The following is a 144,179-nucleotide window of genomic DNA, read 5'->3' as shown; positions in this document are numbered from 1 at the left end:
GAGGCATTCCCTATGAAAGGAGATAAGGAGTCGTTCACATCTGGCTGTGTCTACACATGCCCCCTCCTTTCAGAGGGGGCATGCTAATGAGGCCATTCAGAATATGCTAATGAGGCACTGAAATGTATATGCAGTGCCTCATTAGCATAAAGACAGCCCCATGCAATTTGAAAATGCTGCTTTCAGAACACATGCCACCTGTGTAAATAGGGGCCTTTGGAAATAACCCCCTGACTTCGAAAGCCCCTTCTTCCTATTTGTATTAGCATCTTTCAAACAGCGTCATTAACATGCCCCCTCTGAAAGGGAAGGTGGTGTGGCCACAGCCCAAGGGTGTGTCATTCAAGTACATTCAAAAGAGCGGTCAAAAGACGGCCTTCTTTCTAAATAACCCGCGGAGCATCTACACACACTCTGCGATCTTCCAAAATTAACTTCGAAAGAGCGAGGCCGTTCCATGGAAGTTGATCCTCCATTCCCACGGTTGGAAGAGCGCCCCCTTTCGAAAGAGAGCATGTGTGGACACTCCGCAGATGGCTGTTTCGAAAGAGAGAGTCCTCTATGGCAGCGATCGGCTGGCAGGTGGTGGTGCCGCTCCCAGCACAAGCTGAGCTCTATGGCTTCAGTATCCAGCCATATTTAAGGAAGCAGGCACCCACAAACCCCCAGGCAGGAAGCTGAGAGTGTGCAAGCAGCAGGGAGCCCGCATTACTACACAGCCCACTCCCAGCTGCAAAGCCCAAGCCAGCCCACTTTGCTCCCCAGCACCATGGCCAGCACCCCAGACCCTCACCCAGGCCCCAAAGAGCCAGGCCCTCTCATGGACGGAGGCTGAGCTGCAGGACCTTTTCGCACTCTGGGAAAATGATGAGGTCCTGCACCAGACGGGGGTCTGGCGCCGCAACGCCGCGGCGTTCGAGCACCTGTCCAAGGGCCTCACCAACCAGGGTCACCCCACCTGCACCCCAGACCAGGTGAGGTCCAAGGTGAAGGAGCTCCAGCAGCGCTATTGCAGGGCCCAGGACGCATCTCGGTGGTTGGGGGCAGCGTCCACCAGCTGCCCCTACTTTAAAGAACTGGACCATCTCCTTAGGCCCACGGAGGTGGGACCCCCAGCCATGGTCCTTGACACCATGGACCCCGACTCAGAGCTGGAGCCTGAGATGGGGATGAAGGGAGAGGACTGCCTGGGAATAGCAGCCAGCACCAGGCACCTGTGGGGGCCCTCGTCATTGATGTCCTGTCTGGCCCGTCCAGACGGGTCCCCTCTGACCATGCCTCACCTGAGTTTCTGGAGGGACCCTGTGTGTGTGATGGTGGGGATTTAGCTTTCAAATCAGCACTCCCTGCGCCTGGTGGCTTTGTGAAGGACAGGTGTCCATGCTGCCTCTCAAGAAGAGCCTAAGCAGCTGGGAGTTGCCTCTTGATGGTGCCTAGATCCCATTGTAGTTGAGCTGACTGGCCTTGGGGCAGCAGTTCTCAACCTACTTACCATGGTGGGCTGCCTATGCAGTTCTGCATGTGTTATGTGGGCTTCATCCACACAATATACCCATCGCTCGTACAGCTACATGTACCAGTGAGGTTTCCTATGTACGATACGCAAAATGGAAAGTGACTGTCTAGGCAGGAGTGCTGCAGAAAGGGACCTCAGGGTCATAGTGGACCACAAGCTAAATATGAGACAAAGCACAAAGAGCAAACATGGTTCTGGGATGCATTAACAGGAGTATTGTGAGCAAGACATGCGAAGCCATTCTTCGTCTCTGTGCTGCACTCATTAGGCCTCAGTTGGAGTACTGTGTCCAGTTCTGGGCATCAAATTTCAAGAAAAATGTGGAGAAATTGAAAAGGGTCCGGAGAAGATCAATCAAAATTAAAAAAAATATTAGAAAACATGAGCTGTGAGGGAAGACCGAACACATTGAGTTTGTTTAGTTTGGAAAGAGATGAATGAGAGGGGACATGAGAGCAGTTCTCCAGTACCTAAAAGAGTGTCAAAAGGAGGAGGGAGAAAACTCTTTCTCCTTGGCCTCTGAGGATAGGACAAGGAGTAACGGCCTTAAACTGCAGCAAGGGAGGTTTAGGTTGGACGTTAGGAAAAAGTTCCTGGCTGCCAGGATGGTTAAACATTGGAATAAATTGCCTAAGGAGGCTGTGGGATTTCCATCACTGGAGATATTTAAGAACAGGTTAAATAGACATCTATCAGAGATAGTCTAGATGGTGCTTTGTCCTGCTGCGAGTGCAGGGGACTGGACTGGATGACTTCTCAAGGTCCCTTCCAGTTCTATGATTTTATGGTCATCAAAATAGACAGGATAAAAGGTGCGAGGGGAAACACAGGTATTACAGGTCAGTGACAGAGCCAGCTCTGCCTCCTGCCTGTTGTCCTTTTCGTTGGCCCATGCTGCTGCATGTAAGAAATGACCACATGGGTGTCCCAGGCAGAAGTTATCCCCAAATCCAATGGGGTTTGGATTAGGGGTGCATGGTTTGGACCCATCTCTAATTCTCACCTCTTGATGAAAAGTCCAATTTCCCTGTGTGTGCTGGTACATTTACTGTACCTACATAGCTGGAGTTAATTTTCTGTGATTACCCTCACAGGAGTAATAAATATTTTGTTGTATGGCTCTGAATGCAAGCAGCTGAATTCATCCCTGGTGCGGCTCCATGGATCAGCTATAGAACAGTTTCCCTCTCAGCAGAATTGGCATTTGAACACTGCAGTGCATTAAAACAAATTGGGACTTAACTATTATTTCCCTCAGAATTCAGTCTGAGCAGGTTCTAACGGCAGAAGCCAGGGAAGATGCCAGATTCCTAAGAGAGCTCCAACACAGAAGACAAAACACTGCTACCTTGCAAGGAAAGCCCAGGGGAAATTAGCCCACAAGACAGAACATGGGTCTGGTAGCTAATGTGTTATGTAAGTAGTTTACAAAGCAGAGAGAAATGTTCAACACAGTCAAGTAGGCAGAATTTTTGCACAAATAAGCAGAACATCCGTCTGGACAGCTTGCAGCTCTGTGGCTTGTCATTTGCATTTCTCTTGTGGTCGGCTTGAGCCAAGCAATGCTTCTGCGAAGGTGGTTCTTTCCTCTGTGGTCTCACTGATTGGTCTCAGGCTGGTGCCTGGCGTCCTGAACAAGAGATTGTTAAGCAATACCCCATCCCATAATAAGATAGTCCCTGCCTCAATGAGTCAATGATCTAAATTGACCCAATAGGCAGTACGGGGAAAATGGTAGCACAGGGAAGTGACACGCTCAGGGTCAAAAAGTAAGTCAGTGACAGAACCAGGACTAGCAATCAGACGTAGCCACTGTCAAGCTGCCGCTACTGTGTATGTATCACTCTCAGAGGGTATATGTCACAGACTTAAATTAGCATCCAGCTGCAATTTAAACATCCTCCATAATACTCTCCTCCATCCACCCTGCCTGCTGATGCCTGCTGTCCTCTTCAAAAAGTGTTTGCAATATTTGACTGGATAAATAGTTCTAATGGACGGTTTGAACAGGAGAGGCAGAGCCCACAGAGAATGGGTAGATGATATAATAGGTTGATGCGGAGCTATTATATAGAAACTAAGCCACTCCACACTGGGCAGGGAAAGATGGAAGGAAATAGTGAGGGAGGCGTCAGACACTAACAGGCGCTGAGCCCGTGGTTGTTGTTGGTGATGATGATGATAATAAGTAATTCCACACAGAAAACAAACAACCCAGCTGAACCCCGGGGACTAGCTCCTCAGATGGTGTGAATGGGCTGTTTGCTTCCATGAGAATAAGCCCTTTAACACCAGCTGATAACCTGGGCCATCATTTTCAGTCTATGCTTCAAACAAAGGAGCCCCACAAATGATACAACTTTGCCAGTACATATTGTAGCTAGAAAAAAAAAGGCATTGGGGACTGGCTCTATACTTATTCAGAGTCAGTGTCACAAAGGAGGCAGTAGTCAGTCTACATTTAAATAGGGTATACATTCTTCCTGTGCATATTTAGTATGTTTTGCCTGGCCTTAACAGGGCCATTATTTGTGTTATTCACACAAAATTGCAGGTGAAACAGTGTAATTTTGGACAATGCATTAGGCCAGTTGGGGTTCTAAGACCATGACTGTACCCACAATACATTGCATCCAGAAAATCACGTTGGAAATTTGAAGTTGCCGAGCAAAACATATTTCAGACATGAACTGGTTGAAATTCACAATGTACATTCCACAGGAAATTCCAGCATTACAAAGTTTCTTTTAATTCCCATTCAGAACAAAAATTAATATTGCTAAGGGCGTGTCGACACAGCAAAGTTACTTTGCAATAATGGCAGCTATTCCAAAATAACTTTGCAAGCATCTACACAATGCAACTACTACTTCAAAATAGTGGATGACTTATTTTGAATTCTCTAAACCTCATTCTAAGAGGGAATAGTGACTATTCTGAAATAGATATCTTGGAACAAGGGCTGTATAGACAATCTGAAATAAGTTCTATTGTGTGTGGACGCTATATTTTGAAATAGCTGAGCGCTATTTGGGCACACATTTTTTTGTGTGTAGACCCACTATTTCAAAACAAGCCGTTCTGGAAAATCTCTTCTGGAATAGTTTATTATGCTAGGCCGTTTCTACACAGGCCACTTTCTTCGAAAGCGGCATGGTAATACACAGCCCGAAATATGCTAATGAGGCGTGGATGCAAATTCCCCGCACCTCGTTAGCAGACAGTCACGTGATTTGGAGTCCGGAAGACTGTTCTTCCATACTCCAAAACGCTGTGTAGAAGTGCGGCCCGGGGGAGCTTCTGGAAGGAAGGCCTTCTTCCAGAGCCCCCTTCTTCCCAAAAATTCTTCCTTCCAGAAGACCCCCCCAGGGCCACGCTTCTACACGGCGTTTTGGAGTACGGAAGAATGGTCTTCCGGTCTCCAAATCACGTGACCGTATGCTAATGAGGCACAGGGAATTTGCATCTATGCCTCATTAGCATATTTCGGGCCATGTATTACCATGCCACTTTCGAAGAAAGTGGCTTGTGTAGAAACGGTCCTACTGTGTAGACATAGCCTAAATATCCTGCCACGTGCATATTCTCTTTTGATGAAAATGAACTCTTCATATTTCAAAAGAGCTAATGAAAACACTTTTTCAGAAAAGGTACTTATGTCTGTCAACATGCTCCTGTGCCCGGTTCAGATGTTCATGAAATGGCATTTGCTGAGAGGAAGAATAAATCCATGGGACATTGTTTGACCTTTTCCTCCCACAATTTAACTGCTTCCCATTGTGCTTATGCAGTAAAATAAGTATCTTGGTGCCTGAATTCCTGTTTTCCTATTACCAGTTTCTCCAAGATAGTTTCTCAAACTCCAAAGTGAGCAGAGGAACCGCCTCCTAAATTAGTGCATCTGTTAGGCCATGTTCTGAGCTCAACTTAATCTGGCATAAGTGAGGTTTGTCTGCAACCACTTATGTTGCTGAGGCCTATGGTCCTGAGAGCAGGGAAGAACTCAGGAATACCAGCAAATTTCTTCATATATCCTGTCTGTGAAGCCTCCTTCATGGCTCAGTGGAAGAAGTGAGGCTGGAACCCATCTTGCCATAAGATGAGTCACCTCATTCCCTCCATTCTCACTTCTCCAGGCTACAGCAGGCATTGTCTTTTCAGAAAGGTAGATCCCTTGGCTTAGGGCTGCATGGGAATCCCTGAATGCAGACTTTGGCTCTTGACCTTACTTGACCCATGGACTTCTGTAACTGGGCATGACTCACCATCACAGCACCTCCTGCTGGTCCAGCCTCTGGAGTGTCATCTTCTGGACAGTGTCTCACCTGTAGCATCTCACCTGCAGTTACCTACTATCCATTCTCCATCACCATTTACCAGGACCCACATCCCTTCCTGTTCACTTTACTCTTCCCTCAAGGTACTGCCCTATGGCAGTGCCCCACACTCTGGGGTCCTCCCCTCCTAGGGAACCCCAAATCTCTATACCTACTGTGCCTCAGTGACCCACTGTCAACCATCATCTAGCCCCTGTTTCAGAGGCAAACTGCCATCTGAACTGGCCACTCCTCATTGGGAAGGGTTTGTGGACCTGCAGCCTTCTCCTGGCCTGGCTGTCTCCATACAGCCCTAGTACCCTCGGGCTTTGTCTCAGGCCCTGCATCCTGGAAGTAGGATCGGGACAGAACCGCCCCTCCTCCCCGCCCCCAGCTCTCCCTGTCTTTCCCCAGCACTACTCTGACTCAGGAAGCCTCTGTAGCTTCCCTTGTGGCTGGGTCCCTCCACCAATGGAGCAAGAGTCTTCTCTTCTCCTCTCTTGGTGCCCCTATTTATACAGCGCCCACTGGGCCATACTTGGCAGTTAACTCAGCTGCTGGCTCCACAGTCCCAGACCTCTCTCAAGGCTGGTTTTAGCCCTTTATCCTCCTGGAGTGGGGTGACCATCCTGCTACTATTTCCAAATCCAATGGCAGCAATATTTCACTGGGAGGGTGGTGGAGCACTGGAATGGGTTGCCCAGGGAAGAGGTGTGCAAAGTGGGGGGCTCGCCCCCTTGGGGGGGCATGAAATTTTGTAAAGAGGGTGCAGCATGATCAGCCCCCCCATGGCTTCCTCTGCCTCCCACGTGGCCTACACTGGCTCCCCCAGCCTCCCTCCCACAGCCTTCACTGCCACTATTGCTGAGCAAGCAGGGTGACCAATAGGAACGGCGCTCCACCCACCACAGCACCCTCTGGGCCAATCAGAATGTTTGGAGGTGTTTCCAGGAGGCCCAGTGTCCAGCAATGGGAGTAATTAGCGAGCTCCTGGCTCAGTAAGGTGGCCAGTCTGGTCCCCACAGCCCTCTGGCACCCCCACACCTCTGGTGTGGGGCGAGTGCTGCTGCACAGGGGCGGGGATGGGGATCAAGCCCGCACACGGCACAGCCTGGGATCACGACCTCCCTGCTGTACAGCGGCACCAAGTTCTGCAGACCGTCGGGCAGCAAGAGAAACACGGTGTGGAGGTGGTGATGCAGATGAGCCCCCAGGGTCCCCCTGCCTGCCCTCTGAGCACCCCTCCCTCTTTCAAGTTACCCCGCCCATGTGCCTCTCCCCTTTTGGGGCACCCCGTGAGTCCCCTGCCTGCCCTTCTGGGGTCCTCTGCCTGAGCATCTCTCCCGCTTTTGGGCACCCCTGGAGCCCCCCTGAACTCAGCTTCTGAGTGCCCCCCGTGTCCCATCCTGTTGTCCTCCCTTGGGTTGCGAGGGTTGCTAATTGCAGGGATAAAAAGTGGGGCCCGACATAAGAAGTATGATCACCCCTGGCCAGCAAGTGGTGGAATCTTCATCCCTGGAGCTGTTTAAGTCCCAGCTTGACAAAGCCCTGGCTGGGATGATTTAGTTGAGATTGGTCCTGCTTTCAACAGGGGCTTGTACTTCATGACCTCCTGAGGTCTCTTCCAAGCCTATGGGCTTGTCTACACTAGCTCCCTACTTCGAAGGGAGCATGGTAAGTAGGGTGTTGGGAGTTTATTAATGCAGTGCTGCAGTTCATATGCAGCACTTCATTATTAAGCAAATTCCCCCCCCGTGGCAACTTTGAAATGCCAGCTCACGTGTAGCCACAGCTCACCCACCAGTACTTTGAAGTCCCTTTACTGCTCAAAATTTTGGAGGTGGTGATGCAGGTGAGCCTCTGGAGACTCCTTTTTGAGGAGTAAAGGGCCTTCGAAGTACCCCGGGCACTTCGAAGCACCAGAGACGCAAGCCGGCACTTCGAAGTTTAACACTTCAGAGTTGCCGTGGGGTTGTGGCGGGGGGAGAATTTGCTTAATGAAGTGCTGCATATGCACCACAGCACTTCATTAATAAACTCCCAACACTCTACTTACCATGCTTCCTTCGAAGTAGGGAGCTAGTGTAGGCAAGCCCTATGATTCTATGACTCTAACAGACAGCTAAAATGCCCAGCATCTCAATGCACGACATACCAATGGCAGCATCACTCCGTACTATTCGCCTGGACAAATTCCTCCGTGCGTTGAAATCTGCTTTTCTTTCCTAAGCTTTGTTTCTGATGATTGACAGGCCAGACTGCCAATCTGAGCTTGATTAATGCACATGCTTGCTATCGTTAGCAATGGCCCAGCTCCTGGAGTCACGTAAGTGCCTGACACTCCGCTTTCATTCTTTAGCAAAGTTTCTAGTGCTTGCTGATGCAGTGAGAAGTTTGTAAATGTTGACTCCCTAAAGCTGAATGACCAGAAGGCAAATGAAAAGTACCTTGGTGGTATTATTTTAAAACTGTGATTTTAAATGAAAAATTGGGGCTGATTCCTGATTTTTGAACAATTGTTTTGGCAATTTTTCCTGCTGGGTACAACTCTTTCCCACACATTGAAGTCTAGGAAGAGAAGTCAAGAATTTGCTCCATTCTTCTGCCTGCTCATTAAAACCCGGGCAGTACAAACTCCTCAAAGTTGAATCAACCCCTTGCCAGGGAAGAGGGGGGTTCATGAGTCAAAACAGCAAGTTCGTCTCTCTCTAATTCATGGGATAAAGTTATTTACTCATTTATTTACCAATTACCATAGTGTAGTGGTGCTAATATTTACAGATGCTAAAGTTCCCATGAAATTTAGCATCTGTGATTTATACCCCCACAATATAATTTCTTATTTAGTAACCTCCTAGTAGAAATGATTAGTCTGCTAACCAAGGGGCAAAAACAAGGACATATTACTTCAATGGCCAACCACAAATCAGGACTAATTCAATTAATTAATTTAGACAACTCATAGCCTGACAAATATTCCTCAGAACCCTCTTTGTATTGCGGTAGATTTGAGAGGGTGCAATCCAGGATCATGATCCCACTACAGTAGGCACTATACGTATATTTAATGAAAAGATGGCCCTGCCCCAAGAACTTACAACTAAATTGTACTCTGGTTACCTTCCACAGACTTTTTTGATGCTTAAAAGCTTGTGCCTTCTTCCACCAGAAGTTGGGTCAATAAGATGTATTACCTCATGTCCTGCTACGTAAGGTGAAAAGATGGATTCAATAAACAAATAATGGGAGCACAAGGAAAAAATCCATTAGTAGAAATTAGCACCAACACATAAGTAAAGGTTGAACCTTTCTAATCCTGCGCTCTCTGGCAACATCTGTGTTCTGGCATAATTTTAGTTAGCCTGATGACCACTTGTCATGCATGTGGCCAAGTTTTCCATGGGCCCATAAAGTTTGTTTACAGCCTCTCAGCGTCTTGTGCTGTTATTTAGCTGTAATTTACCCCTTAATGTCTTCTAAGAGACCAGTCAGCTGTGGAAGTGTTGGTAATTCTGCTAGACAGCATTGACCTCAAGTGGTTCAGCAAATTCTCTGGTTCAGCACTGGTCAGGTCCCGAGAGTGCCAGACTCGAAAGGTTCATTCTGTATTCAGTAACTAAAACCAAAAGCGAAATACATAACAAATATTCAACACAAACCCTTCCACCAAGCATGTGAGAAGCCAATATATTGATTATCTGCAATTTTGTACTTGGACAGAAGGGGGCAGCAAAAATCAATCCAATTCTTGCAGCTTATCTCTCTCCAACCTCTGCCATAAATAGATCCTGTTTGGATAACATAAATTGCCAATCATCTCATGTGGACATCTTTCAAGTAGCCAAATAAAAATAACTATAATTAGATGGAGTGTGTAATTTCAACAATAATGACGAAGATTGACTGAGATTTATGCTCAGGTGCTTTCAACATCAGGGAAAAGTCTTCCTTCCCACCTCACGATGTCTCTGGATAGTGCATTGTTAGATCAGCTTTTACAGGGCATTTGTGCAAGTTCTTGTAGCATTTCTAGTCTCAAGGGAAATTACACTTTTATGCCTCTCATCAAGGCGCTGATGCAGTGTTCTCAAACATCTCTTCTCCCTTATTTCTGTGCAAGCAGGCGCACATTACATCTGTGTGCCTAGCCATTATTTTCTCTAATTTCCTCCTGAGCCAGTTTTCAGTGAATACAGAAATCCTGATTCAGGGCTTTTTAACTAAAGAGATGGGAGTTAGAGACCTGAAGTGGCAGGTAAGGGGATAATGAAAAAAAATCTTTAGCCACAATCTCCTGTTCCTCTTCCCTCCTAATAATAATAATAGTAGTAGTAGTAATAATAATAATAAAACAAATCTGGAATATTTTCCAGCAGTAAGTGCAACCTATTTTGTACATCTGTTTCTATATATTGGTAGACAGCAGCCTCTTTACAACCATGGAACTTATTCCCATAACATCAGCTTTATCATTTATGTAACTTTGACTTTCTTTTTATACTAGCGATCAGAATCAGCTCCTGGATGAGGAAGATTTGCAGGATCGGGCCCGAAAGAACTAATTTTAAGTTACATAAATCATAAGTTTGCAGAAGAGGGCTCTAAAAGATTCCACGGGTTTCACACTGTTCTTTGTTCAGCTAGGGTGCATAAAAGTGAAATAATTGCAGCATATTTGGTTAAATGGAAGCATTTCCTCTTTGTCCTTAAATTCTACCAAGATGCAAAGTATCATAAAGTGGGGGCAGAAGGGGAGAGAAGAAGATTCCATAGGCTACCACAGGCAATGATAGTTAGATAGGACATTTAGACTACAAAGTTCATCTTACTGTATGTACAGGAATCCCTGATTCTACAGGTTGAATTTCTCTAATTTGGAAATCTGTCAGCTGGCAAACTACATAATCTGGCATGATTTTAGTTAGCTAGACGACCACTTATCATGGGTGTGATCATGTTTCCCATGGTTCCATAAAATTTATTTCCAGCGACCAGTCCTGGCTGTCAGTGTTCTGTGCTGTTATTTAGCTGTAATTTACCCCTAAGAGCCCAATAAGCACTGGAAGCGTTGGTAGTTCTGCTAGACAATATTGACCTCCTGTGGTCTGGCAAATTCTGTGCTTCAGCACCAGCCAGGTTCCAAAGGTGCTGGACAAGAGAAGGTCAACCTGTACTGAAAATGACTACTATTAAACATGCTGTCTTGTATGATACAATCTTTAAAACTTGTGCTTTGCAGAAGCAAATGGGAAGAGATAATATGTGGCTAGGTTATCACAGAATTCTGAGAAGTATCACAACAAAAGTCTGAACAAGCAGACCCAGATTTTGTCTCGCTGTTTATTTTATGGCAATGGACGCACTGTGAATTTTGTTTATCTGCTTGGCGTAATACAGGACTTCTCTTTGGCCCTAGTACAATGGTCCCAGTCTTGCATTTCTAAAGACAGAGAACTCAGACTGGAATAGATGAGAGCTTGGGGTGTGCATGGAATCAGAAGCAACAGGATAAAATCAAATTTAAGGTATTGTTTTATTGAATCAGTTGAGTATTTAATATTAAATTGAAATTAATGGACTCATGTTAGGGACTGTGCAACTGTTACAGAAAGAGACAGCTATTGGCTCTGATATTCCTTCTCACATTAAATGGTATCTGATTTCCTCCAGTAGTAGAGTCAATCGGATTACTCATGGATTGAGATACTAACCAACAGGAGTAAGGGCATAAGAACTCTTTACCCTTAGGGTACATCTTTGCTACAAGGAAAATCGACTCTGCTGTGCTCAATCTGGAATTCAATTTTGTGCACCTGGTAGGGAAACACTAGATCAAATGTATAGGGTGCCTGCGTCAGCCCTGGTATCCTGCCCCTCATTAGGAGTAAGGGAAATTGATGGGACTCTTCATTCCCATCGACTTCCTGGAGGGGAGAAGGCATAGAAGCCGTCTAAACTAATGTAACTTAACATAGCTGGAATTGCATACTTTAATTCGACAACCTGCCCTTAGTGAGGTGACCAGCATTTGGGACCAACATACAAACTGCTTAATTACAATCACTCCCCTCCTATTTTAGACCTAGTCACCTTTTACTGCTCCGTATGCCCATGGCACATGGCAACAGTCACACCAAGAGAAATCAACCTCCAATGTAACGATTTTAAAGTTGCTGCCGTTGCTCAAGGTATTTGGAATCATAAAACCCTAAGGCTGGAAGAGACCTCAGGAACTCATTGAGTCCAGCCCTCTGCCCAAAGCAGGATCATCCCCAACTAAATCATCCCAGCCAGGACTTTGTCAAACCCAGACTTAAAAACCTCCAGGCATGGCAATTCCACCACCTCCCTAGGAAACTCCTTCCAATGCTTCACCTCACTTCTAGTGAAATAGTTAGATTTATCTAACCTATTCTTTCCCCCTGATGTTTTCAGAGACTGGGTCTCATTTGGAATGCACCAGATTTACCCCAGTACCAACTCTGCTGATCTCTGAAAGTATTTCAGGCCAACGCAGCCCTTTCTTGGGAATGGAGATAATGCTTTCCTGGCCAGTTGAGGGACCGCTGTGCGTTTCATCTCATCTGTGCTTATTTCCCATGTTTTCTGTATTGGGATCCAGTTAAGCACATGCTTAACGCTTCCTGGAATCTGGAGACTGCATCCTCGGTGTTACACATCTCAGCTCAAATGGCCACAGTGACAATCATCGTCAGGGGACAGGGCGTGTATTGTATCAGTAGTGAGGAGAAGGAAGAGAAACTTGCAGCTATGAGATGAAAAGATCTTCGTATTTCCTGGTATTCCTCCCATTGTTCACCCTCATAAAACAATGACTAGTCCCTCCTTCAGCTTTCAAGCTTCCACATTGCTCACAAAATTGAAACGTAAAAGATTTTTAAAACTGTACTATGTTTTCATGGTGTCAATGTCATGTTAGGCTAAAAGGAAGCTTGTTGACATACAGGTGGTGGTGTGAGTCCAAATAAAGATGTTTCACATAAATTCTTAACCAGACTATCATTTGCTGATCTCTTTGGTAGCATACTGATTACTTGTTTGTCTATTCGTTCAGATAGCAAAAAAACAATGAGTTGTTTTGAACCTGATTTTGAACTATTAGGGATTTTCTCTCACCTTTTGTTCCTACAGAGTAATTGAGGGTTCATTCTTTCAAGATAGTCAGTGAGACTCATCCCAAATGCATAGTAACACTCATATTTAACAGCTGGATTAGAAGGGTGATCAGATGAGGTTCAGACCCTATGATGACTGTTCACAGAATCATAGAATCCTAGGGCTGGAAGAGACCTCAGGAGGTCATCAAGTCCCCGCCCAATGCAAGATCAACCCTAAGTGAACCATTCCAGCCAGGACTTTGTCAAGCTGGACTTAAAAACCTACCTGTTCTACCTTGTAAAATAAAACTTTTTTTTTTTGGAAAAGAGTAATATTAAAAATAAAGACCTCGTGTTTCGCTCCGACCAATGACAACAGTGTCCTTCAACTCTGGACCATTTCAGCTGTGGGTTTTCAACTTTGACTTTGTACTCAGAAGAGATTGTAAGCCCTGCTCTTGTCTTTTTTGACTGCTAATAATTAAATTCCATTGTTTCATTCAAACACACTATGATTGTCACGATTTGTAACCGGCTAGCACTATAGCTGCAAAGAGCAGAGTTGGCTAACCGGCTAGCACTATAGCTGCAAAGAGCAGAGTTGGCTAAACATGCCCTTCAAAGTTCAAAAGAGGCAGATGTTTGTCTATGAAAGAAAAAAAAAAAGCATATCTAAGCAGCTGCTGCTTCTCAGCCACTATTGTATGCTTAGACCTGAAACTGTATGAATTGGTTTGCTTTCATTTTTCAGGAGCACTGTTATTCACTGGAAAAGCCAACACACTCTGGTGTTTGTAGAGGGGTTGAGGGGAAAAAAAAAATAAAAACCCTCACAACTAATTAAAGGTTGAAAGGATTTAAGAGAGCGTCTGTGTGATCAGCACATCCTGTGACATCTACGACTCAGTTAAAGCAGAAAATACAACACACGAGAGAAGGGGGAGGGCAGGAACCTCACACAGAGCTGGCTTTGTATCTGCACTGTTTACTTTCCCCCTGCGACATGAAAGAACATGGTCTCCACTCAGGCAAGCAGTCAATTGCCAGCCATTGCTGTGTCTGCACAAGAGAAGATCAGAGTTGATAAGAGAAGCTGCCATGCGAACTAGGACAGCCCAGCTCAGCACCTAGCAATGGTGCACAGCCTCAGTGAAGTACAGCTTTGAGATGTTTTGCTGATCTGCAGAGTGGCTGGCCTTGGACAGAAATCCTCAGTATACTCAGGGCCCTAATCTGTATGGAAGAGTTTGCACCGATGTCTGTAATTGGCGTGACACAAACACCTAAAAGGTAACCTTTGCTATGATGCAGAAAAGCATTCCTGTTCGAGACCACACTTAATTATGTTCTTAAGTGTCAGTGAGAGTCAAGCATGTTCTTAAAGTTAACCATTTGCTTAACTCTTTGTCTTACCTGGCCTCTTGCACTGATGGCCTCTCCAACTTATTAAGTGTATGCGTCTCACCACCTTCTATATGCTGTTGCTCACAGTAACCTCTCCAGTTACCCAGCTAAAGGGGAGCAGAGCTTTCCGCATCCTGGCTCCTCCCTTTCCTCTCTCTCGCATTCCTACACACCCCGTTCTTCACTCTACCAGATGCCTTATGTATGTCCTCCGCTCCGGGGCTCACAGCTGCCAGACACAAGGCCTGGGTTTGCTCAGCCAGCTCCTATTACCTTCTTAGGGTAAGGCTCTCTGGCCAGTAGTCTGCTACAGAAGTCAGCAATGCCAGTTTTTCTTTCCAATCGTTTCCTTTAATGAGGAGAAAGAATTGGAGGTGTATGCTGCATGCCTTTGCTACTAGATGGTCATTGGCCTCTCACTAAATAAAGCAGATGAAATGTAGGTACAGTAAACCCCCCAAATACATGCAACTGAGAAACTGAGAGTCAGGCTGTCACCCCTGACAGGAGCAGGGAACCTACTACCGCCACCCCTCACAGGAGCAGTTTCCTGGTCTCCGATGGTAGCAGGGAGCTGGGAACCAGATGGCAGCCTGGCTCTTGGCTCCCCGCCACTAGCAGGACCCGAGAAACTGACCAGCACATCACTGGTCAGTTTCCCAGGTCCTGCCAACAGAGGGGAGCTGGGAGCCAGTCTGCCACCTGGTTCCCAGCTCCCTGCCGTGCAAGAGTAACTCCCCAAGTAACCCAAAAACTCATCTTATGTGGGGTTGCCAAGAACACAACCTTTGCATAAGTTGGGGGTCTACTGTACAGTCTCTGGCAGCAAGACTGATAAATGGAAAGGCAATGGAGGAAGTGAAATGTGTATTTGCTGCCAAGAGTCTTCCTGGACTTTCACAGCTTCTTAGTACGTCATCCAGTCTGCTGATGTCTCCATCTCTTTTTCCAAAGCTTATTCTAAAAGCATTTCTTTGCCCCTTCACCCAGGCACTGTAATTTTCTTCCTATTGCACTTATGACACCACCATTTAATGGAATTGACATATAATGTCTTTGCCCTGCATTTTTATGTAACGTGCCATAAAGTGTCTTGTAGCGCTGCATGGGGCAGAGAAAGAGAAGTGCTGTAGCTGCTAAGTAAGGAAAGGAAAGGTGGTCCTGGGTGAAGACAATGGCCTGGGAATCAGAGCAAATGGGTTCAGATTTCAGTTCCTCCACAGGCCCAAGATGGGAGGTTCTACAGAGTGAACAAAAAGATACTTGTGGCAGCGCATTTCAGAACTTGGTCAACGGAGTGTGGAGGAGGGCAGTGTGCAGGCCTGTGGGGGGCAGGGAGAGGAAGACCAGGTCACGTGTATTGAGCACGCTCACATGGACAGAGCATGCTCAGTAACACAGTGGAAATCGTCTGCCCTGACTCTGCCCCTCCCACATTATTGGCAGGCTCGGGTCATCTCAGGTCAGGTCTACCCCAGACCTTAAAGTCGATTGTAGATATGCAATTCCAGCTCTGGCAATTGCATAACTGGAATCAACTTATCTGCAACAGACTCTCTTACTCCTTGTGAGATTCAGGACTACAGGGGTCATCTATCCACCCCAGAGAGTTCAGTTTCACACGTTCCCATTAGATGCGTGAAATCGAATCCCTGAAGATCGTCCCTGACCATCACACTGAGAACATACCCTCAGGAGGGACTGTCCCTCCCTCGCAGGGTTTCAGAGCCCCAGATCCTGTCTCAATGGGAACCTCGACACTACAATGTCTAAGTTTATCACAGAAGCTCAAAGAGCCTGCTGGCCTGGGCTCAGGGAATCCCAGCTGTGGTTTTAGTGTTTTGTTAGCTGTGTAGAGATACCCTGTGGGACCGTGGGCAAGTCATTTTAATCTCTGCATGCTTAAAACCCCCTCTGTAAAAGGGGGATAATGAGTCTTCCTTTTTTGTCTATACTTGGAGGCTGATCCCACAAACACACATGCTGAATGTAGTGCATTGCATAGTCCGAGTGAGTTTAATATGATCGCTCAGCATGTCAAATAAAGCATGCATATAAATGTTTACAGGATGACAGCTTAGACTCTAAACTCTGTGGGCTGGGGACCCATGTTGGGTGTTCGTATAGCACCTGGGCAATGGGGGCCCACTCTCAGCTGGGGCTTCAAACCATAACACTCATAATTAAATTCTGCTCTCAGTGAAACTCATCAAATTTTTATAAATTATTATTTTTAACATAAAATCCTAATATTGTGTCTCAGCTAAACTGACATCACTTCATTGGGTGTCTTAAAGTGCATCTGCCTAGAAAGTTTTCACTGGGGAAAAGCTTTGTTAAATCCCTTGCACTTCTTGTACTTTTTGTTCCAAATTATGTCACTCCCTTTTTCATTTCCTCCTCAAACTTGCTGCTTGCTACAATTAATTTGGCTGTCCTTGACGGGACAACCATAAATACACTTTCCCAGTAGTACTTTGTAAGCTGAATTAGTCAGGTGATCTTGACTATAACATTCAAGAAAACAGAGTCGACAAGATTAAAGGTCGAGAGAACTTTATGGATAGAGCTATGGCTTTAAAATCAGCCATAAAGGTGCACAAGTTAAAAAGTGCTGATTAGGCTGAGACATTTCATGGTTGCTAAATCTGTGACCTTACATATTATATTAGAAGAAATAATTGTTCGCTTGTTTCCTCTCCCCCGCTGCATCACATTAAAGAAAAACATTCTGCTCAGAATTCCTGAACAAAAGGCCTTCCATGTGAAGCCAGATTAAAAACAAGGAAATAAAACTTGACCTTTGAGTGGAAAGGCATAGCCTGCAAAGCGTAGCCCGGTCTGAGGATATGTCTACCCTACCGGGAAGATCAATCCAGTCAGGCTCAATCTTCCGGAGTTTGATTTCGGATGCCTAGTAGAGATGTGCGAAGTCAAACTATGTGTCATCAGCAATCGACCCCTGTACTCATTATCACGAGGAGTAAGGGAGGTCGATGGGAGAAACTTTCCCATAGACCTCCCTCTGTGTGGAAGGCCAAGTAAGTCAATTGCAGATAAGTCAATTCTAGCTATGCCATTGCCATAGCTAGAATTGCATATCTGCAATTGACTTAACTCCCTAGTGTAGAACAAGCTGCATGATACTGTAAAACACAAGACAAGCTCCCCACTTGTGATCAATGGCACAGAGATGATCCACAATGTAAGGAGGCCATTCTCATAACCACAAACACCAACTTTCATTTTTCGAGGTGAGTGCTCCACCCTACACTCCACCCCAGAGCCCTGCTTCTGCTCTGTCTTTCCCCCAATGCCTCACCCTCTCTCTACCTCTTCCTGCTTCTGGCTTGCCCCCTCCTCTGAGCATGCCCTGCCCTCACTCTTCCTCTTTGTGCCCCTGTTCCACTTCTTCTCCTGTAACAGGCTGGCCTCCTAAGAAGAATGACTAATTTGCAGGGTGCACTGTTGCCATGTGGAAGCAAAGTTGCAACATGGTCCACTGTCGTCTGCTGACCTGTGCCTAGAAACCAATAATTGATTTAAGCAATAGGAGGCCCCCATCTATGCCTGAAATTTCTGTAGTCATCACATATGAGGGCAGTTGGGACTCGAATGGGGTGCTTTGTCTTTAATGCCATGGTGTCCACCATGCTAGCCACTAGTCATATGTGGCTATTTGTCCTGCTGACTGTGGCTAGTTGGCTTGAACAATAAATATATTTTCAAAATAATGTGGCAAGTTCTCTATAGCAGTGGCCACTGTAGGGGCTACTGCTTCAGGACTGGTAGAATACCACAGCTCTAAAGGCTACCAGGTGAACTGAAAAGGTGAATTTTTTCAATCCAAGTGAGTAGGAGCATAAGGAGTCATTGGAGACCCTTATATGAGGGTCATCTATTACATTCTTTATTAAAGCTATAAGACTTTCCCGTAGGGTCACCCTGACTGAAGGGTGGTGCCTTCACCACATTGGGAGGGGGAAGGGTTTTTGATTTACACCTCAGCCTCCAATTAGAATGATTAAACTGTGATGACTTTGTTCACCTTTACTGTGTGATGAACTCTGCCCGTGAGCTGACACAGAAGTGGTTTTGTTCTTGATGATGCAGCCCATTACACACTGTGATCCCTTGTGAAGACTTTACTTTTGTCTTTCCTTAGTTTCTTAAAAGTCTAAAATAAGTCAGCGATCCTGAAAGGAGATACATTTTCCCTCCCTAAATGAGAAACTAACAATTAGAAAAGGTTTTACTTGCCCTCAGGGGCTACGTCTATTCTAGAGGCATCTGTCATTAGAAGTTATTATTGGACAAGACCTTCCAACAAAACATCTGTTGACAGAAGACACCCACACACAAAAGTGGATCGCTCTGTCAATCCACTCTGTTGGCAGAGAGCAGCCAGACTGACTGGCTGTTCTCTCAACAGAACGGCCATGTGAAAGCAAAGCAGACAGGGCTGCCTGGGGACCTGGTAGCCCTGTCTGTCAACAGAGGGTCTCCCAGAGCATCTACATGGCTCTTTTGTCTACAAAAACTGTCCACAAAACATTATTCGTCATTGTGGAGAGGCAGAATGCTGTCGTCGGAAGTGCCGAGTTTTGTAGAAGGACTGTCGACGAAATATATTTTGTGTGTAGATGCTCTGTGTGGGTTTTGTCAACAAAATGCTAGTAGCCTGGGGAAGAACTTGAGTTGAATCTATTAGTTTCTTCTTCAAATAGAGATTGCCAGCAGGCAGAAATTTTAAACCTGGCTCTGGACTTTGAAGTTAACTGTTCAGAACTGCGTATCTGGTTCTCTTAGCAAACAGCGGAGATTGTAACAACCATAAATTAAAACACCACTGACAGGAGAAACAGTTTGGTGTCTGAAAGTCTACAATGGAACTCAAGAGAGCTGAGTTCAATTCCTACTAGTTGTGTAATGTCAGCTAAGAAATTTAATCTCTGTGCGTCAGCTCTTTTTCTGTAAAACGGGAATAATTATACTATGGTTATCCATTTAAATAGAGATACTCTGTGTATGTACAGAGCAGTGGGTTGGGAATGGTTTATCAATGATTTCTTAATGGAAAGTATTATATTTTGTATTATCATAGCACATAGGCACTCCAGTCATAAAACTCCCCACCTACTGTCCAATGACATCCAGTATTTGACAGTGTAATTGCTCTCAGGTAGGCTTGAACCTAGGACCTCTGGAACTTAGTGCCGGTGGGTCTAGTTTCTTCAAAATCTTTTTCTTTTCCAAGAAAAATTTCAATGTATAATTTCTGATTTTCTATTGCAAAAATTTAAATGAAATTGCTCATTTTGGGTATGTTTGATCCAAATCAAAGCATTTTTGGTTTGTTTAACAGACTCTAAACTTGGTTTTAAGTCAGTCGATCTAATACTTTAAGCAGCTGCAGTTTAATGTTAAACTCAGTGACCATTTCTACACAGGCCACATTCCTTTGGAAGTGGCATGCTAATACAGGGAGCAAAAGATGCTAATGAAGCACAGATGGAAATTCCCCATGCCTCATTAGCATAACATCACGTGATTTGGAGTCCGGAAGACTGTTCTTCCAGACTCCAAAACGCCGTGCAGAAGCGCAGCCACCGGGGGGAGCTTCTGGAAGGAAGTCCTCCTTCCAGAGGCTCCTTCTTCCCAAAAATTTTCAGGACGAAGGGGCCTCTGGAAGAAGGACTTCCTTCCAGAAGCTCCCTCAGGGCCGCGCTTCTACACGGTGGTTTGGAGTCCGGAAGAACGTCTTCCGGACTCCAAATCACGTGATGTTATGCTAATGAGGCACAGGGAATTTGCATCTGTGCCTCATTAGCATCTTTTGCTCACTGTATTAGCATGCCACTTCCAAAGGAAGTGGCCTGTGTAGAAACGGCCAGTAAGTTCAACATTAAGCTACATCTGCTTAAGGAATTTCAGAGTCTTATAGGTGGTGTAGTTAAGGTACTTTTTGACCACATTCTTCCAATTCTTAGGTCAGTTTGCATCTTCCATCATACAATGTGGACACCATCTGACTGAGCCACCTGATGCATCATGGGAGTTGATTGATTGCAATCCATCATGGAAAATGTAGTATGTCCAGGGAACCTCATATATAGGGAAAAATATGGACATAAGGCACCCTAACTACATCTCCCATGAAACACTGTAGCAAAGTAAGCACATGCAGTCTAATGCTGAACTAACTTAACATGAAAAGCTTTGCCACTTCCAATTGAAAATGTTTGCACTTTTCATTCTGGAAAAAAATGGATACAGCTTGAACCTCTCTTATCCAGAATTCTTTCATTCAGCAAGCTCCGTAATCCAGCATGATTTTAGTTGGCTGGACGATCACTTATGTATATGGCCAAGTTTCCCATGGTCTCATAAAGTTTGTTTACAGCCACCAGTCCTGGCTTTCATTGTCCTTAGCTGTTACTTAGTAGTAATTTACCCCTCCATGTCTTCTAAAAGCCCAGTAAGCAGTGGAAGTGTTGATAATGTGCTAGAAAATATTGACCTCCCATCATCCAGCAAATTCTGTCATCCCGCATCAGTCAGGTCCTGAGGGTGCTGGACGAGACAGATTCAACCTGTACTTTGATATTTTGCCCTAATGCATGATAAAGCATGTGTCAAAACCCTAGCCCGGGGTTCCTAAACTTTTCAGCATCACGGCCTCCTTTTGATTTTTGAGAAACCCTCACCACCCACCTCTTCTTTACCATCATCCAGCCCCCACTTCTAACAAAAAATTCAATTTGTAATTTAAAATAAACCCAAAAACTCGATCTAAAATGTTATTTAAAATTAAAAATAAGCACAAATAGTTTTTTCTTGGCCCTTTGTGGGTGCCTGGTGCAGGCCCAGCTGACCAGCTGTCTGAGCTGTCCACGCCAGCCACCCGCCCACCCGAGCCCTGCAGTACCAGAGCCACCCATCTGAGCTGACCAAGTCCTGCACTGCTGAAGCCATCGGCCTGCCTGCCCACCTGCCAGCCACCAGGGCTGGCTGCCAACCAGCTGCCCAAGCCACACTGCTGTAGCCAGCTGTCTGCCCACCTGCCAGCCACCCCAGCTGTCTGCCCAAGCTTCAGGCCAGCTGCCCGAGCTGCCTCCCCAAGTCGCATGCCACAGCCAACTGCCCGCCCACCCGCCCGAGCAGGGCCAGCCATCTGAGCCCTGCGCTGCTGGGGTCAGCCGCCCGACCCCCGTGAGCCACCCGCCCAAGCCCCATAAGCTGTGAGCTGCCCATCCAAGCCCCTCCCCTCCCCCAAAGCCAGGCATCACCAGCCCCCTTCTCTTACCCGATCCCCCTCCTCCAAGCTAGGCACCTGAAGTCCTCCATCTAACCTCATCCTCCTTCTCCCTCTCTGCCCCCAACCCACACTCATCCGCTTTTGCAGCAGGCAGCTAGATCCATGTGGAACTTCTTCATCTGCCTGTATTTTATAGCGGCTGCTCCAGGTCACCCATGTAAAGTGGCAGGGGCTGAGAGCTGGAAGCAATGGCTGGCTCTTTCTTGGGGTGGGGGGAATGATGGGGGTGGCTGGGTAGTCTTGTGCCCCCCCCCAGGAATTTCTTCATACTCACCCCTCAGTTTAGGAAACGATGCACTAGACTTTTGTTTGGTTCTTATGTATAGGACCTAATACAAAGGAACACTGATCTTGTTAAGTACATTTATTTTGCTATAGCTCTGGAAAATTCCACAATGAAGGCATACAGACGATATGAGACATTTCAAGCGTGTGCTGTAATTCTGCTTTCCCCACAGTGCATTACATTGTCCATGGTTTGAATAAATGGCATCTGTTGCTTATTTTGTAACATACCATTTAACTTGCTTTTTGGCTGTTTTCCTATAAGATCCTTGCTTCACAGATCGTACCAAGTCAGCTTTTCTATGTCAGGTTGTCACAGACTTTTTTTCTCTTCGTTTTGAGGCCAGCTGTGAAGAGGTTGTAACAAAGATGTAACTTGTGCCTTTCTCTTCTTTCCAGTCCACCTGAGATAAACCCATGCTTTAGTCCTTTATTATTCTTCTTTTGCATTTTTTTTTCTCCTTGGGAATCAGACTATTTTATTCAGGTCGTTTCCTCAATTTCATGATAACCCATTAAAACTTCAAATAATTTATTGTGTGTTCACCAAAGTCTCCCATTCTTTCCCCTGAAAAGAATGATCGTTTCTGTACACTCTCAATTCTCTTGTTCATTTTAAAGCTCGCTCTCTCTCTCTCTCTTAGTGGGAATCCTCACGTTTTTAATACATTTCACAGCGAAACAGTTGCCCTGGAAACAAAGGATCAGATCCAGCCAAGGTACTTTGCTGCTCAGTGCCCATTAGCTTTCCTAGTGGGTAAAGTCATTCAGTACTTTTTCAAGGGATGCTCAGCACCTTGAAGGATGTCAATAAATATTGCTGAACACTAATCCTAAGATAACAGGAAATGTATAAATATGTATTATTTAAATATAAATATAAGTGTATGTATTATAATGTTGTATAAGCCATCCCACTGCATAACAAGGGATATGAAGAAGTTATAACAGCTCAATATGCTTTTCTGGCATCTGTGATCTTGTTTGTACGCTTTGAGCACTGGAAAATATTAATGCACATCAACGCTTAATTAAAGACTCTGGGAAAGACTGTAAGTGGGAGTAGATAACTTTCCATGGTTTTCAGAATAAGCCAAATGATATGTTACTGAAATATCCTGGCTAATGGAAGATTAGGTTCTAGTGAGAAATGTCAGCTTGGGGGAGAAAAAAGCAGGATATTCATTAAGAAAAGTGCAAAATTTATTTCCATACTCCTTACTGCTAATTATTACTTGAACCCCAAACATATTTTCACTGAAAATTCACAAAGCAGATAGTTTGGGGCAATAATTAGCAGCAAGGTGATCTTCTGTAGCTAGAGAAAGGGAGTGGATTTGTGATTAAGGTCTTAGCCTAAAATGAAAGACAGCTGAGTTGGAGTCCGAACACTGCTAGATAACTTCTGTGTGCTGCTAAGCAAATAAACAATAATGTTAGCATTCCAAATTAAGGTATGAAATCATCGGTCCTGAGATCACTCCAAAAGGCTACAGCCCTTCTGCCTAACAACAGAGGCTACTATAAGTCCATCAAACTTCTCTTCTGCTCTTTAAACTAGCAAGTTCAAAGTCTTGGTCCTTATTTTTAAGGCTCTGAATGGTCTGAGCTCAGCAAATCATCTAAAAGGCTGATTAATAATGTGGGATGAAGACCCTGGTTGACAAATTTACTCCTCTGGCACAGAGGAATTCCATGACGTAAGGGTATAGCTCATCTGTGCAGGAGATGGAGTTTTATTGGGCAGGAGAAGGGTTGGTTTTATACTGGTAAGTGAATGCCTCAAGAAGCTAATAACCATCCCCAAATACATTTCTTTGACTTGCCTTTTCTGATGTAAACAAAGACTGGGATGTACATATCAACAAACCAAAAGTCCCTACTCTAGCAAAAAACCCACGAAACACAGAATCTCCTCGTCGGGAAAAAGCACTCCAGTAGCACTTTAACAAAATAATAAATTATTTCCATTATTTCCATTTCCATTTAATAAATTATTTTGTTAGTCTTTAAAATGTTACTGGACTGCTGTTTTGTTTTGATAGTATATAGCCTAACATGGCTATCTCTCTGTTACTTCCTGGGAGGAAAAAAAAACATGCAACAGCTGGGGAGTCCTGTTGCTTCACATGCTGCTGGAAATTTCTCCAATACTGTGTAAGACAGGGCCTGATTTTTAATAAAGCTGTGCATACTGGAGGCCCTTAGCTAAGAGGAAAGAGCATCAAGAACTCAGTATACTGGTGCACACTCAGTACTAAGCATTGGTGAAAATCCTGCCATTATTTTTCAGCCAATGGAACATGCTGGGTGGTAAGAACAGAAAGGTTGGCCTCACTTACTTAAACTCAAACCTGGCTTAGGTCTCTAAATAGAAGTGGGGCTTTCTGAAAATCTAATACAGTGCTTTTCAAAAATTATGATTATTTTTTTAAGCACAAATTCATCATATTGTCTTCCTCAATGCTACATGGTTAGTTCTCTTTGTTTCCTTGGCTGCTGATTGAAAAGAAAGAAAAGCCAGTTCCTGAACATTTGTATATAACCAAAATAATAAACAACTGAGTAACATGAAGAAGCCTTGTGGCACCTTATAGACTAACAGATATTTTGAAGCATAAGGTTTCGTGGGCAAAGACCTGCTTCATCAGATGCATGAGTGGGGGGATGGTTTCAGAGGGGTATTTAAAGAGTGGGGTCCCAGTAAGAGGGAGGGCCAGAGCTGACAAGGTCTGTTCAGCAAGGTGGAAATGGCCCAGTATCAACAGTACTTATCAAAAGAGGGAAGAACAAGGCAGATCAGACGGGGGGGGGGGGGGGGGATGTGAGACTTTGTCAGCTTCTAATGAGGAGCTATCAACACCCAAAGCAGAGAAACTGTCTTTGTAAGAGCAACGAAGGGTCCTGTAGCACCTTATAGACTAACAGAAAAGTTTTGAGCATGAGCTTTCGTGAGCACAGACTCACTTCATCAGATGCTGGTCTTGGAAATCTGCAGGGCCAGGTATACCAGACCCTTGGTATTTCCAAGACCAGCATCTGCTGAAGTGAGTCTGTGCTCACGAAAGCTCATGCTCAAAACTTTTCTGTTAGTCTATAAGGTGCTACAGGACCCTTCGTTGCTGTTACAGATCCAGACTAACACGGCTACCCCTCCGATACTTGTCTTTGTAAGCTGCGAGTAGAGTGGCTCACAGCTTACAAAGACAGTCTCTCTGCTCTGAGTGCTAATAGCTCCCCATTAGACTCTGACAAAGGCTCACATCCCCCTGTCTGGTCTGACTTGTTTTTTCCTCTTTTGAGAAGTACTGTTGATACTGGGCCATTTCCACCTTGCTGAATAGACCTTGTCAGTTCTGGCCCTCCCTCTTACTGGGACCCCACTCTTTAAATACCCCTCTGAAACCACCCCCCCACTCATGCATCTGATGAAGCGGATCTTTGCCCATGAAAGCTTATGCTCCAAAATATCTGTTAGTCTATAAGATGCCACAAGAGTTCTTGTTGTTCTCGAAGCTACAGACTAACACGGCTACCTCTCTGATAATTGAGTAGCATGTTTGCCAGGATAGATATGTCACACTGAGGCTATGTCTACACTAGCCCCAAACTTCGAAATGGCCATGCAAATGGCCATTTCAAAGTTTACTAATGAAGTGCTGAAATACATATTCAGCACCTCATTAGCACGCGGTTGGCCGCGGCACTTCGAAATTGACACAGCTCGCAGCCGCGTGGCTCATCCCGACGGGGCTCCTTTTCGAAAGGACCCTGGCTACTTCGAAGTCCCCTTATTCCCATCTGCTCACGGGAATAAGGGGACTTCAAAGTAGGCGGGGTCCTTTCAAAAAGGAGCCCCGTCTGGACGAGCCGCACGGCGGTGAGCCGCGTCAATTTTGAAGTGCCGCAGCCGTCTGCATGCTAATGAGGCGCTGAATATGTATTTCAGCGCTTCATTAGTAAACTTCGAAATGGACATTTGCATGGCCATTTCAAAGTTTGGGGCTAGTGTAGACATAGCCTCAGTGTGGCATAGATGCTGTACATATTATACAGAGGGATCATTTTTATTTAAAGTTAAACATATGCAAGTTCAGTTCAAAAAAGTTTCTTTGAATGACTGTAATGCAATCTGGAGTGAATGGGAAAGAGAAATAACATACAATACAAAAGCTTCCGGCGCTCAGTCCAAAATTTTCCCTGTAATGCCAAACACCACAAGATACAGACTATACTAATGTTTACGCATTTCAAATAAACATGTATTACATTAGGATTTGTGCACACGTGGGTGTTTTTAAACTCATCAAGAGTTTACTATTATACAGATGGCAAAGCTGAAGCTGATCAATCCCCTTCTGTTCCTCAGTTAGAGATCTGGGTAGTTATGCCTCACTGCAGCACTCTCTCTTACGGAGAGCTGGAAACAGATCCAATTTTAGTCCAGTTCTGAGAACAGATACTGTGGTGAGGGTCCAATAAGCCACATTAGGTTAAGGTATTGGATTAGGGCTTAAGAAACTTGAGTTGAATTTCTGGCTCTCCAGACTCACTGTGTCTCAGCTCCCATCTGTAAAATGGGGTTAACCCTGCCTTTGTCGGTTTCAGTTGCAAACTTTTTTTGGACCACTCTGGCTATGTCTACACTTGCATTCCTCTTTTGAGGAATGAGGGAAATCAGGGAAATGAGGGAAATCAAAAATTCAGATGAGGCACTGGTTTACATATCTTGTGCTTCATTTGTATAATGTCTTTTCAGAAGAGATTATTTCAACAAAAAAAAAGCAATATAGATGGAGCTTTTTTGAAAATAAACCCTGTTTTCAAAAGAACCCTTCTTCCTGTAATAAAACTGCTATTTTTCTTTTGAAAGAATCTCTTCTGAAAAGAGATCATGCAAATGAAGCACAAAATATGTAAATCAGTGCCTCATTTGCATTTTTGATTTTTCTCATTTGCATTCCTCTTTTGAAAGAGGAACGCAGGTGTAGACACAGCTCCAATGTGCCAGGAATAACCAACCAGAGACGAAGAGCCAAAATAGCAGTGGATAGAGTGCAAAGAGCCACATATCATATATTTATTTATATTTATATTTTTTATATCTCTATATGGATATATAAAATAAATACCAATAAATATATAATACATGGCCTCCCCCTCCACCCAGTGCCAGGCACTCCCAGCCTTCCTGCTCTAATAGGGTCAGGTGGCTCTCCCAGCGTGCAGCTCTGAGGAGGAGCCACATTTAAAGGCTCAAAGGGCCACATGTGGCTTGAGAGGTGCGGGTTGGCCAGCCCTGCTCTATGCATTGCCCTCACTTGCTGAGCTCTGATCTCAACTGACAAATCTAGAGGCTACTATTTAGAGAGCCCTGTGTGGATACGAAATTTGTATTGGCGTCCTCACTGGTATCTGCAAAAATGAGCTGTGGATTATCAGCATCTATATCTGCAGATGTGGATGCCTGTAAATATAAAGCCAACTTCTGCAGATTTGCAGGGTTCTAGATACAAAATTCATATGTGCTTCTGCATCCGTATCTGCAAAACTGATCCATGGATATTTGCATCCACATCTGCAGATGCAGAGATCCGCAGCTATAAAGTGAGTAGCCGTGGATTTGCAGGGCTCTAACTGTATAATACTGTATAATACAAGGAACATACTGCTGCTTGGAGGTGTTATTAATTTGATCACACACCACACAGGAAGAAGGGGGACATCTGTTCACATGAACTTATAAAAATAAAGGTTGAACCTGGATGCAGAACCCTCCCCTTCTCTGTTTAACAATGACATTGGTTCAAGATAGTCTCTATCAGCAGTTATGTCAGGGGGCAAATGTTTTTCAACAGGAGCACATATTCTGTGGAGGACTCTGTAAGTATTAGATCTAATTTTTCCTGGCAAAGTATCCATCATGTTTATGAACTTTTTGAAGAACACAATCATGCCTTCCCTCCTGTGATGTCAAGGCTGTGGGTACAAGAAGATTGGGCATCCATACAAATTCAGGCAGGTCCACAAATACCTGCTTATGCCTCAGTTTTGTGAAACGGATGACCACTGAATCTGTGATGTACTGTAGAAAGCAACTTCTGCATATCTTCCTAGGTACTTAGTTCTTTTTTTTTTTTCCTGAGCAGCAGGGTGCTTCTCAAGCTTCAATGGAGCTTTTTCCCTCACCACACATCTGTGACAGGAAGGGGACTGTCCTTATTTTCCAGATGGGGATCACAGGCACAGAATACGCTAAGGGGTACAACCACATTGGAAAAATGGCGGTGCGCGTATGTGGCTAAACATAGCAATATAAATGAGCCCTCACAGGTTGGAGTCCAGGCTTTGAGATCCAGCCCACTTGCTGGTTTCCATCCCAAGCAAACACATCTATGCTGCTATTTTTTAATTCAACATTGTGTGCCCCATGAGTCCAAATCAGTTGACCCAGGCTCTGAGACTCACTACTGTGGGATTTTTTTGATTGGCTTTGTTCTGCAGTGTAGACGTGCCTTAAGTTTGTTGCCCCAAGTCACACAGGAAATTTTTGGTGGAGCTAAGAATTGCTTCCCAAGTTTCATCATTATACGGTTGCCCACAGAGCCCCTAGACACTCCAGTGCCTGCTGTTACGAAGGCTTTTGAGATAGTTATTTCCCCATAGCTTGAGTTCAGAAAGGTGAAGGGTGTGACACTGTAATACTCCATTTCTATGAATGTGTGGGGGAACAGCTACCATCTTGGTGGACACACTGGGGACTGATGCTGAACATCTAGTGCCAAACATGAGTTGCTACAGCCTGAGCTAAAAATCATTTCTCTTGCCATATGACCTTCTGCTGAACTCACCCATATCATGTATGGGTGAGATAAAGAAAGGCCTTTGTAACGCACCGACCCAATGGCTTATATCTAGAAATAAGGGCCTCTAGTATAGTCAATATACCTTTGGATTCAGAATAAATCTGCATGCATGCTGTTCAATTGGGCTTGTCCATCTCTGAGAAGCATAGTCTATGGCGTAGTGACTCTAAGCGGGGAAAAATCCATGCAATTGGCCAGCACAAAGAATAGGCACTATATTACTCCTCAAAACAGGCTTTACGTAGGACATAGGTTCTGTGCTGGATCTCTGTACAGGGGTGAATATTTCATTTGCAGAGAGAATAGGCATGTTAAATCTTTGCATTGTGTTTTGTCAGGCCCTTATGCTCCTTTAAGGGCAGGCTACCGTAAGAACATAACATAAGAACAGTTGTACTGAGTCAGACCAAAAACCCATCTAGTGCAGTATCCTGACATCAGACAGTGGCCAATGCCAGGTGTCCCTGAAGGAATAAACAGAACAGGGACTCATCAAGTGATCCCTCCTCTGTCACCCTTTTCCCATCTTCTGACAGTCAGAGGCAAGGGACACCATTTCAACCAGCCCTGCCTAATAACCATGGTTGGACCTATCCTCCATTAATTTATCTAGCTCTCTTCTGAACCCAGTTAAAACCCTAGTCTTCACAACATCCTTTGGCAAGGAGTTCCATAGGTTCCACTGTGCTCTGTGGGAAGGAACACTTCCTTTGGTTTGTTGGAAACCTGCTACCTATTAATTTTATTTGGTGTCCTTAGTTCTTATGTTACCATATGAGCACAGACAGAGTTAATCCTGGACTAACATGAAAAGGATATAGACTCAGGGTCTGTCTTCACTATGCAGAAGATCGATCCGGTCAGGGTTGATCTTCTGGACTTTAATTTTGCACGTGTAGTAGGGACACATGAAATTAAACTATCTGGGGTTTGCATTGACCCCTCTATTCCTCAGTAGTAAGGAGTAAGGGAGGTCGATGGGAGAAACTCCCCCATCAACCTCCCTGTTTGAAGACAGCCAGGTAAGTCAATTGCAGGTAAGTCAATTCTAGCTGTGCAATTGTTGCAGCTAGAATTGCATAACTATACTCCACCTTAATGTCTAGCAGAGATCTGGCCTCAGAGGAGTAGCTGTATGTTCAACTTGCAACACCTCCAAGCACCACTGGGTGGTCCTCTCTCACTCATTCCAGAGGCCAAGCCTGAGCCAAAGCCCACAGAATGGAAACCCTCTCCCGGGCTGCAGATAGATGAGCCAGCTGCACCCAGGCAGCCGTTATTTCTCCTTGCAAATCTGAAAGCAGTTCCTGTTCTTGAAACACAGCTGTGCTGCCTGAGCTTGTGTCAGCTGCTTGGCCCATAGCATGGGGCTCCCCATTCGCTGCGAGCTACACATTGGTTTTACCGGGAACAAGAGAGGAAGCCTGAGTAACCACAGTTCTAAAGTGATAAAAATAATCTCACAGATCACGTAAGCAAAACTGCAGCCAGCAGCTCAAGGTGACACTGCTGACCTAGTGTTCAAAGGAGACAGAATATGGGGTTTAAAGACCTAGCTTCTGCTCTGGCACAATGGCTGTGGAACAGGGTTGGATGAATACGGTGATATGAGAGCTGTGAATGAGAGTAGGGCAAAGGGAAGGGAATTAACCCTCTTGACACCTTGGAGGTAGTCCAGCTGAGGGTAACAAAAATGATTATGGGGCTGGAGCACATGATTTATGAGAAGAGGCTGAGGGATTTAGGCTTATTTAGTCTATGGAAGAGAGAGTGAGGAGGGATTTGATAACAGCCTTCAACTATCTGAAGGGGGATTACAAAGAAGGTATTTTCAGGGATGACATGACAGAGTGAGGAGCAATGGTCTCAAGTTGCAGTGGAAGAGGTTTAGGTTGGATGTCAGGAAAATCTATTTCACTGGCTGGGTGGTGAAGCTCTAGAATGGGTTTCTTACAGGGAGGTGCTGGAATCTCCATCACTAGAGGTTTTTAAGAACTGGCTTGACAAAGCCTCAGCTGGGATGATTTAGTTGGGATTCATCCTGCTTTGCACAAGGGATTGGAATTGGAATTGATGATCTCCTGAAGGTCTCTTTCAACCCTAATCTTCTATGAACCAACCCACATCAGATCCAGTTCTCTCCTGCTCTAACTCCGTTGGTCTCCACGGCTGGGCACTGTTTACATGGTATGATCTGCTGTGGGGCATGAGAGAACAGACACAGCGGGGTCGTCTACACTACAGATGGGAGGTACAATTCAAGTGCTGGCAGATGCTTGCCCAGCTGCAGCTAGCAGGCTTGCAATAGCAGCAGAGACCTTGTGACATGAGCAGTGCCTCAAGCGCTCAACCCACATTTAAACCTGGGACAGGGCAGGATTAAACTTGGACAGCTAGCCCAAGCCACAACACCCACACTGCTTATTTTAGCTAGTGCAAATCTGTCTGTATGAGCTGGGAATCGTGTCTCCCAACCCAGCATAAACACACCCTGGGGGCTTCAGCAGAGGCCTGTGATGCTGACCTAGCTGGAGTTAGGACCAATAACAACAGTGCCAGGGCAGGAAATATTTCTTCCAGTAGTAGTACCCAGAGGCACTGACACCGCATCTGGGGTGAGTGAAGTCTCTGCTCTACAGCCTCAGCTGAGCGCCTGCTGGCCTTTAGCTCATGTGGTAGAGTGCAGGACTTCAGACCCTATGCTTGCAGGCTTTATCCCTGGAGCCAACAACCCAGGTCTGTTGGCATTACAACTGGTGCATTGGCTGGGAAGAACTGCTGGAAGGTCTCAGAAGCTTGGGACATATTTCCTCAGCCCAGGGAAGCATGTAATACCCAGAGGCACCGAGACCTCATCTGGGGTGAGTGAAGTCTCTGCTCTACAGCATTGGACAAGCCAAGGCTGTAGAGCAGAGACTTCACTCACCCCAGATGAGGTCTCGGTACCTCTGGGTACTACACATTGATCAGCCGTATCTGCTCCAGCAAACAGAAGATTCCTTCTTGGAGCATAGAGGACAAGGAGTTCCAGAAATGTAAATGCTCTTTTGGAGAGGCCTAAGTGTCTCTGAGATAGAGCAGGGGTGAGGGGAGGCCAAAGGCAAGCCTGCACTCCAGCTCAGCCATACACTGGAGGTTAGACTACAGACTTCACCTATGGAAAAAGATGGTACCAGGACAAGAGGGCAAGGGTGGTGGAGATGCGTGGTGTGGGGAATTCCCAGACTTCTGCTCTGGCATCTCTTGGTGGTCACTCGATAATGAGTAGGACGCCTTTGAGTCTCTCTCCATCTTGCACCGAGTTCTTCTTCAGGCCTACGAAGGTACTCGGAGTATCAACACTAAACTCAAGACATTTTAGCAAATACTGTTCACACACCTGTCACCCACAGCTCACAGCTAACCCTATGGCATTAGAAAAGGTTCAGAAAAGAGCGACTAAGATGATTAGGGGCTTGGAACGGGTCCCATATGGGGAGAGGCTAGAGAGACTGGGACTTTTCAGTTTGGAAAAGAGGCGATTGAGGGGCGATATGATAGAGGTCTATAAAATCATGAATGGTGTGGAGAAAGTGAATATAGAAAAATTATTTACCTTTTCCCATAATACAAGAACTAGGGGACACCAAATGAAATTGATGGGTAGTAGGTTCAAAACTAATAAAAGGAAATTTTTCTTCACACAGCGCACAGTCAACCTGTGGAACTCCTTGCCCGAGGAGGCTGTGAAGGCCAGGACTCTATTAGGGTTTAAAAAAGAGCTTGATAAATTTTTGCAGGTTAGGTCCATAAATGGCTATTAGCCAGGGATAAAGTATGGTGCCCTAGCCTTCAGAACAAGGGCAGGAGATGGATGGCAGGAGATAAATCACTTGATCATTGTCTTCTGTTCTCCTTCTCTGGAGCACCTGGCATTGGCCACCGTCGGCAGATGGGATGCTGGGCTGGATGGACCTTTGGTCTGACCCAGTATGGCCATTCTTATGTTCTTATGTTCTTATGAAGGAGGAGGGGGAAGATAAACAGCCAGGTTACCAGTCTCCCACTCAGGTCTTACACACAGCCCTGATCCTTCGCTTGCAGATCGTTCTACCCCACAAGGTAACCGGCTTCCTTCCAGCAGACAGCCTGCAAGATGGGAGGGGGGACCAACTCCAGGCCCCAGAAGGGGTGGGGACAAGAGTGGAAGGGGTGGAGCCCCTTCACTTACGGCTATTGAAGATACAGTAAACTCTTGTTTAACCAGCATTTGATTAACTGTCACACTTGAATAACCGGCACATCTCACAGCCGGGCAGATCTGGCCAGCGGACACCGGGTAGGAGTGCAGAGAAGCAGCTTCAGGGCTGGGATTTGTACACAAAAAGGGAGAGCAGCTCTACGCCCCCGGGGGAAGGGACCAGCCATCTCAGAGGCCCTGCATCCTTCCATGCTGCTCCGAGTGCAGCCAGCAGGATCTTCTGCTCTCCCACCCAGCGTGAGTACTTTCTGTTATCCAGAATACTTGATTATCCGGCAACCTCCTGGTCCCATGGGTGCCGGATATCAGAGTTTACTGTAGCTCAGAGCACTGGTGGGCAGCTATTCTTCCAGGGACCAAGAGCACAGGGCTCTGTCTGTGACAACTGGCATTCATATCTGGGGACTCAGTCTTCCCCTGGGTTGGGACAGCAGCCAAACCTGCAGATAAAAGGGAGCCTGCTCTAGGGATTCAGAGGGTCAGACTGTCACCCTCTTTGGGTCTGACTGCACTACTGTCCCTACAGGGACATACCCAACCTAACTTTTAATCTACATAGGTTGGGTACTGCAGCCCTGAAACCTCAGCAGTGTGGGCTGTCCCAGCCTGCCCAGAACCCCGAGCAGTTACACAAACAGCCCAGGCTGGGCGTGTGAAGTTGACCTGCAGTCACACACTGTACTTGCAGTGCAGACCAGGCGCAGTGATGGCAGGTGGGGGCGGGGGGTTAGCAAAAGGGACAGTTGCCCCCAGGCCTTTCAAAGGGGCCTGGGGCTCCGACTGCTGCTACTTTGGCAGCTGCAGCGGCATGAGCTGCGGGCACTTTTGAAGAGCTGAGGCAGCACAGCTCTGTCACTGCACGTGGCTCTGAGGAATGGAGGGCAGCCCTGAATTCTGGGAGAGGCTGAGGGCTGAATGCCCTAGACCGCCCCAGTTTCACCCTTGCCCCACCCCTTCCACCCTTGGCCCCACCCCTTCTCAGGCACAGAGCTGGGCCTCCCTCCCACCTTGCCTCAAGGCTTGCAAGTGGCTTACAGCCCCGCTGGTGCAGACACAATCATGTTTGCATTGGTGAGCAGTTACACCCATAGTCAGGGGAGCTGCTGAACTGTTCAGCAACATGAGCAAGGGAGTCAGTCTGGCCCAAATGCCACTTTCTTTTCCCTTTGCCATTTCCCACCTGCCCCACAAATCGCCATGATTCTGCTGTGATTTTTCTGGCTGTGCTGCCTTGTATTAACTTGTGTAGCATGTGTTCCAGATAAAACTGTGGGGGATCACAATGGAATTTATCCACATTTGCTGCCTTTTGATTTTTCTTTAATTCCATGGGTGATCAAAATTAAATTTCATCCAGAAAAGGGGTCGAGATTTCTTGCAGAAATTTGCATGAATAATATATCTTATTTTTCAGCCTGTCTGTGGGGCTGCTTTAGGGTTTCAATTCTAGCCTTAAAAAAAAAGGTGATGAATTTTTCATTAAAAAATTCTGATTTTTGTGGTTTGGCCATCTCTCTGAAGTGTGTAATCTTGTGGCCATGTTATAAATGGGGACATTAAGACTCAGAGGATAAATTGACTTGCCTATAGTCACATGTTGCTTGGTCCCAAGCTAATTTGAAATCAGTGAGAGTCTATCCATTAACTTCAATGAGTCTTGAATCAGGCCAAAAATAAGTCAGTGGTGTAGCAGCAAGTAGAACCTCAGGTCTCTGACTGCAGGTATTTTTTTACCGTCTGTAGTTAACCTTGTTTCTATTGCTCTGCTAAAGGCATGAGCTGATGTTTTTCTCCTGGTAGCAAGAACTTCCTTTAAAAAAGAGAAAATCCTAGAGTCACATTGATTGTCCCTGTGAGCGCAGCTGGGCTTTGTAACTTTGCATTGTCACATGTAAAATTCATGTGGCTTTATCCATTTGCCAGGAGATTATGCCCAGTATGTGCAGACTTGCACAACACAATCTTCTGAAAGGCCAGCGCCTTTTCCTTCATTATTAGCAAAGGTCTCCTTCATTCTGCCATTGAGTAGGTAGAACAAAATCCCTAGGCCCAAAAATTCACGTCAAAATGAAGATATTTGCTCCTCAAAGCCAAGGAATTCTGAGTTCCTTTACCTTTCACTCTGCTAGTTTCCATGGAAACCATAACGTTAAGCTATGCAGTTACTTACCGCAACATTACATAATCCACCCAATGCTCAGTTACTCCTGAACAAACGTGTCTGCTCTGTCGCTTTCTGTCAATGTAATCAGCCAGATCTGTCTTGATTTGATTAAACAAGGAGCAGCAGTGTAAAATTGGTAATGAAAATGTGACTTCTGTCAGCTCCCTCTTGAGGATATACATAGAGAGAGAGACAGACACACCCCTATAGCATAGAACTGGAAGGGAGATTCAGAGGTCATTGAATTCATTTTTCTGCCCTCACAGCAGGACCTATCACCATGCCCAATGGCTTCCTCCAGACCTGCCTATTTACCCTGTAAATTATACCATATTTATCATTTATCCCTAAGTGACCCCTTTAGGGATTGGGCTCACAACCCCAGGCTTAGGAGGGCCATGATCAAACCACTGAACTACCCCTCCTGCTTAACTGATGTGCATAGGAAAGATGCAATGGGGAAATTGCTGCAGGCGTGGCACCTTGGCATTGGGATGACAGCGGTAATAGCTCTAAGGTTACCCCGTGCACCACAAAACCACTCTTAAACTCAAAGGTCTGAACCTGCTTCTTACACCAGTGGAAGTGCATGGGAAATGATTCGCCAGTGCCTTGTGTTGTCATTGACCCCCCTATAAACAGGAATGCACCAGTCTTTTACACATTTTTACACCCTCTTTGCAATGTGATAAACATTTGCACAAGGGGCAAGGCAGGGAAGGATGACCCTTTAATTTCAGCTGAGTTACTCCTGATTTAGGCTGGTGAAAAGGAGCTCAGCAACAGCCCTTTAACTTTTGGACCAATACTGCCACTAATATTTGTATTATGAAAAAATAAGACAATCCAGAGAACGCTTCCTGGGTGATGCTAAGAACCCTCAACTCTCTGTCTTTTCCATGCGCTTGCCATTGCTACTGTAAGACAGATGCCTTGTGGGTGTCTTTCACTGTCCTATGTAGTGACATTTAAATCACGTACAGAGAGAACAAACGAGTCTCCTCGACAGCCTTAGCTCAGTGCCAGGTTGTCTCTAGCTCAGGCAGTAGCTGCTCAACCACTTAGCGCCAGAGATCCCATGTTTGGTTCTGCCTGTTGGTGGTATGCTGCCATCCACGGCACTAAACCAGCAGCAGGGGAAGGGCTGGTGTAAACACAGCCTTTCACTTATGGGGTTAGTCCTATTGCCTGAAATGGGGATTCTCGCATGAATTGCTAGATTAAAGCCCTAATGATAGTGAAATTATTTTTCTGTTTTTGTGCTCCAAGGCTAATCTACTTAAGTTAATGACAAGTTCTACTGACGTTAATGGGAAGATTAGCATCTATGTCTGCATAGAGTAAAAGTGATTTCTTTTGGACCTGGGGCTTACAGTGCATTTGTTGGTTTGCCACCACAGTACTTCATAGAAAAGAGTGAAAAGGGCTGCAAACAAATGCTCCCATCCCAATCACCCGAATCCCTTTTAAAGTGGACTCACCCGAATAAAGCCAGCATGATCTAGTCCCAAATGCACACCAGGAATGAAAGTTTGCACGGACACAGTAGAGTCTAAAGAAGCATTTTCAGCATATCAGTTCTTCTCTTTCACTGTGTTGCAGTCATGGAGCTACAGCAAAAATGATGTATTTCGTAAGCACCGCTGTGCGTTTTGCTTAGCACCGTTTCTTTCCAATGCTTCTTCTACTTAAGGGATTGTTCAAGGATGCCGAAGTAAAAGTGGCTTTGATTCTACTGATTGCAGTGATTTCAGCTATTCTCAGATAACGGGACAAGCTGCCATTTGCTGCCTTGAAAAAGCCATTCCTTCCAACACCAATCTCAGTGCACTTTGGTCATTTACGCCTCACCTGGAGTTTAATTTGGAATGAAAAGGGTGCCAGGTATCAGCAAATGTTTGCATTCAGAAATGTTACATCAAACCCAGAATGTGCCTGGGCAATGAACTGCCGATCCTAGAGGTGCCAGGGCTCAGCCACAGCGAACTCAAGCACAAAGTAAGCACAGGCCTTAGTGTAACTTTACAATACACCACTGAGCTGATAATTTGATATGGTTGCTGATGCTGTAATATAGGTTTGAGGCAAGGAGGGAAAAAGCTACGGCAGCTGCTGGTTGATCATCGAAAACAGCATTTGAATTAAGTATTTAAGTGCTATTTCAAAATGCATTTTTGTGTGTGGCAAGATTATTTCAAAATAAGATATTTCTGAACAGCTCATCTGAAACAGCTTATTTCAGAATAAGGCTGCTGTGTAGAAATACTCTTATTTTCCCCATATGCTCCGTGGCTACAATACCTCTCTGTTTGGAAGGGGCATGTAAATTATGGCTGTTTGAAAATGCAAATGAGGCACTGATATGAACATTCAGCACTTTGTTATCAGGGATGGTCTAGACACTACTTGGTCCTGCCATGAGGGCAGGGGGCTGGACCCGATGACCTGTCAAGGTCCCTTCCAGTCCTAGGATTCTATGATTCTGTAATGGCGGCCACCCGGCCCATTGAAAGTGCTGATGTTGAACTAAAAATAGCCTCGTAGCTGGGATTACTTTGAAAGGGTGCCCGGATTTCTAAAGCACATGCTATTCTGCAACTGAGGCACTGAATATTCATATCAGTGCCTCATTTGCATTTTCAAACAGTCGTAATTTACATGCTCCATCCTAAAGGGAGGGGTAATGTAGCCACAGCCATAGATAAGCTCTCAGGCTAGAACTACATTGTAGACATACCTTGAAATAGCTTACACAATTTGTGTTGTGCAACTGGCGTAATTTATTTAGAAATCAGGGGCTATTTCAAAGTTTATGCTACCCCTCATATGAAAAGGGGCACTGGAACCAGAATACTGTGCTCAAAATACATGCTGAAGCTCCCATGGAAAAAACAGTGGTGTTCACTATGCTCCAGAATCCTGCAGATCAGATCTTCCCCTTCCCCCCACAGTCAGCCTGCTCAGTGATCAGCTCCTCCCGCTCCTTCCCAGTACTTCTCACCCACTGCGATCAGCTGTTCAAGGGCATACAAGAGGTGCTGGGGTGGTGGAGGAGCAGAGACAGGAAGAGGTGTGGGATGGGTGGTACAGGAGGTGCTGGGGTGGCTGAAGAGGAGGAGCAGGGACAGGAAGAGGTGGAGGATGGGTTGGTATGGAGGTGCTCAGGTGGCAGAGGAGGAGGAAGAGGTGAGGGAGGGAAGAGGCATGAGAGAAGGGGGACCTGGTCTCAGCTTGGAAGGGGCAGGAGGCAAGCATCCCTTGGCAGCTGTGGAGGGACCACTGCCAGGAACCAAGGGCCATCACAAATCGTGCCACTTTGTATAAGAATATATAAAGGTACACCTCTCCTAGAGCTGGAAGGGAACTCAAGAAGTCATCAAGTCCAGTCCCCTGCCCTCCAAGCACCATCCCTTTTTTAGTTTATGTGCCCCAGAAGCTCTAAATGGCCCCCTCAAGGACTGAGCTCACAACCCTGGGTTTAGCAAGCTAATTCTCAAACCACTGAGTTATCCCTCCCCCCACACAGAATACTCCAGCTGAGCTACCTTCTCTGCTATAGATACAGAGCAACTGGTCCATTTGCCAAACTAAAAACAAGAGCCATCTAAGCAAGAAAACCTAGACCAAAACAAGAGCCTCCACTCCGCACGTCTCCATTTCGGGGAGAGGAGGAAGAACAGACGTGACCAATGTGTGGCCATGTTGCTTAATGCACTTATGGAAGGTCCTCTGTTGCTATAGTGATAAGCATGGTATAAAGAGCTATATAGAACAGAATGGCAAGTTAGCAAGTCATGGCCATCACAACCATATGGAAAACAGAGGACCTGGGAGGCAGAATAATATAAAGGCATATCTAATGGCCACTGAAGTCAAGAGAAGTCTTTGAAGAGCATGGGATCAGTTCCTGCCAGGAATCACATGTGGTGCTGAAAAGTCGCAGAAGGATGTTAGCAAACATTGCTTGGACTCTGTTTGAACCTGGCTCTTGGAAGATTCGTTTCTAGTTTATGCTAATTAATACAGGAAAAAGTGTGCTCTTCGGTGGACAAAAACCACTAATGAGATGCACACCGTGCCTGAGCAGAGCAGATTCTGCCACTTCACAGAACAGAAGTAACAGATGGATTTTACTACAGAAACAAATGTGTGGTTGCCTCAGGCCCTAAATTCCAAAGCCAGAGGACAGCCCCAAATAATTCCATTAGCAGATCTGTTATAAAAACCAGCCAGTCTTGTCTTAAAAATTGTTAGTGGTGGAGAATCCGCTACAACCCGTGGTTAATTTTTCCCACCATTAATTGCCTTCCTGGTTAGGAGGCCCTCCAAGGGCAACGTGGCGTCTACTTCTTAATTAGAGGAGGGGCTGTGTGCCATCATGCTGCTAGCTGCTACCTTGACATAGTAGTCAACAGGAGGGCAACAGCTTAGTGGTTAGGCTGTTAGCCTTGTAGACCTCTGTTTGCAAGTTCAATTGTGATGGTGGTGGGGCTTTCAAGGGCCTGGGGCAGGTTAGGCTTTGGGTTTTTTAATTTATTTATTATAAAAAAAAGTCTGCCAGAGTCAGTGATATGTCCTGCTGTGAGTTCAGGGAACTCTATGACCTCTCAAGGTCCTCTCCAGGTCTATGTGATTGCTGTAGTGCAAACAAGGCAAAAAGTGCTTGCCATATGTACAAAGCCTATAAAAGTGTCAGCGAGTCATACCCAGACTCTGGGGATTAAACGTTATGCACTGTTTTCTGAATCCATATCAGGATTATTTCCAGCAAATACCTTGAGCAGCAGGAGAACAAAGGAACGACCTTTTGGGTGCAGACACCAAAGCCTAACACATGATAGAAAAGCAGGCGGTGGTGTAATTCTGCGCTATTTCCACGAGTTTGCCCAGGTTGTTGTGATAAAGGTTTCTATGCTTTAAAGAAACTTCCCATGCACAGAGAAACCCCAGTGGTCTAGTACAGGTTGAACTTCTCTTGTCTGGCACCTTTGGGATGCAACCAGTGCCAAATGAGAGCATTTGCTGGACCATCAGACATCAATATTGTCTAGTACTTTAACAACACTTTCACTGCTTACTGGGCTCTTAGAAGGCATTTAGTGGTAAATTACAGATAAGTAAAAGCACAGAACATTCAGATCTAGGACTGGTGGCTATAAACAAGCTTTATGGGATGACGGGAAATTTGGCCACAGCCATAAGTGGTCATCCGGCTAACTAAAATTATGAGTAATTATGGATGTTACTTAGCAAGAGAGTTTTGGATTAGAGTAGTTCACCCTGTACCATCTCTGCCACTCTTTTAATTTCTAGGTGGCTCTTTCATTCAGCTTTACCCTCAGCTCATAGTCATGCCTGAATGGTGGTCACCAGGTCACCAGTGATTATTTAGCACTAGAACCCAAGTTTTTTATCAAGCAATTGTCTATGACAATTTTTGGTTTGGTTAAAACTGTTGATTTTTGATGAAAGATTCTGAAAATAAAAAGGATTTGGGTGAGTGGAGGGCACTTGTCATTCTCTCATTTTTTTTACCTTTTTCTGCAAGGAGAAAATGCAGAGTGAGAGGGGAGAAGTTAATAACAAGACAGACAAATTAGAAGAGAAAACACTTTCACGTACACATACCAAAAAGTGATGTGTTGGGTTTTTCCTTCCAAAACAAAGAATATTTAAAAAATTAGAAAATCAAAATAACCATAAGAATGTAAGTACATAAGAATGGCCATACTGGGTCAGATCAAAGGTCCATCTAGCCCAGTATCCTGTCTTTTGACAGACCAATGCCAGAGGCACTACAAGGAGTGAACAGAACAGATAATCTTCAAGTGATCCCTCCTTTGTCATCCATTTCCAGCCTCTGACAAACAGAGTCTAGGGACACTATTCCTGCCCATCTTGGCTACCAGCCATTGATGGACCTAATCTCCATGAATTTATCTAGTTCTTTTTTGAAACTTGTTGAAGTCCTGGTCTTCACAAGATCCTCTGACAAGGAGTTATACGCACTTATCATGTGCTGTGTGAATAAAAACTTCCTTTTGTTAGTTTAAAACCTGCTACCCATTAATTTGATGTAATGACCCCTAGTTCTTATTCTATGGCCATGTCTACAGTAGCCAAAAAAAAGTTTACTAATGAAGTGCTGAAATACATATTCAGCGCTTTATTAGCATGCGGGCAGCCGCGGCACTTCGAAATTGATGCGGCTCACCGCCGCACGGCTCATCCAGACGGGGCTCCTTTTCGAAAGGACCTCGCCTACTTCAAAGTTCCCTTATTCCCATCCACTCATAGGAATAAGGGGACTTCGAAGTAGGCGGGGTCCTTTCGAAAAGGAGCCCCGTCTGGACGAGCCGCGCGGCGGTGAGCCGCGTCAATTTCAAAGTGCCGCGGCTGCCCGCATGCTAATGAAGCACCGACTATGTATTTCAGCGCTTCATTAGTAAACTTCGAAATGCCCATTTGCATGCCCATTTCGAAGTTTTTGGCTAGTGTAGACGTAGCCCATGTGAACAAATAAATAGCTTGTCCTTTTTCACTTTTTCCAGACCTGTTGTTATTTTATAGACCTCTATCATATCTCCCCTTAGTCTCCTCTTTTCTAAGTTGAAAAGTTCCAGTCTTTGTAATCTTTCTTCATAAGTTGCCCATTCCAAACCCCTAATTATTTTTGTTGCCCTTTTCTAAATCTTTTCCAATGCCAATATACCTTTTTTTGAGGTGAGGCAACCATATCTCATGCATTATTCAAGCTGTAGGCATACCATGGAGTTATATAGCAGAAATAAGATAAGCCCTCTAAATATGTCAATTTTTTTGAACAAAATGAATTTTGTTTCAACTTTTTTTTCACAAAACATGCTTATCATTTTTGACCAGTTCTGCTTGGCACTTATACTAAAGGTAAGCAAAGGATCCGAGATTTACAAAGTAGCTTAAGTTATCATCATTCTGCATTATAAATGGAGGCACAGTGAGATTAAATGGTTTGCCTACAGTTGTTTTCCACTGACCTGGTGTCAGAGCCAAAAAGGGAAAAGAAGTCTTCAGACGATTTGCCTTTTGGCCCAGTGAGAGATTGTATGATGTGCTGGGTAACCTCAAGTGATTATTGGCACTGGTATGATTTATTTGCACGTGAAGGTATTAAAAAAGATGAGCTTCCAGCAGTTACGTCAAAGCACATTCACATGGGACGATCGTCCACCAGTTAGTGCATTGTCAGAATTCCAAGGGCCTTGGAGATAACTAGAGAATACTTTCTTGGGCTTAGCCTGCACTACAATAGAAACTTACAGTTACAAACACCAAACTGACTGCATACCTCATTTGGAATGAGATATCCACAATCAGGCAGCAGGGGAGGAAAAAAAAGAGCCAGTACAGTACTCCATTGTGTCAATTACGAGGTCGCGAGAGAGGGAAGCAAAGCAGCTCATTTCTTCTGTCTAGTAAATTTCCAACCCTGCATGAAGCTGATGTTCAGTTGTAAACTTTTGAAAGAGCAATCATGGTGTTTTGTTCTGAATGACGAATGTTTTAGGTTTACGAACACCCTCCCTTCCTGAGCGTTTGTTATCTGAGATTCTGCTGTACATCTTTCCTTTGGCATCACTCCTTCGCTCAGGGATGCTGATTTTCCACACGTGAGTGACTTAGGTGTGTAAACTTTGAGTTCCCCCCTCATCTAGACAGTGCTATGTTGGCAGGAGAACTCCCTTTGACAGAGCTTCTGCCTGTCACAGAGGTGGAGTTAAAAGTTGGCAAGAAAGCTCTCTGCCATTGGCGCAGAGTGTCTACACTGGGTGCATTATAGAGGCACAGCTGCACTGGTGCTATTGTAAATTTGTAGCGTAGACTCGCACTTGCCGTTATTCTATGTAAGATAAGCTTATTAAAGGGAATTTCTCTTGATTATCATTTCCATGTCAGATAGACCAGTCTGTCTCCCAGTGATGGTGCTATTTAGATGCTGGCTTTTAATCATGATAGATATAAATGTTGAACTAATTGTTTAAATATTTCACTCCCCAGACCATTAATGAATGGGAAAAAATTAAGAATGTTAATTGAGTTTCTAACTGTGCTAACTCAGAGCTAAAGGCCCAATCCAATGCCCAGTGATAGCAACAGAATTCTTTCCATTGTTTTCAATGCTCCGTGGATCTGGATCCAATTCCTGAGAGTTGCTGGGGGAGTTAACAGGAGCGTAAGTGCTCGGCGTTGTTCTGGATCTGACCCTTAATACGTTGGCCACCGTGCACACATGGTCCCATTCTCCCATCCTTTTTACTCATGTAAATAAGGAGCAGTTGCAAGATGGCCCATGGAGGGGAGCAGAGGGGAGGGCGGCCGTCTGGTTGCTACATGATAAATAAGGTGTGCTAAATCCCAGGTCAGTCTGTACAAATAAATGATTTCATTACTGTGGCTGTGTGTGTATTTCTTTTTTTAATTAAGGGTACAGAAACCTTTCACCATTGATTTCTGTTGAACTAACAGGGTTTGCGATTGGGTGCATTTATCTCAGCAGGTTTCTGTGACACTGATGAAAGTCTTCCATGCATGACTGGTTCACCCCCTGCTACAGTATACAATAACTCAGGGTTAGTTCTGACCAGCAACATCTCCTACATGACAGGGAGTCCTTCTGCTTAAGTACTGCTGCAACATGGCTCCTCTGACCATTCAAGTGGAAAATGATAGCTCCATGCTAGGAATCGACATCTGGTAGAATATATTTGAGCCCGCAATAAATGGGAAAAACATGTTATTTCAGAATACAGGATTAGAAAAATCGATCAAACCATGGGACCATTGAGTTTGCTCTGCTACCTGTGATTGTGCCAATTCTTCATGGCCATGTCTACACTAAAAAGCCACTGGAAGATTTTGTGTGTAGTTGCTCTATGCCAACAGGAGAGAGCTCTTCTGTTGACGTTGTTAAACTACTTCCAACAGACGATGGGAGCTGTGTCCATGGGAGAACGTCTTCTACCAACACAGCGCTGTTCACACTGGTGTGTCAAATGGTGTAATTTATGTCGCACGGGGGAGGGGGTGCTTTTTCAGACCCCTGAGGGATATAAGTGCTAGTGTAGACATAGCCTATGTTAGGTCAGATCCTACAATGTGCTGAGCCTCTCTAAGGCAACGTCTACATTACCCAGTAGATCGACCCATTCAGGGTCGATCATCCAGGGTTCAGTGTCACACGTGTGGTGGAGACACTCAAAATCAACCTCTTGGGGTCGGCAGTCAGTCCCTGTACGCTATCATGAGGAGTAAGGGAGGTTGATGGGAGAAACTTTCCCATTAATCTTCCTTAGTGAGGATGGACTGGTAAGTCAATTGCAGATAAGTCAGTTCTAGGTACACAATTGCCATAGAATTGAGTATCTGCAATTGACTTAACTGCCTAGTGTAGACCAACACTAAGTCTCCCACTGACTTCAACTCTGGCCTTACTGACCATAGGAGACTCCAGCCTTTTGTTAAGACTCAGCCAAAGCTCGTGCTAGATTTAATGGGAGCTTTGCCTGAGTCAGGACATCAAGACTTTATTATTGCTCTGCTTTTGGGTGGGTAATTGTAATATGGAATCTCGTATATTCTGCACAGCCAATCCTTAGTGTCAAAGAGCAGATTGAGCAGGAAGAGATCTGGACACATGTTCATCACTCTGGCTCACCTGACGGGTGGTGGGGCCAAGGAGGCAGCTGTCCTGGGGCCTGGGAATGAAGAAGGGCCAGGGCTCTCAGGTGCCAATGCTGCAATAGCAGAATCAGAGCCCCAGGCCCTTTAAATGACTGCTGGAGCCCCATGCTGCTCACTCTAGGCAGTGCTGGGGGGTGGGAGGGCCATAGTAGGATCCGACATAACATAGGCTATGTCTACACTAGCACTTTGGTCAATATGGCTACGTCTACACTAGCCCAAAACTTCGAAATGGCCATGCAAATGGCCATTTTGAAGTTTACTAATGAAGCACTTATTCCATAGGAATAAGGGGATTTCGAAGTTGCCGAGGTCCTTTCGAAAAGGAGCCCCATGTGGACGAGCTGCGCGGCGGTGAGCCGTGTCAATTTTGAAGTGCTGCGGCTGCCGGCATTCTAATGAGGCGCTGAATATATACTTCAGAGCTTCATTAGTAAACTTCAAAATGGCCATTTGCATGGCCATTTCGAAGTTTTGGGCTAGTGTAGACACAGCCTATGTCTTATATCCCACAGGGGTCTGGAAAAAATGCCCTCTCCCCTGAGTGATACAAATTAAAACATCTTTCCTTGGTATAATGCCTTCACTCAGGGGTGCTGATTTTTCACACTTGAGCAACTTAGGCTGTGTCTACCCTACAAAAATAACTTCGAAGTTGCTTACTTCGAAGTACAGCTTCGAAGTAAGCAACGTCAAAGCTGAGTGTCTACACACACCCTACTTTGAAGTTAAACTTTGAAGTAGTGCACTACTCCATTCCTGGGAATGGAGTAAGGACTTCAAAGTTGGGCTCCCTATTTCAAAGATAACGTCAAAGAAAGGGAAAAATGCGTATAGACTCTCTGCTGGCTACTTTGATGTAGTGCCTAACTTCTAAGTTAACTTTGAAGTTATTTCCTAGTGTAGACATACCCTGTAAGGTCTGTAAACCTTGACTCCCTCCTCATCTAGATAGTGCTATGTTGGCAGGAGAACTTGTACAAATAATAACAACAATTCAACTGCTCTCGGTCTTGTTATTTTTATTAAATACTCACGTATGTAAAAACAAGCCTCAAGTAACAGGCTGGGGGCTAGATCCTTAGTTGACGTTTACTAGCACAGCTCCTTTGGCTTCAAAGGAGCAATGCCAATTTACACAAGCTGAGGAACTGACCCAGAGTGTTTGCAACAGACAGAATCAAATATGCACTTGAGGGAGATGTTTTCAGAGAGTCCCAGCGAGCGAGTGGAAAACCAGCAAGGCTACATCGACACTAAAGCAATCTGTCGACAGACGTCACTGTTGGAAGAGATCTTCCAACAAAACTTCTGTTGACAGATCGCAGGCAGACTGCCAAGCAGATTAAAAAAAGTGATATGCTTTGTCGACAGAGAGCAGCCGGACTGCCTGGCTGCTCTCTTAACATAATGGCCAACTGGAAGCACAGCAGACAGGGCTGCTCGGTGCCCAGGAAGCCTTGTCTGTCAACAGAGGGCCCCCTGGAACATCCAGAGTGGCATTCTGTTGACAGAATCTGTCAACAAAGGCTTTCTGCCTCATAGGGTAGCAGCAGAACTGTGTGGATGGAAGTGCTGCATTCTGTTGCTTTACTGTTGACTGAACACCTTGCGAATCTGGATGCTCCCTCGGTTTTGTCAACAAAGGACGAGTTTTGTTGACAAACCCTCTAATGTTGACGTAGCCAACATGTTTCCAGTTTTCCTGGCAATTAGAAATTCCATTAAATGTGGGTCTAGAAAGGGATGAAGTGAATCATCATTTTTATGCTGGTTGGATCAAATGTAAGTTGCTCTCAAAAATAAAATCCACACGGTCCTATAATCAAATGGAAATAAATGCTTCATTAGCAATAAAAGCTCCAGGTTAAGCCCCTCTCTAACCTCTTGTTCAAACCCAATGTTTGGTATTTGCATAAGCACTCAGATGACTCTATCTCAGAGCAATTAAAATGCAGTGACTCACCAGTCTAGAGAGCTCTCATAAACAGTAGCTTCGTCCCCCAATTTGTTTTCACAGAAACACAGCTGTGCACTGGGGACAAAAGTCGAAGTGAGCACAAAAATCATGGCATGCCTTGGCTTAGTTTTTAGCTCAAAACCTAGCTGCATCTCAGAGGCATGGATCCATTTTATGTTATATAGTGTGTGAGGCCATGTTATCTAAGAGTTAGCATACTAGATTCTTGGAGTATGTCTACACTGCAGCTGGGAACACACTTCCCAGCCAAGCAGACAGAGTCATGCTAGGTGGTGTGGATCACGGTCACCAGGTTATATTGTAAGTCAGGGTGAGCAAACATTTTATGTTGGGCTCCACTTTTCACCCCTGCAATTAGCAGAGCTCCCACAATCTACCTATTTTAATCCAAACCAATGGAAATTCTGGTGATGTTCATATGAAGAAAAACACCCTTTCGTCATTTTTAAGAAAATGCGTGCGCAAATGTCAATACTTTATTAATCGGTATATAAATGTGAATACATAGACATAAAAACAGTAACATATTTCAACACTTTTAATGAGATGCATTAACCTGAGACCCAGCAGTGGATCGTGCTGTACAGCACTTTGAGAAAGTTCATGGACCCCACTTTGCATAACACTTTTTTAAGTGCTTGGCTAGAGAAAGCCAACTCCAGGCTGGCATGTATCTTTAGCAATAACTCATTTTTCTTTTATCAAGAGATGTGTCCAGGTTGTTCTGTGCATTTCCAGAGTGCTCTGTGCCAGCCTGAAGTCCTTCACGAAAGACGATCTGCTGCTGGTAAGACTGAAACTCCAGTCATAGCTGGCCTTGTTGCAGTGTGAGCTGTAGAATTTCATTTGAAAGTCTCATTCTACCTTCTGCCCCAGGAGGGATACCAAAGAATCAAGCGTTTGTGATCCAGCAGCCCATCAGAGAACTCAGGGTTAGAAGCAGAAATGCCCTTTTCGTGACCACTTAAAAGGCCGTAAATAAACAAGCAAACAAACAAATAAACAAACTGGAGGGCAGAGGTGGGAAGAAACTAAACAAAAAGTCAAGTCTGGGAGATCACAGAATCTGAGGATGAGAAGAGACCTCAGGAGGTCATCAAGTCCAGCCCCCTGCCCAAAGCAGGACCAACCCTAAGGCTATGTCTACACTTGAAGGTTTTGTTGGCAAAATTTCCATTTTGCCAACAAAACCCATGGAGGGCCCAGATTTCCAAGATGTTTTGTGAACTGTAAGTCCACAGACCACAGCACTTTTGCCAACAGTTGTACCTTGTTCCCCAAGAGGAATAACACATCTGCTGACAGAGATCTGTAGACAGAAAGCTGGTCTGGACTTCCTGGGGGACCCTCTGTTGACAGACGGTGCTGCTGGGACACCGGGCAGCCCTGGCTGCTCTGCTTCTGGTTGGCCATTTTGCCAATAGAGCAGCCAGGCAGTATGGCTGCTTTCTGCCAACAGAGTGGATCATTCTTGTGATAGAAGTTTTGTTGACGGAAGTTTTGTTGGAAGATATCGTTCGAGAAGAACTTCTGCGACAAATCCCTGCAATCTCCACATAGCCTGACTAAATCATCCCAGCCAGGACTTTGATAAGCCAATACTTCAAAACCTCTAGGGATGGAGGTTGCACCACCTCTCTAGGTAACTCATTGCAGGGCTTCACTATCCTCCTAGTGAAATAGCTTATCCTAATAGCCAACCTAGACCTCCTGTAAACCGTAACTTGAGACCATTACTCCTTGTTCTGCTGTGCCTTGTTCAGCCACTCCAGCTTCCTGCAAATGACATTCCAAGCATGCGTTTGCAGACCAAAGACCAGGCTTTTTACTGTCCTGGATACAGGGTCATTAATTACACCATGTCAGTTTCTTTACTATTCAGCTTCTGAGCTTGATCTTTTCTTTCCTTTTCCTTACAACAGCCAATGCACCAAAACAAGAATAAGTCAATTTTAAGCATACTCACCAGGACCCTTAATCTCCCATACACTGCTCATCACCCTTAAATAAAGAGGTATCCTAATACAGTTGTCACCAATGTGGTCTCGAATCTTTTCCAGCCACATGCAGATTTTTTCCATCCATGTGCAGAATATTTTTCCATGCACCAAGGCATGTGCAAATGTGCACCACCAGGAGAAACACAAAGCCTAACCGTGGGTGCGCTGCTAACCTAGCAATACTGGGGGGCATTTAAATCGCTCCTAAGCAGCTGCACCAGCCCACTGCTTGCAGGCAACACTGGTGGTCATCCTTAAAAACTTTGCTTGCCAGTGTTCTTTGTAAGCCGGGGTGGGAATTGATTTTTGATGTGGGGAGCACTCTGAGAATTTGGTAAGTGGCCTGAACACAAGACCTATCAGGAGAGGCTTGAAGGATTTGGGCTTATTTAGTTTGTGGAAGAGAAGACTGAGGGGTGATTTAATATCAGCCTTCAACTTCCTGAAGGAGAACTCTGAAGAGGATGGAGAGAAACTGTTCACAGTGGTGACAGATGGCAGAACAAGGGGTAAGGGGCTGGACCACAAGACCTACGAGGAGAGGCTTGAAGGATTTGGGCTTATTTAGTTTGTAGAAGAGAAGACTGAGGGCTGCACTTTTCTGTGATGTTGGTGGAAGCGGTGTGGGTTCTGGGATGGAGTTTGTGTACAGGCGGGAGCTCTGGGTAGGGACTGGGGTACAGGATGGGGTGTGGGTTCTGGAAGGGGGCTTGAATGGAGAAGGAGGACGTGCCCTGAGGCAGGGGTGCAGAGGATTTGGGGCTGTGACGAGGTGTGTGTGTGAGGAGGTGTCAGTTGCAGGTTTTGCCAGGGAGATGCATACCCCTACGGATGGCCTAGTGGGAACCTGAGGCAGGTTTCCTGGCTGCTGTGCCCCCCACCTCCTGCCATGTTGCTCAAAGCATCCGTCTGCTGGGGCCACCATGTACATCTCTGCACAGTGCACGCCTGGAGTGTGGTGGACAGTGGGTCTCTGCATGCTGCCAGCACCTGCAAGCTCTGCCCTTTGCAGCTGCCATTGGCTGGTTTCCAGCCAACCAGAGGCTGTGAAGATGTTGCTAGGGGTGAGGGCAAGCACAGAGACATGCCCAAGGGCACACTGCACTGAGGCACATGTGCTGGCCCCAGCAAACGGCTGCTTTGTGTGGGGCTGCATCAGCCAGGGAGCCCGCCTGAGGGTCCCACTGGGCCATGGCTGGCCGGATCCAAAAATGTATGGCAGGTTGTATTCTGCCCACCCTTGATGTAAGCTGAGTGCTTGGGCAGCCGTCCAGGAGAGATTCAACTGCTGCCCAGCTGATTAGTAGAGTGTTCACATCCAGCAGCACATTCTTCTACTGGTGGTGCAGATCTGCATATAACATCCCTAGCCCTGCACATAACAAAATGTATTTCACCCGCGTCTGGACAAAATTAGAGGGCACGTTGATGCCTGCATAAATCATAGAATCATAGGGCTGGAAGGGACCTCAGGAGGTCATTGAGTCAAGCCCTTGCTTCAAGCAGGATCAATCTCATCTAAGTTATCCCAGCTAGAACTTTATCAAGCTGGGACTTGAAAACCTCTATGGATGGAGTTTCCACTACCTCTCTAGGTAATGCATTCCAATGCTTCACCCACCTCCTGGTGAATTAGTTTTTCCTGATATCCAACCTACACCTCCCACTCCGTAACTTCAGACCATTGCTCCTTGTTCTGCCATCTGTCACCACTGTGAACAGTTTCTCTCCATCCTCTCCAGAGCTCCCCTTCAGGAAGTTGAAGGCTGATATTAAATCACCCCTCAGTCTTCTCTTCTACAAACTAAATAAGCCCAAATCCTTCATGCCTCTCCTCATAGGCCTTGTGCTCCAGCCCCTTCATCATTTTCATTGCCCCGCCACTGAGCCAGCTCGAGCACATCTACATCCTTCCTATACTGGGGGCCCCAACGCTGGACACAATACTCCCAATGTGGCCTCACCAGTGCTGAATAGAGGGGAACAGCCACTTCTCTAGATCTGCTTGTAATGCTCCTCCTAATGCACCCCAATATGCATTAGCCTTTCTGGCTACATGGACACACTGTTTACTCATATCCAGCCTTTCATCCACCATAACGCCTAGGTCCCTTTCCACAGTACGGGTCCCCAGCCTATAACAATGCTTGGGATTCTTCCATCCCAAGTACAGTACTCTACACTTCACCTTGTTGAACTGCATCAGATTTCTTTTGGCCCAATCCTCCAATTTATCTAGGTCACTCTGGATCCCATCTCTACCCTCCAATGTATCCCCCTCTCCTGCTAGCTTAGTCTCATCCGCAGACTTGCTGAGGGTGCAATCCAGTCCCTCATCCCGGTCATTAATAAAGATGTCAAACAACATCATCCCCAGAACCAAGCCTGAAGGCACTCCAGTTGAAACTGACTGCCGTCCAGACCCCAAGCCACTGACCACTACCCGTTGGGCCCGACCATCAAGCCAGCTTTCTAGCCATCTGTCCTTGTCCGTGAAGCCTGAGGCAAGAAAAGCATTGAGAACTTCAGCTTTCCTTACATCATCTGTCACTAGGTTACCTCTCTCTTCCAGTGATGGCCCCACACCTTCCCTGATAACCCTCTTATTGTTAACATGCCTGTGGAAACCCTTCTTGTTACCCTTCACATCCCTAGCCAGCTGCAGTTCCAATTGTGTTTTTGCTTTCCTCATTACAGCCTGGCATTCATCAGCCATATATTTGTACTCCTCCTTAGTCATCTCTCCATGTTTCCACTTCTTATACACAACCTTTTTGAGTTTAAGCTGACCAAGGATTTCCTTCTTAAGCCAAGCTGGTTGCCTACCATATTTGCATTTCCTACTGTGCAGCGGGATGGCTGGTTCCTGTGCCTTCAGTAAGGCTTCTTTAAAATACTACCAATTTTCCTGAGCTCTTTAACTCTTCATCTTTATTTCCCAAGGGATCCTGCCCATCAGTTCTCTCAGGGAATCGAAGTCTGCCACTTTGAAATCCAGGGTCTATATTTTACTGCTCACCTTTCTTCCTTTTGTCAGGATCCTGAAATCTAACATCTCCTGGTCACTGCAGCCCAGGTTGCTACCCACTTCTATTTCTCCTACTCATTCTTCCCTGTTTGTGAGCAGCAGGTCACTTAAATACTTAAACAACACCTGCTCAATGCTCCAAGCGCTTTCTGGGATGTAGTACAGGGAATGCTACACTTACTGATTTAGCTTTGGTTATTCACACCACAGCTGGAAAGGTTTATAGGTGACCATTGTACAAATATATGAAAAAAACTTTTTGATTCCTGATTGTGACTGTTTGTGAAGGGGGTTACAGAGTAAGACATTAGCAGCATTCCCTCGGAAGAGATTCAGATGCCTCCCAGGCGATTAGCAGAGCAGCTAAGGTTTGTTTGGACTGATGATGCACTTTCACACACACCTTGGTGCACATACGATTTATGCCACACACAGAATACATAATTTCTCGCGAGTTCGGATATAAGCTATATAAGATATATAACATTGGATATAAGCTCTATTCAGTTTGCAATATTATAGGCCAAATCCTCAGCTGGTGCAAATTGACACAGTTCAGTTGATTTCAATGGCACGTGCTGATTTGTACCAGCTGAGGATCTGGCCAATATATTAACACTTAGGGCCCTGTCCTGCAATGAGCCTTGCTTGAGCATACCCTAGATATGGATGGAGATGGGAGGCAAAGACATGGCAAGATCAGGGCTCAAGTTTGTAGGGTCTCTTGTTAGGTCCACATAAGCTTTTCCACTGGGCGTATGTGTCGGTACTGCACCTTGCCCCAAGGGACCTTACCTTGGCTGGGGCCTGTAGGTGTTACCTTACTGTCAATATTAAGTAACAATTATCTTTACAAAGGATGTGGATGTATGTTTTACTACTGCCCGTTACCAGGCATTTCACTAAATTAATTAAAAGAAAAATGGTAGAAGAGTCATCTTAACATTCTGCCATGTCGGGCGTCTTTAGCACTTCCACTTCAGAGGTCAGTAACATTCCAGCATTCATCTCGGGAAGGGTGGACATTTTAGACTAAAGATCCCTTGGTGTCATGCTAAAATAATGAATTCCATCAAAAGTAACTCCTAATGCAGCTGCTTCCACACCTGGAGGCAGAAATGTGGAGACATTACGGTGCACATTCTGTGCCAAGCTACACGGGCGTCTCTCTGCTGCTGGGTGAATGTGGGTGGGTCTCTGGAGATCTTGTGCCTCAGTTTCCCCATTTGTAAAATGATTCTTTCTCCTTTTGTAAAACACTGGGAGATGAAAGTGCAGTGCGAGATCCTTGTGTTATTAACTGGTAGCATGTCAGGTTAAGTAAAAATCAGAGTCAAATAAATTTGCCCCCCATTTACATTTCTGATGTTACAATCTGTGTGGCTGAGAGGTGTTCATTCCACTAGGGGGCATCAGAGTGTAGGCCTTCATTGGCAATGGAGGATGAAAGATGGGGAAGCTTTACCTTTGCTCTTCTGCAATAGGAGCAGTGCAGCTACATGGCTGGTTGTCATTGCAGCAAATCTCCAGGGTAAGCAATTGCTCAGAATTCCTTTCAAAAGGCTTGGGTCTCTCTCCCTTTGGCTCTGGCAGAGGATCAGGCCCTAATGAGCATATCTGAAAGTAAGTACAGTGCCCCTCTGAAAAAAAAATAATCTAAAGCACTTAAGTGGGGTAGCAAAGCAAACTCTTGTGAAATTACAGTCCCACCTTTATTCTTCAATGCAAAGCCATCAGTTTTTCAAAATAACTTTGCACAGAGCTCAGATTTGCAAACATAAGCCAGGATTTGGGTTGCAACAAAGCATGAAACCAGAGGAGTTTAATATTTGTGAGACTCCTCTAAGACACATAAAAAAGACAATTCTAAGTACCAAACAACCTCTATGAACTTAATCCCACCTTCACATAGCCTTTTGTATCCAGTACAGACATGTTTAATTGCAGTACATTATTCCATCACTAGCCATCCCTAGTGCTGTTTAGATGTCCAGACAAGGTATGTTCCTTGGTATACAAGGGAGACAAAGCTGGAACTCACGCTGTGAGGACTTCTTAGTTCATCATTCCTTTTTTAAAATATATAGCTCCTGTTTAAGAGTGGTAGATCCATATCTTTTAATAATGTCCTGTTTCATTACATGATTAAATCCCATGCAGTAGGGACAAATTTGTACCAACCTCTTTGCACGGTGAATCTGACTTCTAGGACTGTTACACCCAGCCAGAGAGGTGCACATACACAAGCAGTTTTTCTTTAGAGAGTGGAAAGCAAATAGAGATCAGACCAATATCCCCCCTTTTCTTCTTCAATTGGATATTCAGTTTAACATTAAGAAAGAAACCAGCTTTAATATTCAGCAAATCCTCTCTTTTTTAAATTGGTATGAGGATTCTCTCCTGGAGCATAAGGAAGCATCAAATATAACAGAAATAGGATTGTAGGAGATGATGTAGGAAAGAGCTATATTAAAAAAATACCCGAGAAGGAGAAACATTTGGGGAATGAAAAGTAGGGCAGATTTGGAAATATTCTCAAAACTGTCTATGACCATCTGTCAGGGGTCTGTGCTGCTAGGGATTTATCATCTCCGATCTGTAAAATCCTCTGGCTAGTGAAGAGAAATTTGGGGAAAGAAGATTAGACTGCTTTCCCCGCCCCCACCCTCACCTTAACGAAAAAAGGAATTAGTCTGGGATGGCGTTAATCTATGAAGTGTCCAGGGAATCAAATCAAAGTCTGTAATATCTTCCCATGCACTTTAACATGCCAAAAAGTAGCTTTATTTTGTCCACGTTTATATAAACAAGCCACAAGACATGATCACAGTCTTAACCTGAGGATCTGTGCAGATTATGTTGCCATTAAGAAATTAGATTAATATAGAAGCTATGTCTACATTATCCCCCTGCTTTCGAAAGGGGGATGCTAATGAGACACTTGGGGATATGCTAATGAGGCACTGCAATGAATATTTGGTTATAGGAATAAGGGGATTTTGAAGTGTGTTGGGTCCTTTCAAAAAGGATTATGCGTAGATGAGCTGCACGCAATCGAAAGTGGCACTTTCGAAGTGCCATGGTCGCCATTATGCTAATGAGGCACTGCATATTCATTGCAGCACCTCATTAGCATATCCCGAAGTGTCTCATGAGCATCCCCCTTTCGAAAGTGGGGGTATAAGGTTGACTTAGCCACAGTGGGGAAAAATAGTACAGGTTGAACCTTTCTCATCCAGAACCCTTGGGATCTGACCAGTGCCAGACGAGAGAATTTGCTGGACAATGGACGGTCAATTTTGTCCAGCACATTACCAACACTTCCACTGCTTACTGGATGCACCATGAGAGATGCAGTCCAGGGGAGCCCAGCCCATAGATGAGAACACAAATATGAGGTAACCAAACTCCAGCTCTCATGGGACTATGTGGCAACATATCCAAATCAAGTTTTTTAGGTTTGGGGCATTTGGTTTTTAAATGACAAATTGAAGCTTTCTTCAGGAAAGTTGTGACAAAAAATTTTAAAAAATCGTTTTTAAAAGCTAATTTCTGGCCAAAATCAGTTTTGATGGTTATTTTTTAACCAGCATTACTATTGACCATTGATTAACCATTTGTTAGAGCATCATTTAACCGTTTATTAACCCTTTCTAAACTGTTTGTAAATATACCCTTAATGTGAGGCATCTTTCTATCTTTGGTCCTCTCTGAAACCAAAACATGACACTGATTCCTCAGCGTAAGTAAGGTGGTTTGAGTATGAGGTGTTAAGATAATGGTCTGTTTATTCATGTAATTAAAATTAAATTTTGAACTGATAATAAGCTCGATAATGACAACAGAAAGTAGTATCGCGTCAAACTCTGCTGGCATAAATTATATTCCTGGTGTGTAAGTCACTGATTCTCAGATGGTGTGAACTGATGTAACTCAAAGGTTTCAAAAAACGCAACAAAAATTATTAGTGGTTTGGAAAGCCATACTTGGGCAGACCAAATGGTATGAAGAGAAATTAAAAAGACATTGCCTATTCAGCTCAGAGAAGAGAAGGAGGGTGGAGAGATCTCTAAAACCATGACAGGTATGGAGAAAGAAACTATGGAAAAGTTATTTATTTGTCCCCATACATAAGAACTAGGTGTCACTAAATGAAATGAATAGGTAGCGGGTTTAAAACTAACAGTAGGAAGTTTTTCTTCACGCAGCTCACAGTCAACCTGTGGAACTCCTTGCCAGAGGATGTTGTGAAGGCCAGGATTCTTAACAGGTTCAAAAAAGAACTAGAGAAATTCCTGGAGGTTGGGTCCATCAATACTGATTAGCCAGGATGGGTAGTGATGATGTCCTTAGCCTCTGTCAGAGGCTGGAAATGGGTGATGGGAGGGATCTCTTAATGATCACCTGTTCTGTTCACACCCTGTGGGGCATCTGGCACTGGCCATTGTCAGAAGACAAGATACTGGGCTAGATGAACCTTCAGTCTGATTCTGTATGGCTGTTCTTATATTCTATCGAGTCAGTGGAGCAATAGTAACTTATATTGGCTGAGGAGCTGCCCCCTTGGGTGAAGTGACATCAGAACCCAAACTCTTGGCGCCCAGATCAATAGTCTTTTACACAAGTGAGTTTGGCAACATGCCCTGAACTGAAACATCCTATGAAGGACACAGTGCAGAAGTAATTTCCTAAGTCAGAAGTTCCCTGTGGGGAAACTCTGCCTAGTTCTTTCTTACCAATCAAGTGGGAGGAGAGTCCAGCTTGGGGGATTGCAACCCAGGCAGAACAATGACTTCTTGGAGGGAGATCCTAAACCATGTACAAAATAGGTCAAAGCCAACACCTTCAACACACCACCTGGTGATTGAAAAGTAATAGTACAAGTTGAATTCACCTTTGCATAAGAAGATAAGAACATAAGAACGGCCATATTGGGTCAGACCATAGGTTCATCAAGCCCAGTATCCTGTCTGCCAACAGTGGCCAATGCCAGGTGCCCCAGAGGGAATGAACAGAACAGGTAATCATTGAGTGATCAATTCCCTATTGCCCATTTCCAGCCTCTTGCAAACAGAGGCCAGGGTTGGGGAGCAGCTGTATAAATCAATGGAAGTTAGGTTTACGAGCAGCTCTCCTTGTAAACTAAGCACCTGGGCAGCCACCCAGTAGAGATTCACATACTGCCCAACTGAGTAGCAGAGCGCCCACAACCACACAGAGCTCACAGCTTGTTTCTATTGGTGGTGCACATCGGCACATGCCTTGGTGCACAAGACAAAATGTAATCTGCACATGGATGGAAAAAATACGGGGAACCCTATTCATGAGCCTGAGAATTCTGCAGCCTTCAATGAACACATTTTTCATTGGGCTCATGGATCCTTGAATGTCGATGTTGTCATCTAGAAAGGGAAACTAACCAGTCAAGTAGAGGTTCAAAGGAGGAAGTACACAGCATCAAGGGGAAAAGTTAGACTTCAGGACCATGGGTTCCTCTGGGCCTTCTCCCCACCGGGGGTTCTGCTGGGTCTGGAGCTACCCACCAGCTCCAAGTGGTAGGAGCAACTGGTCATGGGGGAGGGGGACGACGACCGGTGGCTCTGGAATTTCCAGATATGGCAGCAGAACTTCCTGGAGCTCTGCCAGTGGTTGTCCCTGGCCCTGAGATACCAGGACACCCGGATGCAGCGTGCCCTCCCTGTGGAGAAGAGTGTCATGATAGCTGTCTGGAAGCTGGCCACTCCAGACAGCTACTGTTCCATGGGATGCAAATTTGGTGTGGGCAAGGCCACAGTTGGGGCTGTTGTGATGGAGGTAAGGCGGCCCAGGCATGCACTCACTGGGGCCCATGGTGGGGCTCCAGGGACACCAGGGCGGGGCAGGGCTGGGCACACCCCGCACCTCCTTACGGGTACCTATGTCTCCCCCCCACTGCAGGTGGTACACACCCTCAATGCTGTGCTCCTCCAGAGGGTCATTTGCATCGGGGACCTGAACGTGGCCATCAAGGGCTTTGCTGTGCTGGAGTTCCCGAATTGCTTCAGGGCCCACAGCGGGACCCACATATCCATCTGCACCCAAAGCACAGCAGAGGACAGTTCATAAACAGAAAGGGTTACCATTCGGTGGTCCTGCAGGCCATGGTGGACAGCTGAGGCTGATTCCAGGATGTGTACGTGGGCTGGCCCAGCTGCACCCATGACTCACGGGTGTTCTGGAACTTGGGCCTGGGCTGCTGGCTGGAGGCAGGGACCTACATGCCACAGAGGGAGATCCCACTGGGGGACACCTCCGTGCCCCTCTGTCTGGTGGTCGATGTGGCATACCCGCTCCAGCCCTGGCTCATACGATCCTATACGGGACACTCCACCCCCAGCCAGGACTGCGTCAATGGCCAGCTCAACCATGCTTGCCAGGGAGTTGAGAGCACCTTCAGCCACTTGACGGGGTGGTGGCATTGCCTCCTGGCCCACCTGGAGGTGGGCATCCTGAACTTTCCGCAGGTGGTGGGTGCCTGCTGCATACTCCACATTGTGGAGCATAAGGGGGAGGCCTTCATGCAGGGGTGGGAGCCTGAGGCTGGCACAGGCTATCCCCAGCCAGCCACCATCCCTAGCCACCAGGCCCACCAGGACGGGGTCTGCATCTGGGAGGCCCAGCGCTGGTACTTTGAGCAGGGGCCCCAGTGAGCACCGCCTCAGACACCCCGGCAGGCATCCCGCACAGTCCCCCTGCACCCTGCACCCCCCGCACACTGCCCCCCCACCCCCCACACACCGCCCCCCCCCAGTGAGCATACAGCATGCATGGGTTTTGGAAAAATAAGTAGGTATATTGTGAACTACAAAAAAACATGTCGATAATACTGTGTGGTAAGCATAACAGAACGTCCAACTATTTACGAGGGTGGGGGGCGGTAACTATACAGGAGGAGGTGGGGTGAAATATTTATAGGAGGAGGGGGCCTAGGTGGCCAGCCTGGTGGGCCATTACTCTGGGACAGGGGTGGAGGGGAGCAACCCAGGCCAGTCTCATGTCCCATGCCCCCCCATCTGGGGTCCCTGGTGGGGCTGGGAGGGGGCGGACAATACAGGGAGGTAGGGCCAGGGATCATCAGGGTTGGTGGGCGGGGCCACTGTGGGAGGGGGCAGCAGGAGGGCAGCAGGAGGTGGCAGCTTCAAAATTTGCACAAATGCCATCATGCTAATGAGACACTGCATATGCATGACAGTGCCTCATCTGCATTTACAAATGGCCATAATTTACATGCCCCTTCCGAAAGGGAGGGGTAACATGGCCACAGCCATAGGGCCTATTTTGAAATAGTGCCCTGGGACGCTTATTTCAAAATAGTGTTATACTGTGTCTTAACAGCCCCTATTTTAAAATAGGTACAAGCTATTTCGAAATAGGCATTATTCCTTCTGCACTGGGTTTACTAAATTCAAAATAATGTACCTCCTAGTAGTAGGCATCCTTCAGTCTGCATAGATGATGGATCGCGCCCTTTCTAGTTTCAATTGAGGACTTCATTTACAGCGTCTATTGTGACTATGAAGACCCACACGAGAGTGACAGTCCTTGCTGCATCTCTTGCAGGTGTGGTGGGTGTCTGGCAAGTCCTTATTGTGCTTTCTGTGCACTTGCTTCTCTGCTAGCTGTCTGATCTTCAACTCGCCCTTCTGAAGGCCCTTGTGTAACCCCTGCCTCCATCTCCTGCGGTTGTCTGCTAGTTCTTCCCAACTGTCCAGCTCGATGTCTGCCTCTCTGAGGTCTCTCTTGCAGACATCTTTGTAACGCAGCTGGGGGCGTCCGGGAGGTCTTTTGCCAGAGGCTAGCTCACCATACAGGATGTCTTTTGGAATCCTTCCATCATTCATCCTGTGGACGTGGCCAAGCCAGCGGAGTCGACGCTGCCTGAGGAGGGTGTGCATGGTTGGGATTCCAGCTTGCTTGAGGGAGGCGGTGTTGGTCACTCTGTCCTTCCATGATATTCCAAGGATGCGCCTGAGGCAGCGCAAGTGGAAGACGTTCAGCCTCTTTTCCTGGCGGGCATACAGGGTCCAAGTCTCGCTGCCATAAAGGAGGGTGCTGAGGATGCAGGCTCTGTAGACTTGCATTTTGGTGTGAGTGTACAGCTTGTTGTTATTCCACACTCTCTCGCTGAGTCTAGACAGAGTTGCGGCCGCTTTTCCTATCCTCCTATTTAGCTCAGTGTCCAACGACAGGATATCAGTGATGGTGGACCCGAGGTAAACGAACTCGTGGACAACCTCTAACGTATAGTTGTCAATGCTGATTGATGGGGATTCAGCAACAGCCTGACCGAGTACATTTGTCTTCTTTAGGCTGATGGTAAGCCCAAAGTCCTTGCACACTTTGGAGAACTGATCCAGCAGTTTTTGAAGCTGGTCTTCTGTGTGAGACACTACAGCAGCATCGTCTGCGAACAGCATGTCTTTGATGAGGACCTCTCGCACCTTAGACTTAGCTTTCAGACTTGCAAGGTTAAACACTTTCCCATCAGATCTTGTGAGCAGCAAGATGCCCTCTGTTGAAGATCCAAAGGCATGCTTCAGGAGGAGTGTGAAGAAGATCCCGAACAATGTTGGAGCAAGCACGCATCCTTGTTTGACGTCACTCCTGATTCTGAAAGCATCCGATAATGCGCCGTCATATTGGATGGTTCCTCTCATGTCTTCGTGGAACGACTGGATCATCTTGAGTAACCATGGAGGACAGCCTATCTTGTGGAGCAGTTTGAACAGACCATCCCTGCTGACCAAGTCAAAAGCCTTGGTCAAGTCGATGAAGGCTATGTAGAGTGGCTTTCTCGGCTCCCTGCGCTTCTCCTGCAGCTGCCTTAGAGAGAAGACCATGTCAACGGTAGACCTCTCTGCGCGGAATCCGCACTGTGATTTGGGGTACACCCTCTCAGCAATCTTCTGGAGTCTGCCAAGGATGACGCGAGTGAACAGTTTACCAGTGACGCTTAGGAGGGAGATTCCATGGTAGTTGTTGCAGTCGCTTCTGTCTCCTTTGTTCTTATACAACGTTACAATGTTAGCGTCGCGCATATCCTGTGGAACCTCACCCTCTTTCCAGCACAGGCACAGTAGCTCATGTAGGGGTTCCAGGAGTGTGTCCGCGGCACATTTGATTATCTCTGGTGGTATACCATCCTGACCAGGGGCCTTTCCTGCTGCAATGCTGTCGATGGCTCTCTTCAGTTCATCCACAGTCGGTTCTTGATCCAGTTCGTCCATTACTGTTAGGAGCTCGACGGCATCGAGGGCTGCGTCAACCACAACGTTCTCGCGTGAGTACAGCTCGGAGTAGTGCTCAACCCAGCACTCTATCTGTTTGGCTTTGTCAGCAATGACTTCACTAGATTTGGATTTCAGAGGTGCCATCTTGTTCTGGGTGGGTCCAAATGCCTTCCTCATACCCTTGTACATTCCTCTGAGATTACCAAAGTCGGCACAGGTCTGGATGCTGCTGCATAGCTGGAGCCAGTGGTTGTTGGCACAGCGCCTGGCTGTCTGCTGTACTGTTCTTCTGGCCTCTCTAAGCGCTTGCTGGGTACTCTGGCTCGGTGAGCGTTTGTACTCCAGGAGTGCAGCGCGCTTCTTTTCAATGACTGGAATCATCTCATCAGAGTTAGCTTCGAACCAGTCATTCGCGTTTCTAGTTCTTCTTCCAAACACCGACAAGGCCGTGTTGTAAACTGTATCCCTCAGATGTTGCCATTTGGATGTCACATCGGTGCCCCCAGGGCAGCTGTGCAGATTTTCCTGGAGGGTCTCTCTGAACTTTTCAGCTTTCTCCGAGTTTGCCGTCTTTCTGGCGTCAATGCGGGGCCTTCCAGCAGGTTTAGAGCGGTACAGCTTCTTGGGTCTCAGCTTGAGCTTGGAGCACACTAGCGAGAGATCTGTATCACAGTCAGCACTATGATAGCTGCGTGTCAGAAGGACATTTCTGAGGTTATTACGCCTAGTGATGACCACGTATAGTTGATGCCAGTGCTTCGAGCGTGGGTGTCTCCACGACACTCTGTGCTGTGGCTTCGTTTGGAAGAATGTGTTTGTGATGCACAGATTGTGGTACGTGCACAGTACAAGGAGATGCTGTCCATTGTCATTCATTTTTCCCACACTGAAGTGTCCTAAGCAGGAAGACCATGAGGCCCAATAAGCTCCAACTCTTGCATTGAAGTCACCCAAGATGTACAGTTGTTCACGAGCAAGTATTTGCGCTACAGCAGCACTAAGCACGTCGTAGAACTTGTCTTTTACTTCTGGTGTGGCGTACAGGGTTGGAGCATAAGCGCTGATTAGGTGGACGGGACCGGCACAAGTTTGAAGCGTGATCTGAAAAAGGTCTTTCTGATCCGCCCATGACTAAATCCATCATTTGCAGAAGTGCACCTCCTATTTATTTTGAAATAGCATATGCATACAGTAGATGCTCACAAAGTTATTCTGAAATAACAGTTGTTATTCTGAAATAAATTTGCTATGTAGACATGCCTTAGTGACTACTTCCACTCTTCCCAGATATCCTACCTCACCACTTCTGCATTCATGTGGCTTGGAAAATGCAGATTTCTCTCAGCTGCTACGCTGCCGCATATTGTAACGCCATCATGAGAAAACACCAACCCACGTGTAGGTGAAGCACCAGTTGGCTGCCTTCTGATCTGCTTTAGCCAATTGTTTTTTCGTGGCAGTTTTATGTTTGTCTTCACGGTGGACTTTAAAGAACAAATGGGAAGCATCTGAATGAACAAAAAAGGGCCAAGATCTTTAAAAGCGCTGTGGATTCAGGCATAAATGGTCCAGGTGTCTGGTTGTACAAGCCAAGTTTTATCCACTGCAACACAACACCAGGAGGATCCTAGAACTTTGAAATAAAGTCAAATGTCAGATGTTTATTGTTACACCTTCTGTGCTCGCGCACATCAACACGTGTTCCAGCAAGACATGAAATCTTACCCCTGTGGAACTCTGCCATTTGGAATATGGAAGTGCCCCTATTGTATCAACTGAGGTATCCTTTAGACACTGATCCAAAGAAGGCTGTGCCAGGCACGTCAGCTTCCAAAAAGCCATACATCTTGAAAGCTCCTCTTCATGATAGGAAAATGAATGGGTAATGACCAGGCCTGCTGTCTGTCGCATCAGTGCAGAAGAAAACAGTTTGGTCTCAGTTCCTAAACAGATACACAAACATGACAATGTGTCTGGCTGCATAATGGGGTTTACTCTCCCTGCATGACTGCCCCCTTCTTCCAGGGTGTGTGCTTGCATTCCCTCTCTCGCAGTTCTTCTTCCTCCAGAGTTGAGCAGTGTCCTGGGGCTCCCTCTCTGGAGACATCCTTGGGGCTTCCTGGGCCACTATGCTTCAGTCTGCCTTCTGAGGTGCCCCAAGGTCCAGACCACTTCCCCGCCCATGGTTAATAGGGGTGAGGAGGGATGCAGGCCTTCCCACTACTCTGTGTCCTGGGCCAGAGATCCTGCAGATAGCAGCTATCTGCTGGTGCTGTAATTCCCTGGGCCACTTCCCTACAGACCTGCACCGTCTTCACTCTCACTTCAGGACTTTGTCCAGATAGAGTCCCAGCAGCCAGCTGCAGGCTCCTTCTCAATCTCCTCAGCTTCTGGCAATTTCATCCTGTCCGGAGCGGTGCAGGTGCAGGTGCAGGTGCAGGTGCAGGTGCAGGTGCAGGTGCAGGTGCAGGTGCAGGTGCAGCTCCACCTCCACCTCCACCTCCACCTCCACCTCCACCTCCACCAGCCCCAGCCCCAGCCCCAGCCCCAGCCCCAGCCCCAGCCCCACCACCAGGTCTAGCAAGGAACTGCCTTTGGTCTGGCCCAGCAGCTCTCCTTATACTAGGTTGCTGGGCCCTGATTGGTTACTTCTCACACAGCTTTTCCAGGAAGCTTGGAGGACTTCTCTACTGCTCTTTTCTGGGGTCCAGTGTGCCAGGGTCACAAAGTCTCCAGCAGGGCCCTGCAGGGCCCAGACTACCCCCTACAGGCCATTTATGTTGTTCCAAGTATGATTGATTCAGAAAGAAAAGGGCTCAGGCACAAGCATTAAGTGCCCACAGAGCACACGTGACCACGAAATATGGATGTGAAAAACCATCATTGTCTTGACAAAGGGGGCAGTTGTCACCAGACCGTTTTGAAACACTGCAGTGTGTGACTATCAGGGAGTGCGGAAGGGGGGCGCAGTACTGCATTCTGGGCTACGCCGAGGGCTGGCTGCCCTTGGCCCCGCCCCTTCCATTCTTGGCCCCCTCTTCTGCTCTTGGCCCCTCCCCTTTGAGGGGCGGGGGCAGAGCCAGGCCCTTCTCCCACCTTGTCCCAGGGCCCATGGCAACTCTCAGTGCTGCTGAGTCCACAGAAGGAGAAATCAGATGCATCCAGACCACATGCAGTGACAGGCTCGATCCAAAGCCTAGTGAAGTTAGTGGAAGCCTTGCCACTGATTTCAGTAAGCTTTAGGCCCTGGTTCTTTATTTGTAATCTCATGGCAGCAGCGGTAGCCAAATGTTATACAGCATATCCAGGAATCAGAGGCAATGTGAGGGACCGGATGTGTGCATTTGGGATTTACCTCTGTCCAGCCAGTGGACTTCTGTTCCATTACAAAATGCACCACCTGTTTCTGTGGACGTTCACTCGAGTGACTCTTTGATTGTGGAGACCTTGGTTTTCCCAAAGTGTATGCACAGCCAGTGCTCCCTGTCATCTATGCACTTGAGTGGCCCCTCAACAGAAATTCAAATGCTGCCCAGATAATGAGCAGAGCGCCTACAGCGACTTTGGCTGTTTCTGCTGGTGGTGCACATTTGCACATGGCTTGGTGCACCTAAAAATTTATTCTGCACATGTATGGAAAAAATCTGCCCAGGAACGGAAAAGATTAGAGGGGACATTGCACACAGCCACTCTGAAACTTGCCTGAGAGCCTTCTTTCTGGCTATAAAGCTTTAAGGCAATCAGGAGGAGGAACTGGACTGTGACTCATGAGACCTGCACTTTGATCCCACCGCTGCCGCTAACCTGAGCAGTGACCTTCATCAGGCCATGTCACCACTCCGTGCCTGTTTCCACAACTGAAAACTGAGATAATGTGCCTTTCCTCCTTTGTAAGGCACTGTAGTGAGTTGGTATGGCCCTCTGCCAACTCAGAGGCCGAGGAGGACGTGCAGAGGCCCTGGTGGGCGGGTCCGGAGCCAGAAGGCCAGAGCCCCGCCCCTCAGAGGGCGGAGCCCAGGGCTAGAAGAGCCCAGGGCAGGACTCAGGGCTCATTAAAGGCTGGGCCTCCGGGCAGGGAGGATGCGCCTGCCCGAGCTCCCTGGCGCCCAGGGCAGAGGGCCTGTCGCTGCCCAGCCAGGCCAGAGGAGCAAGCCCCCAGCGGCTCCCAACAACCCCAAATCCAGATGCCCAAGGGGGACTACCCGGACTTCCCAGACCTGCCAGGGCCCTCACGCCAGCGGAGACCCCCGCCTGGGAAGAAGCCCCAGCGGACCGCTGCAGCCCTCAGGCCCAGGATCGCCGCGGGTCCCCCGTGCTACCACCACCCGACTACCTCAATGACATTGAGATGGACGACTGGCCGGAGCCCCCGAAGGTGGATGACCTGGAGGGACCCCCTGACCAGATGGACTGGGACCTTCCACCAGCAGAGGTAGAGGCAGGAAGTGGCCCGGGGAATGACGCTCCCGAACCCATGGCAGTGTGTTGCGGCCTGGATCCCCACTGCCGTGGTCGTGTGTGAGCGACCCCCAGGGCCCCGGGCTGGGTCGCAGTGGAGTGGGAGGGCCTGCGACCCCCTACCCCTCCTTGACAGGGCCAGCCCGTGCTGGGCCTGTGCTTAAACCCTTGTGCTGGTGCCCCGCCCCAGACTGAGGGCTGAGCTTGTACTGCTACATTGAACTGCTGCCCCGCCCTGGACTGAGGGCTGGGCTAAGCTTGTATTGCCATTGTGAACTGCTGCCCCGCCCTGGACTGAGGGGCTGGGGCCTGTATTGTATTGCACTGGGAACTGCTGACCGCCCCAACTGAGTGCGGGCCGGTGTTGCAACCCCTCTTTGGTTGCCGACCGCCCTAGGCCAAGGGCCGGGTGGTCTAGGACTTCCTACAGGCACTCTGAGATCACTAAAGAGGCACCCATTGTAAGAACTAGATACAGTAAAACCCTGATTATCAGATCAGGTTATCCAACATTCCGTTTCATACCACATGCCCTGGGGTTGATGGAGATTCCATTTTATCTCTTGAAAGGTTAAGATCAAAGCTGGCTTCCCACCCAGCCCCTGCCTCCCTGGGATTTCCATGGCTGCGACTGTCAGCAGAGCTCCACATCCCAGCCAGCGCCCCACCATGGAGATGCCGGGGACCACTGCCACTTGGACGGGGATCTTACAGCTGGGGCTGCCGAGGTGCTGGTACTCAGTACCAACAAGTACCAGCACGAAAAAAGCACTGGTTAAGATGACCCGTGTTCTAATACACAAGCACTGGGTGCATGACCCTGCAGGCAAACAGTCTCTACCCTTGCCCCTCATTCAAGATTACTTTTGCAACTGTGCAGTACAGTAATACAAATTGAACCTCTCTAATCCAGAACTTTCTCATCTGGCAACATCCAGGGTCCAGTATGATTTTAGTTAGCCGGATGATCACTTATCACAGCTGTGGCCAAGTTTCCTGTGGCCCCATAAAGTTTATTTACAGCCACCAGTCCTGGCTCACAGTGTTCCGTGCTGTTATTTAGTTGTAATTTACCCCTGAATGTCTTCTAAGAGCCCAGTAAGCAGTGGAAGTGTTAGTAATGTGCTAGACAACATTGACCTCCTGTGGTCCAGCAAATTTTCTCATTTGGCACTGGTCAGGTCCCAAGGGTGCTGGATGAGAGAGAGTCAACCTGTAGAATAAAGTGAGTGGATGTAAAATGCTTTCAAAACAGTGCAAAGGAATATACAGTCCCTTGGCACAGGTATAAAGGAGGATATAAGGGGCATGACAGTAGATTACCAGCTGCAGTTCAGTTCCCAGTTAAATCAGCATTCCATATGGAATGCTATCCCTTCATTTATGCTCTGAGTTACTGTACCACAGCTTCTAGGTGTAATGTTCTCCAGGGGAAGGCCCACTTTCATTAAATCTGCCCAGCACTAGCGAAAGCAATTTATTGATCATGTCAGTTGGGGAACAGTTATCAAGTTTCACTGCATGTGATACACCTCGGACAAGCAAGAAGCCGCAAATGGTAAAAGAGAAATCATAGCCCGCAGCCTTTGGATTTTCATAAAGTCTTAGGACAGAATAATGTAATATTCTGCTACTAAAGTAAGGGCCGGAGGTGCCGTGTGATGGACTTCGCCATTTCAGTGGGATACAGTCAACAGAAGAAAGAGACACAATCTCAGAGTAAACTGTCGGAGGTTGTTATATTTGAACCTGGTTAATGCTACAGAGAGCAGGGGAAAATGTGCCCCCCTCCTTGGTCAAAATATTGGCTGTTTAGCTCCACTTTCTAGACAGGCTGAACTTCTCACATCCAGCATCCTTGGGACCTGACCAGCACCAGACAAGAGAATTTGCCAAATGATGGGAGGTCAATATTTCCTAGCACATGACTAATACTTCCACTGCTTACTGGGTTCTTACCAAAATATAAAAACAAAAACAAAACAAAACAAAAAAAAAAAACAGAAGAAATGTAGCACTGTAAAGACGAACAAAATAATTTATATGGTGATGAGCTTTGGTCTGTCCCACAAAAGCTCATCACCTAATAAATCATTTTGCTCGTCTCTGCAGTGTTACATTTCTGCTGTTTTCTTTTGTTGGAGTACAACTAACTCGCCTACCTCTCTGTTACTATTGGGATCTTAGAAGACATTTAGGGGTAAATTACAGCTAAATAGCAGCAAAGGCCACTGAGATCCAGGACTGGTGGCTGGGAACAAACTTTTTGGGACCAGAGGAAGCTTGGCCACACCCATAATAAGTGATCACCTGGCAAACTGAAACCATGCCAAATTTCAGATGTTGCCAAAGGAGAGAGGTCCGGATTAGAGAGGTTCAAGCTGTACAGCTCAGGGAAGAAGCTGGCTAACTAAAATCAGCCCAGAGAACATATGTTGCTGGATGAGAGAGTTTAACTAGAGAGGTTTAACAGGTACTAGGCTTTTCTAAAAGTATTTTACACAGCCACCTCTGACCATGGGATCACAGCCATCATCATCATCATCATCATCAATAACTGTGGGCTCAGCACCCGTTGGGGTCTGATGCCTCCCTCACTATTCCTTTCCATCGTTCCCTGTCCAGTGTGGAGTGCCTTAGTTTCTGTAGACTAGCTCTGCGCGAATCTACTATGTCATGTACCCATTCTCTGTGGGGTCTGCCTCTCCTATTCGAACCGTCCATTATGCCGAATACCAGGATCTTGATTTTCTGTTTGTTGTTCATTCTGTGACATTTCACAGGATCCCAGCATGCTCCTTGAGCTCTAGATGTAGAACGCCACCGCTTGAAATGCAGGCACCGCTTGCTGGAAAGCAGCAACCAACCCCTACAGCCACAAAAAGAGTGGTGGGCGAAGGATGCTGGAACAACACACACAAAGGCATACCTGTCGTATTCCCAGCACTATAGCCTAGGGCAACTTTCATGTTTGTGAGGCCAACACAGACCATTGTTTGCTGAGTCCCTTTCAGATATCAATGAAAGGCTACGTCCACATGTGAACGCTACATCGAAATAGCCTATCTCGATGAATAACGTCCACACGTCCTCCAGGGCTGGCAACATCGATGTTCAACATCGACGTTGGGCAGCACCACATCGAAATAGGTGCTGCGAGGGAACGTCTACACGCCAAAGTAGCACACATCGAAATAAGGGTGCCAGGAACAGCTGCAGACAGGGTCACAGGGTGGACTAGCGCTTCCGGGGCAACAGCTAGCCGCTCCCTTAAAGGGCCCCTCCCAGACACACGCAGCCTGCACAACACGCGGTTTGCAGAGCCATAGGCATGCACATCTCGAGCGACACAGTCACGGACACCCAGCAGCAGCAGCAGCAGCAGCAGCAGCAGCAGCCAGAGGTCCACACAGCCGCCCCTGTAGGAGCAGTGCTCACCCTGCTCGATGCCATGCAGGAGGCAGCTGAGCACCTCCTTGCCACAGAGGAGGAGCTGCCCGCAGGGGAGAAGGACGCAACCCCCAACCATGCAGCACCCCGCCCCGCCCCCCGCCGCACACGCCACCGGCTGTGGAGCTACCCCACGAGCACCGACTGGTGGGAGCGGCTGGTGCTTGGGGAGTGGGACGACGACCGCTGGCTCCAGAACTTTCGCATGAGCCGGCAGACATTTCTGGAGCTATGCCAGTGGCTCACCCCCGCACTGAGGCACCAGGACACCGCCATGCGGCGTGCCCTCAGCGTGGAGAAATGGGTCGGCATCGCTGTCTGGAAGCTGGCCACTCCAGACAGCTACCGATCCGTGGGCCAGCAGTTTGGCGTCGGCAAGGCCACGGTCGGGGCTGTCCTCATGGAGGTAAGAGGACCTACAGGGGGAGGGGGAGGCAGCCCTGGCAGGGGAGGGGAGGGGGGCCCTGGCAGGGGAGGGCCACACATACCCTGCACACCCCTCATTGGTGCTCTCCCATGTGCTTCCCCTGCAGGTTGTCCGTGCCATCAACGCCATGCTCCTCCACAGGCTCGTGAGGCTTGGGGACCCAGATGCCGCCATCGTGGGCTTTGCCACCCTGGGCTTCCCCAATTGCTTCGGGGCTCTGGATGAGACCCACATCCCCATCCGCGCCCCGGAACACAGTGGAGGATGTTACCTAAACAGGAAGGGCTACCACTCAGTGGTCCTCCAGGCCTTGGTGGACAGCCGGGGCCGTTTCCTGGACGTTTATGTGGGCTGGCCTGGCAGCACCCATGACGCCTGGGTATTCCGGAACTCGGGCCTGTGCCGCCAGCTGGAGGCGGGGACCTACATCCCCCAGCGGGAGATCCCTGTGGGGGACACCACCATGCCCCTCTGCGTCATCGCAGATGCAGCATACCCCCTCCGGCCCTGGCTCATGCACCTTTACACGGGCCATCTGTCTGCCAGCCAGGAACGCTTCAACCAGTGCCTGAACCACGCGCGCCGGGTGGTGGAGTGCACATTTGGGTGCCTCAAAGGGTGCTGGAGGTGTCTTCTCACCCGCCTTGATGCGGGCCCCAACAACATCCCCCAAATTGTGGGTGCATGCAGCGCCCTCCACAACCTGGTGGAGAGCAAGGGGGAGGCCTTCTTTCAGGGCTGGGCTGTGGAGGCCGGCAGGGCCGATGTGCAGCCACCCGCTGCACCCAGTCGCCAGGTGGACCCCGAAGGGACCCGGGTCCGGGAAGCCCTGCGGGCCCAGTTCGATGAGGCCGCGGGGTGAACGCTGGCAGGACCCCCACTGCCCCCCCCATCCTCCACAACACTCCCTGCCCCTACGCCCACACCACAGAGCACCCAAGAGCACCCCCCGCCCACTTTTCTTGCAAATAAAAGCAGACATTTGTTCGTCAAATCAAATATCTGTAGAACTCTTATTATTATTATCAACAAGACTAACTATGTACAGGCAAAATCTAACTTATATATATATATATATATATATATATATTATAAATAGGGATAAGATGATGGGGAAGACAAGGAAGGGGAGAACTATGTACATGGGGGGGGGCAAGGATCAGCATAGTAACAGGGGTCAAATATACAAACTATTTATAAAATAACATTAAACTGGGGGGAATATATACAAAGGGGGAAGCGGGGGCTACGTCCTGGGCCCCACACCCCCTAATGTCCAGCGCTGGGGGTGGGCGGCCGGGATCCCCACCTCGGCCTCAGCCCTGGCCAGGGCTGGCTGGGGGCCAGGTGGACCGGGAGATATGGCTGGCGGGTGTCAGCTGGCCCCAGGTCCCCCTCGGCGGAAGGGCCCTCGGTGGCAGGTGGGGGTGCGACGGCGGACGGCGCAGCAGCTGGAGCAGGGGGTGGAGCAGCGGGTGGAGCAGCAGGTGGAGCAGGCAGGGCAGGTGCAGCGGCGGCCGGTGCGGCATGGGGGACCAGGTAGTTGGCGATATGGTTGAAGGTCCACATGAAGGCCCCCCATGCCTCCTGGCACCAGGCCAGCGCTCGCTCCTGCAGCTGGAGGGAGCACTCCTCCACCCGCAGCCGCTGCTCGGTGACCTCCAGCTGCCGACGGTGGAGGCCCAGCAGCTGGGGGTCCGTCACCGTCGGCTGGTGGTGCTGGGTCCACTGTCTTCCCCGCCGTGGGGCTGGTCGGTCCTCTGCAAAGGGGCTGGCCTGGAGTGATGTCTCCGGGGGGCTGTCCGGGACCACTGATGCCTCGCCGGTGCTCTCCGGTCCTTCCGATGGTGCAGCTTCAGAACAAAGAAGGGGGGGAAGAAGAGTGGAGACAGCCATTAGTGTGGGCCCCGAGCCGTGGCCCTTGTCCCCCCACCCCTCTGCTGCAGGTTCCCCATCCCCGTCCCCGGGAGATGCTGCAGTGATGGGGTTCAGGGGTCCCCCTGCACTGCACCCTGTCCACTGGCAGGAGTGACTCTCACTCAGCAGGTACAACAGGAGGTTTATTAGGCAACAGATGCCCAGTTTCTCCCAGAAGCGACAGTACAGCAGTCAGAGACAGTCCTTCCAACCCATCCTGGGGAGAAGACCCCGAGGGGTGCCCCTCTGGGGTGTAGCTTTCCCCCTCCTCAGGCTGGCTGCCTTCTAGCTCTCCCTTCCCCTAGCCTCTAACTGCCGCCCCCGATTCAAACCCAGCTCGGCTCCTCCCTCCTCTTTGTTCAGGGCAGAGGTATAACCTGCCAGTTGTAGCCCCAGGATCATCCTTAGCCACTGGGAGCTTTTCTTGTTTCTCATATGTAGCCTGAGGCTCGCATTTGGACTCCCCCCACTCCATCACATGCTACTGCTGCTGCTGGGTGTCCCACCCCCTCCCCCCGGGGGACCCTAGAGGTTCCACTCCCCCCATCCCCGGGGATGGGACATGGCACTGTCGTGCTGGCGGGGGCAGGGGCTGATGCACTCTTCTGAGGGACATGCCACTGCTGTCCTTGGGGCCATGGTCATCTGGGCATGTGGAGGGCCCTGATCATATCTATTACCCCCGCCCCTTAACCCCGGGGGTGTGCACCGGAGGGTACATACCTGACGGTCCACTCCCACGGTCGGGGGACACCCAGGGGGCGGACGCCCGGCTGGAGCTCCTGGATGGCAGGACGATCTGGAGGCCGTTGTCGCTGGAGGAGGACTCCCCCTCCTCCTCCTCCACCTCCGGTGCCCCGGGGGTGGGCTCCTGGGGGGACCCCGGGGTGCGGGGCTTGCCTCCGGGGCGGACTCCACCTCCGGGGCCTGCTGGGGCTCGTCGGCCGAGGTATCAAGCGTGGCTGGAGGGGAGGAGGTGTGCCGGGGGCCCAGGATGGCCCTGAGCTCCCTGTAAAAGGGGCAAGTGATGGGGGCGGCCCCAGATCAGCCGGCCGCATCCCGGGCCCAGGCGTAACCCTGCCGCAGCTCCTTCACTTTACTCCAGACATGATCCAGAGTGCGGGCAGGGTGACCCCGGGCGGCCAGGCCCTCGGCCAGCCGAGTGAACGCATCCGCATTCCGCCTCTTGCTCCCCATTACCTGGAGCACCTCCTCCTCGCTCCAGAGCTCCAGCAGGTCCCGAAGCTCGGCCTCCGTCCAGGAGGGGCCCCGCTGCCACTTCCCCGCCTGGCTGCTGGGCTGGGAGCCCTGGATTCCCTTGGGGGGGTCCCCTGGGGGCGCTTGGGGGGCTGGCGGGCGGCCATTGCAGTGGTGGGGTGTGTGTGGGGCTGCTGAGGGACGTGCAGGCTGGCCGCGTGTCTGGGCTGCCACCTGCACGTTCTCTCAGCTTCCTGCACAGGAAGGCAGGGGGCGGGGCGCTTTAAGGGGCCGCTCCACGCGGCCACCATCGAGCTCAGGGGCTGGAGAGAGCGTCTCTCAACACCTCAGCTGATGGCCACCATGAAGGACCCCGCTATTTCGATGTTGTGGGACGCACAACGACTACACGTTCCCTACTTCGACATTGGACGTCGAAGTAGGGCGCTATTCCCATCCCCTCATGGGGTTAGTGACTTCGACATCTCGCCGCCTAACGTCGATGTTAACTTCGAAATAGCACCCGACACGTGTAGCCGTGACGGGCGCTATTTCGAAGTTGGCGCCGCTACTTCGAAGTAGGCGGCACGTGTAGATGCGGCCAAAGAGATTTAATTCATAGTGACTTAGAGAGCTTAGAAACAGGATCAGACACTAACAAAAGAGATGACACTTTGGAAAATGCTGCTATGGGCGTGGGAGGGACGTAATCCACACACACGTTCAACAGGAAGAAAAATTCTAGGAGATACAAACCAGTAAACTAGTGTAACACAGGCCTGGACAAAGACTCCCACTGAAGCCAAAGCAAGATTCCCACTGACTTCAACGGGTTTTGGATCAGGCTCTGATACAAATAGCACCCAGCTATTTTGTAATAGCATTTTCAGACACTACAGTACAGCCCTGAGGTATGTGAACTTGAGCTGCACATGTCTTGAGTTAAGGCAACTCTGAGGAGTGGGGAAACTGACCAGCACTGAGAGCCTGACTCTCAGCTGCCGCCACTGATGGGAGCCGGGAAACTGGCCTTTGTGTTTGGTATGATTCCAAGTGTGATGTTAGCACTTCAAAAATTAACAGTGATAGGTGGCAGGCCTAATGTCCTCTGTGATACTCTGCTACATAAAAACAATCAGTCTTCATAGGAAAACACAGCTGTTCATGTCTGATCCAGCTTCTATTAACATCACTGGGAGTCTTTCCATTGCCCTCTGTGGCAGATAGACTGGGCTCTTAGAGAGGAAATCTAAAGCCACATGCTGCCGGAAACTTAGAACCATAGATCACAGGGTTGGAAGAGACCATAAGATTTCATCAAGTCCAGCACCCTGCTCAAAGCCAGACAAACCCCTACTAAATCACCTCAATCAGGGCTTTGCCAAGTTGGGTCTTAAAAACCTCTAGGGATGGAGATTCTACCACCTTTCTAGGTAACGCATTCCTATGCTTCACCTCCCTCCTGGAAAAACAGTTTTTCCTAATATCCAACCTATACCCCTCCCACTGCAATATGAGACCATTGCTCCTCTTTCTGACATCTGTCACCATGGAAAACAGCCTCTCCCCCTCCTCTTTGTAATCCCTCTTCAGGGGGTTTTATTTATATGTATATATATAGAGAGAGAGAGAGAGAGACACACACACATCTTGTAGGGCCAGGAGGGACCTCTGGAGGTCATCTAGTCCAGTCCCCTGCCCTCTTGGCAGGACCAAGCACCATCCCTGACATCTAATTGCCCCCATCCTAAAATAGCCTCCTCAAGAATTGAACTCACAACCTTGGGTTTAGCAGGTCAAGGCTCAAACCACTGAAGACTGCTATCAAATCCCCCCACCCACTCTTCTTTTCCATAGAAAAAACTTCCCACATAAACAGCAATCTCAAGACAGGAGTGTGCACCCCAAATGCATTGGGAACAAAACTATTAAGCAAACAAAAACCAACCCTCGGTCGCCAAAGAAAATGACATTTTAATACATAAACAGCATGGACAATGAGTGAAGCTGCTGCTTGAGGATGCAAGCTCCGCAGCCTGTGGCCCCACCCATATTCCACCATGTCTGCCCAGACCCCACCCCCTCCACTGTATCTCCACCCATTTCCCATTGTCTCCCTCTTCTTGCTCACCCATTCTAGGTAACTCCCTGGACTCAAATGCAGCAAATGACTTTTGGAAAAAAATCACATTCTTCTAGAATTTCTTTCTAAAGAAAATGGAGCCTGTCTTCCACTGCATGCCAGACTGTGAAGACTGCACATGCAGAAGGTACTTAATTAAAAGCATTAAATTTGGGAATAAAAGAATGTCAGTCACAGGTTTTTTTTTAATATACACTGATATTTGTCAGAGATTTGTTTGAAAAACCTTTGTAATGAGGGCCTGTCCATTGTCCTGCTGAACATAATATTACGGAATAAATGATGCAGTCTTTCTTTGTATTACATTTTCTGCAGTATTTTTAAGCTGAATTTTATAGTTTAAATATACTATTAAGCCTTCATAAAGTAATCCTTCCAGATTGCTACAGATTTAAACTCAGTGAAACAAAGTCATTATTTTAAATTAATCAGTCAGAGCTATTTAGTATGTTCATAAAGGTTCATTGCTTTTAGAAAAAGGGAAAACTAATTTATTTTGTGTGATTCTCATAACAAGGCATGTTTATGAGATTTCACTGTGTGTTTACGTTATGTTTCCCAAAATTGTAGGCTTATCGTAGGTACTGATTTTTATGGAGGGTTCTCTTAAAACTAATTCATCAAATAATTGACAGTAAAAGGGAAAGAACAGGAAGACTTTGGAAGCAAGTTTTTGTACTACAATAATTAAAATTAAAATGTGCACTTTAGATAAGGGTGGTCTTTTGAAAAAGACTGAACTTTATTAAAAAAAACTATATCTGAAGATCCAAGCATTTAAGTCTACCACTGTCTACTCAGACTGTACATCTAAACAGCTAGGCAAGGATTTTTCAGTGATATGATTTTATAAGTTTCAGCCTATGGCTACATCCACACTACGAGATAAATTCGAATTTAAGGCAGTTAGCTGGATTGTACCAAGCGACTGTCTTCACTGTAAATACCTTTAGCTCAATTTAGGGAGCACTAATATTGATATCATAATATCATCAGAACCAGGTGGGCCCAGCTTCAAGTTCAAATTTAACAGTTCGAATGAAGGCTAGTGTTGAAGTGCCTTGTCTTTGAATCAAATTCATTAGCCTCCAGAAGCTGACTGGTGCTGGTGCACCTGGCTCCCTGCCACTCACAGGAGCCAGGACACTGACCTGTGCATCGGCCCTGGTCAGTTTCCCAGCTCCTGCAAGAGGTGGGGAGCTCAGAAACTCAGTGCTGCTGCACCTGGCAGCAGCAGGCTTCCTGCAGGCTTCCTGCAAATCTCGAGAGCCAGGAAACTCACCAGTGCAGCACCTGGCTCCCTATTGTACCTGGCTCCTGGCTGTTTGCCACACATGGGAGCTGAGAAACTGACCATCACAGGAGACCTGATCACTTTCCCAGCTCCCACAAGTGGCGGCGAGCTGAGAAACTGACGGTGCTGCTTCACCTGGATCCCAGCTTGCAACCACTCATGGGAGACGGGAAACTGACCAGCACAGCACCTAGCTCCCTGCTACACCTGGCTCATAGGAGTGCAGCAGCACTGGTCAGTTTCCCGGCTCCCCCAAGCTGCAGGGACCCAGGAACCAGGCAGCAGGTGAACTCTGCCATCGGTGGGGGTGCAGCAGGGCCTGGGTGAAGGCTGCAGAATGCGGGGCCAAGGGAGAGGCTCCCACAATGCACTGCTGCTACAGGCAATGTTTGGCCACTCTAGTGTGGCAGCCCTAACTTCACTTTGAGTGGACTTTGTGGGAAGTGAGGCTACTCAAAACTGAATTTATAAAACTCAGCCTCATAAAATTGAATTTAATAAAATCAAATTTATCTGGTAGTGTAGACTTAGCCACAAACTCATGAAATATTTAAAGCATAGGTAAACTAAGGTCCTATAGACATAGCAATGCACAACTGTTTTTTGTCTGTAAATGCTGAGTTGGCACATGCCTATTAAATGGTTAATTATCACTTAGTGGCTCTTTCAGAAGTTCAATATTAAGCTAATAGGTCTGGCAAGTTGGAAGGCTTTTCACTTCTAAATTAATGGATCCGCTTCAAGGGAATATTCGCCTATCTACAAGCTGCAACAGCCTGCTGAGAGAGCCTGCGGGAAACAGTCAGAATAGGGATAGGAAAAGGGGAAGGGTTGGGTGCTAAGACCTAGGGGAGGCATTGCCTCTCTTTGTTTCTCACACCCACTATCCATGACAATGAGTGAATCAGTCCGGCCCAAAACTTCATGTCAGAGCCACCTCAAATGAGGAGGGGAGTACAAAGTCCAGATGTAGATCATAATTTCACTACTGGCCTATGTTTCTAATGGAGCATGCCCCCTGTAAATATCTCAAATGTTGGGACCTATGTGGAGCTGGTCAAAATAATGGATTTTTGGTTCTCTAGGAATTCTGAAAAATAAAAATAAAATTATATCATTTCAGGTAAAGCCAAACACATTTTATTTTAAAAACTGAAAAGTTTAAAAGCAACCATTGTGAGTCGAATTAAACATTTCATTTGATTCAGTTTGCAGCCTCTCATTTTCATGTTTTATCATTTAATTTTTAAAAACACAACATCATTGGGAATCAAAATCTCCAAACTCCATTGAAAGGAGATGTTTCACCTTTTTGGGGCATTTTTTGCATCCCCCCCCACCCCGCCCGCAACTAACAATTTGGCCAAAGCGACATAAATTCATGAAATATTTCAGTGTCACAAAATTCACATTATTCACTGAAAAAAAATATGTTTCAAAAATATCACCAACCTCTAGAAATATATTTTGCAGTGTAGAGAACCAAAACCAATAATGAGCCAAGCCATTCAGCTGGCTCAAAGTCTAGGTAGCTCCAAGCAAGCATACATGAGTCACCCCATTTTATGGCTAGCAAACATAGATTTTGCCACCCACATACAAACCATTGAAAAAATATTTCCATCAATACTCTGAATTTATTGACAGGCAAAGTAAGAAAAGTTCTGCTTGAGAAATTATTAGTGTTTGGTTTAAGGCGATTACTTTGAATATTTTGACTAGCTGACAATTGGTTTGAATGATTATAAAGCTTTCACATTTCGAATCTCAGGGTGCGTCTTCACTAGCCGGCTACTTTGAAGTAGCTGGCACAACGTCGACATGAGCCGTGCACTATTTCCGCATTGAAATCAACGTTAGGTGGCAAGACGTTGAAATCGCTATTCCTATCCGAAGATGGGAATAGCGCCCTACGTCGATGTTGAACGTTGAAGTAGGGTGTGTGTAGATGATCCACGTCCCACTATTTCAAAATAGCGGGGTCCTCCATGGCGGCAATCAGCCGAGGGGTTGAGACGCTCTGTCCAGCCCCTGCGGGGCTCTATGATCACTGCACACAGCAGCCCTTAAAGCACCAAGGACCCAGATTTCCTGTTGCAGGAAGCTGAGAGCGTGCAGGCAACAGCATATGCACGTACTAGCCCTGCACACCCTCTACGGACCCCGACCCATCAACCCACCACTCTGGCATCAAGCCAGCCACCCGAGCGCCTCCAGGGTTCCCCCCCACCAAGGGGACCCAGGGCCCCCCAGCAGCCAAGCAGGGGGCCAGAAAGAGGCGGGGCCCCTCCTGATCTGAGGCCGAGCTCCGAGACCTGCTGGGGCTCTGGGGTGAAGAGGAGGTGCTCCACGTGATGGGGAGCAAGCGGCGGAATGCCGAAGTGTTTGCCCGACTGGCCGAGGGCCTGGCTGCCCAGGGTCACCCTGCCCACACTCCGGATCACGTCTGCAGCAAGGTGAAAGTGTTATGGCAGGGTTACGCCTGGGCCCAGGACTCAGCCAGCCAGTCTGGGGCAGCCCCTGCCACTTGCCCCTGTTACAGGGAGCTCAGGGCCATCCTGGGCCCCTAGGACACCTCCTCCCCACATGCCACCTGGACACCACAGCTGAGGAGTCCCAGGAGGCCTCAGAGCTGGAGTCCAGCCCTGAACCCCAAGGAGCCACACCTCTGGATGGCAGAGGAGGGGTCCAGCAGCAAGGACGGGAGGCTCCTCATAGACCTCCCCTCCCGGAGCACCAGCTGGTGTCAACCCACCGGGGTTTCCCCGACTGTGGCAGTGGATGGTCAGGTATGTACCTCACAGGACACACACCCCCGGGCCATGGGGCAGGGGCACCAGACACAACTGGGGGCCCCACATACCCCCAGCGGACCCCTACCCGCAACTGCCCAGCCGCAGCATGGTCCCAGGTTGGTGGCACAGCCATCAGTACCCATCAGCACCCACACCCATGGACAGCACTGTGCCCTAACCCTGGGGGTGGGGGAACTATGCAATGGGGATGCCCAACAGGGACTCCACACACATCAACGGGGGACTTAGACCGAGCACCCAAGGGGATTTGGGGGAATGGGCTACAGGCCAGGGCACAGTGCTAACAGCCTTCCCCTTCCTCTGTCCCTCTCCACAGCTGCACCATCTCAGGCCCCAGGCAGCCAGGCACCCTCTGTGGTCCCCAAGAGCCCACTGGAGGTCAGGCACCACCAGCGCCCAGGGACATCACTGTGGCCAGCACTAGAGGCACACCATCACCGGACCCAGGGGATGGTGTCTGTGGACCCCCAGCTCCTGGCGGCTCTCTGGTGGCAGATGGAGGCGGCTGAGGGTGGCTCTGCTTCTACAGGGAGGAGTCCACCTGGCACCGGGCGGTGTGGCAGGAATTCATGGGCGTGTTCCAGGACATAGCTGGGTCACTTTGGGAGGCTGTCACCCAGCTCCCACCCCCTGCTGCCTCCCCTACAGCCCTCCCCGCCACTCCACCCGATGTCCCCCCTGCTGCCCCACCTGCCTCACCTGCTGCCCTTGCCTACCTCCCCACCTGCCAGCCCCCCAGGACTGGAGCCCACTGGGGCTGAAGACCAGCCAGTGGAGGAATCCCAGCCATACCTGCCAGTCCTCCCAGCCTCCAGCCAGCCGCGCTGGGGACCGCGGACAAGGTGGGGGTGCGATCCATACCTGCTGGGGGGTCACACCCCTCTACCCCCACCCCAGATTGATGGGCTGACGGCCGAGCTACCTGCTGGCTCCCCATTTATATAGAGTTGTCCCCCTTTGTATGTTGGTTCCAGTTTTTGTTGTGTACATAAGACAGTTTTACCAGCATTCGATAATCCAGTTTTATTTTCCAAAGAATCTGAGACCTGTGCTTGTTGGGGGGATGGTGTGCAGATGGTGGGGGCAGTGTGCAGGTGGGGGGCGGTGTGCAGGAGGCCCTCCAGGGAAGGCCAAGGAGGGGATCAGGGCTCCCCCTGATCAAAATGGGCCTGCAGGACCTTGCAGACCCGTACCCCCTAGCGGTGGGCCTGGCGACTGGGTGCGGTGGCTGGCTGGGGGAAGCCTGTGCCGGTGTCAACTGCCCACCCCTGGACAAAGGCCTCCCCCTTGCTCTCGACAATGTTGTGGAGTGTGCAGCACGTGCCCACAACCTGGGGGATGTTGTGGAAGCCAATGTCCAGGCGGGCAAGGAGGCACTGCCACCGGACTTTCAGGCGGCCGAAGGTCCTCTTCACCACCTGGCGGGCGTGGTTCAGTTGGGCGTTGTAGCGCTCCTAGCTGGTGTTGAGGTGGCTGATGTACGGGCGCATGAGCCACGGATGGAGGGGGCAGGCCGCGTTCGCCACAAGACAGAGGGGCATGGTGGCGTCCCCCAGAGGGATCTCCTTCTGGGGGATGTAGGTCCCTGCCTCTGTCTGGTGGCACAGGCCTGAGTTCTGGAAGACACGAGCATCGTGTGTACAGCTGGGCCAGCCCTCATAGACGTCCTGGAAGCAGCCCTGGCAGTCCACCATGGCCTGAAGGACCACAGAGTGGTAGCCCCTCTGGTTGATGTATCTTCCCCCCGCTGTGGCCCGGAGCGTGAATGGGGATCTGGGTCCTGTCTAGGACCTGAAGCAGTTTGGGAACTCCGTGGCGGCAAATCCGGTGATGGCTGCATCCAGGTCCCCAAGTCGGACAACCCTCTGGAGCAGCATGGCATTGAGTGCACGGACCACCTGTGGGGAGGGGACACAAGTGCCATGAGGGTGTGCAGGGTGCCCCAGGCCCCTCCTCCTAGGCCCCCCTCCTGGGCACCTCTGCAGGCACCCCTCTGCCCACCCCCTCCCTCCCAGGACACCCTTCCGTCCCCAGCCCCCCACCCAGTCCCCCCTCCATGGCCACCCCCAGTGGGTGCGTGCCCAGGCCTCCTTACCTTCATGACAATGGCCCTGACCGTGGCCTTTCCCACTCTGAACTGGTGTCCCATGCAGCGGTAGCTGTCTGGAGTGGCCAGCTTCCAAATGGCTATCGCGACCCTCCTCTCGACGGGGAGGGTGCACCGCATCCGGGTGTCCTGGTGCCTCAGGGAGGGGGTGAGCCACTGGCAGAGCTCCTGGAAGGTCTGCCGGCGCATGCAAATGGCCATTTTGAAGATTACTAACGAGGCACTGAAATACATATTCAGCACCTCATTTGCATGCCGCAGGGTGCGGCTCTCTGAAATAGCCGCTTTTCACTGTCATGCAGCTCGTCCAGACGGGGGTCCTTTTCGAAAGGACCCTGGGAACTTCGAAATCAGCAGATAAGAATAAGGGGATTTCGAAGGTAGAAGTGAAAAGCTTTCCAACTTGCCAGACCTATTAGCATAACATTGAACTTCCGAAAGAGCCACCAAGTGATAAGTAACCATTTAACAGGCATGTGCCAACTCACCATTTACTGACAAAAACAGTTATGCATTGCTATGCCTATAGAACCTTAGTTTACCTATGCTTTAAATATTTCATGAGTTTGTGGCTAAGTCTACACTACCAGATGAATTTGAGTTTATTAAATTCAATTTTAAGAGGCTGAGTTTTATAAATTGAGTTTTGAGTAGCCTCACTTCTCACAAAGTCCACACAAAGTCAAGTTAGGGCTGCCACGCTAGAGTAGCCAAACATTGCCTGTAGCAGCAGTGCATTGCGGGATCTGGGCTAGCGTGGACACGGCCACTATGTTGTAGGCCTCACACATATTTGTGTTTATAGGCTGCATCTACTCTAGCAAGTTCTTTCGAAAGATTTTTTGGAAAAGGGAGCTCTTTCGAAAGATCCCACGGAGCACCTACACACAAAAAGTGTTCCTTTTGCAGCGCTCCTTTTGGAATCGCTCTTCCTTTCCTGTTTCAGGAAGAGAGCCCACTTTTGAAAACTTCTGTCAAAAGAAACCTTGTGTAGACGTGCTGCAGGCCCTTTTTTTGAAAGAGCAGTCCTCCTGGGGCTTGATTTTTTGATTCCTGGCCTGTTCTTTCTAAAGAGCGGAGGCTGTGTGGAGGGTGTCTTTCGAAACATCAGATCGCTCTTTTGATCTGCTTTTTGTGTGTGGACACACTCTTTTGAAAGAAGTTCTTTCTGATGAGATCTTCTGGAAGGGCTTCTTTCTAAAGATCTCTGCAATATAGACGTATCCGCATAGGCTTTATTTTACAGGGGGTTATGTAGTTATATAGATTTTATTCCATAAGCTTTGTTCTATAGCAGCTGCTAGACGTTAAAATATACTTTGAATTGAGTACTATACCACAGTAAGAAGTTGCTTATAGAATAAATTGTTTTTCTTTTAACATGGTAAGTCTGCATGAAATCCTGCCTGTTCCTTTGCAAAAAAAAAAAAATTGCTTTTTCTGAAATGAACTGTCCATTGGGTAAGTGTGGAATGTGTGAATGTGTTTAGACAAGTGACAGAAGACACCAGTACCAGATGGTCAGGATGGTTAAAAAGGAGGTGTGAACTCAGGCATCCATCGAATTCGGGATAGTGGAAGAGGCTCTGAAGCAAGGCATACACCTGTGAACGAGATCTATGAACAAGATAAACCAGCTGCAGTCACTCCCAGGATAGCGTTGAAGTTAGGGCTACAGATAAATGGAGGGGCATGAGGAAACAGTGAGACAATATTGATACTTTGGACACAGCTCTGAGACTTGGAAATCTATGTATAGCTTTTCAGTACACTTTAGTGTTAGGAAGTACCATTGCTGTTATTTCAATGGTTGACAAGGTAGAGCCTTAAAATCCTACTTGAATGGGGGATTTCCTGCACAGCATGGTGAATTCAATCAAAGAATTTCCAGTTTAAGCACATCTCTGTTTTCCTGGATGTGGAATGTTTAGGCTTCAGGGTCAGGGAATTAACAGAATTCTGAATTCCCAGCTCCCAGCCCTGCGCACAGGTCACTGGACTGGTTCACCTTTCTCAAGAAGTGCATCATCTGTCTCTGAGACACACACTTGTAAGTGAAAAAAAATCTGAACTCCTGTAAAATTTAAACACTGGGGATTCAGAAAGCAGGCAAAACACAGAGGTGTGACCAGATGATCGCACAGGGCTCTTCTGGCCTCAGCATCTGTAAAAGACAGCAGCAGAAGCTGAAGGAATTGCCCCTCAACATCTTCTCCCAGCTCTAGTTATTATTGCAATTTATTTAAGCAGAGTTGGAGGGATCCAGGAATTTGAATCCACCCGTACTGTGCCTTCTGCTTCATTTTTCAATATTGCTATATCCCTTTGGATGGTTGGAATAGAAGTTCAGGACAGGCCTGAAATTTGCAACCAAAGCTTAGAAGGAACCGAAGGTGAGGGGGTGGTGGGTTGTTAACTATGGCAGACTGGCTCAGCATTGTGCACACAGCTCATCAAGTCAATGTTCTATTTCTTCTGTGCCCAAGTCATCTTTGCTACCTCATCACTCTTTTGTCTCAGCCACCTGTTCGATTTTGGGCTATAAACTCTTTGGGTCTCAGTCTCAGATGGGTAGCCATGTTAGTCTGTAGCTTCACAAATAACAACCCATCCTGCAGCAACTTAACATCTGTTAAGACCATGTGGGTCTTACCTCTGGAAACTCATGACCTCATCAATTTCTTAGTCTCTAACATGCTACTGGACAGCTTGTTCTTTGGGTTGTGATTCTTGTTGCCAGGGGAAAGGATAGGTAAGTGGTTTGAGCATTGGCCTGCTAAACTCAGGCTTGGAAATTTAATCCTTGAGGAGGCCATTTAGGGATTTAGGGCAAATGGGTTAAAAAAAAAAAGGGTTTGTGTTTGGTCCTGCCAAGAGGGCAGGGGACTGGACGTAATGATCTCTCAGGGTCCCTTCCCGTTCTGTGGGATGTTTATCTCCATATATTCATAACTGTCAGCAGCCAGCACGACACCAAGACCTGGTAGATGTCCTTCGGGACTATAAGAGGTGAGAAGCTGGTGATGGTGTCCAGGCTGCAAAGTTCAGGTGCTGACCTAAAATATCTTGGGGATGTCCCATATTGTCTCTGAGAAATGACAAGCTGCTCTGAAAGGCAAAGCAGTTGTTGTGCCAAATGCATAACATTAAGGTCTTATCTCCCATTACAAGAAGACTCAACCTAGAGTGAATTAAAACAAAAAAGCAGTCAAGTAGTACTTTAAAGACTAACAAAATAATTTATTAGGTGATGAAAGCTCATCACCTAAGTTATTTTGTTAGTCTTTAAAGTGCTCCTGGACTGTTTTTTTGTCTTCGTAGTATACAGACTAGCACGGCTATCTCTCTGTTACTGTCCAACTCATAAAGTGCCTGTGACCATGATGACATACACCTTAGAAATGCCACACAGATTTTCTTCAAGTAATTTCTCTGTCACTCTATCTGAGGATATAGGTGGGAGATGGATGTCCTGGGGACATGGTAAATTAGACTTTCTGTTGCTCTAAAGACAACTTATGCCATGTCTTTGTCCTCCTCAAATTTCTCCCACTATCTCTCCTTCTACCAAGTTAAATTGCTGTGTGATAACAGACAGCCAGGTGGCCAGTGGAGATGGAGGCTATAAATACATTTTTCTTGCTTTATTCCACATGCTAATTGTGACCATGTCTTCCTATCACTCACGCTCTCTCCCCCAGTCCATCTGTCCGTCTGTTAAACTTGCTTTTGGTGTCTTTAATTAGAATGGACACACTTTGTATCATGATGCGTAAGAGGGCAGAAACAAGGTTGCATGGATATCGTAATTCTGGAATTCTAATATTTCGTGTTGACTTTGATGCTGTAACGATGCTCTTTTAATATATTTTTTCATACAGAGTTTTCTAGTTTGTTTTTTAGAAAAAGCACAAAGAAACAAAGAAATTCTGTTATCTGCAACTATAACAGCAGCCCACATGAGTCAAGTGTTTGAATTTAACACATTCTGATCCATACCACATACCTTATGTAGGCTCTTATGTAAATTAAGTTGTCATGGAATAAGAGGGAAGGTCCTTTCATGGATTGAGAACTGGTTAAAAGACAGGAAATAGAGGGTAAGCATAAATGGTAAATTTTCCAAATGGAGAGTGGTAACTAGTGGTGTCCCCCAAGGCTCAGTCCTAGGCCCAATCCTGTTCAATTTATTCATAAATCATCTGGAGAAGGGGGTGAGCAGTGAGGTGGCAACGTTTGCAGATGACACTAAACTGTTCGAGATAGTCAAGACAAAGGTAGACTGTGAAGAACTTGAAAAAGATCTCATCAAACTGAGCGATTGGGCAACAAAATGGCAAATGAAATTTAATGTGGATAAGTGTAAGGTAATGCACATTGGAAAAAATAACCCCAGCTATACTTACAATATGTTGGGGGCTAATTTAGCTATAACTAATGAGGAAAAAGATCGTGGAGTTATCGTTCTTTGAAAACATCCATGCAGGGTGCAGAGGCAGTCAAAAAGGCAAATAGGATGTTAGGTATTATTTAAAAGGGGTTAGAAAATAAGACAAGGAGTACCTTACTGCCCCTATATAAATCTATGTATGCCCACATCTTGAATACTGTGTACAGATGTGGTCTCCTCACCTAAAAAAAGATATCCTGGCACTAGAAAAGGTTCAGAAAAGGGCAACTAAAATGATTAGGGGCTTGGAACTGGTCTTGTATGAGGACAGGCTAACAAGATTGGGACTTTTCAGTTTAGAAAAGAGGAGACTGAAGGGGGGACATGACAGAGGTATATAAAATTATAACAGGCGTGGAGAGGATGAATAAGGAGAAGTTATTTTCTTGTGCCCACAATACAAGCACTAGAGGACACCAAATGAAATTAATGGGTAGCAGGTTTAAAACTAAAGAAAGAAAGTTCTTCTTCACTCCACGCACAGTTAACCTGTGGAACTCCTTGCCAGAGAAGACTGTGAAGGCTAGGACTGTAACAGAATTTAAGAAAAAGCTAAATAAATTCATGGAGGTTAGGTCCATAAACAGCTATTAGCCAAGGGTAGGAATGGTGTCCCTGGCCTCTGATTGTCAGAGGCTGGAGATGGATGGCAGGAGACAAATCGCTCGATCATTGTCTTCGGTTCACCCCCTCTGGGGCACCTGGCAGTGGCCACTGTCAGCAAACAGGCTATTGGGCTGGATGGACCTTTGGTCTGACCCAGTATGGCCGTTCTTATGCTCCTATTCCTTCTATTTTTTTCCATCCACGGGTTGAATAGATATGTTATGTGCGCCAAGGCCTACGGGGATGTGCACCACCAAAAGAAACACAGGCTGCCAGCTGCAGATGCTGTGGGCTTCCTGCCAAATAACTGATCTCTGAATCCCTCCTGGGGGGGCCACCCAAGCACCCAGCTTGCAGGGAACACTGACCTCAGACACTTGAGCTAAAAGAGCAGATCCGTTAGGTGGCACTAGTAGCAGAATCATTCACAATGCACACACCTCACCCATGGGGATGTGATATATATTTTACTAGCTAGCTATTTGCTAGGCATTCCTAGAAGCTGGAAATCAGAAATCCTAGGCTCTCTTTTTGACTTTGGAAGGGGAGTTTTCTCTATTGGTTAAGGTAGAGGAACGACTGGATCATCTTGAGTAACCGTGGAGGACAGCCTATCTTGTGGAGCAGTTTGAACAGACCATCCCTGCTGACCAAGTCAAAGGCCTTGGTCAGGTCAATGAAGGCTATGTAGAGTGGCTTCCTCTGCTCCCTGCACTTCTCCTGCAGCTGCCTTAGAGAGAAGACCATGTCAACGGTAGACCTCTCTGCGCGGAATCCGCACTGCGATTAGGGGTACACCCTCTCAGCAGTCTTCTGGAGTCTGCCAAGGATGACGCGAGCGAACAGTTTACCAGTGACGCTTAGGAGGGAGATTCCATGGTAGTTGTTGCAGTTGCTTCTGTCTCCTTGGTTCTTATACAACGTTACAGTGTTAGCGTCGCGCATATCCTGTGGAACCTCACCCTCTTTCCAGCACAGGCACAGTAGCTCATGTAGGGGTTCCAGCAGTGTGTCCGCGGCACATTTGATTACCTCTGGTGGTATACCATCCTGACCAGGGGCCTTTACTGCTGCAATGCTGTCGATGGCTCTCTTCAGTTCATCCACAGTCGGTTCTTGATCCAGTTCGTCCATTACTGGTAGGAGATCGATGGCATCGAGGGCTGTGTCAACCACAACGTTCTCGCGTGAGTACAGCTCAGAGTAGTGCTCGACCCAGCGCTCCACCTGTTTGGCTTTGTCAGCTATGACTTCACCAGATTTGGATTTCAGAGGTGCCATCTTGTTCTGGGTGGGTCCTAATGCCTTCCTCATACCCTTGTACATTCCTCTGAGATTACCAAAGTCGGCACAGGTCTAGATGCTGCTGCATAGCTGGAGCCAGTGATTGTTGGCGCAGTGCCTGGCTGTCTGCCGTACTGTTCTTCTGGCTGTTCTAAGTGCTTGCTGGGTACTCTGGCTCGGTGAGCGTTTGTACTCCAGGAGTGCAGCGCGCTTCTTTTCAATGACTGGAATCATCTCATTGGAGTTAGCTTCAAACCAGTCGTTCGTGTTTCTAGCTCTTCTTCCAAACACCGACAAGGCCGTGTTGTAAACTGTATCCCTCAGATGTTGCCATTTGGATGTTTTAAAGGGCGCGATCCATAGTCTATGCAGACTGAAGGATGCCTACTACTACTAAGGTAGAGGACTACAGTAGAACTCTTGAGTGCTATTTACTTGTCTTTGCATTTTCATTGTGCTCTATTCATAGGTAGGTCCTAAAAAGGTGTAGCCCCATTTTGACAGACATCATAGCTAAGCAACTTGGTTTGACACATTGATTCTGAAAGGCAGTGCAACTAGGGGTATGTCTACCTTACACAGAAGATCAACCCGGTCAGGGTCAATCTTCCTGCATTCAATTTCATGGGCTTGGCAGTGTTACCTGAGAACAGCATGCAGAAAAGGTTTCTGCTTTTACAGGCCCGGACCCCCTAATGTTTCTATCACTGTGTACATTGAACACCTCTTAAAGAAAAGGTAAACAGTGACGATTTATTTAATGGACAAGCATTAACTAAATGAAATTTCCTGTTGTCAGAACCATTGACAAGAGAACGGAATTTCTCCTCGAGCTCCCCGTTCCCAAAGTCATTCCTACCGCAGTCCAAGTTATGTGTGGATGTCAGGTAAGTTAAACTGTTCTCATAGACAGGAGAAAGGCTGCGGATTCTGCTTCCTAGATGCTCTCTTCCAGGCACACGAACAGATGGAATTCTTCTCTCCTATCTTCTGCCTTCTGCTCTTGACTCATGGTCCTGCGTGTAGCAATGCCTAGGAGAAATGATGGTATGCGAGTGAGTCAGACACTACGCTCCCTTGTCTTAGTTCTTAAACTTAAAACTCCCTATTCCACAGTAGGAGTATTTCACCCTGGCCACCAGGGGGGTCTCCTCTTCCTCCAGTGCTTCAGCTCAAAGCTGGGGAGGCAGCAGAGGGAGAGAGAGAGAGAGAGCCCAGAGAAGGCTGGGTCATCTCCTCTTATAGCTTCTTGTCTCCAGGCAGATTTGTACCACGTGACGCCCTTTTTTCCTGCCTTTAGTTTGCGCCCTTTTCTGAGGGGGATGATGACTCAGTGATTTTTCCATACTCCATTTTAAAGATGGATCCCAACAGGGACTCCATATTGAATAATAACTTTTAGTGAAACACCCTTAACAGCAGGGACACACAAAATTGAACTATCTGAGGTTGGCAATCTACCCCGTATTCTTCGGTATTGCAAGGAGTAAAGGAGGGTCAATGGGAGAGTTCATCCTGTCAACCTCCCTCTGTGAGGAGGTCCAGGTAAGTTGTTTATAGATAAGTGAATTCTAGCTATACAACTTCCATAGCTAGAATTGAATATCTATAAGCAACTTTAAATGCCTGTGTAGCTCCAGCCTTGGAGGATGAAATTTAAGTCTGCTTCCTTCTGAGTTTGAGGGATAGATTAGTGGTTAGCACATTGGCCTCATGAACCCAGGGTTATGCTCTCAGGCCTTGAGACGCCCTTCTGAGGGCCTGTTAGATTTAAAAAAAGGTCAGGTAGGGTGATAGGCTTTGCTGTGAATGTAGCAGACTAGACTCAACCTCTAAGGTCCCTTCCAATTCTACGGAATGTGTGTGTTTAGCTTTTCCTCAAGATTCTTGCAGGAATGGCCATGTAAGGTATTTCAGATCTTCAGCTACTTTGTGTGTCATGAAGGAAGAGCACAACTACAAGCTCTTGGTCAACAATAAGAATTGGGAAGTGCACAGAATTATTAATCCTCGCAAGTGGGAAGAGTGTCGCTAGCATGCATGGTCTTCCAGCTTTTTGTACCTGGCCAAAGGGTGTCCTGACAGAAGTTCAGTGTCCAGCCTGGAGTTCTGGCTCCGTGTATTTTGCATGTACACCCTTGAGAAGATGCAATGAGGTTCATTAGCATTCTCAGTGTAGTTGGAATGTCAAAAAAAAAAAACAGGGACAAGGGTAGAACAAATTCTAGCAACATATGTCAGTGGTGATGTTAAGCAGTTTTTAACTTACCAAATCTGGATGGCTTTTCATGGGAACAGTGAAAAGGCAACTCTCTGACCCCAGAACTCTCCCTCTGCCAAATTTTAGGTTCCCTAAGGCAATAGAATGGTTCCAACCTGTCTGGAAAAGTATTGAAGAATTTTATCAATCTGTTTTTCATTTTCTTAAAAAAGATAAACACATTTTGTCCAAACTTTTTTAAAAAGCAAATAGGAAGTTGAGACCAAGCATGCAAAATTTCTGCTCAAGTGGCTAATGTCTGTCAAAATTATAAGCAACTGAAATCAGGCAGCTATAATGGAACACTTTAGGCGTGCATAACTTTTTGCTGCTGCTGTTTGGTGTGCATAGTATTTTTTAGAAACAAAGGAACTGACATAACTGTGCAGATAAGTAACAGAAAGGGGCGAGGCTCCAATTTCAGAGTTTGGGTTGGATGCTCATGTAACCCAGAAGCATTGAGCAGGATGAGAAGCATGAATGTATTTTACAGCCTTAGCTAGGAGGTGGTGGGCTTTTAGCTCATGTGAAGGTATATTGCATAAGCACCTAAGGTAACAGGTTCAATCCCACTTGCCGACAGCCAGTGTCCCTTGGCTATATGAGTGGGAGTTCACAAAAGCCCAGGAGAGGCTTTCTCAGCTGAGGGAAGTAGGTAACCCAGCAGCACTAACCCCCGCCCCCCAACCCCAGATAAGGGCCAGTGACATCTACCCTACAGCATTTGGCCTCTGACGTTATAGGTTCAATCCCACCTGTTGACAACTTGGGTCCCTTGGCTTTACACTTATTTAAACTGTCTGAACTCCTGATTCTGTAGAGCTGAGCTGGTTATTCCAGGAGATGTGGCCTGCTTTTATGATTGAAAGTTTTGCCTGCATTCAGACTGGCTCATAAAAGGAGACTCTTTTAGTTCTAGATTCAGAGGCTACAGAAATGAAAGCATGGTTCTTTTTCAAGCTACTAAGGACAGGCTTGAGTTTGAAATGAAGATTTAGAGGGTTTGTGTTTTATCCCGACTCTCACAGAATTAAAAACACAGAGCTATTACAAAGGACTCTGACATACTGGGTCCAAAGCACAGTCTGCAGTTATTGCATGGCAATTAGAAGCTCTAATTTGGAAGAGTGATTCCTCCGTTGTCAGATGGCTCTACTAATGAACCAAAACAGAAATATGCTGACCTGATTAGAGCAAACACTCTGGCATTTGCAAAGACAGAGGAGATTTGATGAGCTGCTGTTCCCTCCTCAAATCTTTGATAGTCTTTATGCTTCCCCACTTTGTAGTTTCCTATTCCTCAGCTACAAACAATAAGTTCTCAACTTTTCAGGCACTGTCCTTCTCTCCTAACAGGCTCTGTAATGGGGCCTGTTACGGAGGCAAAATCTTTTTCATTACAACAGTCACAGAGTGCTTGCTCTTACGACAATGCATAAGATGGGGATAGACAGGCAGATGATGATGAGTATAGAAAATGTTGCTCCTTTCCGTGGAAGGACAAATTGTTGTGATCTACATAAAAATGCAGTTGCCTGACTGAAGAAGTGATACGGCTAATGGAAACCTTCGCTACATGATTCATGTTTGAGGCTGATAGAATAAACTTCATGAAAAGAAAAGAGAATGGGCAGTCAAGTGAGAACGGGACAGGGAATAGTTCATTGTCATTAAGCATAGTATGCAGGGGAAAAACTACAAAGACGAAGGCACAAAATGAGTTCAAACTAGCTAGAGGTATCAAAAGTAATAGGAAACATCCTATAAATATATTAAAAACAAGAGAAAAACCGAGGACAGGGTAGAACCATTACTCAATGAAGAGGAAAGAATAATAATAGAATATGTGGAAATGGCAGAGGTGCTTAATGTGTGTCAGTTTTCACCAAGATGGTTGCTCGTGATTGGATGCCTGCCATAGTGAATGCTGGTGAGAAGGAGGTAGATTCAGAAGTTAAAACAGAAAAAGAACAACATAATAATTACTTAGAAAAGTTAGATGTCTCCAAGTCACCAGGGCCCAGTGAAATACATCCTTAGCATACCCAAGGAGCTGATTGAGGTGGTATATGAGTCATTAGCAATCATCTTTGAAAAGTCCTGAAAGAGAGGAGATATTCCAGAAGACTGGAAAAGGGTAAATATAGTGCCTAGCTACAAAAAGGGAAATAAGGACAACCCAGGAAACTATGGATTAGTCCATTTAACTTTGGTGCCAGATAAATTCATGGAGGTTAGGTCTATTAATGGCTATTCCCCAGAACAGGTAAGGAGTGGTGTCCCTGGCCTCTGTTTGCCAGAAGCTGGAGATGGATGGCAGGAGAGAGATTGTTACCTGTTCGGTTCACTCCTTCTAGGTCACCTGGTATTGGCTGCCGTCGGCAGACAGGTCACTGGGCTAGATGGACTTTTGGTCTGACCTATTATGGCTGTTCTTATGTTCTTATATGGAGCAAATAATTATGGAATCATATAGAAGATAATAAGGTGTTAAGTGATCATCAGCATGGACTTGTAAAGAACAAATCATGTCAAACCAACCCAAAAGCTTTCTTTAATAGGATAAAAATGACATAAAGGGTATTCTTAAAAATAGGGTGACCCCCTGTCCTGCTTTTTGTGGGACATCCCCATATTTCAGGTGCCAGCAAGGCATCCCAACTTATTTTAACAAAGGGGTTAACTGCCCCGTATTCGACCCCCTGCTGGTGCACAGGGGCAGCTGCTGGCCGGTGGGCACATACTCATGTGCTCTCCCAGAGGGAGCCAGTAGGGGGCACTGCAGAGGGAGAGGTGTGTTGGAGTGCAGGGGGTGGTGGCTGCCTCCTCCTTCCCAGCTCCCCAAGGTGTGGGGAAGCCGGGAGCCCATTCATGTGGCCCTGTCAGGGGAGGCAGAGGGTCCCGGGTACTGCACAGCACTGGCCTGTGGGGACAGGGCATCCTGGCCGTTTTGTGCCACTCAGCATCCCTGCAAGCTGCTCAGGGCTCGGGAGGACCAGTGCCCAGCCCGACACAGAGCGAAGGCCACATGCTGCCTAGCTGTCCCTGAACTCAGGGTGCCCAGGGCCCTGTATGTGTGCTCTGCCATGGCCAGAGCCTTTCCTGCACGGGCAGCTGCAGGGTGTGATGTGCCCAGCCCACCCCACACATGGGCAGCACCCAGCCCTACCCTCAGCTCAGGGCCCTACTGAGCTGCCGGGCTCCCAGAGGCCGGTGGGGCTCCCGGACTCCCAAAGTCCCCGGGCTGTGCAGTGGAGCAGCACAGGCAGAAGTGGTGGAGCTCCAGGCTGGGCTGATGGGGCTGAGGCAGGGCCCGGGGCTCTCCTCCGGGCTCTGGCAGGTCTGAGAAGGTACCCATGCCCCCTCCTCCCCCACATCCCATCATGGGACCGCCTTCCCGGGCAGGACTGTGCTGCCATGAGCCGCCTGGGAGCAGTGATGTGCCCCCGCCCCATCCGTGCTCTCTGGGCACCCTGCAGAGTCCAGCCCCTGGAGCACGCAGCGAGCGCCCCTCGCCTGGCCAGGGCCCCTTGGCTTCTCCTGGCCTCTGGGGAGCAGTTGCCCACAGCCTCCTCCCTACTGCATTCTGGCCACCCTGCATGGCAACCCCCTGCCTGCCCACCCCATATCCGTGCATCCAGGGCTCATCTGGTTGGACAGAAGGGGAGCCACTCGCCCACCAATATCTCCCTGTGACCACCCAGAGCCAGGAGGGAGCCAGGGGAGGTCGTGCTCCACACCCACTGGCTTCTCCCTGGGGCCAGGCCAGTGACTGCTCACTGGGGTACTTGCTGCCCTGCTGTGGTCTTGCGTGAGTATAACAGTTGGTGCTATCACACCCTTCCTTTCCCAGTTGATATGAAACAGTCACACTCCAGGCACATCCCACTATCTTGGCACAACCAAGACCTGACCTTGCTTTAAGTTATGACAAGAGGAAGCTGGCTACCAAATTTGGTCTTCCTTGCGCTTACCATTTAGGAGGAAGTCTTGGACAAACAGATTCACAGAGTCACAGACAGACTGACAGAAGCACATTCCTAACATTTATAGTAAGATTTAGCAAAGCGTTTAAATACATGCTTATATTTACTTCTGTGCAGCAAAGCTCTAAAGCTTTGCTAAATCACACCTTAGTGTACCTACTTGAATGTCCCAACAATTAAATGTGCTGCTGAGCCCCCAGGGATTTCCCAGTGCCATCCAGCACTCACACAGCTGATTTCGAAACTTCCCTTCTGTGAACAAGTGTCATCCGTGGCACTGGTTGGTTTAAACATTCCCTGGAAACTGAACCCAAATGGGGTGCAAGCTAGGCTGAAGAAACTTCAAGTAAAGACTTCCGAGAAGTTGGCTAACGATTTTGTTTTGCAGTTTTTATCCAACTCTAGCTGATAAATCCACGTCGCTCGGGGATCAGTTCATTCCCTGCAGAAGTGCAACCACCTCTGGAGAGGGAACGTGGCAGCTGCTGAACAGCATGCTAAAACTACTACCTAGCAGGCTGAGGCCAGAAATAGCAATATTTGAGCCTCAGTTGGCACAGCTCCATTGACATGTGTGCTTTGTACTAATGGAACTGTCCTGATTTTCACCATTGTAGGAACTGACCCACTGTGTCCAATTGAAACTGCAGGGTGGAATTCAGTAGGTAGAAAGTAATTATCCAGACTGGAATTTTGCCAAGACAGTGAGGAAAAGGTAGTAAAGTAATAACTGGAGAAGCAAATAATAATACCCAACAGCAATGCATTAGCAACATGGCCGTGAATATGTAAGAACCATTCATATCATGCTCTGAACAGGGGCATCAAAAATGGCCGTACTACAGCTAACTTCACTCACCAGCCTTAAAAACAGAAGTCTTTAATTACAGACATTTATATTTCCAACAATAGATCATATTATATTTGCAAACAATCTGTGCCCTTGGTGAGAAACTGACACACAGCATGAGTCTTTGTTAACCATTCTTATATAATAGTCCAACTGGTCACGAATGTTTCATGAAGGTGCCTTCATTACTGAGCCATGACAGGAAATGCAGCTTTCTTTACAGCCTCTCCCACCCTCGTCCCTCTTTTAGAAGCTTTCCAAGGTTCAAAGTCTGCAATAAATGCTCTTTAGAATTTTTGGGACTGGCTACGTTTGGACTCCTTGTTCTAATTACAGAAGCAACTACAAGCTTGAGATCAGAACTCCATCACACTAGGTGCTTTGCAGTCACCTGGGCTATGGCGACACTGCATTCTGCTTTCAGAAGTGGAATGCAAATGAGCGAGATTGAAAATGCAAATGAAGTATGGATTTACATATCTTGTACCTCATTTTCATATTCTCGCATGATTGCACTTCCAAAAGAGCCTTTTCCGGCAGCAAAACTAGCAGTGTAGATGGGGTTCTTTCAAAATCAAACCCTGTTTTTGAAAGAACACTTCTTCCTATTTTGTTTCAGGAAGAAGGGTACTTTCAAAAATAAGGCTTGTTTTCAAAGGAACCCTGTCTACATGGCTGTTTTTGCTTCTGGAAAAGGCTCTTCTGGAGAATATGCAAATGAGCCATACCCCATTTGCATTTATGATCTTGCTCATTTGCATTCTGCTTCTGAAAGAGGAATGTAGTGTAGACATAGCCTAGTGGCTATGTCTACACTATAGTTTCTATTTTGTGATACAAATGTATCCTGAGATAGCAGCTCTGCCACCAAACACAGCACTCAAAATAGCTGCGCTATTTTGACAGCAGTATTTCAGTTCTGGTACCTTTCATTGTGGGTACGTCTACGCTTAGTAAAAACTCCAAAATGGCCATGCTAATGGCCAAATCAAGGAATACTAATGACATGCTGAAATGCATATTCAGCACCTCATTAGCATGCCGGCGGCTGTGGCACTTCAAAAGTGCCGTGGCTCACTCCCACGCTGTTCGTCTACACTGTGGTTCTTTTCGAAAGGACCCCACCAACTTCAAAATCCCCTTATTCCTATGAGACCCCCAGGAGGGGATTTCAATGTTGGTGGGGTCCTTTCAAAAAAGACCCTGGTGTAGAAGAGCTGTGTGGGAGCGAACTGGTGCCAGCATGCTAATGAGGCACTGAATATGCACTTCAGCGCCTCATTAGTATTCTTTGATTTGGCCATTACCATGGCCATTTCAAAGTTTTTACCAAGTGTAGACACGGCCTGTATGAGGAGAAGTAGAAACTTCAAAAAAGCCATTTCTTCAAACTTCAATGCCAACTAGATGGCACCGAGTTCAAAATAAGTTAACTCAAAATAAATTACACACATTGCATAAGTTATTTTGAGTGTAGCCATAGCCAGGCAGAGCTAGGCTTTGCCCCCAAAGAGGTAACAACAGTAATAGGATTCAGAGAGGTAGTCTGTTGCACTAAAAACAATGAGGAGTCCTCTGGCACCTTAAAGACTGACACAGTTCTAACACCAAGGCTACGTCTACACTAGCCAAAAACTTCGAAATGGCCATGCAAATGGTCATTTTGAAGTTTACCAATGAAGCGCTGAAATACATATTCAGCGCCTCATTAGCATGCGGGCAGCCGCAGCACTTCGAAATTGACGCTGCTCGCCACTGTGCGGCTCGTACAGACAGGGCTCCTTTTTGAAAGGACCCCTGCTACTTCGAAGTCCCCTTATTCCTATCTGCTCATAGGAATAAGGGGACGTCGAAGTAGCAGGGGTCCTTTCGACAAGGAGCCCCGTCTGGACGAGCTGTGTCAATTTCGAAGTGCCACGGCCGCCCGCACACTAATGAGGCGCTGAATATGTATTTCAGCACTTCATTAGTAAACTTTGAAATGGCCATTTGCATGGCCATTTCGAAGTTTTTGGCTAGTGTAGACACGGCTCAAGAGTTGGAACCAAGCCCAGGACTTCTGGAGCTTAGTGCATGAGCCTGTACCACTTAAGCTAAAAACCTCTTAACCAAAGGCTATAGAGGAGATTCAGTCTAAGTGTTGCTTTGTGGGCAAATGAACCACACCCAGAAAGTGTATGGGTTATACGTTTGTTTGGTCATAAGCTTTCGCAGACTGTAGCCCATGCTCATCCTTTATGCATCTGACAAAGTGGGCTCCAACCCACAAAAGCTTATGCCCAAATAAATTGGTTAGTCTTTAAAATGCCACAGGATCCCTCATTGTTTTCATCTAAACAGGCAAGGCCTAGGGTGAGAAAAAGAGCCTATTATCATCTTGATGTTTGCAGCAGGGAAACTGAGCCACAAAGATGAAGGCTTTGCCGTCGCTGTAAAAAATAAGTATATTTTTATAACACAGTAGCTATTCCAATGGAAGAACTCAGAGGCTGAGTGGAGACCAGGCACAGATAATTTTTACCTCCAAGTAGCTAGCGGAGCTGAGGTCTCTACTCCCACCCTCAAATGTACCAGCTATCTCATGTTTGTCATTTCCACATACAAACACAGCTCTCTTTGCAGTGAAGACACTGCCTAATTGGCCTACCCAAGTTCACACAGAGAATCTTTGGCAAATGGCTTTTTTTGGCATGGAGTTCTATTCTTCATATTTGCCTAACAAGCCATGGTAGCATAAACGTTCGGACGCAATCATAAGTCAGCCTCAGACCTTCAACACCAGTAGTGCTCAAGCCTCTACCACATGAGCTGAAAGATCATTCCTCCGCGTAGGCTAGTTAGCTGACTGTGGCTATGGCCACACTAGAAGCATCTGTCAACAGGCATTTCTGTAGGAAGAGATTTTCCAACAAAGCATCTTCCCGGCTGCTCTCTTGACAAAACGGCCAACTGGAAGCACAACAGATAGGGCTGCCCAGTGTCCTGGAAGCTTTGTCTGTCGACAGAGGATCTGCACCCCAGAGGGTCCACACAGCTTTTTTGTCGACAGAATATTTTGACAATGGTGTTGTTCCTCGTCTGAGAGTGGCAGAAGGTTGTTGGTGGAAGAGCCAATTTTTGTCGACTGACTCTTGACAAAATGCATTTTGTGTGTGGACATGCGGCAAATTTTGTTCATGAAACTCCAGTTTTGTTGAAAAAACTCAGTAATGTAGCTGTATAGTGACCCAGACTAATCCCTAGTTGGTGTCATGATCCCATCATGTCTATGTGTGTGCAAGAATGCTCAGCCGTCATTGGCTATTATTTATCTCTATTTCCAGTTCATTGTTGGTTCTTTGGATGATAGAGGATTGAAAGAATCATGTATGTTTATAACTTTTCCAGTGTCCTACTTCAAGTTATATCTGTTGTGGGACTTTGGACAAGTCACTTCCTCTCTCAGTAGCTCCGTTTCTTTTCCCACCCTTTGTTTTGTCTATTCGGACTGGAATCTTTTTAGAGTAGAAACTAACTCCTACTAGGTGTCTTCATAGCAGCCCCCAGCCTTAAGTAGCCAAGATCATGGGTGGAGTCTCTCAATGCTACTGTTGCACAAATGATAAAAAGTGACCCAGAAGGAATTTGCAGACATTTTCATTTCTCATTGCTGTTCCATTCACCAATAGAAGGAAAGATGGGAGACATTAAATATGTTGTTTGATAAGTTGATAAGTTGTTTGATATGTTGCATTCACCCACACCCAGCACTGATTAGGCCTCTGGGATGTAACTAAGTATAAAATGTGGCCCTTCTGGGTTTTCCAGTGCTAGGGTGTGTGCACGCGCATGTGTGTGTGATTCCTTTCTGTAAATTTTGTCAGCTAAGGCATACAATTGTGCGGCAGGTCTACGCCTGCAGATGATAGGCTACAGAGAGAATGGAGGTCATTCACTCTGGGAAATAGCAGGCACACTTTTTGTCACAAGTACTTCGCTACCAGTCGGCATCCTTCAGTCTGCATAGACTACGGATCGCGCCCTTTATAGTTTCAATTGAGGACTTCATTTACAGCATCTACTGTGACTATGAAGACCCACACGAGAGTGACAGTCCTTGCTTGCATCTCTTGCAGATGTGGTGGGTGTCTGGCAAGTCCTTAATGTGCTTTCTGTACAGGGGCAGCAGCTAACAGGGAAGGGAGTTTGCCCCTGGGCAAAGCGTCCTAGAGGAGCTTGGGTGAGTGTGGGATTTGGGGGGCTGTGTGGTGAGCTGGTGGGTGAATGTGTGTCTGTGCAGCTATGTTACTTTGCAGAGAAGGGCAGTTTGATCAGCTGCCTGTGTGCCTGAGCTTGTGTTGTGCAGAGATGAGCAGTTTGCAAAGTGTGAATTGGGGGAGTTCCCTGCCAGGTGAGCCTTCAAGGGCTGATTAGACTGGAGGCCAGGCTTTGAGCCAGGCCTAACCAGCTAGCAGCTCTCTCTCTAAGAAGGGAGCTTTCAGCGAACACTGTGAGCAGCGATCAGGGGGCAGCAGCCAACAGGGAAGGGAGTTTGCCTCTGGGAGTTCCCCGAGGGAGGAGCCCCATGTTTGTTGTCCTTTTCAGGTATGGTGTTCCACCTGTACCCTGCACGGCAGCACTATCAGGAAAAGGAGTCTCTGAAGAGAAGAGCCTGAAGAGCGATGGGGGAAGGTGGACCTGGGGGCACTGAGAGCAGCTGGGGGGAGAGGGGCCAGTGCAGTGAGGAGGGCGGACATGGGAGCAGATGGGGGTAGTGGGCTGGGGAGGGTCCTATGGTGATGGTAGCTGGGGGTGGGCGAAAGGTGGGGAGGAGGGTCCCAGGGATATGAGGTCATTGCTCCACAGGGAGCTATGGTGACTCGTGGTGACAGGGAGGTATGAAGTAGTGGGATCCTTAACCACATTCTCCACACCCCACTGCCTTGTGGGTTATCCTGGGAAGAAGCAAGGCTAAGGGAGTAAACCCTGACAGAAAATCTGGAGTGGAGTCCGAAGGCGGTTCGGTATCAACTTCTGGCACTGTCCCGGCAACTCCTGCAGCTGAGCTGGTACGAGACGTAGAGGTTATCCTCTCCTTTGGACTATATCAGTAAAGTCAAGAGGGGGACACTGGTGTCTGGGCAGCCCAGACTCTCCATAATAAGTGCCCAGGCTCGCGCCCCGAGAGGTACTCCGGCATCGCTGAACTTCGCTACCTATGCCAACTTTTTAACACAGAAGCATTTCAGAAAGCGGCAATGATTGTTTTGTGGGAGGCTGAAATCCTAGCGTTCCCCCAGCTCTTAGCCTGATTCATGTTTTTAATGCTATTTTATGAGCAGCGGTGACCGGGTGTGATGTGGTAGTTGGCAGTAATACAAGGATGGAATTTTTGCCATTACTTGTTAGATTAGTGCAATTTGTAATGCAGTTTGCTGGACAGAGCTGTGATAAGGTGCTATCATGATTTAGGTCATAGTCACATGCTCCAGTCAGATTCAGCCCTTGAGCTGAATTTCAATAACTAATTTCACAAAGAGTCCGGTTTCTTGGCAAGAAAGGGGATTTTTAAACTTTGAGTTCTTTCTTAGGGCAGGGTAGTCGACAGCACAAATGGGAATGCAACTGTAATGAGAGCTAAAGCTTTACGCCTCTTGCTAAATTGTGGCAATCATCTCAAGGCCGGAAAGCCTGGGGGTTTCAGCATGTGGTAGCTGGCGGGTGGCTTGCATGAAAGAAGTGCGATGGTCTCAGTTCTGTTCCCAGGGCACGTTCCTGTGACGCCAGCTTCCTAAGTGGTGCGTATGTGCTGGGCTACCTTGAGAAACTTGCAGAGCGAGGAAGAAAGCAGCTGAATTCATCAAAATGACACTCAGAAGCCTGAATAGACCCATACAAGACTGAAAGAAATAGGAGAAACTGATGAGCACCCTAGCCTCCTGGAGATCTAAGAGGGTAAAGAGAATACGTGGTGACCACTGTAACAGGTTCACACACTGGCCCATCAGCGTTGGGCCCCTTTTGCACTCACAGCCTAGTCAGAGACCTTCTCCTTGTGCAAGCCCTTTATTGCCCATGTCAGTTCCCACCACCTTCTAAACACAGAGGTTCAGCCGGGTCCCCTCATGGATTGCTAGATCCTCCTGCAGCTCGCTGGGGAGCACAGCCTGCGACTCCCAGGCTCCTCCCCTTCCTCTCCCCTTACTTCCTGTCTGCCAGGCTTATATAGCCCCATGGCTAAGAAGGCCTGCAGCTGTTCCCAATTTACCTCTCAGGGTTGTGCTTACTCTTCCAGCTCCAGTTATGGTTTCGGCTGCATCTGGCAAAGCAGAGCCCTGGCTCAATCTTCTTAGCCAGCCATCTGTCACAGCGCCATTAGAGAGGCAAACAGGACACCGCCAGAGATACAAGCATGAGCTGCCCTCGTCATGAGCTGAAGAACCATGGTGTGATGGCTCATATCCTCTGTGGCAGTGTTTCTCAAAATGTGGTACATGTGATCCACCAGTGATCCATGAAAGGATTTCAAGGGGTATGTGTCAGAAAATAAATTACTAATAATCTGGAGATAAGCTCTGGGACAGCACGGGGAGAACGGGTATGCTGATAGGGCCAAAGTCCCAAAACGGGTATGCGAATATTTTAAGTTTAGGAAACACTGCTCTATGGGTTAGGCACACAGAGGAAGATCTTCATTATACCTTCCTCAGTGGTGAATAGTCACAGAGAGAAGTAGCCGCGCTACTCTGTATCTTCACAAAACAAAAAAGCCGTCTTTAAAGACTAGCAAAATAATTTATTAGGTGATGAGCTTGCATGGGACAAACCCACTGCTTCAGTGACTGTTGAATTTCAGCATGGAGGCTCCATTTCCCAGAGCTGTTAGTTCAGCACCTGTGAAACCTACATTGAAAAGAAAAAAGGAGGGATCCACAGCAAGGAACTAGATTCCCTCTCTAGTCTATTAGAGCTTGAATTTGTTGATCTCCACATCAGATTTCAAGGGTCATGTCTGTTTAGGCAGGAAGAAGGGGCTTCTGGAAGGAGGAATACCTTCTGAGAGATCCCCCGTGGGTCGTGCTTCTGGATGCTGTTTTGGACTCTGGAAGAGCTCCTTCTGAACACTCAATCATGTGACTGTATGCTAATGAGACACCAGAATTTTCCATTCGCACCTCATTAGCATTTTCCAGGCCATTTATTAGCATATCACTTTTGGAACAAGTGGTATGTGTAGAAATGGCCAAAATGCATTTCAAAATAGTGCTCAGTTATTAGAGTGCCACAGTTCTTCACCTCAAGCAGAGGTAGCTCATGCTTGTAGCCCTGGAGCATTTACACACAATAGACATCCTCTGGCTTATTTTGAAATAGGTGCTGTTCCCTGGTTGTGTCTACATTAGCACTGCGTTTTTGAAAAAGACATGCAAATGAGGGAAAGTGAAAATGCAAATGAGGTGCATATTTACATATCTGGTGACTCATTTGCATGTTCTTCTTTCGAAAGAGCTTCTTTTGAAAGAAAAGAAGCAGTGTAAAAATTTAGGAATAAGGTTCTTTCGGAAACAGGGTTTACTGTCAAAAGAATCACATCTACACTGCTTTTTTTTTCTGAAAGGAAAATATGCAAATGAGGAACCAGATATGTAAATCTGTGCCTCATTTGCATTTTGCATTTTTGATTTTCCTAGTTTGCATACCTCTTTTGAAAGCGCAATGCTAGTGTAGACACAGCCCCTGTCTACACAGACCATATTTCAATGAGGGTTACCAATTTCAAAATAATGCATCTGCTATTTTGAATTTAATTCAAAATAGTGGTTGCTTTGTGCAGATGCTCACATAGTTATTTTGAAATAGTGGCTAGGAGACCCCACATGAAAACATTAAGAAATAAATGAGGTGCTATAGATGGCAAAAAGCCCAATGTTGCCATGGACTTTGCTTAGCTATTTTTTTCCCTGTGTTACTATCCTCAAAGCCTCTACTGTTTATTTCAAAATACACTGAAAGCTGCATGAAGTGCAGATCAAAAACTACAATATAGCTGAATCTGTTTTTCTTCCTTTTAACAACTTCAGTTAACATTTCTGGCTTGGAACTTTAGAGTCCAAATAATACATCGCATTTGAAATGTAAAAGGTTTCTGTTTTGTTTAGGATGCTTAATTCCTGTTGTTGCAATAATAAAGGATGTTGAGAAATCTGAATAAAAATAAGGTCTCCTACAGGGAATTCCATCTCTTGCAGATGAAGTCATAGCTCTGAGCGACTCGCTGGGAAGAGGCAATTAATTTCCCCCTTGTGAGTCAAAGCCATTATATAAAATACCACAATTGCCTCAGGGGCCAAATCGTAGGCACTGAATTATGTATTATCAAAACTGATTTCACAATGATGGCTTTGTGGGCACTTCTGTTGCTCGTGTATGGGAAGAAAATTGCAGTCACATGAAAAGATCAGTGTCTCCGTTCATTTTCTACATATTAAAAAAGGTACTGCTCAAGTGAAGACCTGAAAAGGAAATGTCTGATGGACAGAAAGCAGAGGAAGCGCTATGATTTGTAGACAGCTAAATGGGGTTAAAACCTTCCTGCTTCAATCATCACCACTCTGGTCCCAACAATGTAAGGATGGTCAGGCAGTGGTTGCTTGCAGGGATTGAGTTGGAGTGGACACTATGTAGGTAAAAGGCGTTTTTGTTTGACTGGGAGGCAGGTGGTGACGTCCTACTTTGGGAACATGCTGCCTCCAAAGGGCAGAATTTCTTGGCCAAGTGCTCCAGCCCAGCTCCACTCCTGGCCCTAATGGAAGGGTTTTTGAGGGTTCTCAAGGAGCAGGAAGCTTACCACAGAGCTCACACTCACCTTTGACAGCCTCTGCATGGGAAGCTTTATGATTTATTTCTTCCTGGAGAATAACAGTGGACGGGATGAGCAGGCCAAAGTTCGTGTGCATAAGTCAGGAAAGAATGTATATATGAGGTGAGCCAACCTGTTAATAGAACATTCCCATGTCTAATTTTTATGGAAGACGTTTGTGTGTGCCAGGGATTCATGGGGCATGTTTCCTCACATGAAACTTCTTTAAACTCCATCACCCAGAGCTGGCTATTAAATACCCTGAATGTACCAGAGTCTCTTAACTAGCAGGGTTAAGAACCCACAAAAACATATGTTTGCAGTTTAATTCTGAGGACTGCTTGGTGTTCTCTGTGAAATGAGTTTTACTGTGCTAACGATTTCACTGCCCTGTTAATTGAAGTTGGCTTATGAAACTCCATCACAATGGAGGCGGTAAGATAAAGCCATTTGCAGAGCATCAGAACAACCTTACTAAATTTACGAGTTTACAAACAATACCATGGTGCTATTTTTGTATGCTGATAGGTGGCAGACTTTAAACACATTAAATCCTGTCAAACACTCAAATGTGGAGTAATTCCATTGATTTTTAACTACTTGCTCTCAGAACCTGCCCCAGGCCCTAGCTAAGGGCAATGCAGTTGAGTTGGACCCCGGGCCTTCAGGGCCCCGTGTTCCAACTGGCTGTGAGCATGCCACCTGATGAAAGAGGCACTATTCCTCAGGCAATGAAGTTTACCAATTTCAAAATAAGCCAACTGCTATTTTGAAATGATTTCAAAATAGCAGTTGCATTGCACAGACTCTAGCATATTTTGAAATACCATCTGTTGTTATAAATAATAATGAAAGTAATTAACCCTTGGGACAATTTACCCAGGATTGTGGTAGATTCTCCACCATTGAGAATTTTAACTCCAGATTAGAGGTTGTTCTTAAAGATCTGCCCAAGGAACTCTTTTGCGGGGAAGCTGTGTGTGTCCTGGGACACAAGTCACTTCCTGACTAGTATTCGGGAGATCAGTCGAAAGCTGATCTGTTCGTGGTTTGCACACTGTCACTGTATCTGCTGCCTCATGGCAGCCCCTCTTGCGGCATCAGGAACCACAATAGCCTCTTTGTAGCTCAGACCTCCAGCCACATCGCTGTTCACATTCTCCTTCAGAAGAAAGTGTAGCTCCTCAGTGGTCCTAGGCAGTTTCTCTGCTCACTGTCTCTGTGCCTCTCACCCCAGGGTTGTTTCAGGGACCCACACCTGCCTTCTTCTCTGCATTCCAGCCCAGGAACTTTGAGTTCGGCAGGCTGGGGCTTCACTCTGCAGTCTCTCTGCTCTATCCTGGGGCTGCTTCCACCTACTGGTTCCCCTTGTCTTCCTGGGGACATACAGGTTCCTACCTGTTCTTGGCTACGTCTACACGTGAAGCCTACATCGAAGTAGCTTATTTCAATGTTGCGACATCGAAATAGCCTATTTCGATGAATAGCGTCTACACGTCCTCCAGGGCCGGCAGCGTCGATGTTCAACTTCGACGTTGCTCAGCCCAACATCGAAATAGGCGCAGCGAGGGAACGTCTACACGTCAAAGTAGCACACATCGAAATAGGGATGCCAGGCACAGCTGCAGACAGGGTCAACGGGCGGACTAGCGCTTCCGGGGCAACAGCTAGCCGCTCCCTTAAAGGGCCCCTCCCAGACACACTCAGCCTGCACAGCACATGGTCTGAGGAGCCATAGGCACACAGACCCCGGGCGCTGCAGTCATGGACCCCCAGCAGCAGCAGCAGCAGCAGCTAGAGGTCCACCCAGCCCTCCCGGCAGGAGCAGGGCTTGCCCTGGCCCATGCCATGTGGGAGGCAGCTAAGTACCTCCTTGCCCCAGGGGAGGAGATGCCCCCAGGGCAGCAGGGCTCAACGCCCAACCCTGCAGCACCCCGCTCCACCCCCTGCCTCACACGCCGGCGGCTGTGGAGCTACCCCACCAGCACCGACTGGTGGGAGCGGCTGGTGCTTGGGGAGTGGGACGACGACCACTGGCTCAGGAACTTCAGGATGAGCCGACAGACATTCCTGGAGCTGTGCCAGTGGCTCACCCCCGCACTCAGGCACCAGGACACTGCCATGCGGCGTGCCCTCCCTGTGCAGAAACGGGTCGGCATCGCTGTCTGGAAGCTGGCCACTCCGGACAGCTACCGATCCGTGGGGCAGCAGTTTGGTGTCGGAAAGGCCACCGTCGGGGCTGTCTTCATGGAGGTAAGAGAACCCACAGGGGGAGGCCAGGGCAGGGCAGGGGGGCCAGAGCAGGGCAGGGGGGCCAGGGCAGGGTAGGGGGGCCAGGGCAGGGTAGGGGGGCCAGGGCAGGGGGGCCAGGGCAGAGCAGGGGGGCCAGAGCAGGGCAGGGCCACGCACACCCTGCTCACGCCTCATTGGGGCTATCCCATGTGCTTTCTCTGCAGGTTGTGCGTGCCATCAACGCCATGCTCCTGCACAGGCTTGTGAGGCTGGGGGACCCAGATGCCACCGTCGCCGCCTTTGCCACCCTGGGCTTCCCCAACTGCTTCGGGGCTCTGGATGGGACTCACATCCCCATCCGCGCCCCGCATCACAGTGGAGGACGATACCTCAATCGGAAGGGCTACCATTCTGTCGTCCTGCAGGCCTTGGTGGACAGCCGGGGATGTTTCCAGGACATTTACGTGGGCTGGCCTGGCAGCACCCACGACGCCCGGGTTTTTTGGAACTCGGGCCTGTGCCACCGGCTGGAGGCGGGGACCTACATCCCCCAGCGGGAGATCCCTCTGGGGGACACCACCATGCCCTTCTGCGTCATCGCAGATGCGGCCTACCCCCTCTGGCCGTGGCTCATGCACCCGTACACGGGCCATCTCTCCGCTAGCCAGGAGCGCTTCAACGAGCGCCTGAACCGTGCGCGCCAGGTGGTGGAGCGCTCATTTGGCCACCTGAAGGGACACTGGAGATGTCTCCTGACCCGCCTGGATGCGGGCCCCAACAACATCCCCCAGATTGTGGGTGCCTGCTGCGCCCTGCACAACCTTGTGGAGAGCAAGGGGGAGACCTTTCTGCAGGGCTGGGCTGCGGAGGCCGGCAGGGCACACGTCCAGCCACCTGCTGCCCCCAGTCGGCAGGTGGACCCCGAGGGGACCCGGGTCCGGGAGGCCCTGCGGGCCCACTTCGACCAACAGGCCGCGGGGTGAACTCTGCCCAGGCCCCCTACTGCCCGCCCCTTCCTCCACCACACTCCTGCCCCAACGCCCACACCATGGAGCACCCCACCGCCCCCCCCCACTTGTCCTGGACAAATGACAGCACGAACTTGTGGCTGAACGTAATTTTTTTTTTTTCTGGCCGAACCTTTTTTTTGGGGTGTAAATAAATATGTCAACCACAAACAGAAAACTAAGTACAAACATTCAACCAAAGCATATGTACAAAAATAAAACAATCCAAAGAAACAACTGTGTGGCATACATAATAAAAAGAAAACCAGGGAGGAGAAAGGGGAGAACTATTTACATGGGGGGGACGGGGCAAACGGGGGCACCAAAACAACAGGGTCCAACTATATACAAGGGGGGGGCCACGTCCCGGGCCCCTCGCCCCTATAGCCCGGCACTGGGCGTGCCCGGCCGGGAGCCCCGCCGCGCTCGCAGCCTGGTCCACGGCTGGGTGGGAGCGGGCTGGACCGGAAGGTATCGGGGCTGGCGAGTCTCAGGTGGCTCCAGGGGTCCCTCGGCACTCTGGCCCTCGCGGGTGGGTGGCGGGGCGACGGCGGACGGGCCGGCGGCGGGCGGAGCAGCTGGTGGTGGGGCTGCAGGAGCGGGCAGGGCGGGCGATGGGTCGGCCGGCGCGGCATGGGGGGCCAGGTAGTCGACGAGCCGGTTAAATGTCTGCATATAGGCCCCCCATGCCTCCTGGCGCCAGGCCAGCGCCCGCTCCTGCAGCTGGAGGTGCTGCTCCGAGACCTCCAGCTGCCGGCGGAGGATGGCCAGCAGCTGGGGGTCCGTCGCCGGCGGCGGTAGTAGGCGCGGGGTCCGCCGTCTAGCCCTCCGCGGGGCTGGTCGTTCCTCGGCCGAGGGGCTGCCCTGGAGCGATGGTCCCGGAGGGCTGTCCGGGACAACTGAGGCCTCGCCGGTGCTCTCTTCCGGTCCTTCTGATGGTGCAGGTGCAGGTGCAGGACACAGGAGAGGAGGGGGGAAAGAAGAATGGAGACAGGTGTTAGTGTGGGCCCCGAGCCATGGCCTTTGTCCCCCCCGCCCTGTGCTGCAGGTTCCCCATCCCCGTCCCCGGGAGATGCTGCTGTGATGGATGGGGTTCAGGGGTCCCCCTGCCCTGCACCCTGTCCCCTGGTGGGAGCGACTCTCACTTCACCCCGCAGGGTCTGAGAGCAGGAGAGGTTTCTTAGGCCACAGATGCCCAGTTTCTGGCAGGAGTGACAGCACCAGCTGTCGGAAGAGACAGTCCTTCCAACCCGTCGTGGGGAGAAGACCCCAAGGGGGGCCCCTCTGGGATGCAGCTTTCGCCCTCCTCAGGCTGGCTGCCTACCAGCTCTCCCTTCCCCTAGCCTCTACCTGTGGCCCCCGCCCTCGCCCCCCAATTCCAAGCCAGCTCGGCTCCTCCCTCCTGTTTGTTCAGGGCAGAGGTGTCACCTGCCAGCTGTAGCGCCAGGATCCTCCTTTGGCCCTGGGAGCTCTTCGGCTCTTGTGGCTCATATGTAGCCTGAGTCTCCCTTTGGCACTCCCCCCACTCCATCACATGCTGCTGCGGCGGGGTGTCCCACCCACTCCGCCCGGGGGCCCCTCGAGGTTCCGCTCCCCCCTGGCCCGGGGATGGGGCATGGCACTGTCATGCAGGGTGGGGGGGGCAGGGGCTGATGGCTGCAGTGCTGTGAGGGCCATGGCCCTGGTGTCCTTGGGGCCATGGCCATGTGAGCATGTGGGGGGCCCTGGACACATCTCTCTTACCCCCGCCCCTCAAGCCCAGGGGCGTCCACCAGAGAGGGGTACCTACCTGTGGGTCCGCTCCCATGGTCCGGAGATCCCCGGGGGTCGGAGGCCCTGCTGCTGCTCCGGGATGGCAGGAGGAGGATCTGCAGGCTGGATTCTGCGGAGGAGGAGCCCCCCTCCTCCTCCTCCTCCTGCCGCGATGTCCCGGGGATGGCCTCCGGGGGGGGCCCCCGGGGTGCGGGGCTTACCTCCGGGGCGGACTCCGGCTGCAGGGCCTGCTGGGGCTCGTCGGCTGAGGTGTCAAGGGTGGCCGGAGGGGAGGAGGTGTGCCGGGGGCCCAGGATGTCCCTGAGCTCCCTGTAAAAGGGGCAAGTGACGGGGGCGGCCCCAGATCGGCTGGCCGCATCCCGGGCCCGGGCATAACCCTGCCGTAGCTCCTTCACCTTACTCCTCACATGATCCGGAGTGCGGGCAGGGTGACCCCGGGCAGCCAGGCCATCGGCCAGCCGAGCGAACGCATCCGCGTTCCGCCTCTTGCTCCCCATTACCTGGAGCACCTCCTCCTCACTCCAGAGCCCCAGCAGGTCCCGCATCTCGGCCTCCGTCCAGGAGGGGCCCCGCTGCCGCTTCCCAGACTGGCTGGCCCTCTGCCTGGGCTGGCTGCCCTGGCTCCCTTTGGGGGGGTTCCCCTGGGGGCGCTGGGGGGGCTCCTGGCTAGCCATCACCGCTGGGTGGGTGGCTGAGGGTTGTGCAGGCTAGCCGCGTGTGCAGGCTGCAGCCTGCACATTGCCTCAGCTTCCTGCAGAGGCAGGGAGGGGGAGGGGACCTTTAAGGGGCCGCTCCATGCGGCCACCAGTGAGCTGAGGGGCTGGAGAGAGCGTCTCTCAACCCCCCAGCTGATGGCCGCCATGGAGGACCCGGCAATTTCGACGTTGCAGGACGCGGATCGTCTACACTGTCCCTACTTCGACGTTGAACGTCGAAGTAGGGCGCTATTCCTATCTCCTCATGGGGTTAGCGACTTCGACGTCTCGCCGCCTAACGTCGAAGTTAACTTCGAAATAGCGCTCGACGCGTGTAGCCGCGACGGGCGCTATTTCGAAGTTAGTGCCGCTACTTCGAAGTAGCGTGCACGTGTAGACACAGCTCTTGGGATCATTCCAACCTCTCTGGGTCCCAATCTTGCCAGGCATGTATGAATTTATATATGGATAGAATATGCACAATATTTCCTTTAAGAACATAAGAACATCAAAACATTGAACATCAAAACATTCCTGATCCCCAAACCAGTTCGTCTACATTTTAATGGAGTGGGCCATTCTGTTAATGAGTTAAGAGTTTGTGTCTTATTGAAGAAGAATTTTCAGTCTGCTTTGGAAAGAGAAACTGCTGAACTCTCTTTCATATTCAAATTCAACACATTAACAAGTGGTTTGAACCAGGATGCAAATTTTCTGGGACATTATAGGGGCTCTTTGGTATACTTAGCTAAATCTAATTTTTGACTCCCCCCCACCCCACTCCTCTGCTCTCTGATCTGCTCACCTTGATCATTTTTTTCTGATTTGTCAACTTTGATTACCATTTTTGGTTCTCTATGCCTTAACTATTGAGTCTGTTCTGGTATGGCTATGGTCTGAAGAAGTGGGTCTGTCCCATGAAAGCTCAGCTAATAAGTTATTTTATTAGTCTTTAAAGTGCTACTTGACTGCTTTTTTGTTTTGATATTTTGAGTATCTTTGTGTCACTGGCAAATTTTGCCCCCTCACTGTTAATCCCTTTTTCCAGATCATTTATAAATATGTTGAATAAGACTGATCCCAGGACAGACCCCATGGGGGCACCACTGTTTACCTCTCTCCATTCTGAAAATTGTCTATTTATTCCTACCCTTTGTTTCCAAACTTTTAACTAGTTGCCAATCCAAGAGAGGACCTTCCCTCTTGGCCCATGACAGTTAACTATGCTTAAGAGCTTTTGGTGAGGGACCTTATCAAGGGCTTTCTGAAAATCTAAGTTCAATATATCCACAGGATCCTCCTTGTCCACATGCATGTTGACCCTTTCAAAAAATTCTAATAGATTGTTGAGGCACAACTTCCCTTTACAAAAGCCATGTTGACTTCCCCAACAAATTATGTTCATCAATGTGTCTGACAATTCTGTTCTTTATTAGAGTTTCAACCAGTTTGCCTGGTACTGAAGTCAGACTGACTGGCCTGTAGTTGCCAGGATCACCTCTGGAGCCCTTCTTAAACATTGGCTTTACATTAGCTACCCTCCAGTCAACTGGAACAGAAGCTGATTTAAATGATAGGTTACAAACTATGGTTAGTAGTTCTGCAATTTCACATTTGAGTTCCTTCAGAACTCTTGGCTGAATGCCATCTGGTCCTGGTGATTTATTACTATTTAGTTTATCAATTTGTTCCCAAACCTCTTTTAATTACACCTCAATTTGAGGCAGTTTATCACCTTTGTTACCTGAAAAGAACTTCCCAAGTTTGGGAATCCCCCCTCACATCTTCAGCCATGAAGATTGATACACAGAAATCATTTAATTTCTCTGCAATGGCCTTTTCATCCCTGAGTACTCCCTTAGCATCTCGATCATCCAGTGGCCCCACTGGTTGTTTAGCTGGCTTCCTGCTTCTGATGTACTTCAAAAAATTTTGCTATTACTTTTTAACTCTTTGGCTAGTCATTCTTCAAATTCTTTTTTTTGCTTTCCTAATTATACTTTTACATTTTTATATTTTTACACTTCACATTACCAACTCTTGCACCCCCCAGTTCTGTTTCCCCTGGCATTCAGTACCTCATTTGAATATCACACCTTGAAGAAGTATGTACCTCCATTTTCCACCTGTAAAATGGGGATGATCACAATTTTTGGCCTTAAAAAGGCGTTGTTAACATAATTCCATTAAAGCCTATAATGTACTCAGACAATACAGACCTGGGATCAACCTGATAGTGAACTCTTAGTCTGTGCTGAGATTGCAGGCTTCTGTCAGGTGCCGGGAGGTCTACCTGCATAAGTCTGCCACTCTGGGAGTTCTCAGCCGATATCCCGGTTATCCTCGTTCCACAAGAAAGAAAGGATGTGTTGACAGAGGAAGTTTTCCTGACATTTGGCCCCAGGTGGATGGGCCAAATGTCAGTAAAGCCTCTCCTTACAGAACTGTTTGCAGGAGATATGCAAATCTTTTGTGCAATTTGCTTATCTTTTGCTGACAGATCTCTTCAATCTAAACATAGACTTAAGTACTACTGCGATATATATACATACTCAGGGTTTGTTTTTTGTGCCCGGTATTGCCATTACTGAGTACCAGAGCCTCAGCAGCCCCAGCTATGGGATTAGCTGGGGATGTGGGGCAGGGAGCCAGCTGAATATCAGCTGTTCTGATTTACAAAAAAGGCACTGTAAATACTAAATAATAGTAAATGCATGTAGATGTGTCAGTCCCAGGACAAAGTCCCACTGTGTCTCTCTGGTGGTAACTCCATGGCATATAAAAACTCTAAATAATAAATTTAATTGCTACTACTTTTAGCCTGGAAGAAATATACTTGAAAAGGTTTTTAAGACTAGGACATTTTTCTTTCAAAATTGTACTGCAGGTAAATAAAATAAAAAAATCAATGTTTAAGAAATACAACTAGATCCACTGTTTACAGTCAAGCCCTTGGGTACAATCACATTTGTTCTGATCCTACTAACAGAGACTGAAAACTACAAGATCTTTACCAAATATTCATAAACCTGAATTACCTACCAGGAGAAATAAAAAAACAAATCGACAGGGCCAGACGAATAGCCAGAGACCAGCTACTCCAAGATAGGCCCAAAAAAGCCAAGAACAGAACACCACTGGTCATTACCTACAGCTCCCAAGTCAAACCACTGTAATGCATTATTAAAGACCTACAACCTACCCTTAATCAGGATGCCACACTCCAGAAGGCCCTAGGTGACAGGCCTGTTCTCTCCTACAGACAACCTTCCAACCTTATGAGGATTCTCACCAACAACCACAGTCTACATACCGCAGGAACACCAATCCTGGAACTTTTCCTTGCAACAAGGCCCGTTTCCAACTTTGTCCACATATCTATCCATCACTGGACCTAACCAAGTTATTCACAGAATCATGGGCACATTCTCATGTTCGTCAACTAATATCATATATGCCATCATGTGCCAACAATGCCCAGATACTTTGTTTATTGGACAGACTTCAAACTCCCTTAGACAAAGAGTTAATGGGGACAAAACAGACATAACAACACTCCTGATTCACAAACCTGTCAGCCAACACTTTAATGGAGTGACACATTCTGTTAATGACCTGAAAGTTTGCGTTTTACTGGGGAGGAATTTTCACAACAGTTTGGAAGGAGAAGCTGCTGAACTCTCTTTTATATTCAAATTTGACACATTAACACATGGTTTCAATCAGGATGGGAATTTTCTAGGTCATTGTGGGGCTCTTATTCATATGTGGCTTTATCTAATTCTTGACTCCCTGCCCCCCTCTGCCCCTCTGCTCTCTGATTTACTCCCCTTGATAATATTTTTCTGATTTGTCAACCTTGATTACTATTTTTGGTTCTCTGTGCCTTAAATATTGAGTCTGTTCTGGTATGGCTATGGTCTGAAGAAGTGGGTCTGTCCCACGAACGGTCATCACCTAATAAATTATTTTGTTAGTCTTTTTAGTGCTACTGGATTGCTTTTTTGTTTTGATAGTATATAGACTAGCACGGCTATCTCTCTGTTACTATACCTCATATTTGTGTTTTCAATATTTTGATTTGGAAGAGAAGCTCCTTTTCTTAGCCAGGCTACAAAATCCTGCAGACGTTCTGAATTAAACTACAGAAAGGGTGGAAAATGCAGAACAAAAACTTTTAAAAGTATCTGACTAATTGCAATGTGAAATAGTATTGTTCTTGGTATTTCACATCTTAATAACCCCGACCATTTGATGAAGGTAGCTAATGGAAAAGTCAGTAGACTTTAATGTTGGGTGTCTCGTGATCAATTACTGCAAGTGTGTATACTGCAATGATGATGATGATTTAAGCACTAGTTCTTCCCTTTGGTTGGCCACAAAGAAGAGTCTTCTTTGTTATGAGGCTGATGTGACAAGTAACAGAGATGATAAATACAGATACAAGTTTTACTTAACACACAAATAAATCTAATAATTAATTTAACCATACAGCATAAAGCTACAAACAGAGCTACCGCGTAGGACAATGGACATATGTACTCCTGAGAGTTAAGGAAAACAAAGATTGAAGAAATGTGTCAGTGGAGCTCGTAAGATGAATGAATCAGCTGACAGATTTTCAGGAACTTGATGCATCAAATTTTAGGGGAACAAAATCAGATGCTTTCTATGCATCTTTTATGGGCTACATGTCTACATGTTATACTTTCTTTACTATAATAAACTTATTTCCTGCTCACCATACATATATGGTCTTCCACGTACCTACAATCATACTTCCAATAATCGACTGAAGCAATTGGCCTCAATTTCTTAATAAATCAGAGACATTACTGAGGTCTACCTGTTTACTGCAAAAACCCCTCTCAAATGCCCCTATTTCAGGATTACTTTTGCAAATTGGCAGTTTAGTAATACCGGTTGAACCTTTCTAATCCAGAACTCTCTCCTCTATAATCCAGCATGATTTTAGTTAGAGAGACAACCAATAATCATGGGTGTGGCCATGCTTCCCGTGGTCCCATAAAGTTTCTTTAGAGCTACTAGTCCTGGCTCGCAGGGCTCTGTGCTGTTATTTAGCTGTAATTTACCCCAAATGTCTCCTAAGAGCCCGATCGTGGAAGGGTTGGTAATGCTGTTAGATTACATTTACCTCCCATAGTTCAGCAAATTCTCTCCTTCGGCAACAGTCAAGTCCTGAGGTTGCCAGACTAGAGAGGTTCAACCTGTAGGATATAGTTATTAGGTCGGTAGACCTCAATAATGTGGATGCTACACAGAATAAGATGAGACTATTTGTGACCTGGAGTTAAACCTGCTTTGGATAACAAAACATCATGCACGGCAGACAAGACTTCACACTAAATAAAACAGGCCTCACACTGCTGCTATTTGTGTTTTCTACTTCACCAGCATATTTCAGTCTACTAAGCATTATAACCAATCAATACAGTGTTATTACAAAGGCATGGTAGGATCATAGGGAAACAATTCTTTCTCATTAGCATTCCTGTTTAGATTGGGACTAGAAATGCCATGAGTTGCCTCCCCATGGCACTTCCCCTTCTGGAAGTTCACCTGGAGATGAAGAATGAATGAAAATAACAAATAACAAGGCAGGGAGAGGGAAAGTTAATCAAACATTGTATTGAATTTTAGTTTGTTCTGCCCTTCTGATCCCTGTGAAACAGAGAACAACCATAGTGCTGCAAACTCGGGCCACAAGACCAATCCATTTCCCTGCATTCTGGGGCTGGGGGTGGGGTAAGTCCTTCACCACCACCAACACCATCTGGGGATGGCCTCTGTATTACTGGGATACTCAGAGTGTTATGGGTTGGAGCACTGTTTATTTTGTAACTGAATAAAGCAGCATGTCCCCACCTGCTGTAACTTAAGAAGAGTGTGTTACTTGTGCACTGACTGACCCCTCTGCATTCACCTCCACGCACTTTAAAGCCCCTGTATTCCACCAGAGGTGGGTGAAAGAGCCTTAGTGTAGCTGCGGATAGGTCTATACTTACTGGGAGATTGACTTGATTGTGATCGATCTCCCAGGGTTCGATTTAGCATGCCTAGTGAGGGCACACTAAATAGAACCATCAGGGCTCAACTGTCGACCCTGATACTCCTCATAGTCATGAGGCATAAGGGAGGTTGATGGCACAGTTTCTCCCATTGACCTTCTGCCGTGGGAACATTCAGAAAAATCAATCTATGACACGTTGACACCAGCTGCAACGATTGTCATAGCTTGAGTTGCAATCGACTTTTTGATGTAGTGTAGACGTGGCCTGAGAATGTTCCCCGATGAATCTCCATTAGTCACTCCAGAGACAATTCAAACCTTCTTGTGTCGGAAGGGAGCAGGGGGTAAAAATAGTTTGGCAACCCCTATTTGTGTGGGGTGGGGAAATACAAAACCGTCTGACCTATGCTTGGTAGAAGTGTCGGTCTGCTTGCTGCAGCTAAGGATTTAGAGGGTAGCCAGCCTCCTGAATTCCAAGAACACCTTTTAATCCAAACTGAGAGAAGTGTTTGCAAAGCTGCTTGAGTCTCAAACAGCTCTAGTTGCACTGGATGCGCACGCCTGTCTTGAGCCCACATGGCCATGTGAATGCCAGCGAAATAATAACGAGCTGCTCCACACACTTTTCAGCTGAGGGTCTCACAGTGTTGGTAGTTATTATCCTCCTTTTACAGACATGCATTAGAACCCAGCAAAATGAAGTGATTTGCAGAAGGTCACACAGCAAATAGCGGCAAGAGAAGTGACCTCTCCTCTCCTCGACTTGGACGTTAGCCACGAGGCCTTGCTCCCAGCTGTGAAAACATTTACCCTCTTTGCACTCCAGTGAACAGCCTTCCTTTCCAGTTTCCACCCTTGCAGGTCAGCAGCAGCAGTAATAAGAGACTTAGCTGACGGCATGTGTATTTGGCGGTGACTCTGAGTAAGCAGCGGATCTGCCTTAGCCAGGAGTGATGCCAGTGTTTGGATTAGACTATGTGGATGAATGAGTCTCCTGTCTGTGTTGAAACAAAATCTTGCTGATAATATCTTCCATTTTATCTACTGAATTTCATGCTGAAGAATCCTAATGGGACTTTTGTTATATACAACTGAGGCATAATTGGATCACCCCATGTGTTTATTTAACAGCTGCCTGGTTCAGAGGTGGGTGAAGAGGTTCCTATATTAAGGTAGTCCATGAAAAAAAGATCATTTCACACATTGCTGGAATCCAGCCTCTGTAGGGCTGTAACAACAGTTCAACAACTGCTTTATCACAGGGCATGAAAGAAAACACTGTATCCAAGTAAAACCACTGGGACAGTTTCTAGAGGCATGGAACAGAGTGGTCACCCTGCTGCAAGAGGATAAACTGAATGAGAGCTGAGACTGGGGACCCAGCACCTGTGGTAATTAGCTGCCAATTAGGGCCCAGCTGGAGTAGTAAAAATAAAGGGTCCCTGGAGAAGACACTTATTCCAGCAGGAATAAGAACAGGAGGGGGCTGAGACAGAGCAGTGCAGAGGAAAGACAAGGTGAGCTGGGGCGTGCTGGCTTGATCCCACTCCCGGGATGCAGAGCCTGAGACAAGGCCTGCGGAGCCTAGGGCTGTGGGGAGGCAGCCAAGGCAGGAGATGGCAGCAGGCCCAACCCCTTGCCAATGAGGAGTGGCCATTTCAGATGGCAGTTTGCCCCTGAGGTAAGAAGCTAGATGATGAGTGACAGTGGTTCACTCAGGCAAGGTGGGTATAGGGGTTTGGGGTTCCCTGGGAGGGGAGGATCCTAGCGTGTGGGGCACTGCCAGGGGGCAGTACCCTGAGAGAAGGGCACTGTGGTATGGGAAGGACATAGGTCCTGATAAAAAGTGTGTGGAGCCCAAACCAGTAACAACAGGTAACACACCCGCAGGAGAGGGTGCTCTGGAGGCTGGATTGAGCTAATTCCTTGAGGCTACGTCTACACTGAAGAGTTATTTTGGGATACCTCAGAGTTATTTTGGGATACCTCTATGAAATGCGACCACTATTTTAAAATATTTTGAAATAATGTGCATGCTGTTTTGGCTTCCGTCTCCACCTCGTTGAAATAGCACAGTATTTTGACATTTGGCACCGTATAGACCGCTTCAAAATAAGGCGCAGAGTAGCAGTAGTGTGAGTGACCAGCAGGAGATGCTGCAGTGATGAGTTACACCTGATTACAAGGCACAGCATAAGCGCTCACAGAGGAATCTGGCCTTGGGATTGATATTAATGAACCTCTTTTGTTGAAAGGCCATGAAATTTTTGAGGATCCATGTCTGTTTTAGGGCTGTGGTCTTAGGATGTATTTGGAGTAGGGTCTCTTTCCACTCTGACTGTGCTTAGATGCTGCTTCACTACAGCCAAACAGAATTGTCAGTGATTTCTCCTGTCCTCATGTCATTGCCATTGTTTGCCTGCAACAGATGGACACCTCCACCACAAAGGCAAGGTGCTTCAAGACAGCCCGTTTTGAAGTGCTTTGCTGAAGGCAGCTGTTCTGCCAACATACCTCTGGCCAGACCTATCAGTTGCTGCTCCACTCAGAAGAGGTCCCATTGAGACTGGCAGATAGTCCACCCCCAGCACCACACTCCCTCCTCCTGCAATTTTTTTCTGCAGTAGCAAGTGTTGCTTATTTTCACCACTGCTCTGGGAGAGGTTCAAATGTCATTCAGAACTTTGCTGCCAGGGATGCATGTTTGCATGGGTCAGCACTTCAGGAAAGGACCTCCTTGTACTCAATGGGGATGGCAGGGGTGCATGAGGAACGCTGGAAAGAGGATAGGAGGATAGTCTGAGCTGACAGCAACTATATTTTGCTTTGCAGAATCAGCTTTCCTTCACCCCCACCTCCCATGCCAGTTTTATAGTAGGGATCAGATGCAGCTGAAACAGCTGTGAAGCAGAGGGCCTATAAAGTTGTACCTTATCTGTAGCAGCAGACATCTACCACAGTTGCTGCTGTGGAGTGCACAAGTCTTGCACAGGCCTACTGGCATCCACAGAGCAAGTTTGGAAAACATCTCTGTGAATGGCAAAGGCTTGCAGGTCCCAGAACTGCAGAGATCTGTGAGGAATGTGCAGCTGGTGTCGAAAAAGCAAACAATGTTAAGAATCATTAAAAAGGGGATAGAGAATAAGACAGAGAATATCTCACTGCCTTTATGTAAATCCAGGCTAGACCCACATTGTCCATGCTGCGTACAGGTGGGGTAACCTTATCTCAGAAAAGGTGTCTTGGCAATGGAAAAAGTTCAGAAAACAGCAACATAATTTGTTAGAGGCATTCAACAGCTGCCATCTGAGGAGAGATTAAGAAGATTTGGACTTTTCAGTTTAGAAAAGAGAATGTTAAGAGGTGGGGGTTTGATAGACATTTATAAAATCATGGCTGGTGTGGCAAAAGTAGATAAAGGAATGTCATTTACTTGTTCCCATAATGTCAGAACTAGGGGTCACCAAATGAAATTAATAGGTTGCAGATTTAAAACAAACAAAAGGAAGAACTTCACAAAATTCACAGTTAACCTGTGGAACTCCATGCCAAAGGATATTGCAAAGGCCAGAATTTGAACAGGGTTCACAAAAGAGCTAGATAAATTCACAGAGGATAGGTCTATCCATATCTATTAGCCAGGATGGGCTGGTATTGTTGTATCTAGCCTCTCTTTGCCAGAAGCTGGGAATGGGTGACAGGGTATGGATCACTTGGGGCTTGTCTACACTTGCCCCCAACTTCGCAGAGGGCGTGGTAATCAGGGCCACAGGAGATTACTAATGAAGTGCTTCAAAATTTGAGCAGTAAAGGGACTTGGAAGTAGCACAGGTGCTTCGAAGTGCCTGTGGCTACACGCATGCCAACACTTCGAAGTTTGAAGCTTTGAAGTTGCCGTGGGGGAAAATTAGCCAAAGGAAGTGCTGCATATTCACTGTAGCGCTTCATTAGTAATCTCCCATGGCCCTGATTACCATGTCCCCTTTGAAGCTGGGGACAAGTGTAGACCCAGCTTTGAAGATTTCTTGTTCTGTTGATGCCCTCTGGGACACTTGGCATTGGCCACTGTTGGAAGACAGGATACTGGGCTAGACGGACATTTGGTCTGATCCAGAATGGCTGTTTTTTAAGTTCTTACATTAATTTCTATTCACACTTTATGACTTGATTCAAATGTGTGAGGGCTTTAAAAAAAATCTCTTTCCATGAACAACCTCCTCCTTCCCTGTTCAGCAAAGCTCTGAACTTCAGTGAGACATGAGAAAATGCTTTGAAGCTAAGCATACGTCTCAAGTTTTGCCATTTTTTTACCCCTTAGAGCCTAGGGACAGAACAGGTAGCCAAATTTCTGGGCAAATATTTTTCTTGTCAGAAACAGCAATTCTGTGGCACAATTCAGACCAGTGAGGGTTGTGTCATCTTCACCCTGCAACCCTGGGTGCCTTACAGTGCTTTGTTACTGTAGCTGTCCACTCAGGATACTCACAGGCAGACAATAAGCATGCAGGTCACCTCCTGAATATCTGCATGTTTATGTGCTGGTTCAGCAGCTTGATCCCAGAAACCTATCTACAACCTCAATCTGGCTTCCACCAGCCTTGTTCACAATCAGCAAAGTGCCTCCAACCCCCTCCCAGTTCTAAATATCCCCAAAAACATGTGCCCTGAAGCACCCAGCCCTTTCCTGGACTGCCCAGGGAAGTAATAAGGTTTCTTGCTCTTTCAAAAAGTTAGAAGTGGTTATAAACCAATAAAGTGAAAACACCTATATAAAAACACTAGCAAAGTACAGGTTTTGTTCAAGATAAATCTTCTCAGTATTCTTCTTCCTAGTCATGACTGACTCTCCCTCGGTCAGGACTTTCCACAAAAGTACAAAATATGGACTTCTCATGTTTTCCTAGATAAAAGATCTGTGCGTACGCAGCTTTTTCACTTCTATTCATTTTCCAGAGTCTTCAATCACCCCTTAATTGAAGGATCCATTTTTCTCATCTTACAAGAGCTCTGTTCTCTTTTGTCTTTCTAGAGATGGACATTACAATTGGTTTCTGTCTCAGCTGATATCTTCCAGTGTTCAATGACCTTGTTTCAAGAGGTAGGCTGACCTCATGCTGTTCATCCCTTCCTGTGGGCTCCCCATCCCTCTGTATGTAAATATATTTTCTATTTTTTTGTTGCACCATGCTTAAATTCACATGGGAGACAGGGAAATAGCTACCTTCTCTCCTGCCTGGGAGGAAAACTCTTTTCTCCCTGATGGGCTCAGGATTTAAAACATCATATCATTAAGTATCCATATTTCCTCATAGCCTGTTAATACATACACATCACAGTGACATTAACCACCAGTGTGTCATCTGCCTTTAGAAGAGGCTTCACTTTATACACATTTATAATACAGTAATATTATATACTATAAGTTGAATCAATCGCTTATCCCTTATGGTTCAGCCCCCTCCCCTCCTCTCTTTATAGGCCAGCAAACCTTTGAAGTGGATTCTAATGACAGTAACTACTCAAAGCAATGTTTATTCAAGCCCAGAGGAAGGACAGATAGAGAGCACAGAGTATCAGAGAGGTAGCTGTGTTAGTCTGTATCTTCGAGAACAAGAAGTCCTGTGGCACCTGATAGACTAACAGATATTTTGTAGCATAAGCTTTTGTGGGCAAAGACCCAGTTCATCAGATGTCAGATCTGATGAAGTGGGTCGTTGCCCACAAAAGCTTATGCTCCAAAATATCTGTTAGTCTATCAGGTGCCACAGGACTTCTTGTTGTTCACAGAGCACAGAGTTTCCTTCATCATCAGTCTCCATCTTCCCCCAAATGCATTTGCTAAAATGCAAATTTTTCTCTTTTCTGCCGTCTCCCCACTAATTAGTTTGAGGGACCTCCTTACTGCTAATTGAGGTAGATCCACATCCCTTTCTCTAAGGCATTTTGCCTAAGGCATACACTCTGTGCATACATATTACAAGAATATTAATGATCAGTGAGTTATTGGTTTTCTGATTATATCTTATTTGCCACCTTTAGATACAGCTTATAACAAGAGCATTAGGCATAATGAGTATGTTGGGTCTAATAAGAGCTGCTAACTCAGAGTAATGAACTACACATAGGTCACTGTTTCATATCAGGCTTAGTTTAACTTAGGGCTGGTTTACAACACCAGGCAAGAGCAATTTAAGTTATGCAACTTCAGCTTTATGAATAATGTAGGTGAATTCAATGTACTTAGACCTACTTACTGAAGTGTCTTCACTGTGATATGTTGACAAGAGATGCTCTTCCATTGACTGCCCTTGCACATCTCACTGAGGTGAAGTACTGAAATCAGTACTAGAGCAATCAGCAGTTGATTTATCGTGTCTATGCTAGACACGATAAATCAGCCCTGCTGGATTGATCACTGCCCTCTGATCCAGCTTCTTCTTCAACCCTGGTACTCTTAGTGGAGCATCGGTCATCTACAAGTTTCCTCCACTTCACTCTGTCTCAGGACAAAACTTATAGCTGACTGCAGGAGGACCCCAGTTGTTGTCTTTCAGTCTCAGTAGATCTTCTCCATCTTGTCCGAGGTCTTCCTCTTTTGTGTTTGCCTTGCAGGTTCCATTTGACAGCTTGGCGGATTATGCTGGATGATGGTTTTCTGAGAGTGTGACCTAGACATCCCCACTTTCTTCATTTGAGTTGAACGTCAAATGGTTCTGGTCCTGCTTTGTTCCAAAGCTCCTCATTTGTGAGACAGTCTTGCCATTTGATGGAAAGGATGTTCCTCAGGAATATGACTGTAGCTTGTGATTTGAAGACTTTTTAGTAAGCCAGGTCTTACATCCATACCGAAGCACACTCTTCACATTTGTGTTGAAGATCTGCAATTTCATCTTTGCAGATATTATTTGTGAGCTCTGTATGAGACAAAAGCCGCGTCTACACGAGCCGGCTACTTCGAAGTAGCCGTGCCAACTTTGAAATAGCGCCCGCCACATCTACACGTGGCGAGCGCTATTTCAAAGTTGAAATCGACGTAAGGCGGCGAGACGTCGGAGTCGCTATCCCCAACAGGGGATGGGAATAGCGCCCTACTTCGACGTTGAACGTCGAAGTAGGGCACGTGTAGACGATCCGCGTCCTGCAACATCAAAATAGTGGGGTCCGCCATGGCGGCCATCAGCTGAGGGGTTGAGAGACGCTGTCTCCAGCCTCTGAGCTCTATGGTCACTGCGTGCAGCAGCCCTTTAAAGCTCCCCGCCCTCTGCGTTCCTGTGCAGGAAGCTGAGAGCGCGTGCAGGCAGCAGCACTGCCATGCGGTCAGCCTGCACACCCGCAGCAGCCACAGCCCAACACCCCCGCATAAATGGCAGCCAGCCAGCCCTCCAAGCGCCCCCAGGGCACCCCCCCAAGGGGAGCCAGGGCTTCCAGGCTGGCAGCCAGCTGGGGAAGAGGCAGCGGGGCCCCTCCTGGACAGAGGCTCAGATCCGGGACCTGCTGGGGCTCTGGGGCGAGGAGGAGGTGCTCCAGGTAATGGGGAGCAAGAGGCGGAACGTGGATGCATTCGCTCGGCTGGCCAAGGGCCTGGCTGCCCGGGGTCACCCTGCCCACACTCCTAACCACGTCAGGAGTAAGGTTAAGGAGCTGCGGCAGGGTTACGCCCAGGCCCGGGATACGGCCAGCGGATCTGGGGCTGCCCCTGCCACTTGCGCCTTTTACAGGGAGCTCAGGGACATCCTGGGCCCCCGGCACACCTCCTCCCCGCCAGCCACTCTTGACACCTCGGCTGACGAGCCCCAGCAGGCCCCGGAGACGGAGTCCGCCCCGGAGGTAAGCCCTGCACCCCAGAGGCCCCCCCAGGAGCCCACCCCTGGGATGCCAGAGGAGGAGGGGGACTCCTCCAGCGACGAGGGGCTCCGCATCTCCCTCCCGTCCCGGAGCTCCAGCAGGGTGTCCGCCCAGTGGGTGTGCCCCGACCGTGGGAGCGGACCGTCAGGTATGTACCCCCCCGGTGCACACCCCTGGGGTTAAGGGGCAGGGACAAGAGACATGACCAGGGCCCTCCACATGCCCAGATGACCATGGCCCCAAGGACAGAAGTGGCATGTCCCTCAGAAGAGTGCATCAGCCCCTGCCCCCCAGCAGGACAGCGCCATGCCCCATCCCTGGGGATGGGGGGAGCGGAACCTAGGGTCCCCCGAGGGGTCACACCCATCAGCAGCAGCAGCATCTCCCGGGGATGGGGATGGGGAACCAGCAGCAGAAGGGTGGGGGGACAAGGGCCACGGGTCAGGGCCCACACTAACGGCTGTCTCCACTCTTCTTCCCCCCTGTGTTCTGCAGCTGCACCATCGGAGGGCCCGGAGAGCACGGGCAAGGTGTCCGTCATCCTGGAGAGCCCACTGGGACCATCCCAGCAAGCCAGCCCCTCGGCAGAGCACCGACCAGCCCCGGGATGAGGCCGACGACGGAGCCACCCAAGGACAGCCACGGACCCCCAGCTGCTCGCGACCTTCCGGCGTCAGCTGGAGGTGTCGGAGCGGCACCTGCAGGTGGAGGAGTGGCGGCTGGAGCTCCAAAAGTGAGCCCTGGCCTGGTCCCAGGAGGCTTTGGGGGGCCTTCATGCGCACCTTTGAGTGCATAGCACAACACCTGGCCCCCCACGCCATGCCGCCCGCTGCTCTGCCCGCCGCACCACCCGCCGCTCCACCTGCCGTCCTTCCACTGTCAGCCACCCTGGGGCCTGGGGACACCACCACCCGGCCGTATTTGCCGGTTCTCCCGGCCCCCACCCAGCCTCGCCCAGGGCTCGGGCTGAGGCGAGGGTTGCGCCCTCCAACCCCAGGAGCTGGACAATAGGGTGCGGAACCGAGGACGTGCCCCCCCCCTCCTTTGTACATATCCCCCATTTGTATATAGTTTTTGTTGGACGCCTGTTTTGTTAGCTGCCCCCCCATGTAAATAGTTCCCCCCTTTTCTTCTAACATTAATAAGAGGTTGCACTGTTTGGTTTGAAACATTTCCTTTTATTTCAAAGAAAAGTGGGGGGGTATGTGCTCTCAGGTGCTCTGTGGTGTGGGCGTGGGGGCAGGGAGTGTTGTGGAGGATGGGGGGGGTGCAGTGGGTGGCTCGCCCACAGCTGGCCCTGCCAGCGTTCACCCCGCAGCCTGCTCAAAATGGGCCCACAGGGCCTCCCGGACCCGGATCCCCTCATGGTCAACCTGGCGACTGGGGGCAGTGGGTGGCTGGACGTTGGCCCTGCCAGCCTCCACAGCCCAGCCCTGGAAGAAGGCCTGTCCCTTGCTCTCCACCAGGCTGTGGAGTGCGCTGCACGCGCCTACAACCTGGGGGATGTTGGCGAGGCCTGCTTCCAGTCAGGTGAGGAGACACCTCCAGCGCCCTTTGAGGCGGCCGAAAGTGCGCTCGACCACCTGGCGCGAATGGTTCAAGCGCGTGTTGAACCGCTCATGGCTGGCTGGGAGATGGCCCATGTAAGGGTGCATGAGCCAGGGCCGGAGGGGGTACGCCGCGTCTGCGATGATGCAGAGGGGCATGGTGGTGTCCCCCCCAGGGATCTCCCACTGGGGGATGTAAGTCCCCGCCTCCAGCCGGTGGCACAGGCCTGAATTTCTGAATACCCGGGCATCATGGGTGCTGCCAGGCCAGCCACCATAAATGTCCAGGAAGTGGCCCCAGCTGTCCACCAAGGCCTGGAGGTCCACGGAATGGTATCCCTTCCTATTGAGGAAGTGTCCTCTGCTGTGCTCTGGAGCATGGATGGGGATATGGGTCCCATCCAGAGCCCCAAAGCAATTTGGGAAGCCCAGGCTGGCAAACCCCGTGATGGCGGCATCCGGGTCCCCAAGCCGCACGAGCCTGTGGAGGAGCAGGGCATTGATTGCGCGGACGACCTGCAGGGGAAGGATATGAGAGAGCACCAGTGAGGGGTGTGCAGGGTGTGTCTGGCCCTCCCCCCCACGGGCTGTCCCCCCCCAGGGCTCCCCCCCCCGCCCCCGGGTCCACTTACCTCCATGAGGACAGCCCCAATGGTGGCCTTGCCCACACCGAACTGCTGCCCTACGGATCGGTAGCTGTCTGGCGTGGCCAGCTTCCAGACAGCGATGCCGACCCGTTTCTCGACGGTGAGGGCACGCCGCATGGTGGTGTCCTGGTGCCCCAGTGCGGGGGTGAGCCACTGGCAGAGCTCCAGTAATGTCTGCCGGCTCATGCGGAAATTCTGGAGCCAGCTGTCGTTGTCCCACTCACCGAGCACCAGCCGCTCCCACCAGTCTGTGCTCGGTGAGTGGGACGATGCCCGCTGGCTCCGTGTGCGGCCGGGGGTGGGGGGAGGGGACAGAGGGCAGCAAGGTCTGGGGCTGCTTCCTCATCTCCTGGAGGCAGCTCCTCTTCCACAAATAAAAGCTGATCAGCTGCCTCCTGCATGGGACTAAGCAGGGCAAGCACTGCTCCTGCAGGGGCGGGTGTGTGGACCTCTGGCTGCTGCTGCTGCTGTTGCTGCTGCTGCTGCTGGGGGTCCATACTGCTTCCACGGGGTATGCGTGCTTGTGGCTCTGCAGACCACGTGCTGTGCAGGCTGAGTGTGTCTGGGAGGGGCCCTTTAAGGGAGCGGCTAGCTGTTGCCCCGGAAGTGCTAGTCCGCCCTGTGACCCTGTCTGCAGCTGTTCCTGGCACCCTTATTTCAATGTGTGCCGCTGCGGTGTGTAGATGCTCCCCTGCAGCACCTGCTTCGATGTGGTGCTGCCCAACGTCAACGTTGAACATCGACGGCACCAGCCCTGGAGGACGTGTAGACGCTATTCATCGAAATAGCTTATTTCGATTTCACTATGTCGAAATAAGCTATTTCGATGTAGCATACCCGTGTAGACGTAGCTAAAGAGTCTTAAATGCTGCCGTTACTTTCCCTGTCCTGGCACTGATAAAGCATCTGTTCATCTGGCCATAATACTCTCCAAGTAGGTAAACTGCTCCACATCTTCCAGGGCATCCTCTCTCAGAGCGATGGGGCTGTTGTTGGACTGGTTGATGTTTGTTGTTTTGGTCTTTTCCTTGTTAATGCTCAGTCCAGTCATTGCAGCAGTTTTGTCCAATGTTATGACCTTTTCCTCCATGTTTTCACACTGGTGTGGAAGCAGGGTGACATCGTCAGCAAAATCAATGTCCTCTAGCTGTGTGAAAAGTGTTCACTAAATGCCATCTGCTGTCCTGCTCACAATCCAGTCCAGTGTGATCAAAATAGGAAAGGTGACAATAGACACCTTTCTCACACTCCTGAGACTATGCTGTAGGATTCTGTCAAGACACCATTGTGAACAACTTGGCATGTCAAGGGTTGGGCCTTTAATTTATGATAACCACCCAACTCTTTCCTGAACTCTCTGCTAAAGTAAAGACACCCCTCAGTTCTTCATGGTGCATCAAACAGCAGTGAGGTTCTCACCGTGGTTACTTCATTCCATCACAGCCTCTCTGAAATTTGGCCTGATTTCTTCTCTGTCCTGAAGCTATGTACGATGCACCTTGGCTAGGTCATTGAAAAAGGAGGACATTTGATTTATTCAGGGGACAGAATACTAGCAGTAGCTTCTGTTTATTTTGCAGATCCTTACCACCTGCTTGCATTTCACTTTCTGTGGGGCATTGCTTGATCTGCTGGCATTTGCAGCCCTGTATTTAGGGCTGCTTTCTCCTTTTGAGACTGTATAAATGCCACCTTTGCAGTTTCAGCATCAATGATTCATCAGCTAGTGATGCCTTTCTGTAATTAACTGCTTCAATGCTGCAGATGCTTCAGCTACATTTAACCTGAGGGCTGCTCAGTGAACCAGCTCAAAAGAATGCAGCTCAATGTCACCACAAAGATCCTGGACCTGCGTTGTAAGGCTGTTAACCAAGATGCTCCTGGACATGGCATTGACCATTGGGAAATCCATGGGAGCTGAATAACCCACTAACTAAAAATCTTAATGGTTACACTGTTATTGCTCTATTTGCTTAGCTACTATAATAGGATGTTACAAATGACACGTCAGTTAGAGAAAGTTACCCATTTGAGGACCAGATGCCTCAGACTAAAGAGCTCTTACTATTAACTGTGCACAAAAAAACATTGCAGGTATAATTCTCACCCCTGCCTCCTTCGACTCCGGCGTAGCCAAGGTCGTTCACTGAATCCCTCAGGAAGAACTGTACAGAACTGGCTACAGATGCACATTATCAATTATGGCAATTGCGTAGATGGAATTGACTTATCTATGATCGACTTAGCTGACTGTCCTCACTGAGGAAGGTTGGTGGGATAAACTCTCACGTCAACCTCCCTTACTCCTCATGCAATTGAGGATTACAGAACTCGACTGTCAACTCTGATAGTTCGATTTTGCGTGTTCCCTCTAATCATGGGAACTAGGGCTTGAGCTAAAGGAAAATCTCCACTAGTTGTAACAATATTAGGACATATTTGCTCCTGGTGGGTCAGCTATGAGAAGGTGACATTGAAATACACTTCTGTGCAACATACGAAATTCCGTCAAGCACAATGCAAATCTAACCATAGCCACCATGTTACATGCCCATGTGCTTTTCATCCTAGTGGGGGCCATATTCAAATATAAGTGCTGTTTCTATAGTCCAACTGTTTTATTATAAATTGCTAAGAGATACTGGAAAATTATTTGATGCATGAGAGAGGTTCAGATGATGCCAAGGGAAGGATATTTTTTCCTTTTGTTCAGTTACAAAAACAATCTAAAAAGCTTCCAGCTTAATACTGCTTTGCTACGTCAAGCCTAGTAGAGCAATCTATTCAAAACTATCTGTTTGTGATTAAATTGCATTAGCTAAGAGTGCTCTGTTAGCTAGTAGCTTAGGAAGGTGATTTATAGCATTAGCAGAGCAAACAGCTTATAAACAGCTCCAGGTCCAGAAAAATTATTTCTTGCTTTTCATATGAGTCATTGCAGGAACTTTTTAAAACATGCAGTAAAATACAGCTCTGGGGCTTGCTCACATGAGTTATGTGAAAGTGCTTGCAGGATCTGGGGCCATAGGCATGCTCCAGGCCTGACCCTATAAATGGATGAGGTACAACTACTAGCTAGCATCAGTGTCTAACAGTTTTCCCTGGTATCAGTGCTGTAAGAGGGGATTTTCAAATGCACTTAAAGGGTTTATCTGTAGAAGACCTATGGGCTTGTACACCTAAACACCTTCAATGCACTGAAAAATCTTCCTCCATAATGAACATCTCCCTAATGAAAAGACATCTAAAAGCTTGGCATTTCAGGAGGCTCTTGGCACTGAAGCAGAATGAATAACATTTTTCAATTTACTGGCAGCTCAAAAAAATTGAAACAATATTTAGCTTTGGCTCAAAATGAAATTGGGGTTTATTTCTGACTTTTTGAGGAATCAAAAAGTTGGGGGAATTGTTTGGGGGCAAACAAAACATTTCATTTTTCAAAGAGTAAAACAAAATAGGTTTGGAATCAAAGGGCTAGATCCCCAGGGGGATTTTTGGTGCGGAACAGATGCTGTAGCTACTTTTTACCCAACAGGTAAGTGTTCAGGATGTACACAATAGATGTGGGAGACACAGGTTTGAATCCTTGCTTCAGAACAGAAATGCAAAAAGTTTTCCAGAAGCCAGTGGGCCATCTAGTACAATCACCTCTGTTGCCCATGGCACACGGGTGGGCCTGCTCTTGAGTTCAGATGCTGAATGGGACACTTCGTCTAGTTCTAAAATCCCACAACACCCTTAAATTATTATCCAGAAATCACCTGAAATGACACAACAGCATATTTATGATGAGGAAACAGAAAAAAACAACAGGGAGCTGAGATCCAGGCCCTCACACGCTTACATTAAAAAGTGAATAATTATTAATTATTTCTCCATCAGACTAATAACAGGCCTTCAGTTCTGTCAGAGAGCTCCCCTACCAAATTGTTCCCTCATTACTAGTAACAGCCAATTTAGAGGTTGTGTTATTGTATCAGTTTTATTAATGTCACATTCTGAAGGGTACTATTGCAATAAGCCATCAGAAGGCTATAAAAGAGGGTTGCTGTACATATTAATAATGTACTTTATAGCGTAGTTTAATATTCTGAGTCTAAGCGAATGTGCTTTATAATCCGAAGGGGTAAAAGAAAACTAATCCATCATTTTTTGCATATATCCTCATAGTGGCTAGCTAAACAGCCTCACAATGATGTATATGGGTATAATATGTTGTTGCTTAATAACAAGATGTTTATAACACTATTAGTTCTAATTTGTTCTATTATCTTATAATAAGCTTCGGCGTATGTTTCTCAATGATTTATAGATCCCTTAAGTGGGAAGTTACATCCCAGTTCACTCTGCGATTCCCTTGCTCTGCTTTAATAAATGTGCAGTACTAGTTTCAAAACAGATCGGGGGGCTGGATGGGCGGGGGAGTGAGTGGGGGACATCAGGCCTGATGCTGCACATGCTCAGTGCTGAATTCTTCAGTCACTTTTCAGCCCTTTTCATTAGTTACCCTCCCGCTGAAGAAGTCATACTGAGGTGATAAGGTGAGGCGGTGCGGTTCAGTGGCTATGGGGCTGCTCTAGGCCTCGGGGAGTCCTGGATTCATGGCCCCACTTTGCTATTGGAGTAACTTGTGAACTGGGTCCCTTGCGCCTGAGTGAGGATCACAAGGCGGCCCTACTGCACAGCTCTGGCGAGAGCTGGCTGAACTGCAGCAAAGGCCAGCAAGGAGCTATTTAAAGAGCTGGCAGGGACCCGGGTTGCAACAGGACAGTACCTGCAAGAAATTTTAAGTGGCTTTCACCCCTGCCTGCTCCCCAGGTGCCAAGAGAATGAATATAGTGAAGCGCATGAGGCAGTCAGTTATGATGGTAATGGGGGCCATAGGCGTACTGAAGAAATACTTATGTTTTGACTCCAGTTCCCTTCATCCTGTGATATCATGGAGCTACCTCACAAGCATCCTGTGGTGGTGAAGGGCCATTCATTGGCTCACTGCCCTCGTTTCCCTGTATCCTGGGCCCTTTAAGGGCTCCTACCTCACAGGTGGCTCAAACAATGCCCACAAGGGGGGAAATTTGTTTCCTCTTTTAATAAGCAAATCAGCGTCTCACTCCTGATTAACACAAACACAGTCTTCATCCACCCTTCATTTACAGGCTGTGCCCTGCTTTTGCTCACTCTCTCCTGCTCCTTTAGCTCTTCCCTGCTGAGTTAGGGCCTTACAAGCATCTTCTGGCTCCCGGAGGTGGCTACAGACTTAGTTGCAGTTCCCTAGGCCTTAGTGCTTCCCCCTTCTGTGCTTAATGGGGGATTGCCTGATTCCTCTGTAGGTGGGGCACATTCTGGAAACAGGTTATCTCAGCCCCACGCTCTGCAGCCCATGAGGCAAGACATGCTTGTGGCTGCGGAAAGCCAGAGTAAGCCTCTATGCCGCTAATGGATGACAGGATTGCCTCAAGAATTAAGATCTTGAGTAAGACGTGGATCTTGTTTTGGTCTGCTTCACCGGGCAAATGTAATTCTGTGTGGCTTAGACCGGTCTCAGGTCCTTGGTTCGTTTTAGGCTTCATCTGCACTAAACATACAGCAACACCAGGGAAACTGGTTACAGCATCCTGGTCTCCTGAGTTGGATACAATACAGTTAACAGACATAATGTGGAGGACAGAGGAAGGCTGTCATTGTGGTGAAGGCACTGGGCTAGGACTCAGCTGTAGGTTTAATTCCTGGATGTGACACAAGTGTCCTGGGTGTCCTTGAGCAAGTCCTGTGATCTTTCGGGCCTGATCCATAAGCTACTAATGGCAATTGGAATCTGTCCACTTAGTTCACAGGGCTTTGGATCAGTACTTCAGGAGAGTCCAAAGGTTGCTAATGTCTATGACTGTCTGGGGGCCTATGTCCCATACCAAAGGCTTTTATGTAAATTAGGTAGTCATGGGATAGGAGGAAAGATCCTTTCATGGATCGGGAATTGGTTAAAAGACAGAAAACAAAGGGTTGGAAGAAATAGTAAATTTTCACAATGGAGGGGGGGAACTAGTGGTGTTCCCCAGGGGTCAGTCCTGGGACCGATCCTGTTCAACTTGTTCATCAATGATCTAGAAAATGAGGTAAGCAGTGAGGTGGCAAAGTTTGCAGATGACACCAAGTTGTTCAGGACAGTCAAAACCAAAACAGATTGTGAAGAACTACAAAAAGATCTCAGCAAACTGAGTGATTGGGCAGCAAAATGGCAAATGAAATTTAATGTGGGTAAGTGTAAGGTAATGCACATTGGAAAAAATAACCCCAATTACACATACAACATGATGGGGTCAATTTTAGCTACGACAGATCAGGAAAGGGATCTTGGAGTTATAGTGGATAGTTCTCTGAAGACATCCACGCAGTGTGCAGCGGCAGTTAGTAAAGCAAATAGGATGTTAGGAATTGTTAAAAAAGGGATAGATAATAAGACAAAAGATATCATACTTCCCCTATATAAAACTATGGTACGCCCACATCTTGAATACTGTGTGCAGATGTGGTCTCCTCACCTCAAAAAAGATATATTGGCATTAGAAAAGGTTCAGAAAAGGGCGACTAAGATGATTAGGGGTTTGGAATGGGTCCCATATGGGGAGAGGCTAGAGAGACTGGGACTTTTCAGTCTGGAAAAGAGGCGATTGAGGGGCGATGTGATAGAGGTATATAAAATCATAAATGGTGTGGAGAAAGTGAATATAGAAAAATTATTTACCTTTTCCCATAATACAAGAACTAGGGGACACCAAATGAAATTGATGGGTAGTAGGTTCAAAACTAATAAAAGGAAATTTTTCTTCACACAGCGCACAGTCAACCTGTGGAACTCCTTGCCCGAGGAGGCTGTGAAGGCCAGGACTCTATTAGGGTTTAAAAAAGAGCTCGGTAAATTTTTGCAGGTTAGGTCCATAAATGGCTATTAGCCAGGGGTAAAGTATGGTGCCCTGGCCTTCAGAACAAGGGCAGGAGATGGATGGCAGGAGATAAATCACTTGATCATTGTCTTCTGTTCTCCTTCTCTGGGGCACCTGGCATTGGCCACTGTCAGCAGATGGGATGCTGGGCTGGATGGACCTTTGGTCTGACCCAGTATGGCCATTCTTATGTTCTTATGTTCAATGCATGAGGTGGTCTTGGTCCAGTTACTTCTGCACAGGTGTCCACATCATAAAAAATCATCATCACATCAGGCATTTTGCCAACTGAAACTGAGAAATTACTGGTCCGCCTGCCATTCCATGGCCACCAGAGCCTCAGAGAAGTTTCTTTCAGCTCAGGGTTGAGGAGTAATGTGCTCTGCTCAGCCTCTTTTTTCTTTATTTTGTCTTATGCTGTTACTTAGGGTCATAGAATCATAGAATCATGGAACAATAGAGCTGGAGGAGACCTAAAAAAACCATCGAGTCCAGCCCCCTGCTCTAAGCAGAACCAAACCCATCAGATCAGCCCAGCCAGGGCTTTGTCAAGGCGAGGCTTAAACACGTCCAGGGATGGAGACTCCACTACTTCCCTGGGTAGGCCATTCCAATGCTTCACCACCCTCCGAGTGAAAAAGTTTTTCCTAATGTTCAACCTGGACCTTCCCAACCGCAACTTGAGACCATTGTTCTGTGTTCTGCCATCTGTGACCACTGTGAACAGCCTCTCTCCAGCCTCTTTGCAGACTCCCTTCAGTAAGTTGAAGGCTGTTATCAAGTACCCCCTCAGTCTTCTCTTCTGCAGACTAAACAGTCCCACTTCCCTCAACCTTTCTTCATGTCATATGCTCCAGCCCCCTAATTATTTTGGTCACCCTCTGCTGGACCCTGTCCAGTGTATCCACATCCTTCCTATAATTGGGGGCCCAGAACTGGACACAGTACTCCAGATGCGGCCTCACCAAAGCCAAATAAAGAGGAATAATCACTTCTCTGGATCTACTGGCAACGCTCCTCTTAATGCAACCTAATATGCCATTAGCTTTCTTGGCTACAACGGCACACTGTTGACTCATGTCCAGCTTCTCATCCACTACAACTCCCAGGCCCTTTTCTGCAAAATTACTACCGAGCCAGTCAGACCCCAGCCTGTAACAATGCTTGGGATTCTTCTGGCCGAAGTGCAGGACTCTGCACTTGTCCTTATTGAATCTCATCAGATTTCTTGCAGCCCAGTCTTCCAATTTGTCTAAGTAAGTCTGGCCCCTGTCCCTACCCTCCAGTGTATCTACCTCTCCCCCTAGCTTAGTGTCATCCATAAACTTGCTGAGGGTGCAATCCAACCCCTCATCCAGGTCATTGATAAAGACGTTGAACAGAACAGGACCCAGAACCGAACCTTGGGGCACTCCACTAGAAACCGACCGCCATCCCAACATCGAGCCGTTGATCACTACCCACTGGGCCTGACCTTCTAGCCAGCTTTCTATCCATCTTACCATCCATTTATCCAATCCACACTCCTTTAACTTGCTGACAAAAATATTGTGGGACACCGTATCAAAAGCCTTGCTAAAGTCAAGATAAATCACATCCATTGATTTTTCCCCTATCCACAGAGCCAGTTAGCTCATCGTAGAAACTAATCCCTGACCAAGACTTGTGCTAGATACTGAATAATAACAAAGTCCCTGTCTTAATGAACTCACAGTCTAAATTGGTAAGGCCAACACAAGACGACCTATCAGATGTACTTTTATCATTCTGATTTTTACGGACGGGAACTGGGAGGCCAACAGCCACCTCAGGCCCCAGGGCAAGGTGTCATCCACAAACTTTGAGCCTGGCTCTATGCCCTGGAAGGGGCGTGGCCAAAGGCAGAAGGGGTGGGGCCTAGGACAGTCAGCCCTTAGCATCACTCAGACCGCGGTGCTGGCCCTCTCCCGCAGCTGCACAGAGCAGCAGAGCACCAATGCAGCGGTGTTTCCGTTGGGCCTGTGGCAAGTGCCCTCTTTGCCTCTCCCATTAATGGACCTGGATGGGAAACTTAGGCAAAGAGATAGTATCAGAGCGGTAGCCGTGTTAGTCTGTATTTTTGAGAACAACAAGAAGTCCTGTGGCACCTTGTAGACTAACAGATATTTTGGAGCATAAGCTTGCGTGGGCAAAGACCCGCTTTGTCAGGTGCATCTGATGAAGTGGGTCTTTACCCGCGCAAGATTAAGCTCCAAAATATCTGTTAGTCTATAAGGTGCCACAGGACTTCTTGTTCTCTTAGGCAAAGAGAGATTGCTACCTACTCAAGGTCACAGCGTAAGGCAGTGGCAGATAAGAGAAGTCAATCTCCTGAGTCCCAGTCCAGTACCTTCATCCTAAGGCCATCCTTCCGTCTGCCCTCTGCCTCTTATCGGCCATATTTATTGAGGTCCCACAACGGTAGTACCTGGGCGCTAAACACAATCATTATTATTTGTGTGGCATTACCCGAAGTGGACCTTGCTCTTCAATGCTGATCTTCCTGTTCCAAGGAGAGGGGATAATTGTTTCAGCCCCATCAACCTAGCCTCTTTGCCCTGCCCTAACATTCATTTCAACCCCAGTGAAGCAAAGATCAGTGTGACCTTCCACAGGCTGATAGCCTATGGCAGACTGTCACCCTGGCCAAGAGAGGCGTGGCATGATTGTCTGAATGATGAGTTAGTGGGTATGTAAGTACCTTTTGCACACTACAATTTTTGCATAAGATTTGGAGGGGTGAAGCCAAGATGAGAAGGGGTCACGCTTTTAAGCCCAGTGAGTGGATAAGAGAGGATTAGTGGTTAAATTGTTGACACCCAGCCAAAGGTTCCATTTTCCCATCGCTACCTCACAAGGCAATTGTTTCTGCGCCCCACACAAATGGCAGGCTTTTAAGTCTCATCGTAGCTGTTAATTTGAAACAAAGGATGGCTCTTCAGTTTCTAGGCGGTATAACATATTGTTGAGTCTAATGGCTCTGATTACAGTCATTCCTCTGCAGTGACAGACAGCCCTCTTCCCGCTCCAGCTATCATGTGGCCCTGGAAGATGTCCTAGTTTCAGCACAAAGGTTTATGGCTCTGGTTTATGGTGATTGCTAGTGGTTTATAAGCTACATTGGTTTCCTACATTTAAATGTATTGAATTCTAATTGGAGACAGTTGGAACACTAAAAATAAAAGATACTTGGACTTTTCAGTCAGGGGCCAGATTCTGAGCCAGTATAAACTGATGTAATTCTGTTGACTTCAAAGATCTTACCCCAGGAATTTTTCTGTGGTCCGAATGAGCATTCTCTGTAGGGGTGTGTCTGTGGCAGAGTGACCAGAATGAGGAATATGAGTGGACAGTAGCTGCAGGCAAAAGAACCCCCTGCCTGTGCAGCTTGTGATTAGTTAGCATCCTTTAATCCCACTCACATCCTTATACTTGGCTTCATCTCCACCCCCCAAAGGGAGTTTGAGGCCCTGCTTATTCCCCTGGTTACAATTCTATTTACTTTTCTTCTAGCCCAAACTCCAGAATGGGCCTTTTTTTCATCTCATGAATATTTAGTTCACTAAATCCTCACTATACAGATGAAGGAGTCCATTGGGATCTTGACTGTTAAAAAAGAAAGGGTCCAATCCTGTTTTTGTTGAATGACCAGATTCCCCTCTACAAGATCTGTTTGGTCCAGGAGACCAGTGATGACACCGAGGTGCTACCTGCATGCATCTCTTCCAATCCTGATCGTGACCTTAATGAATCTTAGAGCAACCTAGAGGCTGTTTTATGTTATGCCAGCTTCATATGGTCTCCAGCTTTCCAGCTAAGCATCGGTGACATGCAGCTGCATTCTCTCCTACCCAGCATGACCTCACCCATCCCTGTGAGATTTTCTCTTTCCCTGATCAGCTCTTTATGCTGAGGTTCATGAGGAAAGCATTTGGCATAGATGCCAGTGTTGCACTAACTGAGAGCCCTTCTATAGGAATTCTCATTTCTACCCAGATCTGACTCCATGGAAAGAAGGAACCAGAGCAGAGGCCAGCAACCCCTGGCACGGGAGCCAAGAGTGACACACAAGCTGATAGCTCAGCCCCACCTGTCCTCCTCCATGCAGCAGGGAACGTGCTCAAAACCATGCTGCCTGTGGATTTAAAAAAAGACCAGCTAATGCTACCAATCACCACCTAAACAGTAAAGATCTGCCTCTTTATTTATTAATGAAGCTGTTGTAAGTAGGACTATTCGTGACTTTAAAAAGTGCCGCTGGCACTCGGATTGTACATAGAAGTTAAAAGGTCAAATTTCAGCACTCCGCCTTGGAAAGGTTGCTGACCCCTGGGCTAGAGCCAGGAGAGACAGAAATTACTCAGAAACTTGATTTATGTGGAAGCAGGATGAAAGCCAAAATGTCTGTGGATCAAGCTCACTGTTAATCATTGGAGGGAAATCCCTTCACATCACGAGAATGCAGCTGTTGTCTAACAGAAACAGCGAATAACATAAAAAGCTTTGGAAAGGGAAATGCTCCATTATTTATGTGACAGGTAAACTGCATAAAGACTTGTCAGCAAGTTAACATTTGGGGCTGAAGACTTGCTCTTGTAATCTGCAAAAAATCCAATAAATTATCAGGCAGAGATTTCTCAATACTGTATTTCTATTAGCTGGGTGAGCAGCTGCCAGTTCCCTCAGCGTTACACTTTGCATAATTTACACTGCTACTGAATTGTTTGGCAATATTCCCTCTCCAAGAGGCCACTGACAATAAATTAGTGCACTACCCTGATGCAGACATTTTTATTTGTTTATAGTCTCCCTCCCCACCTGGGAGATGTCAACAAATTGAACTTTAGTTACATTGTCAAGACTCTGATGTCTGTTTTCTTGTAAATTTTGTGTCTTGCTAAAGGGCTCTGTTGTTCCTTTTCACAGTGTGATATAATAATACCTTCCACTGGATATAGCACATTTCATTGGAGAAGCACATGGCAAACTTTTGTTAAACCTTGCAGAGCTCTTGTGAGATAATCCACTGCTATTATAACCTGATCCAGAGTCTTATGTCATTTAGGCACTTATCCTGCAAAGGCATATGCACACTGTTAGCTTTGTACATTTGTTTCCGTGGTGCTGCTCACATGCATGAAGTTAAATGTGAGTTTAAGTCTTCACTTAGAGAAGAAGGATGCTCTTGGGGATGAGCTACTGGACTGAATAGTTCTCTGAAAACACCCATTCAATGCAGCAGTCAAAAAAGCAAACAGACCTTAGGAATCATTAAAAAGGGGATAGAGAAGAAGACAAAGAATATCTTATTTCCTCTACATAAATCCATGGTACACCCACACCTAGAATACTGCGTGCAGATGTGGTTACTTCATTTAAAAAAAAGTAGTTGGCATAGGAAAAAGCTCAGAGAAGGGCAACAAAAAAGATTAGGGCTTTGGAACGGGTGCCATATGAAGAGAGATTAAGACTGGGACTTTTCAGCTAAGGAAGGAGGAGGCTAAGGGGGAAAATGACAGGGTTCTATAAAATCATGACAGGTATGGATAAAGTGAATAAGGAAAAGTTCCCTACTTGTTCCCATAACATCAGAACTAGGGGTCACCAAATGAAATTAATAAGTAGCTGGGATTAAAACAAACAAAGGAAGTTTTTCTTCACGCCAATCATGGTCAACCTGTGGAACTCCTTGCCCGGGGATGTTGCAAAGACCAGAACTTTGTCAGGGTTCCAAAAAGAACTGGATAAATTCATGGAGGTTAGCTCATCAATATTTATTAGTTAGGATGGATAGGAATGGTGTCCATAGCCTCTGTTTGTCAGAGCTAGAAATGGATGGGAGGAGAGGGATCACTCGATTGTATGTTCTGTTCACTCCCTCTGGACATCTGGCATTGGCCAATGTCAGAAGACAGGATACTGAGCTAGATGGACCTTTGACCTGACCCAGTATGGCCATTATTATCTTCTTACTGGAATGCATGATGTCTCTGTCATCTTCTCACTCTGCCACAGACTTCCTGTGTGGCCAAAGGCAAATCATTTAATCTTTATGTGCCTTGCTTTTCCATTTCGACGCTGGGGGCAATAATGCCTTTTGTCCATTTAGAATGCAAGACTTGTGTTTGTACGGCACCTAATGTAATGAGATCCCTGATCACTTTTGATGTCTCTGCAGTGCTGGATTTCCAGTTACTCACATGCCTAAGGGCACTGGCATTCTAGGAGCACCTAAAAGTGAAAAGTGGGTCAAAAGTTAATACATACAGCTCCTCTGTTGTACCCAAGAAATGTGCATACCATGGATTCCCCTTCACATGGAGCAGGGAACTATTTATGGTGACTCCAAAATCTTTCTTGAGTGGCAACAGCTAATTTAGACCCCATCTTTTTGTATGTATAGTCGGGGCTCCTTTTTCCAATGTGCATTATTTTCCCCTTAACATTGAATTTCATCTGTCATTTGTGGAGCAGCCTCCAGTTTTGTGAGATCCCTTTGCAACTCACACAGTCTGCTTTGGATTTAGCTACCTTGAGTAATTTTGTGTTGTCTTCAAATGTTGTCCACTCACTTTTCACTTCCTTTTCCATATCATTTATAAATGTGTTGAACTGCACATGCCCCACAAAAGATCTTTGGGGGATGCCACTTTTAACATCTCTCTTTTGTGAAATTGACCGTTTGTTCCTCTCTTTGTTTTCTATCTGTTAACCAGTTGCTGGTATCTGAGAAGACCTTCTCTTTTATGTGACAACTGTTTAGTTTGCTTAAGAGTCTGTGTCAAAAGCTTTCTGAAAGTCTAACTCCACTACAACAACTGGATCACTCTTGTCCACATGCTTGTTGACTGCCTCAGAGCATTCTAGTAGATTGGTGAAGTGTGTTTTCCCTTCACAAAAACCACGTTGATTCTTCCCCTACATACTGTATTTTTCTATGTGTCCGATCATTTCTTTTTTTACTAATTATTAATTATATGTTTGGATTCTGATTTCCAGGTTAATCTAAACCTCTCTGATACTTGTAGATAACAAATTTCAACCACAGATCCAAAAGCACTTCGCACAGGAAAGTTTGTACCATTACTTCCACATTACCAAGGGGAAAACCCAGAGCACAGAGGGATGGAATGACTTGCCCAAAATCACAGAGTGAGTCAGTGGCAGATGTAGAAGTCAAATCTCCTGACATCCAGGACAGTAGCCTATCCTTTGGCCCCTGCTGGTTTTACTTCACAGAACTCAAGCATGTTCTGAAATTTCACATAGAAAAGAGTGACAAATGTATTCCCATGTAGCAAACACTTGGTTGTTAGTTTAATGTCTGATTCATTCACTGCCTGTTGGAGGACTGCGTCCTATCTTTGCAGGGTAATGACCTGGATGATCTAATAGCTCTTTCCCATCACTGACTGCTAAGTCCCTTGAGCCTAAAATTTTCTAATCCAAAGATATCACCTTATGCTCAGATATTCCATAACAGAAAAACAGATGTTCCCTATGTATTTGTCTGATCTGAAGCCTTCTGGGACAAACCCAACACTCATATGATTCAGGCCAGGTCTACATTAGACCTTAAAGTTGATTGTAGATACAAAATGCCAGTTTAGATCCCTTTTAAAATGCTTGGTTATTTTTTTCTTTACTGTTGCAGCCCTCAATACTGTATTCTTGCTACCTATATAAGTATCTAATTCCTTTCCATAAAGTACAAATGATTAGGACAAGAGATGCAACTGAGTCTCAGAAATGCCAAAGCAATTTAGCAGCACAAATCCTGTTGACATTCAAGGGGTCTTGTGCTTCTGAAAAATCACACTCAAGATTTTAAAAACTGTGGCTAAAGTTATGGTTCTACATCCATATTAATGAAGTCTTTAAATAAGGGGCTTGAATTCCAAAAGTGTTGGATATTCAGCCACTGCTTGAAATCAGGCTTCATATTTATGTGCCTTAATATAGGTATTGAAGCCAGCCTGCGGATGGCAAGTTTTTGTTGGACAATTTGGCTGTAATTTAACCACTTTTGAAAATGTTTGCTTTGTTAAAATATGCAGGATTGCTCCTGATGCCCTGTTAATGAATGGAAGTTTTGCCTCTAGTTCCCAAAGGAGCAAGATTGGCACCTAAATAAAATTCAGTCATTGAATCAAATTCAGATCTGGTGCAAGTCTGAATTCAATGGAATTGCAGCTGTTTGGTGCCAATTAAGCTTGGGGGTAGAGAGTATAAGCCTTCTAAGCACCTAAGCAGGAAATAATAAGATAGTCTTGAGAGAAATTCTATACATATAAAGTCATTAAAGGATCAATGAAAAAGTAAATGAAAATACAAAAGTCTGTTGTAAAATGTCTGTTGTTCTGGTATGGCTATGGTCTGAAGAAGTGGGTCTATTCCACGAAAGCTCACCAACTAATAAATTATTTTGTTGGTCTTTAAAGTGCTACTGGACTTCTTTTTTGTTTTGATAGTATATAGACTAACACGGCTATCTCTCTGCTACTATATGTAATAACGGTTTTCTCATTAGGAAATTTTACCTAGTTTGATTAACTTGTCCATGTATACATTAACATCTTCTTCCAATGAAGGTAAAATGCATGCACCATTCCTGGATATACATGAATTATTTTGTATTAAAGTCATGTTCCTCTTCTGCCTCAAAGTTGGGTAATATGGTATTATTTGAGATTTATTTCATTTGGGATTTACATGTTATACAAACCAGATCAAATTGCTGAGTCTCTATTAACATATTTTTTTGCTAATTTAACCAGCACAGTATTGTGCTTTACAGAAGCAAAAATCTTTAATTATGCAATGTATGCAAAAATTAAATAGGAATGGTGGAACACATAGCATGATCCAAAGAAAATGATGACTCATACAATGCACTACACAAAGCTAAATTTAGCACCCTTTACATATCTGCATTAACCTCAGGATCATGGGATAGTGGGTTAAGGACATATGTAAATCTACAGGACTTCTCTTGTCCTATAAGTAAGTAAAATTAACCTTTCATGGTACAATAGGGCCAAATTCAACAGCAATGCACAGTAGTAAAAGTTACACATCAGGAGATTGATCTTAAACTGGTGTAAACCAGTCTAGCTCAATTGTCTTCAATAGGGCTATGCAATTTATATGAGCTGAAGATCTGACTCCATCTACGTGTTGGCTAGACTACATCTCCCATCAGGCACTGAGGCAGCTCAGCCAGAGCACAAACTGCAGTGTGTCATGGGAGAGGTAGTTCAGTTAGGAACCTGGCCTATAAGGGACAATGGTGGGAACCCAACAAAAACTCCTATATGTCACTGAGGTAGCTCAAGTGGATGCAAATTAATATCAACCTGACCTGTAATGACAGGTTTCAGTTTGATTTTCCTGGTTATAAATTGAGAATTTGGGGCAAAATTGTTATTTTTCCACTGAAAGTCTCAATTTTATAAAAACACGTTTTTCAAAGTGGGGGGGGAATGATGAAAAATTCCAGCCCAGCTGTATTGGTTGGGATTTTAGAATCTCAGGGTTGGAAGAGACCTCGGGAGGACCAATCCCATCCAAATTGACTCAGCCAGGGCTGTGTCAAGCTGGGACTTAGACCTCCCAGGGAAGGAAATTCTACACCACCGTAGGTAACTCATTCCAGTACTCCACCACTCTCCTGGTGAATAATAGTTTTTCCTAATATCCAAACTAGACCTCCTACACTGCAACATGAGACTGTTGCTCCTTGTTCTGTCATCTTTCACCACTGAGAATGGCCTCTCTCCATCCTCTTTGGAATCCCCCTTCAGATAGCTGAAGGCTGCTATCAGATCTCCCCCTCACTCTTCTGCAAATTAAAAAAGCCCAAATCTCAGGCTCTCCTCATAACTCACGTGCTCCAGACCCCTAATCATTTTTGTCAGCCTCCACTGGACTCTCCCCAGTGCATTCACAACCTTTCTGTAATGGGAGGCCCAGAACTGGAAGCAAAACTCCAAATACAGCCTCATCTGTGCCGAATAATGGGGAACAATCACTTCTGTAGATCTGCTGGCAACGCTCCTACTAATGCAGCCCAATATGCTGTCAAATGTCTTGGCTACAAGGGCATACTGATGACTCATATCCACCTTCTCATCCACTGTAATCCCTTGGGGCTCAGGGTTACCAGCTTCAGTGTCTGCCACCACTGAGGTCTGGGGGCTCCAGGTTCAGAGCTCTGACTCTGTGAACCCCATAATACTCATGATCCCCAAGTTGAGAAACCTTGTCCTGCCATAATATAACAGTATTCTATAAACAACCACTACACTGAAACTGTACTGTAATTATCTGATCTATGGTAATGTAACCAGGGTATATGGGTATTAGACAGGCTTTTTCATGTCATTTCCTGATGTGTGCAAGCCCATGGTGAGGCTGAAGATGCCCTGTGAAAATGAATAGTTTTGTAAAACGAGGAGCTGGCAGCAGCAGTAACAGTGACTGTGAAAGTTCTAAGAAATTGAAAACAACTGGGAAAATAAAGTCCTCAGTTTTGCAAGGAATATATTTTGCTTTTGGATTCACATCCACAAGTGACAATTCACCAGAAGTTTTCTGTCCTTTGTGGAGAAAATCTACAAGATAATAGCGTGAAGCCAACACACTTGCAAGAACATTTGAAGCTGAAACATCCTGTGCGAGCAGGTACGCCAGTAGAATTTTTGGAAAGAGCTTTCTGAGTTCCGGACTTGCCAGCTTCAAATAAAAAAAAGTTTCCACTATTCCTACAAAAGCACTCAGCGCTTCCTATGCTGTCTCCCTGCTTGTTGCAGAATCAAAGACACTGAACACAGTTGCAGAAGAGCTGAGTCTGCCTGGTGCTGGGGCACTTACAGAAAACAAGCTTGATAAAAGAGCAACTGATACTTTGAAGAAAGTGCCCTTCACATCTATTTGCCCCACTCCCTAAATGGCCTCCTCAAGGGTTGAGCTCACAACCCCCTGTTTAGCAGGCCAATGCTCAGACCACTGAGCTATCTCTCCCTGCAGGGTGTGGCCTGTTGGAGAACTGAAGACATGTCTGAGGATATTGTCTCTCAAGGGGTAGAGAAATTTCAAAGGACAAAAACATTTGCCCTTCAGCTTGATGAGTCCAGGGATATTAATGGAGAAGCTCAGTGTATTGCTTATGCTCAATCAGCCCAAACCACAGATTTCAATAAGCACATGCTGTTTTGCAAAAGGTATAAAGGGAAACTCAACCAGAGAAGACACTTCTAATTGTCTTTCTGAACACAATTTGATTTGGAATTTATGCAAATTCACCTGCACTGAAGTGACATGGAGAATGAAAAGACTTGCTGTGCACTGTATCCAGTGAGGTAAGTAAAGTCCTGCCATTTGTCACTGGCATACATGTCTTGGTATCTTTGCTGACTCTGCTACAAGCTATTACAGTGCATCGTTGACAAACCTGGCCAGGTGCCTTCACTGAAAACGAGGTCTGTGGATTTATTGGTCAGTTCAGTTCAGTTCAGTTCAGTTGAAATGGACTGTATGAACTGTCTGGCCAGAGTCTGTCTGCCCCAGACCCCACCCCAAAACAATCATAACAAGCACAGCCAAACATCTGAAAACAGCTGGTACTAAATAGGGCGTCACCCACTGAGGTTGCTGGGTATGTTTTGGTCAAGACACATCTACACTGAGTCTGATCAGGAATCTGCTTCCTCAGACTACTAAGGAGCTAACCCCAGCAGTACCAGGGAGACTGGTTCTGAGCCTAGAGATGGGGCCACCAGCAGGATCTGGGCTCGTGTCCCGTGGATAAAACACTACAGGGAAGTGCAGGGGTTGTAGCAGCCCCAAGTACCTATCAGTGCTCTGGTGCTGGAGCCAAGCCTGTGGGATCATCCTTTCCAATCCCAGTGCTGGGTTAGAGTCCTGAACCAAGTGGGAAGAAGCTGGCACTGACCAGTTCAGCCATTCTCGAGCTGCCTCAAAAGCCTCAGCTGCAGATAGCACTGAAAAAGGGCTCCTGACTCTGCAGGACCGAAAGGTGCCGGCACTTCTGGGATTAGTCTCAGACTCAGACACACTAAATAACTCTCCCATTGACTTTCCTCAGTGAGGACAGCCAGGTAAGTTGATTGCAG

This window comes from Carettochelys insculpta, chromosome 1 (genome assembly GCF_033958435.1).
Source record: "Carettochelys insculpta isolate YL-2023 chromosome 1, ASM3395843v1, whole genome shotgun sequence".
Taxonomy (NCBI): domain Eukaryota; kingdom Metazoa; phylum Chordata; order Testudines; family Carettochelyidae; genus Carettochelys; species Carettochelys insculpta.
Note: the sequence above shows the minus strand (reverse complement) of the source record.